The sequence below is a fragment of the Salvia splendens genome, chromosome 21, assembly GCF_004379255.2.
Source record: "Salvia splendens isolate huo1 chromosome 21, SspV2, whole genome shotgun sequence".
Taxonomy (NCBI): Eukaryota; Viridiplantae; Streptophyta; class Magnoliopsida; order Lamiales; family Lamiaceae; genus Salvia; species Salvia splendens.
In genome coordinates, this window is record NC_056052.1 from 3,965,053 (window position 1) to 4,095,374 (window position 130,322).

Genomic DNA, 130,322 nt, shown 5'->3' on the forward strand with positions numbered 1-130,322 from the left:
AGATGAGATGAATTGTTATTTGTTATAGGTCTTATCACTTAGCTAAAAGATGAAATAAAAAAATGGTTAAAAGTGGTGTGATAAAGGGAATAGTTAAGTGCTTGCTGAGAGCACTTTTGTGGATGATCTAAGAGCATTTTCAAGAGATGAGCTAAATAGAAAGGTAAAGATAAATAGATACAATATTTACCTTTTTTTAATTTACAAAAACTCCATCTCCAATAGGAAGGGTATTCGAGAATGTATTATACCTTCAATTTTAAAGAAGTATTTTTACATCTTTTTCACAGAAAAAATAAATGTGGTAGTTATTTTTGTATACCTTTTACAATTTATCTTCTTCCTCTGGAATGAAATAGTACTACTCCTTCCGTCCCAACTAAGATAAAGTGTTTTTTCGCACGTGTTTTGAGAAAATGATACTCCATTCGTCCGCCATTAGGAGTCTCAATTTATTATTTTAGTTCGTCCGCCATTAGGCACACCTCCTACTATAAATGGTAGGTACACCTCAGTTTTCACTAACTCATTACACTCACATTCTATTATAAAACTAATATATAGAAATAGGTTTCAATTTCCACTATCTTTTTTCATCAACTTTTCTTTATATTTCTTAAAATCCGTGCCGAACTCAAATGGAAATCCAATAAATACTAGTAAAAATTGAAAGAAAGTAAAGTAAGGGAGAGAATAATTTAGAAGAGAGTCTCTTCTAAATTATTCTCTCTCTTATTTTACTTTATCTCTCTTTTACATTATCTCTCTCTTACTTTACTTTCTCTCAACTTTTACTATTTGAGTATTATTTATCCAAAACACATGTGAAAAAGAAATGTGTCGACTTAGCTGGGACAAAGGGAAGTACTACTTTTCAAGAAGATACTCTCTCCGTCCACCAATAAGTGTCTCGTTTTGTCATTTCGTCCGTCCATCAATAAATGTCATATTTATTTTTTTATTATTTTTATAATGGACCTCACATTTAACTAAACTATATAAAATTATGACTCTCATTCTACTAATATATTTTTTTTTACTATATTTCTTAAAACTCATGTCCAATCAAAAGTAATCTTATATTAATAGCCGGAGGAAGTATATTAGTCCAAAATCACACACGTTAAAGATAACAAAAACAAACTAAAGTTTTTCCTCAATGATTGGCAATTGGGGTTGGGGGTAGAGAAGGATCGTGTGTCTTTTCCCTTAAAAATATGCAAAAACTTTTTGTTACTAATAAACACATCACTTAATATGTTTATGCTCATTCTGGACATGGTCAATGTTGTTACTCCGGCATGGAAGACTTTTCTAATTAATGAGCTTGGTCTCACAATCATATTCCTTTCTTCCGTAAAAAAAATAAATTAATTTTGTTATTTTGAAATATTCATCAAAATTAGACTAATTTTAAAAATAAAAAATTTTAAATTAATATATACATCATTCTAAATGAGGACCACAGATTGCACTAATACTACTTTTTACCGTTCTATCACATTTTCTCTTTCTATTAGTTTACCAATGGCGCATTAAAATCCGTACGTAGCAACGATCAAAAATAAAAAATCAAATGAAAAAGAATCTATATAAGGGTAGAATAATAGTAAATCCAAAATTGTGAGGGCCTAGTCAACTTCAAGTCAAGCTCTTAGACTTATCTTCATCCCTCCTTCAATAAAATAATTTGCTACTTCCATTCCATTACTCGTCTGCAATAATTGTGAGATCGTGCATGGAGTTCCTTCACTCCAACAACAACATACTCTCATTACTTTCCCTCACCTTCCTCCCCGCATCCACCTACACTCTCCCCGACTACACTTCATCAACTGCGGCTGCCATTCCACCCTCCTCACCTACAACCGCTACTTCACCGGCGACGACAACCCCTCCAACTTCTCACTTTCCTCGACGGGCACCTCCACCGCCTCAAATCAAACCCTCCCACTCTACCAAACCGCAAGAATCTTCACAAAACCATCCTCCTACGACCTCAATTTGTACCAAAACGGCACCTACGTCGTGCGCTTCCATTTCTTCCCCTTCCCCTCCCTCGGAAACCCCCTCTTCAATTTCGCCGCTCAGAGCAGCAGCTTCCCACTCGTCAACGATCCTTCGCTTTCGTCAACGTGATCGAAGTCTTCCTCGCACCCCCGGAGCTAATTCCTGATTATGCTACTCTTGATACTCCTCGCGTGACTAAGCGGGGAAGTGCCGGAAACTATACCGGCGTGTTGGATAATTTCAGGGTTGTTCATAGGATTAACGTCGGAGTGGGAGACGTTACGAGTGGGACGGATACGTTGATGAGGTATTGGGTTCCCGATAGGAGTGAAAGGCGAGAGAGAGAGATAGAGCACGAGAGGTACTCTTCTTTGAACAATATAATGTAAATGCAGTATTGAGAGGAATCAATCACTTGTATTGCTGGAATAATAATAGAGAACACTCCTCCGCAGAGGCCTACGACTAAGTCGTCCAATTACAAATGATCTATCCAAGATGAATTGAACTCCCTAGTTACATTTATTTATACTAAAACAAATAACTGAAATGCATAACTTTAGGATTTGTTCCTGCCTTCCCTGCCGCCAGCTTCCCCTATTTTCTTGCTTCCCCCACCTGCTTCCTCCAATCTCTCGCCGCTTCCAACTTCCTTCCCCTTTTTGCGGCGGGTGTACACCTTCCACCCTCTGTGGCTGTTGACCGTATCAATTGCCCCGCCCGTCGGAACAGCCTTGTCCGCAAGGCTGAAGAAAGGAAACTGTCCGCGTACGTCTGCCTAGTCCATCCAAGTTGCCTCGTCCGTCCCCAGGCCGTCCCAGCTAATGAGGACCTGGTCGACGCTTTCATCATCTCGACGCTCAATCCGGCGTGCCAGCAGTAGGGATAGAGGTTCAGCGTCGAGCGAGCCGTTGGGGAGCGTGGCATCCACCCGAGCGTCTCCCACGGCCTGTTTGAGGAGTGAGACGTCCAATTTTGTTGCGCCGGGGTGGCTAGGGGGTGGGCTAGCAGCTGGCGCAGACTCCTCTGATCTGTGTGCACGACGAACCGTCGTCCCAACACGTAGGGGCGCCAGTGATGGATCGCGAGGACGAGGGCCATGAGCTCCTTCTCGTATGCCGACTTGGCCAACCAACGAGAGGATAATGTCTTGCTGAAATATGCCACCGGCTGACGGTCCTGCATTAAGACAGCTCCGAGGCCCCGGCCCGAAGCGTCGCACTCTATCACGAACTCCTTTGTAAAATCCGGCAGTCTGAGTAATGGTGCTGTCGTTAGTGCCGATTTGAGGGAGTCGAACGCGGCGGCTGTCGTTGTTTCCTTCTCTAGGGCGCGAAGGACCCAGCAACAGTCCCCCTCCTCGAGACAGCGGAGATCGTTGGTGGAGCATGCCCGGCGCATGAGGGACGGGTCTCCCTTGAGTGAGACCGGCCGGCCGTTTGCTCTAAAATCCATGGAGGATTGTTGCCAATTGGCCATGACGTAGCCGAGGGATGCGAGCCATGCGACTCCCAGAATGACGTCGATGTTCCGGAGGGGAAAAACGTAGCACGACACCACGAACTCCTCGTCCTCCAACACTAGCGGCACGGTCCTGCACATCCCTGCCGCACGACGTGTGGAGCCGTCACCTAGCACCACCGAGTAAGGCGAGGTTGGGGTAATTGGTAGCTCTAGGCGCTGTGCACACTCCTCGGATATAAAACAGTAATTTGCCCCGCTATCGATCATCACCTTCACCGGATGGGAGAGGATTTCTCCAAAAAGTTTCATCGTGTTTGCCGTGTCAAGACCGTTCAGTGACAACGCCGACAGTTGTGGCTCTGCCCCGGTTTCCAACACCTCAGCTTCATCGGACTCGGAGTCAGCGGCCGAATCTTTATTCTCCTCGCAGATCATGACGTTGAGAGTCTTGGGTGGACATCGATGGGCTGGCCCAAACTTTAAGCCACACTTGACACAGGTACCTGCTGCAATGTGTCGCCGATATTCCTCCGGCGACACGTTTCGGAAACTTTTGGAAACTGGCTTCGACGAGGCTGCTGAGTACGAGGGGGTCGGGGAGTACCCCTTGGAGACTGACCGGTTCGAGTGCGCTGGGTAAGGGTACGTCTGGATAGTGGTTTGGGGAGGGGCCGACCGATGAGGCTGGGCAGATGCCATGATGCCAAGATCTAGGGCCATTTCGACCGCGTCTTCATAGGTCGTGATTTTGGCGGCCTTCATTTGTAGACGCACCTCCGGGCGGAGCGCAGCCATGAAAAAACCCAAGTACTGTTGACAAGAAATGTCCGGCACCTGCGCGAGACGCACCTCAAATGCCGCCACAAATTCTGCTAGAGATCCAGTGTGTGTGACTGCTGCGAAAGCTTCGTATTCGTTCAATGCCCCGGTGCCTCCGAAGCGTTTCATCAACTCTCTTGCGAACCGAGCCCATGTCAGATCCGGGACTCAATGTCGCAGCAACTGGTACCAAGGGAGGGTCGCGCCTGCCAGCGCCACCATCGCCAAGCCCACCCAATCCTCGGGAGCAGTCCCCGCGATCAAGAAGTATTGTTCAGCCCGCGCCAGCCAAGCGAGGGCCTCCGAGCCATCGAACGTGGGCATGGGCGACGCCGAAGTACCCCCGGCGGTCGTTGTTTTTGACCCGTGATTCGCTGAAGTGGATCCATCGTCGGGGTTGGACGTGTCTTTGAGTTTCAGTGATGCGAAGCTCGCGCGCATCTCCTGAAGCATGGCTGCTACCTGTTCCTTAGTGTGGCGGAACTGAGTATTTAGTTCCTTTACAGCCGCGTCCAACGAGAGGTTGCTCCGGTGCGAATCACCCGTCGCCTTCTCTAACTCATCCAGTCGCGTGTCCGCCCTAGAGTTCTCCACGTTCACCGCACCAATTGATAGGAGTGAAAGGCGAGAGGGAGGAGTTGAGCACGACTTATGCTCTTCACTTCGAAACAATCTGTTGTAAATGTAGTAATGAGAGGAACGATCACTTTGAATTGATGGAATAGTAAAAGAGTAACACTCCTCCGCAGAGGCCTACAACTAAGTCGTCCAATTACAAATGATTTATCCAAGATGAATTGAACTCCCTAGTTACATTTATTTATACTAAAACAAATAACTGAAATGCATAACTTTAGGATTTGTTCCTGCCTTCCCTGCCGCCAGCTTCCCCTATTTTCTTGCTTCCCCCACCTGCTTCCTCCAATCTCTCGCCGCTTCCAACTTCCTTCCCCTTTTTGCGGCGGGTGTACACCTTCCACCCTCTGTGGCTGTTGACCGTATCAGTTCCCGATGATCCGTATTTGCTCTCTGGAAACACTTCCAAGGCCCATACTTATACTGGTGAGATTAAGTATCAGGATGGTGGAGCTACGAAATTTATTGATGTTTACAACACTGCTGAAGGGATGAATACTAATGGTGGCTTCAATAATATCTCGTGGCGGTTTGAGGTTAAGAAGGAGTTAGCCATCTCTTGAGGTTGCATTTTTGTGACATTGTTAGTGATACCTCGAATGAGAACTTTAAATTCTATCTGTTTATCTATGGTAATTACCATTATAAAGTGTTTCACCGGGAGAGAATCCCTCAGGGGGCAGCTCCCTTTTATGTAGATCACGTGGTGGAATCGGATGATTCCGGTTTTATGAATGTAAGCGTTGGCCCCGACACAGAATCGGGTGTTCGAAATGCAATGTTGAACGGTGTGGAGATAATGGAGCTTCTTACAGACAAGGCCTCTTATTCTGAAGATGGTGCTTCATCTGGGAAACAATTGTTTGTCATTCTTGGTTCTTGTCTTGGTAGATTGGTGTTGGTTTTGATAGTATTTTTTGGTGTAATGTTTCTTCGATTGAGGAAGGGTAATTTGAATTGGCCGTTGGGGAGTTCTTATAGTAGGACTACTGCTCGGGCATCGGTATTTGCTGACTTAAACCTCGGGTTGAAGATCCCGCTGTCCGGGATCCTCTTCGCGACAAATCACTTCGACGAGAAGCTGATGATCGGAGAGGGGGGTTTTGGGAAAGTGTACAAGGGGACGCTGAGGAATGGAAACTGATGGGGTGCGTACTAAACAAGCCCAACAGCAATGACGGCCCATCAGCCCAAAGCCCAAGGAAGAGTATGAGTTCGGCATTACAAAAGAGTTCGGCCTCAGCCTACAGCTCGGTAAAAGCCAACCAATCAAGCTCTACTCTCAGATCGGCAACCAAAGCAGTTCGGTCTCAGTATTCGACCGAACAAAGAGTTCGGCCTCAGCCTACAGCTCGGTAAAAGCCAACCAATCAAGCTCTGCTCTCAGATCGGCAACCAAAGCAGTTCGGTCTCAGTATTCGACCGAACAAGGAGTTAGTGGACCCATACAGGATTTCCACAACTTCCAACACACCCACTACCACTCGGTGTCAACTCAGGCCACGATCGTAGGCCATGACCTACGCTACATCCACGATCTTAGGCCATGACCTACACGACATCCACGACTTAGGGTGGTGATGCAAGCCACGATCTTAGTTCAATATATAAATAGAACTTAGATCAGATAGAAAAGGGTTAAGCTCTCTAGAGATAAAATACCACATAGCAAGTCTGTGTTGTAAGCGGTAATCCCAGATCAAGCAATACAATCTTGCCCTCCCTTCTTCCCGTGGACGTAGATTTACTTCAGTAAATCGAACCACGTAAATTCTTTGTGTCGTAGTCTTTATTCTCTACCAGCATTTACTAACATCAGAAATTCGCGGATCCATCACTGGCGCCGTCTGTGGGAAACGAAGAACAAAATTTGTGATAAAGCGAATTTTTGATCCATTTTTTCCACCCAAAAAATGCATACCAGATCGCAGAGTACCCGTATTCCTGCCCGTGAGAACCAGGAGGAAGCCAATCCATCCCATAGGTCTGGAAAACAGCCTAGGGATAAATCCACCACCAGTTCTCATGGCGAAGGAACAAGCCGCTCCAAAAATCGTCCCACTGAGTCTTCCCAGCAGCCCGATTTGAATGAGGCTGTCAAGCAGTTTTTGGCTGAAAAGCAGGAGGAATTCTTAACCTTCCTGCAAAAAAGCCAAAAGCAGCCGGAGACGAAAACGGCGGATTCCCCCTCTCCCTCCATACGAGATAGTCACTACCGCAGTAGTGTCATGTCTTCCAGGAGAAAGAATCCTCGGTACCGGAATCACAGGAGAACTCCATCTCCTCCATACCGAAGAAATGTCGGGTTCGCCATGTACGGAGCATTGAGGACTCCGTTCTCGGACGATATTACCCGAACTCCCCTACCACAGAACTACCGAACTCCGTCGATAACCTATGACGGACTCGTGGATCCTCATGATTTCTTGGGACGCTATCAATATAACACGGCGAACCAGGGTCTCAACGAGGTCCACATGTGCAAGCTGTTTCCCGAGCTGCTCATCGGGAACGCGAGAAGGTGGTTCGATAGCCTCCCCCAAGGCAGCATTAGATCTTACCGAGATCTAATGGATGCTTTCCACAGGAGGTTCTTTCAGAAAGCGGAAGCCCGGATCACTTCGGCTCAGCTGCTTTCTATACGTCAAGGTCGCGACGAAAGGATCAGCGACTTCATGACGAGATTCCACAAGGAATGCCTACAAGTAGATGATCTCAACGATCTACTTGTCATTTCGGCATTCCAAAATGGAATCCTGCCCGGAGCTCTCTACAGAAAGCTCGTGGAATGCAGTCCGCAAACAGCTCAAGAGATGTGGGACATTGCGGACCAGTTCTCCCGTGCCGATGAGGCTGACCGTCGCAAACGGTCTTTAGACAGCTCATCCCGAGGAGACAGGAGGAAGCCCGATCATAGCGATCAGGGACATCCTCGCCGAACTCCTTTTGGCGATCAGGGACATCCTCGCCGAACTCCTTTTGAAAGGATTCAAAGGACTCCGGTGCAAGACAGATTGGGACCCCGTCTCAATCCCGAGAAGCCGCCCGCTCAGTTCGTACCGCTGAACAAGCCGAGAGCGGAAATTTTCGAACTGCACTCTGACCTGTTCGAAAAGCCAAAGCGGATGACGAAATCAGCCGCGCGCCGACCCCAGGATAACTACTGCTCCTACCATCAAGACCACGGTCACGATACCGAGGAGTGCAGAAACTTGGCTGCAGGTATCGATGTTCTTGTGAGGGCAGGGACATTGAAAAAATACCAAAGCAAGCAGTCAAAGAAGAATAAGAAGCAGAGAGGTGCGAACTGCGCTCCTCAGGATCCGAAAAAGCAGCCGGATCCCGAAGACGATGACGAGCCGCAATATGATGGAGTAATCCTGACTATTGACGCTCTCCCTGCCGGGAAGACCAAGTCGTCCCTGAAGTCAGAGCGCAGGGGCTCCAATCGAGAGGAGCCAACGCATAAAAGGCTGAAGCAGGACGAAGTGATTACGTTCTCGGATGCTGATCCCGTCCCGGCCATCTCTCCTCACCAAGACGCCATTGTCATCCAAGCCGGAGTGGCAAACAAACTGATCCACAGGGTGTTTGTGGATACAGGAGCGTCAGTCAGCATTCTTTTTAAAGAGTGCTTCGACAAACTAGAAGTGGACCCAGCTCGGCTCAGCCCGGCTCCGCTTCCCCTGAAGAGCTTCGCCCAGGAGGACACCCGCCCTGAAGGTATTATCAGCCTTCCGATCACGGTGGGGAAAGCGCCTACTAGCTCCAGTACGATGATTGAGTTTTTCGTGGTGAAAGCTCGGTCCCCGTACAACGTCATCCTGGGAAGAGACTGGCTCAACACAGTTCGGGCCATTTGCTCCACTTATCACCTCACCATCAAGATCCCTACTAAAGGAGGGATAGCGGTCATCCGAGGTGACCAAAAGAGAGCAAAGGAATGTCTGCAAATTGCGCTTAGAAGTGCCGAGCATTCAGATCGGCACCACCAAGCATAGCAATCACAGCAGCCGGAGTCAGAGGCAATGACCGAAGTCATACCGGAGCCGAATTCGATGACAGTTCAGCTGTACGAAGACGATCCATCCAGAACGGTTAAGATCGGCTTCGCGGGAACGCCTCTACTTCGGGAAAAAACCATCCAGCTCCTCAAGGAGTACAAAGACGTCTTTGCATGGTCTCCGTTGGACATGACCGGAGTGCCCCCCGAGGTAATCACTCATCGTTTAAATATTGATCCTTCGGTCCGGCCGATAAAACAGAAGCAAAGACTCTTTGCGGCAGAACGAAGTCAAGTCATCCATGACGAAGTCCGTCAATTATTGAAGGCGGATGTGTTATTCGAAGTGAAGTATCCTTCGTGGGTGGCCAATCCTGTCATGATCAAGAAAAAGGAAGGAGGATGGCGGATGTGCATAGATTTCACCGATCTAAATAAGCACTGTCCCAAAGATTGCTATCCCCTTCCGAACATAGATAAAAAAGTAGAAGCTTTGATAGGCTTTGAAATTTTTTGTTTTCTTGATCTATACAAAGGATACCATCAAGTTTTAATGGATGAGATTGACGCTTCAAAGACGGCCTTCATTACTGATTTCGGCATTTTCGCTTATAAAAAGATGCCATTCGGTTTAAAGAATGCCGGAGCCACTTATCAAAGGATGGTAGACAAGCTTTTTCGGCACCTGATTGGAAAGGAGGTCGAAGTGTATGTTGACGATATAGTCGTCAAAAGCAAAAGCACTTCGGAGTACGAGCACAACCTCAAGTCCACTCTCAACGTGCTCAAGAAAGCCAACCTCAAACTTAATCCCCAAAAGTGTACCTTTTTGGTAGATTCGGGAAAGTTTCTGGGTTGTTGGGTTTCAAAGGACGGACTCAAGGCAAACCCCTCAAAAGTTCAAGTCGTTCAGAACATGGCAATGCCGAAGTCCATACATGACGTGCAAAGGCTAACCGGATGTCTAGCCGCACTGAATCGATTCCTTTCCCAAGCAGCCGAAAAGCAACTGCCGTTCTTCAAGGTGTTGAAAAAGGCACCAAAGTTCGAGTGGGGAGCCGAGCAGAAAAAGGCCTTTGACGAGCTCAAAAGTTATCTAGCCGAGCTTCCTATTCTCTCTGCTCCAACCGAAGCCGAAGTAATATTCTTATACTTAGCGGCATCGGATCAAACCATCAGCGCGGTGCTTGTACGAGAAGAAGGCCTAAAGCAGCTTCCCATCTATTTTACAAGCCGAGCATTAAGAGGTCCAGAAACCAGGTATCAACCTCTGGAAAAGATTGCTCTAGCATTAGTAAATGCAGCAAGGAGACTGCGGCCATACTTCTATGCTCACAAGGTATGCGTCTTAACTGATCTGCCACTTCGGCAAGTGTTGACCAAACCAGAAGCATCAGGCAGAATCGCCAAGTGGGCTATAGAGTTGGGAGAGCACACAATTGAATATCTACCTCGGAAAGCCATCAAGGGACAAGCCTTGGCAGATTTTCTTGCAGAAGCAAAGTTCGATCAAGCAATTCCTGTTATTGCCGAACAGAAGAATTCCGCCAATGCCGAACTAGCACAGCCCTTGGAATCCGAAGTAGAGCCGCCGGACTGCTGGAGCGGATTCGTAGATGGAGCTTCAAACAAGATGGGAAGTGGAGCTGGTATTCTACTTGTCGCTCCCGACGGACACGAGGTAACCTACTCACTTCGGTTCCTATTCCCCACTACTAATAATGAAGCCGAGTACGAAGCCCTCCTGGCCGGACTCCAGTTAGCGCAAAGTCTGCTCGTCAAATCTCTCAAAGTCCATTGTGATTCACAAGTCATAGTAAATCACATGTTGGGTACAAGTGAAGCTCGTGACGAGAGAATGAAGAAGTATTTGGACAAAGCGCAAAGCATCAGCCGAAATTTCTCCTATTTTCGGATAATCCGCATTCCCAGAGCGGAAAATAGCCGAGCAGATACCTTAAGTAAGTTGGCCTCAGATCCGAGCTCAAAGGCGGAAGAATTAATGCATCGAAGCATTGATGAAGCCGAGGTACATTCAGTATCCAGCTCGCCGAACTGGATGACGCCGATCTTGCAGTATCTGGATCAAGGACAATTGCCCGAGGATAAGAGAGAAGCTCGGAAGATCACGTGCCGAGCACTTCGGTACGAACTTCATGAAGGAGTCCTCTTTAGAAAGTCTTACCTCCAGCCGTTATTGCGGTGCGTAGGACCAGAAGAGACGGACTACATCCTCAGAGAAGTTCATGAAGGATCGTGCGGTAGCCACATCGGAGCCAGAGCTTTAGCTAAAAAAGTTCTGAGATGGGGATATTATTGGCCAACCATGGTACAAGAGGCAGTGCAGCTCGTCAAGAAGTGTACGAAGTGCCAAATTCATGCAAATGTCCCAAGGATGCCGCAGACCGATCTATACACTATGCAAAGCCCTTGGCCTTTCATGCAATGGGGCATAGACATAGTGGGACCACTTCCTCAAGCTCCTCGGCAAATGAAATTCCTTATCGTTGCCGTGGACTACTTCACGAAGTGGGTGGAGGCTGAACCATTAGCTACGATAACGAGCTCAAAGGCATTGGACTTCGTCTGGAAGAACATAGTGTGCCGATTTGGCATACCCCACATCCTCATCTCGGATAATGGGACTCAGTTCACCGACAAGACGTTCAAGAATTGGTGCCAAGAGCTGAACATTCAACAGCGGTTCACTTCGGTCTCCCATCCCCAAGCAAACGGACAAACGGAAGTAACGAACCGGATTCTGGTGAAAGGGTTAAAAGCTCGGTTAGAACAAGCCAAAGGACAATGGGTAGAAAATCTCCCTCAAGTCCTATGGTCCTACCGAACTACACCCAAAACCTCCAACGGTGAAACTCCGTATAGTCTGGTGTACGGCACTGAAGCCGTAATTCCGGTGGAGATCGGCGTACCCAGTCCCCGAACTCTAAATTTCTCCTCAGAAATGAATGACGACGGACTGAGAGCAGAACTAGATCTCGCCGAAGAAAGAAGAGAATTGGCGTGCATAAAAGCAGCCAAGTATAAGGAGCAAATAGCCCGGTATTATAACCAAAGGGTGAAAAAGCTTCAATTTCAAGTGGGAGATCTCGTCTTGAGAAACAACGAAGTAAGCCGAGCAGAAAAGCTGGGCAAACTCGAACCCACATGGGAGGGTCCATATCGGGTGTCAGAAGTCCTCGGCAAAGGGTCTTATAAATTGACTCACATGTCAGGAGAACAAGTACCCCGAACATGGCACGTCTCCAACCTCAAGAAGTTCCACTTGTAAGAGACAAAAGTCCGGTCAGTCCGTCTCGTGTCTAGTTCGGTCATAGGGGTATGTGTTTTTATTTGTTTGTTTCTTACTTGTACCTTTTACTTGTCGTTTTTTAAAAAAATGTTTAAAGTTTTTTTCCTTCATCTTTTTCATTTTTTCTCTCTGTGTTTTGTCTCTATGTGCTTGTCGTCTCTTACAAATGGTACCAAGGTATATCGTTCTTTAAAGACTGATCCCCTTTTTAGATCGATTATTAAAGACTATTGTGAGTCCAAGCTTCTAAGGAGGATATAAGACCACAATTCAGCTTAACAAGCAGTCCGTCTGAAACGAACTGCAATAAGCCAACGATTGTGAGTCCAAGCTTCCAAGGAGGATACAAGACCGCAATTCAGCTTAATAAGCACTTCGTCTGAAACGAACTGCAATAAGGGAAAGTCCGATCCACGCGATAAACCTCGCCGAATTAGGACGACCAAGTTCGGTCAAAGAAGTTTACCTCATAAGACCGGGGACGACCATGTCTAGTCAAAGAGGTTTACTGCATGAGACCACTTCGGTTAACAGGGAAAGTCCGATCCACGCGATAAAACTCGCCGAATTAGGACAAGGGAAAGTCCGATCCCCAAATTAGGACAACGGAAAGTCCGATCCGAGCGATAAAACTCGCCAAATTAGGACACAAACCAAGTCCGGTCAAAGATGTTTATTTCATCAGACCAAAGACGAGTCCGGTCAAAGATGTTTATTTCATCAGACCAAAGACGAGTCCGGTCAAAGATGTTTATTTCATCAGACCAAAGACGAGTCCGGTCAAAGATGTTTATTTCATCAGACCAAAGACGAGTCCGGTCAAAGATGTTTATTTCATCAGACCAAAGACGAGTCCGGTCAAAGATGTTTATTTCATCAGACCAAGGACCAAGTCCGGTCAAAGAAGTTTACTTCATAAGACCAAGGACCAAGTCCGGTCAAAGAAGTTTACTTCATAAGACCGAGGACAAGTACGATGAAATTTTTTCGCTAAGCTGTAAATACAGTGTTAGAAGCGAAAACAAAATTTCATTTTTCAAATCTTGTTCGGCATACAACTCAGCTACCCTACTAAATGGCGTTACGCTATTACAAAGGACTATTCTACTGTCCAGGGTTGCTGAAGTTAAGCCACCTATCTGCAAAATCCTCTGGAAGCCGAGTTCGGTTGTTCCGAGCAGATGAAGAATAAGCAGGTCGACGAGACGCTATCCTCGACCCAACACCTCTTCCGCGAGCCCCAGAAGCTCTAACCCCTCGGCGATGAAGAGTCTCTGCAATAAGCATCTGCTGATCTTGCTCGCTCATAGTCACAACTCCTCGGCGAATTTCAGTCCGTCCCTGTCTTGACGATTCCGGTTGCTCCTGAGCCCGTTCTCGTCTTGACGTTTCCGGCTGTTCCGGAGTTCGTTGTTGACTTGGAGTAGGATTTTGAACAAGGGAACCAGAGGCTTGATCTGGAGTGCGAGCATCTGTTGGCGGGAAATGCCTAAGGAATCTCTCGATTGCGGGACGCCGGGAAAGAATGATGTCGTACCGAGAAGCCCAGCGCCGTAATGATGTCACGACTTGTTGGCAAGCCAAGCTCTCCAGCGCATTGTTCCTCCGGAGTACATGATTTTCCTCCCACAGTTCGTCAACTCGACTCTGAACATCTGATATGGTCACTCCCCCGCGCACACGGATGTAATCCTCGTACGCAGTCCTCTCAGCAATGGTCGTATTCAGCTCGGCCTCCAGATCCTTCTTATCGGACTCTAAGTCCTTATTATCGGCCTCCAGCTTCACTAAACGAGCCAGAAGCTCGTCATTCTTCGTCTGATCGGCTATAGCTCTTTTCTCAGCTTCGTCTAAAGCCGAAGAGTACAGCCGTTTCCAGTGAAGTATCTCCATCTCCTTGAGTACAAAGCAGCTATATTAGTTCGGCAGCTGTACCGAGCAGATAGTAAAATACAACAGGAATAAAGGCGAGTACGAAAAGCTATACGAAGACAAGTGTAGAGAATTTTTCATTCACAAGGAAAATTTTTTACACTAGGAGGGCTTCAAGGCCATTTTACAAGGAAGAAACTAGACTAAGAGAAGGGAGACGAAATCATACTCCGCCAGCTTCGTCTCCGGATCCTCGGTCTGGTTCAGCTTCTTTCTCCTGAGCTACCTCAGCCTCGGCCTCGCATCCTGCCGGCCTCGCCTCCGCCTCCTGATCGGCTTCCTTCTCCGGATGCCCGGCCCGCTCGACTTCGGCCTCCAGCTCCAGCGGCTCGGCCTCACCCTCTCCGTTGTAAGTCGAAGCGGGTGAAACGGGTCCCACGGAGGCAAAGATAGCCTCCAGGTTCTCGTCCCGATCAGCTCGACAACTCCGGACTCGGTCTGCAGAAAGCAGGACCGAGGATGAAGCGAGCTCCTCAAGGAGCGGCAGATTCTGAAGCCGAGCTGCTATCTCTCGGCTGTACAGAGGCAACACGACGTCGGCCCCCTGCTCGCCCTTATCGGTAATTAGCCTTACCAGACTACCGACAAAGGCCGAGAACTGGCTGCTCAAAAAGAGTCTCTCCGTGTAAACACGGAGAGCCTCCCCCTGGGCAGCCACGGCGGCAGCCTCCTTCTGAGCCTCCCGGTGCTTCGTCTGCTCTTGCAGGATGATGAGCTGGTTTTTGGCTGACCGGGCTTCATCCTGAGCCGAGATCCTAGCAGCTCGGGCCCTCTCAAATTTGGCCTCAGCCTGTTCGGCCAGACTACGAGCAAGATGCAACTTCTTCTGCATCTCCTCGTAGTCGTGGGATGCTTTGGAGAGCTCCACGGAGACGAGCTTGGCTCTCTGAAGATGAACAAGGAAAAAACTCAACAGAATGGCCATCAAAAAATGTGGAAAAGAAGCCAAGTCAGAAAGCTTACCTCCACAAAATTCGTCGGCCATTGAAAAGGCTCAGGGACGTGTTCCGGGATGTCTGCAACCACCTCGGAGATGACCAGGTCTTTCCCCGGCACTCTTGGGGACTCATGAAATTTCCCCTTCCCTTTAGCCGAACACGACTCCGGCTCTTTCGGATCCGAAGAAGAGGTTTTTTGCCTCTTCGGATCCTTCTCGGCTTCAGACGCCGAGCGAGGGGCTCTCTGCCTCTCCGGCTCCACAAGCTCGGAGGACTTTCGGATAGCCTTATTCAGCATGTACACTGCCAAAAAGCAAGAAAACAAGGTTAGTTTTCTTCGTTAAAGCAGCAGAGCATAAAGATAAAGAGAAATCCTCACCCTCGGCCTCTTCGTCCGAAGACGAGATGTCGAACACGACGTCGCCCTTGACGAGCTCAGACTCCGTGTATTGTTTCCTAACTATGGGAATCTTGTTGAGCTCGCCATCGAGCTCGTCCAACGGTTCAGGCCGAGGATGACGGATAACGGACTTCGGCCCTCTCCAGGGAAAACTAGGAGCCGCGGTCCTATCATAGTAGAAGAAGCGGTTTTGCCACTTCGGCCACTTCGTTTTACAAAAGGCCCTAAAGGGCTGTACAGGGATCAAGTAAAACCAAGACCCCTTCCTCTTAAATTGAAAGAATTTAAGGATCGCCTTCAAAGACAAATCCCTTCCTAAATTACGGAGTTCGGCAGCGAAGGCCGACAAGTGCCTCCAAGAGTTCGGAGTCACCTGGCCTGAAGGAAGCTGAAAAAAATCTAGTAAATCTATAAAAGCAGAAGGGAGGGGGAAACGAAGCCCGCATTCTAAGCAGGCCTCGTACACGGTGGCGTAACCCTCCGGCGGGGAGTCAGCCCTATGATCACCGTCAGGTACCACCACCTTCCCCCCAGGAAAAAAGTATTTTTCGGGTAGGGATATCACAGTATCCTTACTCAAAATACTATGGAAATACTCTACGGTCTTCTCCCCGGACTCTTTCCGGCCAGAAGACCCCTTACCGCCTCTCCTACCGATACCCGACTCCGAAGAAGAAGAAGAAGACATTTTTCTTACTTTTTGAAGGTGAAGAAAGTCTGATGAAATTCTTGAAAGCGGAGAGAGAATTTTCGCAAAAAAGAGAGAGTGCAGAAGAAGCAGTCGCAAAAGTGCTTCAATGATGAAGAAAGGAGGTATTTATCAGATTCGGCGAAGATTTCAAAATCGTCGCACCGTTTCAAATCCCACCTTTTCAGGATTCAACGGCCGGATTTTACTGTCGCATTTAATGCAAGGCACGTCCCCTGACATCAGCCTCCCCCTTGCCTTTATCCAGAATGCCGAAGTGACTCACTTCGCCGAAGTGATTCACTTCGCCCTTCGGGGGGGGTAGTGATGGGGTGCGTACTAAACAAGCCCAACAGCAATGACGGCCCATCAGCCCAAAGCCCAAGGAAGAGTATGAGTTCGGCATTACCAAAGAGTTCGGCCTCAGCCTACAGCTCGGTAAAAGCCAACCAATCAAGCTCTACTCTCAGATCGGCAACCAAAGCAGTTCGGTCTCAGTATTCGACCGAACAAAGAGTTCGGCCTCAGCCTACAGCTCGGTAAAAGCCAACCAATCAAGCTCTACTCTCAGATCGGCAACCAAAGCAGTTCGGTCTCAGTATTCGACCGAACAAGGAGTTAGTGGACCCATACAGGATTTCCACAACTTCCAACACACCCACTACCACTCGGTGTCAACTCAGGCCACGATCGTAGGCCATGACCTACGCTACATCCACGATCTTAGGCCATGACCTACACGACATCCACGACTTAGGGTGGTGATGCAAGCCACGATCTTAGTTCAATATATAAATAGAACTTAGATCAGATAGAAAAAGGTTAAGCTCTCTAGAGATAAAATACCATATAGCAAGCCTGTGTTGTAAGCTGTAATCCCAGATCAAGCAATACAATCTTGCCCTCCCTTCTTCCCGTGGACGTAGATTTACTTCAGTAAATCGAACCACGTAAATTCTTTGTGTCGTAGTCTTTATTCTCTACCAGCATTTACTAACATCAAAAATTCGCGGATCCATCAGAAACAGAGTGGCTATAAAGAGGAGTGAGGCAGGGCACGGGCAGGGGCTCGAGGAGTTTCACACGGAGATAAGAGTGTGGTCTAAGATCCGACACCAGCATCTCGTCTCGCTCATTGGCTACTGCGACGAGAAGGGCGAGATGATACTTGTGTATGAGTTCATGGAGAATGGGACTTTGAGGGAGCATTTGTATGGGGATGTGATCCGCAGCCTCTCGGATATGCTGCGAGGCTGCGAAGGGTATTCATTATTTGCATACTGGCTCGACCGGGACGATCATTCATAGAGACATCAAGTCGACGAACATCTTGTTAGACGAGAGCTACATGGCGAAGGTGGCTGATTTTGGGCTGTCTCATTCGGGGCCGCTTGATCAGACTCATGTGAGTACGGAGGTGAAGGGCAGCTTCGGGTACTTGGATCCGGAGTACTTTAGGTGCCTTCAGCTGATGCAGAAATCGGATGTGTACTCGTTCGGGGTGGTGCTGCTGGAGGTGCTATGCGCGAGGCCAGCAGTGGATCAGGAGCTGCCGAGGGAGGAGGTGAGGAAGGGGGAGTTGGAGAAGGTTGTGGATCCTTGTCTTGAGGGGAGGATTAATCCGAATTCATTGAGGAAGTTTGGGGAAACTGTGGTAAAGTGTTTGCAGGATAATTGGGGGGATAGGCCTAATATGGTGGATGTGTTGTGGGATTTGGAGTACTGCCGCCAGCTTCAGCACTCGGCTGTCCCGAGGCAGCCGTATGAGGTCACCACGACCGAGGTGTCGTGGGGCGTGGCCATGCCGGTCCTTCAGCGGCTGCCAATGGACAGCTTCACGGTTGAGGGGGACGACTCGGTTAGTGGATCGTTCAGCGGTGTGGCTTCGAGCCAGCCTAATGGGAGTGAGGTGTTTTCGCTGCTGGATATGGATGGAGGGAGGTGAGACTAAGTTCCTCATGGTGTGTTGTTGTTTTTTGTTAAATTTGTCTAGTGTTTGTGGCCTCATGGTATTGTATGTTTGCTATATTTGAATTGGGATAAAATACTTGTATTTTTTGTGTAGTCTCATGAATTGTAGCAATTTGGAAGTTCCAACCATTCCTACTAAGAACGAATTGAGTATTTGTTTACAGAACTATTATCCCTGTGAGGCTGATGAATTTAAGAGAAATTCCATAATTCCTTAAAGTGGTCAGGGGTAATTTAACTCTAGATACTACTACCAACTTTGAAAAATGAAGTTGGAACAACAACATACGTTGTATTGTTGATGCACCATTTTCAACTTTATACTGGTGATCCAAAATCTATAGAATCAAATTTGGATTATTGGCAACCAAACTCAACAGATCGAACACATTATCATAATCAACTAAAGAGGTCGAACGCAAATCTTAACATCAATTGAACATAATCACAGCCAAGCTCAAACAAATCGAACCAATCGATGAAACTAAGTTGGTTCAATTTTCAATCGATGAGAGAAGAAATGTCTGATTGGTTTGTTTTTTTTAAGAGTATCAATAGCGGTTCTCCGTTTACTTATGTGATGACTCAACTTTCGACCTATTGATCGAAGGAGATACGTTTTATCAATTAAGTTGTGCTTTGTCGCCAATGCAATTAGTTTGTGGATATTTGGTTTGGGTTTAAGTGGGCTGGATTTAATTGGGTTTGGATTAATTAAATATATGTTTAATTAGGATGTTAGTTAGTTGGAAAACACGATTAAATTGGGCTCAAGTAAAACTAGAGTGATGGACCCTTATTGGAATATATGCATCCACATCGGCGAGCAGGGACGCGTCCGCCCGTCTGTGCCAGCGGTACGGAGACGCTATCTGCCGCTGCGCTCGTGTCGCTGGCACGGCGCTGCTCGATGCATCGAGCACGTCCGTGCCAGCGAGCAGGCGACGTGGCGCGTTCTGATTGGCCAACGGCATATCCGTTGGAAAATCATTTTTTAATTATTTTTTAAATTTTTTTAAAAAATCGAAAATAATACGAAAAAAATAAATATTTTCACAATCCCAAAAAATGGCCCTTTTTTTGCCCATTTTTTTGTATTTTTTTGATATTTTTTTATTTTTTTCCCTCAAAATCATCTATAAATACATACATTCATCATCCATTTTTCACATTAAATCATCTCTCATTCATCTCTCATTCATATTTTTCATACAACTTATCTACACATTCATCTCTCATTCAAAACCTCAAATGGATTTCACCTATCTCATTGCGGAAGCGGAGCGCGAAGAACAAGAATACTACGAACAACATCGTGCCGCTTATGAAACATATGTCGTAGCGAATACCCCCGCCCCTCCTCCTCCACCAACTAGATCAACTCGCCGCTACATTCATCGTGACCGGGAGGGAGCAACGAAAGGCTCGTTGCCGACTATTTTTCCGACCAGCCGCGGTTTCCGGAAGATTACTTTAGGCGCCGTTTTCGCATGTCAAAGCTCTTGTTTATGCGTATTGTCAACACATTATCCGCCCGTGTTGAATACTTCCAAACAGGTCCAGATGCTGCCGTTCGGCAAAGTCTCTCGGCGTTGCAGAAGTGTACGTGTGCCATCCGACAACTCGCTACTGGGCAAACGGCCGACCTCTTCGACGAGTATTTGCATCTCGGTGAGTCCACTGGAATCCTTTGTCTTAAAAATTTTTGCGAGGGCGTTCGTTCAGCTTTCGGTGATGAATTCCTTGGGGCACCCACCACCGATGATTGCCAACGTTACTTCGTCTTCACGAAACAGTCCATGACTTTCCCGATATGCTTGGCAGCATTGACTGCATGCATTAGAGGTGGAGAGAATTGTCCGACTGCTTGGAGGGGGCAACACTTAAGCGGCCACAAAGGCGGCGGCCCAACACTTATCCTTGAAGCGGTCGCCGACTACCGCCTATGGATTTGGCATGCATATTTCGGTGTTGCCGAATCCAACAACGACTTGAACGTGCTCTATTCTTCACCCCTCTTCAATGATGTGTTGAATGGTGTAGCACCGGCGATCGACTTCACCGTCAACGGAAATGTATGCCACATGGGTTACTGTCTCGCCGATGGTATCTACCCAAGGTGGTCGACTTTCGTGAAGACGCTCAGCAACCCGCAAGACCCGAGACGGGTTCTTTTTGCGCAGCGTCAAGAGTCCGCGCGGAAAGACTTCAAAAGAGCCTTTGGGGTCCTTCAAGCCCGATTCAACATTGTGAAGGCCCCGTCTCGGCTGTGGTACTTGAAAAATATCGCCGACATCATGTACACGTGTATTATCTTACACAACATGATTATAGCTGACGAAGGACCGAGGGCGGCTAGCTTTTACGACGATGATGATGCCAGAAGCTCAACCGCGAGGTCTCCCCCACGCCGAGGTGTGCATACGACGGTGGGTGAGAGGATTGAAACAAGGCACACAATGCGCGATACCCGAACCCACGTTGAGCTACAAGAAGACCTAATCAAACACATTTGGGCGAAATTCGGCCACGAGTAGTGGTTTTTTTTTTTTAGGAGTTGAATTATGTATTTTTAATTGATTAGGAGTTTAATTATGTAATTTTTATTTTTTATGATTTTAATTATAAAATTTTTATTTTTTAGGATTTTAATTATGTAATTTTTAATTTTTAATATATTTTGTAATATTATTCAGGGTATTTTTAATGTATTTTAATTTTGTGGAAATGTTTTTGTTTAAATTGAATAATGGAATGGTGGGACCCTTGTGCTCGTCCTTGCGGAAGAGGACGGATGTGGGTGTTGTGCTCTTGCCTAAGAGCAGACAGAAAAAGTGGGTCCAGGTCCACATCCGTGCTCGTTGGCAAGAGCACGGATGTGGATAATTGGTACACACTAATAAGTCTGTTCAACTAAATCAATTCAACAGCCACCACTTGGGTTGGTGAATCTTGCTATAATAAAAGTTGGAAATTTGACATTAATATGCAATTGGTTACTGTTTACGATTGACTTCTAGATAAAGTATTGAGAATGTGTGGTGCGGCCATATGTGGCCAATTGCTGGGTGTAGATTAGTCGGCTTGAAAATCCACTCGCACATGTCATATTTAGTTCTCTCTTTTCTTCAGCTTTGACCTGTTTGTTATGAAAATCAAATTTAGACCAAATCTCAATAAGTTGTCGCACCATTTAGTACAACACAGATTATTTGATTTTTCATCCTACGCAACGAGGTACTTAAAGAAAAACCTACACACAATACTATAATCTTTGTATAAATGACGTAAGAAAACCATCTAAAGGAAAAACACCTATTAATGAGAGTAAACATTCGCTAATATTTTAGCATACGAAACGTATGGTATGATCTGCATAAATAGTGGAAATGATTTTGATTACATAACTAAACATGCTACCGAAAATAGATCATACTCCTTCAATGCGCAGTTAAACGTCATATTTTGATGTTAAAATGAATTGAAAAAGTTGGAATATGAGTAGTATTTTAATATATTAATTTTATAATGAAATATAAGAGAGAATAATTTAGTAAAATATGAGGTCTACTGCAAATATTTCATTTGTCCTTTGAATTTTGTCATATTTTGTCGAACACGAGTTTTAAGAAATGTAATTAGAAGTTGGCTGAAAAAGTTACTGAAATGTGAGTCATACTTTTAAATACTCCCTCCGTCAGTCATTAAATGTCTCATTTTTCCTTTTTCGTTCATCGGCCATTAAATGTCTCGTTTCACTTTTATTCTATTTGGTAAGTGGACCCTACATTCCACTCACATTTTATTATAAAACTAATAAAAGTAGGATCCACATTCCACTAACTTTTCTACCCACTTTCCTACATAAAGTCAAACAATTTCTTAAAACTCATGCCGGTCAAATATGAGACATTTAATCACGGACGGGGGGAGTATTAGTTTTATAATAAAATGTGAGTGAGAATGAGTTAGTGGAATGTAGGGTTCACTGCAAAAAATGCTAAAAAGTAAAATGTGACAAATTTTGTGGGACGATCAAAAATAGAAAAATGTGACAAATTTTAAAGGTTGGAGGGAGTCGTAAAAAGTAAGTGTGGCAAGTATTGACAGACGGAACAGAAAAAACCTAGTTTCGAATAACAGCGAACGGAAGGAGTAATATATATTGGATGATAAATTTGAAAGTGAAACTACGACAAATTTATGGAATGGAATAGAAACTAGAATGTATATAGTTCACTCTTACAGTAATTTATGGCGATATATATTTTTTTTGTCAGAGGTTTATGGTGTTACAACTTTAAAAGTCAGAGACTAAATGTGTATGTTCACTTTTAAAGTAATTGTGAGTAGAATGAGTTAGAGCATCCATAACGATGTGGGCCGGACTGCACTTGGGTCTCGGCCCGCAGCCAATCGCGTTGGAGGGAGCAAAGTTGGGGCTAGGGCCGCGCCCAAGTGCGGTCCGGCTCAGCGTTGGAGCCTCCTGGGCCGTGCCCCGACGCGTCCCGGCCCGACGTTGGAGGGCCTTCGGGCTGGACCCGAACCCCATTCCTTTTTGTTTTTTTTCTGATTTTTTTTTCATTTGGAATTTAATCCTTGAAGAGGAGGAAGAGGGAGAGGGAGAGGGAGAGGGAGAGGGAAAGTGAAAGAGGCATGCATAGATGTTGGGAAGTGGAGACTATTTTGATTTTCTCATTTTTATTAGGAAGTGGAGACTATTTTGATTCTCTCATTTTCATTTTTTTTAGTTTATATAATTTATAATTATATGTTGGAAATTTGGAAGTGGAGCTCTCATTTTTGATTTTCTTATTTTGTTCAATTTTTTTAATTTTTAGTTTATAATTTATTATTTTTGAATTAAAAGTGAATTTCTCGTGTTATAATTGTTCAACGTTTTCAATTTTTACAAGTAAAATAGGTTGAAGTTGTGAATAGTGCAATATAATAGTTGTGGTCTGGATGGGGTCTGCAGGGTTAGAGTAGCTATGGTCTGGGACTGAAATTTAGGGGAATGATGACGTGGAGGAGACTTAGTACTTAAATTCGGGACGGGGTTGTGGTTGCTCTTAGTGAAATATGTAGTTCACTTGATTGAATGAGACATTTATTGACAACTGTCAAAATAATGAAAGTATAAGATATTTAATGGGGGAGTAACAATTGGGTTTGGATCCCCTGCTGTGCAATCCACCACAGCAGGGGATGCTGTTACTCACACTACATAAATTTATATAAAAGATATTAATATTTTAATGTTATAATTTATAAGTATAATATTGATGTGTTTATAACAGCATCCCCTGCTGTGGTGGATTGCACAGCAGGGGATCCAAACCCATAACAATTAAGATTACACTTTAGATGTTCACGACCACGTAAATGATTGAGGTGTAATTTTAGCTGCCGTGCCAATATAGTTATTCTTAAAAAAATTTGTGGAAATAATAATTCCCTCTGTCCCTGAAAGCTTATCCCATTTTTCTGTTTTAATCCGTCTCACAAAATTTGTCCTATTTCACTTTTTACCACTTTTGGTAGTTGACTTCATATTCCACTAACTCATTCCTACTCACATTTTATTATAAAACTAATATATAAAATTAGGACACACATTCCACTAACTTTTTCAACTCACTTTTCATTACATTTCGTAAAACATGTGTCGGGTCAAAGCGGGACAATATTTGGGGGACGGATGGAGTATATTGGATACCTAATGAGAGTTATCTTAACATTATACCCATGTGTCCCAATCTAGGTCGATCATTTCTTATTCGTCATGTAATTTTATATAGTGTTGTTTTATGAAGTAGTGGGGAAAAAAGGAGTGTGACATTTCTATTTTGATAAATGTGCCATTTAAAATAAGACATCCCAAAAATAAAAATATGTCACTTAATAGAACTGAGTAATATTTTTGACTAAATATTTTAAACAAAGACAAAATCGATCATTTTCCCTATTATTAACCAGTGTACAATCAAATAATTTTTTTTCTTGAGGCGACCAAACTAAGTACGCTATGATACCGTCTAATGCATAGCAGCCAGAAATCTCAATTGCACACGTGGAGAATTAGTTTGAACGACAACCTATAACTATTCAACAAAACTATTGCATAAACAAGCATGCAATACTTTCTATTCCACCTTAAAAATTAAATTCCAAAAAATTGAATTCAAACATGTTGGTCGTGGTCCCTAAAATAGAAACCAAAATAATCCATATAGCATGAATAGAGAACATGCACCCTCAATAAGCAAATAAAACTCATCTCTTCCAATGACAAATCCTATGTACTCAACTTAGACTCTTTATTTTAATTGTTCAATTTTCAAAACTCATGAAACCCCCATGCAACTTCCCAAAATTATTTCACGTCGCTCCTAGTCAATAATTGGTTAGTATAAATACTTGCAACCACGATCAATTTTACCATATCGATCATCACCACAACAAATTAAAATCACTAGTAATCTAATTGATTTTCCTGCATTCAGTATTTCTCAAATGGCAATCAAAACGATCAACATATTGTTCCTCTTCCTTTTGGCTAGCTCGATCGTGTTGGTGAGCGATGCGCGTCGTCTGAGTGCGGTGCCTTCGCCTGACGTAGCAAAGGATGGGCCGAGTCCGGGGGTAGGGCACACGGTTGTGGATGGGTATACACTCGGAGGAGTTAAGGATTCGGGTCCAAGCCCTGGGGCAGGACACAAGTATACGGATGCTAAACCGCTCGGAGGAATTAAGGATTCGGGTCCTAGCCCTGGGGAAGGAAACAAGTATACGGATGCTAAACCGCTCGGAGGAGTTAAGGATTCGGGTCCGAGCCCTGGGGCTGGACATTAAATTAAGATTTATGCATATGAAGGCTCATTTATTATTATTATTATTATTTATTTTTTATTTTTAACCACATATTCAATTCGATCATTTTTTACCTTTGATTTATTATTTTTCTCTAGTTTCTTATATAGCGAAGAATTCTTTGTTTTATTGTCCTTTATTCAATAATTGTATGCTCTCACATTCTAAAGAATGTGAAAGTTATTACCGAAATTAATGAAATGTTATAGTACCAAATTATAATTCATATGGTCTTTGATCACGTTCATAATATGTAAACACAAAAGAGCACAATACGTCGATTTGAGCTTTATTTTTAATTTTCTTTTTTTGCTAATAAAAGCATGCTAGTTCCAAGCTAAAATCAAACAAACGACAATAAGAAATAATCTTGCAGTAAACACATCGCATTGCACATAATGCACCACTGCCTAATCAAACTATAAGATTATTTGATAAATCGATTCAAATTATGAGATTAATTTACAAATCCTTCACACTACACCCTTGCAACTAATAGACAAATCGAATTTCCCAAGATCACAACAACCGCTGCATAGTTATTGTTCTCCACCTTCGACACTCTTTATTTTAATTAATGACATTATTTTTCATTTTTTATTTTCTGTTAGCTGTTATTATTTAGGAGTCCTGTTTTTTCATTTTAGTTTATCCGCGAATAGGAGTCCTGACACACTTTTACCATAAATGGTAATAGAGTCTCACCTTCCACTAACTCATTCCACTCACATTTCATTTAAAGCTAATATATATACAAGTAGACCCCTATTCCACTAACTTTTTTCCACCCACTTTTCCTAATATTTATTAAAACCCGTGCCTCCAAGAAATGAGACTCCTAATGGCGGACGGAGGGAGTATATAGTAGTATAGTTTTTTACTAATTAATAAAATAATCTTGCAGTAAACACAGAATAGTAGTAATAGCATTCAGTAATCGTGTAGGACCAAACGTCGTCCATAACCATAAATATACCGGAACTGAGAATTCGTCATCAAATGCAAAATTCAACCTCAAATATTGACCAACTAATTTGACTTTTTTTCTGTATTTCTTTTGCAATAAATGTATAACAACGATAATAATAATAATAATAATAATAATAATAATAATAATAATAATAATAATAATAATAATAATAATAATAATAATATAATAATAAATAATAACCCATCGGCGTGCGAGTAGTTAAATTGTTTCTATCAAACGGGCAGCTAGCCCAAACTTGACCCAGCTGAATTTTCCAAAAACTTTATTATTAGTATATAAATCTCACGAACCACTCCTCCTATTATCAATTGATTTTAAGATAAAATACATCATTACTATCAATATATTATTGAATGATACTCATGCACCTCACGGAAACTCATGGACCTCACGTCGGCTACCACTTCGCCATCAATTTTACTTAGAATTTATATGATGGGAAACTATGGAAACTAAAAAAAATTGTGTTTACTAGTTCGATGTCAAAATTTTATAAGACTAACCAAATTTTGAAAAAGTCATTATTTAAATTCCTACCATTGTTTTAAAGATGAGATTATACTCTCTTTATTTGATAATAGAAGAAATCTCATTATACTTTGAGTAGTAAATGAGTTCACACTTCACATTACTTTAATTGATTTAATTCACATTTTTATTATACTTCCTCAGTAAAAAAAAATAATTCTACTTTTCTATTTCATTTCGTCCATCAAAATTGATACTCCCCCCGTCCGCCATTAGAAGTCCTATTTATGGGGCACAAGTTTTAAGAAATATTAAGAAAAATGTAGATGGAAAAAAGTTAGTGGAATAGAGGTCCCACTTGTATATATTAGTTTTAAATGAAATGTGAGTGAAATGAATTAGTGGAATGTGGGACCCTATTACCATTTATGGTAAAAGTGAACCGGGACTCCTATTCGTGAACAGACTAAAATGAAAAAACGAGGCTCCTATTTGCGGACAGAAAATATTTTCTATCCATGAAACTTTCTTATCGCCTTTTCTCTTTCATGCATACTTACTTATTTTTTAAACCTTTTTCATAATTTTATTAGTTATATAATATTAAAAACTCTTGTAGTTCAAAAATGAAACTTTTTTTCAAGAGTGAACTACAAAAATGATCCCTGGACTATGGGTTTATCTCGCCTATAGTCCCTGGACTTTAAGAATATTGCCAGATATCCCTGGACTAAGGGTTTATTTCGAAATTGGTCATTTTGGCTATTTTTATTCGAAAAATGCCCTTTTGAGCATTGAGCAATTTCGTCTTTTCACATTTAATTATTTCAATATGATATTATTTTAAGAGGTACTAAATCTGATCTTATTTCAAAATTCTCTTCTTCATCCCTTTGTCATCCTTCACTTTTTTTTTTATTTCAATATTAGATTTAATTTTATAAAACTAAATTTAAAATTTGGATTTTTAAATATCAATGAATTATTTTTAATTAAAATTACTAATTTATGTATTTATTATAAAAGAGTTTTGTGTGGGTTGGCTGCATAGTTTTATTTATATATATATAGTTATAAGACGAGAAAGAATACAAAAATTAATAATTTTAATTAAAATAATTTATTGATATTTAAAATTCTAAATTTTAAATTTAATTTTATAAAATTAAATCTGATATTAAAATAAAAAAACAAAGTGAATGATGACAAAAGGAAGAAGAAGATAATTTTGAAATAATATCACATTGAAACGGTTAAAATGTGAAAAGACAAAATTGCACAAAAACTCAAAAGGGCATTTTCGGAACAAAGATAGCCAAAAGGACTAATTTCGAAATAAACCCTTAGTCTAGTGATGTCTGGCGATATTTTTAAAGTCATGGACTATGGACGAGATAAACCCATAGTCCAAGGACCAATTTTGTAGTTCACTCTTTTTTCAATAGAGTAAAAGAGAGTATCTAAATTGAAGTTTACAATAGATGTATGTTTGGTAGGGTTGATAGTTCATCCAGAGATGAAATTCTATGAAAAAATGATATTTTTTTTCATAGAATTCCATTCGTAGATGAGTTATCAGAGTGTCCACTATAGGGGCGGCGCCTTGCTATAGAGGCAAGGACGTCCGCCCCGAGGCGGACGGCATTTCTGGGGCGGAAGGCCCTCCGGCGAGTTTTGTGCGAGGACGCGCCGGTGCCCTTTCGCCGTGCCTATAGGCGCGCCGGCCTATAGTGCGCCGGCGGTCGGCGCGCCGGCCGCCCCGGTCAATTTTTTTTTTAATTTTCGACATTTTTAAAGGGAGAGGGTGATTGGAGAAGGAAGAAGGAAGAAGGAGAGAAAGAAGTAGCAGGTACAAAATTTTCGATTTTTTTAAAAATTAAATGAAAAGTTGATACAAAATTTTGGGGTTATTGGAAGTGTCCACCTATAATGGCGAAAACCTTTTTTTTAGGCGTGGACAAAAAAACTGAGGCTGTGGACAAAAAAGGGGCGGGTCTATTGGAGTTGTCAGCCTTACAGTGGACACTCTCAACCCTACCAAAACTTTCTAAATTAAACTAAACTTTCTAAACGAAAATTCTATAGTTAGCATATGGGCTTCAAATCAAAATTCTGACTTATCGAACGGCCCAGCCCAGCCCAGCCCATATCTCACTCTAGCTCTCGTCACTGCGACCTTCTCACTACTCTCTCTCTCTCTCTATCGCTCACTGGGGCTCAGGCTAGGGATTGGTTTCTCCGGAGCTTCCAACCTGAATCACATAGCTATATGGTATCTCTTCCTTTGTAGTTTTCCACAATTTAATCATTCTAATATTTCCTCTGCATTCACCAGCTACTTTACACTGATTTCTACTGCGTTTTGGTTGATGCACGCCGTGAATTTTCATTTCAGCAACTCTTTTAGCGGTTGATAAATGTCAATGATTGAGGATAGTATCCAGAAATCCACAATCCTCAACTATTGGATTGAATTATAAGTTCTCAGTCTAAAGTTGAATTGAACATGGAAACGAATTCCTTGCTTCTGAGATCTTTTTCTGTGAAACCTAATTCAGAGTATGTTGCATTGAGCTCCTTGCCCTGTCTGATTACTCCTCTTAGAAATAGGAATAGGAAAGCTCTTACTATCAGAGCCAATTCATCATCTGCTGATGCGGATCATAACCTTCAGAGTGAATCGAGGAGCCTCCTCTCGCTGGCTCTGGATGTTCCAAGGGCAATTTGGAAGCAAACTCTGAGGCCTTTGAGTGATTTCGGTTTTGGGGGGAAAAGCGTGTGGGAGGGTGGAGTTGGTTTGTTCCTCATTTCTGGGGCTTTTTTGTTGGCATTTAGCTTGGCTTGGTTGAGGGGGTTTCAGTTGAGATCAAAGTTTAACAAGTACTTGGCTGTTTTCGAGTTCGATCAGGCTTCTGGCATTTGCACCGGAACGCCTGTCAGGATTAGAGGGGTTAATGTTGGCAATGTGATTCGGGTGAACCCCTCGTTGAGGAATATCGAGGCTATAGTTGAGGTGAGACTTGTTTTCCACTTGTGGCTTCAATGTGTGTGCTGAAAATCACTGAGTTTTTATTGATGTTGATACTTACAGATTGAAGATGATAAAGTTATAATACCAAGGAACTCGGTGGTTGAAGTCAATCAATCCGGCCTTCTTATGGAAACACTCATTGATATCACACCAAAAGACCCCATTCCGGTGCCATCGGTTGGGCCTCTTCATGCTGGTTGTGTTAAAGAGGGTCTTATTGTGTGTGACAGGCAAAAGTTGAAGGGGCGCCAGGGGGTGAGCTTGGATGCATTGGTTGGAATATTTACTCGCATTGGGCGTGAAGTTGAAGGAATAGGTGTGGCGAATACCTATTCCTTGGCTGAGCAGATTGCTGCTGTTGTTGAAGAGGCGAGGCCTTTGCTTACAAAGGTACAGTCCACGTGCTTTTTGTTACCTTATTGTTGCTCTATTATCATAGTAACAGTCAGCTTCTTTTGGCTTGTTTGGTGACATTTTCACTATAAATAATTTACAGTGGGCCATCTCAGTTAGATACTACTAGCCAAGCTTTTCTCTTAGAATTGATAGACTAGTGATACTAAAATTTGTGACACTGCAAAAATAACAAATATCTTGCTCTGAATCTTAAATATTTTTTTCTATTCTATCTAAAGTACATGGAATGTATCTCATGCAAGATCCGGTCTCTGATGTAGTGATTTCTCAGATTCAAGCTCTAGCTGAAGATGTAGAACCATTACTGGCTGAAGTTCATGATAGTGGTTTGCTGAAAGAAGCCAAGAATTTAACCAAAAGCCTTACACGAGCTTCTGAGGATCTGAGGTAGATAAAGAAGTGTTATATGCATAAAATTACGCAATACTTTATACTAAACCATTGATAGTGCAATAGATGTTATTCTTTTTTTATAGACCTTGAAGCTGTGTCCAGCTTTTGTTTTAATGAATCGAATCAAAAAGAAAATGATTGCATGTTTCCCTGTGTCATTTACTTAACCTAGTCTACAAATCTTTTTGACTTAGGTATCCCATGACTTAAACTATAAGTTGCTTCAAAATTCATGAGATTCTTGCCAAATAATTTATCCTTATCAATGATGTTTATGGCATTGAGGTTTTTCATCATCTGTTCTTTGAAAATCAGCTGATGATGCATAATATGTGGATTATGCAGAAAGGTCCAATCATCAATATTAACTCCAGAGAACACAGAACTAATTCAGAAGTCTATCTACACTCTCATTTTCACACTGAAGAACATTGAGGTATGTTTACCTAGATTCTGTCATGGTCGCGAAGCTTTGAATGTATTATTATTATTATCATTATACTTGTTGCAAAATTATTGTTTTATTTACCAGCAACCATGTGTGCAGAACATAAGCTCCGATATATTGGGATTTACCGGGGATGAAGCCACAAGAAAGAACTTGAAACTGCTAATTAAGTCTCTCAGCCGGCTTCTATGAAGAATATGCAGCAATTTTCTATACATTGAAAGTAGGGGTGGACTTAATTTGGGCAAGATGTTTTCGGATCGAGTATGATGAAGCTACTCTGTTTCGGGCACTGGACGGTCTCGTTGAAATAGCTAAATTGGTGCATTCCTTACACTCTGTACTCATGATAGATGTTTCCATCTGTGTTCTTTCATGATTGATGTTTGCTCTTGGACGAGATTTACAGCATTCTCTCTCTTAGATTGGTGATCCAGCCATTGTTTTACACTTAGGTCAGATGTTTTGTTTCTAGATTACAAGAAATACAAATAATGGTTACAACTCGATTTCTGCATTGTTCATTTGTTCTAGCTCAGATCTAATGAATACATCATTTTGATATGCATGTTAGTTTTTTCTCTCTGTTTTAGGAATGGAAGTTTCATTCCTCCAATCATTGTTCACGTATTGCTGTGTGTTAATAGTACTCCAGTAAAATGAAAGCACGTTCATTTCGTCATAAAATGACTATTTTGATTATAACTTCCAATATTCAAGATTTTGGAGATATATATACCTATAGATCTAGCCAGGAATTAGTCACTTCAAATAACCTTCGATGGTTATATTGGTATCCAAAGTACGAATGAGACGGATGCTTATTGTCCCAACCATAGATTTTTACAGCAATAAATCTTTTTTATTTAATTCAATTATCTTAAATTAGTTAAACTAAACTTATAGGTTTATGGTCATTGGTTGATCTATGTGAATTTTATTATTTTTTGTAAATGCATCATTATGCGTTCGGTCTCAACCATCATCAAAGCGCATGGACCCAGCTTATTCCCTTTTTCTCTTGAAATAATGTTAAACATGACAAATGAAAAATGTTATACACTAATATGAGCTAAAATCATAAAACAAGGGCATCAGGATCAAGGGCATGTCTCAAATTTAGGTAAGTATATTACAGTTGAAATTGATGGTGTGGAGCTGTTTTACAAATAGAATGTGAAAAATGGAAACTATGCATCCCTCTTCTAAAATAAAGTACTATGTTGCTACAACAATATGTAAGAGCCTATAAACAACAACATGATTACCCATACATACCGATGCTTCTTTCCCGGTATATTAAAGCCAGCAACTACGACAAGAACACATTGATTATCAAGTCAGCTATCCTTCCCCTTGCTACCTCCTTCAGTAATTTTAGGACCATCATATGCGGAGAGGAAGAAAGTGCTCTCGTTATTTTGCAGAAACCTACATCAAACACCGCCATAGGTAGTAAGGTAAAGTATAGGAAAATCAAATATGGTTTACATCTGAAATATAAAAAGTCCCAACTTTGAATTCCAAGTGAATGTTTTACCATGTCTGCAGTACTCAAATAAAGTGACCAGAAGAATTGATGTAGAATATTATGAGGATAAGGAATTCTATAGGAATAGATATTGAAAGTGAAACACAAATATGTATGATACACGATACGACAATTTTCATTCTCAGAAAAAGAAGCAACATGCATAAACAGTGTGCATGTTGACACGCAAGTCAGTTGCTGCTTGCATTTGCCCATATCACAATAAGCAGGGGTTACAAGAAAACTCGCAAGACAGAGAGGAGAAACTATGGAATTTAGCTTTATTCATCGCACATTATGTTGACAACCTTATTGCAGATCATTGAATTGCAATATGGATCATAATTATTTTCTTGTCACCATATAAGCACATAAATAGAGCAGTAGAGAGATGTCATGAAGTTAAACAATAAGATTAACAGCATACTTGAGAAATTCGAGCAATCTCTGCTGCAACCGAATCAAAGTCTCCTCATCAATTTTCACATAAGCCAACAACTCTGGCAATTTCACTGCATATAATAGTACGCAAACATACAATCCAAATCAGATAAAAAAAGAACAGTAAAAAAATGTTGAAGTAAGGTGAACTCCAAGTCCAACAAGAACATTCAATAAGCATTCTATTAAGGCAAAACAAGAGTATTAAAATAATACTAAAATGAAATCATATTTGACAATGATTTGCTAAGTTCTTATTGACAATAAGCATACCAAATAGGCGCAACAAATGTTCAGCTCCATATATAGTTGATGGAGATGTATTATCTGAAACAGCCTCTCGGTACTGTGGGCGTTCCTTTTTGTACAAAAGAATAGTTGGCAATGCTTTGTCAAAATAACATCTTAACCCATTCAAAATTTCTCCAACCACATCAGTAATCCTGTACTCATGCAAACGAAAAGTATAATTAGCCATGTAAAATTGAACATTTCAGGAAACAATCTCTCTTTTACTTCCCCTGAGATCTAAACAATGTAACTCATAAAACATAAAACATGCAACTAAAGTTAACATATGAGTAGGTGTATTTCCCAACTATGCACATATCTATAGCTTTAGATTCTACCTAACAAACAAACTACTTGCAGCTCCAACCTTTTAAGGGTACGGTCAAGAACAGAAAATCAAACTACTGTGATATATGGGGGTAAACTAACCAAGAGGATAAAATAAATTCTCGGGAAATGATATTTAGATAATTACCACTCATTGTTGTAACAAATCAACCTGTTAACAAGCGGACTTTCAGAGTCTATTACTGAAAAGAAAGTAAAGTGAAATAAAAAACATGGAGCATGCTTTATATTAGGAGTATTATATATTAATGCATCTCCTCTGAAGGGAATGCATGCATTCTCTCCCATCACGACCGTGCAGTCTTTATAAGTATCCGTCCATCGAACAAAAATAAATGGTCTACAATTAACAAACAGAGTACCAAAGTTTTTTGTTGGGCCATTCATTCACAGAAACTGATGGTTTTTGTCAGCTAATTGAAACTGGATATCAGGAATAACTCATCCATATTTCAATCACAAAGTATAACATGGCAGATAGTTGTTTACACACATGGGCAAGTTTCAGATGAGAAAACAAACTCACATGCTATCTTTCTTGGACCTGTGTTCAAGATATTTTGTCAATATATCGTCAACATTTGGTGATCTGGGGAGCTTCACAAGCTAGAGCAAAGAAAACCTTTATATGTACGGTTTACTTACAGTGTGACGCATATAATACAAATCCAGGAAGCAGAAACAAAATGGGCAGCAATATCCATCAGAATCAAGGACTACACCTTAAACATGAATGATTGACGGACATTTGGTGACAGAGGTCTAGAAGAAAAAATTATCAGCATTAGGTAAAAAGCTCATGATTCTTGAGAACATTCTTATCTGAATTTGACGTAAGTAAAAAGAGGTTCAATGCTGTAAAATTGATAAAGAAAAAGGGCAGAATAATTCCGTTTGACAGCACAAACTGAATATGGTATGAATCGCCTGATGAGTAAAAGCCAGTCTACATAATATTAGGTTTTCATTGCTTTTTAACTGTCCTGGAAAAATAACTGGATATCCTAATTAGTCCACACTTCAGCAATGCTTCCATTGATTGTGTTAGAACATTATTCAAAATTGCTATGAAAATATAGTACTGGATATCCCAATTTTTCCCTATAATCACACTCACATGTGATACTTCAACTATATATGCAAGGATTAGAATGAACAGCAACCCTGGAGTCAGTACTTGCCAATTCATTAGCTGAAGAGAAAAAGAGAAAAAGTATGCATGAACCTTTATGAGTTACTTTTTTTGCTCTCATTAGCATCTGTGCAGTCAGTACCAACTCATTAGCACTTTGTCGTTAGAAATGAGTTAGTTTTGCTCTCATTCTGAAATTTTTACTTGAATTACATAATGTATCCTCGAGCAACAAAGCACAATTACCTTGTTCTGCTGAGTAATAAACTCCCAATCTTCAACTAATCGCTTCTTGAAACTGGGAGGGATTTGAATTTTGATGAGTTTTTCTGTTGCAGGGTTGTCCTAAATGAGAAGACCAAAAATTTGGGAGATCAATAATTAAGGGTAAATGCCGCAAATAACACAACATTTAGCATAATCTGCAATTATAACAGCGCTTTTGAATTGTTGCAATTACAACATTTTATTTATTTTGCTATTATAAAATCCGCAATTTGTTTTGGTGAAATTTGCAAGCTATCAACCAAAGGAGAGTGTGGAACAAACCTCAATCCCTGAATCAGCCTTTCGCTTTTTCCCCTTTGTAGCTGCAAATTCGTGACATGGAATAGGTAAATATGTCCAGAATACATTATTATTGCTATGTGGCTAAATCCCATATTTTTCTTCCTTTAGTTCATTTCATCAAGAGGTTAACTACATCAAATATTGACATAGATAATACAGTTTTCAACCTAGTTTAGCCTCCACTTGCTTACTCAACTACCGCCCAGGATGAAGTCTCATTTTTTGAAGAGTACATGATGGGGGCAAGTGGGAAATTACACACAATGTAGAAATCTGGAAACAGTTACCTGTGGTTTTCGCCTCCTCTTTATCCATTTTAGCATCTACAAAATCCATGAGGAATAGAACTTAATTCAATACCATATAAAAAAACTGCTCACCAAACATAAAATGTTATCTGATGAAGAAATACAGAGTCAAGAAGAGTCCCTAAGAAATTAGTTGATCAAAGACAGAGCCATACCAGCTGAACTTTTTGGTTTTGCTTGAGCCGAACGTCCTGATTTAGAATTCTTGTCCACTCCAGCTTTCTTATCAAGCGCCTGTTGCTTCATGATATTCTCTTCGGTGTATTTCATCAGCCGATCCATGCCCACCCATTCATCCCAACTAATTGGCAACATATTGAGCATTTAGTTAGTGATGCCAAAGAACTTTACCAGTATCGGCAATGTGAAAAAGTTGCAGCTATTAACATACCAATCACAGGGGCCAAAACAAATAAGTATATGTTTAGCCAAAGAAGATATTTAACTTGTTTCCAAAATTCTGAACCACAAGGGAAGAACGGTTTATTTATATACTAAGTAAAACAATGATATTCAATAGCCATGTATATTACATTTACAGAAAACACCCAAACAATTAAATGTGATCAAGAATTGAACAATTGATATCTATTTGGGTATTTTCTCACTGCATTATAACAAATTGGTAAATCTATTACACACATATAAAGTTTTCTACAAAGCATACTGAAAGAGAGACTGAGATAGGACCTTCAAGTCTGATAAATAAAGAAGGAAGTGAAGGGATGGGAGCGTGCTCACTTTTTATTCCAACCCTGCAAAAGATAATATACCAATTAGAGTATTAGAGTATATATAGAGTAGTATACCATTTGACAAATAAGACCAGGCAAATATGTTATTGATAGGCTACACAATTAATAGAAAGAGCTTTGTTAAGAAAGTCACAAACACATCGGGAAATGGTCAATCAAAATCAACTAGGAGCAAATAGAGAAAATAGGAAATTAAACTTACAAGGTAATGGAGAAAATATCTCCACTCATTCTTCCGGAACTCTGTTTTTTGAACCTTACACGCACAAAAGAGAAACTAATGAAAAATACTGATACGACTAAAGAAAACTAGAAAATTGCAAAAGATTAAATAATATGTAGCAAAAACCTAGTTGTAGGAAAAAAACAAAAAAAGAAAGAAATAAACTGATCCTGAGTAATGTACCATTAGCACATGATCATTAATCAGAGAAGGAACAAAATATACTAAATTAAACTGCCAATTCTAATATGAGAGGAGGCACAAATTATCTTGTCATTAAATTTGTGACTTCAGGTGGCAAGATTGTGGTTCCTAGATTTTTTTCCTCATGGAAGTATTAGGAGCAGAAGAAAGTAAATTATGAATATTGCAAAGAAGCACAGTTTCTCGTTCTAACTTTCGTGCTTGGATGATTTTTCTTGTCCCAGTTCTCTGGCTTTAACAGTGGTTATTAAACTTATCAAGCCCCATTAGTACGAGCAGACTTGATTCGAAAAGAAGAACACAACCAAAGGGGCAATATATTCGAAAAATCAATTTGAATCTTGAAAGGGTGACAACTGAAGGGTAATTATTCAAAATCATTCCCCTTGAAAGTGAGTTAGGGATGCAATTGGGAAAGCAAACAACATAATGGCATTACACAAACAGAATCTCGGATGCAATTATCCTCATTTATTCTTCCGATCAAGAATTCTGTGTATTTAAATATGCATCTAAGTCCGCCTTATTCACTTATATCACAACAAGTAGGGGGAAAACACATCTAACCCAACTCAGAAACAAGCTCGATATAAAATGAAAACTGCTCGATGCTAAGAGAATTAATAAACACAAATTCACATTTGAAATTATATTCAAGTACCAATTAAAAGAGCTAAATTAATGAGCTCCAATTACAGAAACTAAGAAAACAAATGGTGGAATCAGTAAAAACGAAAACCCTAAGAAATCGATTTAGGGAGTACTTTGGCTTCGTAGATGCGGGGGCCGTGGTAGGCGAGAACCTTCTCGCCCTCGGAGAATAGGCTGTTGGACTGAGATTCGGGCACGTCGCCAGAAGAATTATCCGCGTCGCTGGCCGATCCTCCCTTGGAACTGCTCACCATTTTTGGTAGAGAAACGAAGATGAAAGCAGAGAATGAAGGAAGAGCGTTGGGAATTTCCCACTTCTTTGCCGGTTTCAAATCTGAAAACGGGTGGATACCATTTTTATATAGCGCTTGTTTCTGCCCAAACCCGTTCGACCAAATGTCGACTGTGGTGCGCTCCAATATGCTTTAAATTTTATACAAACCGTCCTTCATTTTTAGATGCCATTAACTTTTTTACTTACATTACATTACCTATATACTCTCTCGTCATATTTAGTTATGGCGTGAATTTTAAGAAATATAAAAAAAAAGTGAGTTGAATAAGTGAAATAAGGGTCCCACTAGTTTTATACTAACAAAATGTGGATGGAATAAGTTGGTGGAATGCAAACTATTTACTATTTATGATAAAAGAGAAATATGACTCTTATTGTTGGACGGAAAAAAATGGCAAAACAAGACTCTTATTGTGGGACGAAGGGAGTAAAACTTAGAGCCAAAAAGCAAATGAGCTTATTTATTTTGAAATGATATCAGGTGCGAGTTTTTTTCGTGTAATAATAAAACTGCCTATCAAAAAATTAATCTCAGCTCGATCTAATTGATCGAGAAGAATAAGAACGCAAGCTATAATCAATCACACACACTCATGCAAACGTGTAAATTGAGACAATGGTTCACGTGGATCAGCACAAACCTACATCTACGGAAATGGTAACTCAAATCTCCACTATGAACCGTATTATATAGTCACATCATTAGGGTAGTGATAAAATGCAAACTCATATATTGTATAAACTCCAGACTTTTCAATACAACGTCAACACAATGTCAACACATTGTAAAATTTCAAGATTTTGATGTCAACACAATGTCAATACAATATCAACACAATTTCAACATAGCATCAACCGTTGACATTGTGTTGACATTTTGTATTGCTATTATTTTATCATATGTTGATATTTTTTAACGATTCAGATTATAGTTTGGAGTTTGTACAATATTTAGAGTTTACATTTGATCAGATTCCCACATCATTATTATTTATTTTCATAAATTATAAAGTTTTGATTTGTTTAGTACTATTATTTTAAATAATTTTTTTCATATAGTATTTGATTTGAGAGGGATATTCATTTGTATCTATACATACTCCCTCTGACCCCAAAGAATATACACTTTGAATTTAACATAGGTTTTAATGCAAAATTAGTAAAGTAAGAGAGGGGCAGAGAGAAAAATTAATTAAAGTATTGTTAATGGGAAATAGGTCTCACCTCATTAGAGAGAAAAGAGTTTGCAAAATTGGAAAGTGCATATTATTGTGAGACGAACTAAAAAGGAAAGAGTGCATATTTTTGTGGGACTGAGGGAGTTTTATAAAGGGTAAATTGCCCTTAAAGTCATGAACTTTCGGAAAAGTTTGGTTTTTCTCATCAACTTTAAAAGTTGCATTAAAAGTCATGAACTTTACCTCCGAGTGCCGATTTCTTGAGTCGGGTATTCCGGCCATCCCTGTGTTGACGTGTAAATTTTTTGTTGACGTGGCGGATGATTAGGATGTTGACTGTGTATTAAATGGCTTTATTTTTTTTAGTTTTCCTTTCCCTTCCCCTAATTAACTAAAGGATTTTAACACCTATCGAAAAAATTTCAACGCTCACGTCCAATTTGCTAGGGCAAACTTACTGCTCAAAAAACTCAAATTCACTTCTTCTCAAAAACATCCGGCTAGCGCATCCGCCAAGCTTGAACTGCGGCTAGCGTGACGGCGTGGTGACGACGACCTCTGCATCCGATGGCGCAGCTGACAGCGTGGCGACGGTGCGACGACGACGCGGTGGTGTGCTGCTGCTGCGGCGGCGCAGTGACGACGCAAAAATCGGAAGGAGGGAAAACAGGACGGGGGAGACGGCGAGAGAGTGCGCGGCGGTGTGCTGCTGCTGCCCCTGCGCAATGGTGCACCTCCTGATCCTTGCCGTGTTCTGCCTCCCGAGGGAGCTGTGGCGGAAGAAGAAGCGGCGGAATTCGCCGGAGGAGGCGGCGGAGATCGGATTTCCTCGGCAGCGACAAGGCCAAGGAATGGGAGGAGAATGAGGGGGTGAAAATGACGTCGTTGATCGGGTGGCATGATATGGCTCATTTCATGCATGGTTTAATGGTGGTTATTACACTAATCGGGGTACTAAGTTCGGGGAAAAGTAGTCGTTTGAGTGTGTAGGAACTGAAAAGCGTTGGAGCGGCTGAGTATAGAAGCAACTTGATCAATTCAGAAAAGAAATGGAAAAACTGGCCAGAACTGAAGGCAAACTGATCAGTTGGAGACAAGCGGAGCAACGGAGTCTGACTAGCTAAGCGAGTTGATCAAGAGGATCTCACCACATGAAGACATGAGATGCTGAGTCAGATGAGAGAGAAAGAAGAGATGCCTTTTTTGGCTAGGGGCATTAACGCCAAATCAGGAGGACTTTGCCCTAGGGATTGGTGCCCAAGCCGTCCTATAAATAGGGGAGGAAATGAAGCAAAATGGGGACCACTCAACACTCTACATTCTCTTATACACTTAGTTCGTAGATAGTATGGAGCAAGGAAGTTAGCAGCCACTGGAGTTGACGTTCTACCACCACATCCCTCTCTTCTTCCTCATCTAGGAAGGAGGGAGTTGAATCTTCAAAGAATCCTTCATCGTTTGTGTTTTTCTTAAACCTCGAGGGGCCGAAACTTTGTTACTCTGTTTTTAGTTTCTATTTTCTGGATAATTTCTGAATCTTAGTTGTTTTGATGTTTTTCTCTTAGTTAACTCTTGTTGCATTCTGTTTGTCGCTCGATCTTTGAATCTGAGTTTGGAATTCTGGGTTTAAGTTGAGATTGTTGAAGATCGTTTATGAAATAGAGTTTTTAATGCACGATGGTTTGGATATGACGTTTTCTGATTTTTAGTTTCCCTGCTTAGATTTAGTTATTTTTCGCCAATCAATAGTGTTATGTTCTGTGTTAGATGTTAGATCTGCATGATTTAGTTGGTTTATGTTTAGATCTGAGTCTGGAATGGAGTTTGCGATGCATGTTGGTTTGGAGTTGGTGTTCTCTTAGTTAGATTATGCTTTGATAATTGTTTGTTTTTCCGTTTTAGGTTTCTCGTAGTTAGATGTACGTAAATCTGAGTTTTAGTTCATCAACTTGCATGAAATTAGGATAGATGCTATAGATCTACTTTCTTTCCGTTCGATCTGCATGGATTTGCGTTTGATTTGTTTGTTTCCTATTTTATGTTAGGTGCTCTGCTTAGATCTGCTGTAGTTGTTTTCAATTAAGTTGCTTAGCGAAGAAGAATGTCGTAGTTCGTCAGAGTAGCAGTCATTGTCACCTTTATATTGTTTTCAGCTTTATAGTAGTGCGTTCGGTTGTGTCAGTGGTCCCAAGTTACCTTTTGCAGAAGTACCTTTGCATCCATAGTCCAGTTGATCAGTTTAACATGTTTTCGCTTTGTCTTAGTTAGTTTAGTTGATCCTTTAGTTTTAGTGACTTGATCAGTTCAGTTTCTTAGTTTTAAACTTAACCCACTGTGAAGCATGGCAACATACAAACCTTCCCAATGTCCCAAACACAACTCGACACGTCTCTGTCCCTGTGGGATTCGACTCTTACTTCCCTTTACTAATCTATAGTATTGTAGGTTAAGGTCTTGAAAGCTCTAAGTCTCTCAGTTTGCACACCCACCGACAAGTTAGTAGCCTACTAGATCCGTTGTCGGTTTTGTCTTGATCAAGTGCGTGAACCCTATCTGTTTTAATCTGCATATGAGCTAGAAATACACACTTAGAGTCATAACTTAAGAGCTTTCAGGGCAAAACGATGTCGTTTTATGTAGCGCTGGAAAATATGCCATGTCACGCCTCCAGCAAGCCACGTAGGATTAGTCTGTACCTGAAATTTACCGGGCCGGGTCGCATGGGAAATTTGCAACACCCGGTAAAGATCATGACTTTCCATGCAACTTTTAAAGTTGATAGAAAAAATTAAACTTTTCCGAAAGTTCATGACTTTTGAGGCAATTTACCTTATTATAAATATGTATGGAGTATTTGAGAAGAAGCAAGAATGATGAAATAAAATACTCTCTCTGTCCCAGAGAAATAGGCCATTTGGGGTTGGTATGAGTTTTAATGTATAATTGGTAAAGTAAGAGAGAATGAGAAAAAATAGTTGAAATTGTGTAGTAGACATAGTGGGGCCCAAATGATAAAGTAAAAGAATAAAAGAAAAAGGCTGTCATAAATGGATAAGGACTATTTCAATGGGACGGACTAAAAAAGAAATATGACCTATTTAATGGGACGAAGGGAGTATGTTTTTCAACTCTCATTAAACTCAAAGTTTCTCTCTTACTCCAAAATATTGTCGCTCATCGTCCTTCTTGGAAAATGAATAAACACCCTTCGTCAACCATTAGGAGTCCGGGTCCCAATGACTCTCTCTCAATATTATTTTCTCTCTTATTTTATCATTTCTCCACTTTAACTATTTATTACTATCACTTTTATAAAATGAGTGCAGAAAAGTCAACAGAACTCCTAATGGCAGACGGAGGGAGTACGTAACAATTGATGCTTTCAACTGTTTTCCACCCCCCTACTATTTATTTAAGCCAACAAAGATTCTACTATGCACAAAATATTTATGCCAACAAAGATTTTTCACTCTGTTCAATACGTTAATCGCAACCAAAATTGATCAATAAGTCATGGGACGCGGACAAGAGCCCATGTGGACTCATACTTCCTCTGTCCGCCATTAGGAGTCTTATTTCTTGGCTTCACGATGTCTTAAGAAATGTTAAGAAAAGTGGGTGGAAAAATATTAGTGGAATATGAGTCCCACTTATATAGTAAGTAGTATTAGTTTTAGATGAAATGTCAGTGGAACGAGTTAGTGGAATGTGAGACCCTATTACCGTTTATGGTAAAAGTGAACCGGGACTCCTATTGAAGGAGATGGAAGGAAGTTTCATCATTATATATTAGATTAATCATATGTTAATTTTATTGGTAGCAACCCGATTAGTCCTTTGGGTTATCTCGAAGCCCGAATCTTTAGGGTTAGGATTGAATATACATAACTCGATAAAATCACAACTTATTTAGTCCAAACCCAATTAACCAGCAACCTTGAGTAGGGTTGGCCCTAATGACATCCATATGTACAACCCGATGGCCTGGCGACCCGCAATCTTACTTGGGCAGCCCGACTAACCCGATAGCCTTAATCGACTGGCCCGAATAGCCCGATTTTGTATTCAAGTTATTATTTTGCAGCCTCAATCCTATAATTTTATCGGGTTATTTGGATTGACATCCCCTACTTAGTAAGATAAAATACTCTGCTTTTATATATTTATCGAGATATCGAGATTGCACTCAGTTCACAATTTATATGTGATGTTGATAAGGCTCGTTTCATGCATCTATTTTTGGGTGAAATTCTGTAATTTTTAGGAACTAACTTGTGATTTTGAGCCAGGTGTGTAGAAAATCCGTTGTGATCGAAGGTTGTGTGGAGAAACCAGACGGACAACGGATCAAGAAGAAAATAGAGCAATTTTATAACGCGCTGCGAGTTGATCAAGCAAACCAAGCGGAAGCAGCGAGAGTGCCCAAAAGGAGATAGAGCATATTCTAGGGATCCTAATGCTAAGGGTACAACCGACCTTTTGGAAGGAAGATTGTCCTAGGGATCAGAGTCTCAAGCCTCCCTATAAATAGGGAAGGGAAGGAAGAATGAGGCAGCTCTTACTATCAGCTCTCTTCTAGGCCGAGTCTCGGAAGCTCACATGTTCTCCATCACTCTAGATTCCGTTCTACACAATTAGATGGGGGTTTTATTCTCTAGCTGTGGTGGTGTTTTTAAGTTCATCGTGTATGTGCCCCACCGTCCTATAAGGGCGAAGAAACAAATCATTTTAATTTATGTCAGCTACAATTTCATTTAAAGCATTTTCTAGTTTTTAGAACTTCGTGTTGGTGAAGCTTATTCTGAATCGTTTAACTCGTACCTGATGTTATGAAGTATTTTACTGTTCGGTTTCATTCTGTGTGTGCTATTGTTGTTTTGAGCTAAATTTGTTGGAAGTTGTTGAAGTTCGAGCTATGAATGTTTTGCTGTGTTGATTGGATTTTGTTTTCGAAGAGTTTGTTGGAGTCTGATTGGATGCTTTTCACAATTGGTAGTGTAGGAGGATGAAATCTGGGTTGTTGCTTTCCATTCCACAGATCTGTATTTGGTTGTGTTTGAATTTTATGGAACAATATTAGATCACGTAAATCTGAAGTCCTCTGTTTAAGTTTGCAAGATTATGGTTTACTGCTGTTTTTTTTTGTTTTAAGTTGATCAAGTAGGTTAGATCTGATAGCTATGGTTGAGTTTACTTTTTAAATCAAAAGTCCGGTTTGTTTTCTTTTTCAAGATGTTTGAGTTTCAGTTTATGTTCTATTGTTATCAATCCAGATGAAGAAGATGAAGAAGTTAGTTGTTCAGATCTAGAATTATAGCTTTATGTCAATGTTTATTTTCCGACAGTTTTTTCTGATGTTTGTTAGTTAAGGGATTGGTCCCTACCTTGCTTTTACCTTTTGTTTGGTTATTTCGGGAAAGTTTTAGTTTGAATCTATCAGTTTAATCAAGTTGATATCTAGGTTGATCAGTTAGGAGTTAGTATAGATAGTCCAGTCCTTAACATAGTATAGGTGAGTTGATCAGTTTGTTTAGTTCTTGTCAGTTCAGTAGGATAAAACTTAACCCACTTGTAAAGCGTGGCAGCAGCCATTTCCCCAAATGTCAACAACAAATGTTAAACACATCATCTCTGTATGATTCGACCCTTACTTTTCTTTACTAGTAAATAGTATTGTGGGTTAAGGTCTTGAAAGCGGTTCTCGTTCTTGTTAGCGCACCCGGCGACGAGTAGATTTCCTGGGAGTTGTCTTGATCAGTTGGTCAGCGTCTTCTTGATCAATCTATGTTTAATTACTATCTCATATTGCGTGAAAAGTTACAGAATACAGAAAAGTATTTCAAATGGCGCCGTTGCCGGGGATGATAGCGTTTTATTTTTTTTTACATACATTTGTTGCCTGATATTTTGGTGTATATATTGTTGATAGTTTTCCTTTTCTTCTGTTTATTGCAGTTACGAGAAAACTTTCCACGATGAGCTATGCTAAATTCACCAAGGAGGGAGGTGACCGAACTCGCCACCACTCATTCCGAATTGTTAATTTGCCTGCCTGTTGGTCTAGGGCCGAACATCGGCGAGGATAAAAATGCAGCAAGTATGGATGGTGGGTCTCATATTATTGTTAAGAATTTTAGTGTAAATATTGTAGCTAAACTTTTCTTTATTTTCTGTGTTCCACAATTTAAGGATGTCGAATCCGACTGGCCAATGAAAAGAAGGGTAAACGCAGTCACCATTCATACAAAAGCAAGCCCTACCTTGCCTAATGGGTTAGAGGCAAGCAATGAGAAGGTTTTGGGAACAACCATCGAGGATCAGTCGGGATCCAAATGCTCAATTGAAGGAGAGAAAGCCAACAAGGTTGATGATCAAGAAGATGATCTTGAGTTGTGCTCCATGTATACTCATCTGGAGAGCGACCCACCGCAAGCCATAATTGCAATCACAGGACACGAAGTTGTTTACTTAAAGCCCCACCTGTTAGCCGTTTTGCCCGAGTTTTGGGGAAGAAGTTGCGACAACCCATACAACTTCTTACACGAATTTTACAAACTCTATAAGAGTCAGAAAAGGCCTGTTGGATCAAGTGAGGATGACTATAGGCTTAGGGCCATCCCTTTCTCTCTTAAAGGGGAGGCAAACACTTGGTTCATGAGACTATCGTTGAATTCTATCAAACTATGGTCCGATTTCAAGAATGTATTTTTGGAAAATTTCTTCCCAGTAGCGAAGACAAGAACACTCAGGAGGGAAATCCAAGAAGTTGCACAAGGGTATGATGAGACCCTGATTCAGTACTAGTTCAGATATAGGGATTTGTTGGATTCATGCCCACACCATCTTATGTTGGAAGCAGAAATTTACTCAACTTTCTATGAGGGGATGACTGCCGAAAGCAAGGACTTGGTGAACTCATCAAGTGGAGGAAGTTTTTTTAAACTGCGAGTTAGTGAAGCCAAGAGATTGATGGAAAGACTTCTCCATGCGAAGAGGGAATATGACGATCCACAAACTCTCCCACCGAGAAAAGCATAGAGGAATCTTCACAATTGAGAAATGATGATCGATGGGAGAGTCGGCTTGACAAGCTCGAGAAGGCAATTCTGACGGCTATTTAAAAAGTAAACTGCAAGCTTCCCCAATCAAGGCCAGTACAACAACTAATCAAGTAGATCGTCATCCTAATACAACTGGGCTATGGAATTCAAACAGGATCTGGAATCCCAGAAATTATGGGCTTGCGCATTGGGAAGAACACCTAGAGTGTCAGTATGCACTGGAGACGCATGCCATTTGGCCAACTAAGAATCTGAACGGTTGGAATAACTGGAGCAATGGGAGTCAATGGAATCAGCCCAGTTGGTCAGGCAGCTTGCCGCAATGGAGCTTGGAAAAAATGAACCAACATAATCCATAATTTGCGAGCCCCTACTCAAATACCAACCACGTACCACAAATTTCAAGGGACCACCAAGACTACTTGTACCATTTACCCAAGCATTATCAAACTTACCCAGACCCCGATCATGGCCATCACTGCCGTCCCAATCAGCTCAAGGATCACTGTCACCCATATCGAATTCAGCCCAACTACACCTACCACCCTTATCCTAACACTCAGTACGACCCTCACTATACGAAAAATCCAGACCAGATACAGAGTCCCAACAAGCATGGACGATCTATGGATGAAAGGATTGGAGAATTGCTTGCTTCACAGCAGAGAATGAGGAGTTGTCTCCAGTCGAACAACGAAGTGACACGGGTTGTGCAGGATACCCATAAGAAACATAAGGCAAACATAGAGGAAAACATCAAGCAGGTATCCTAGCTATCTGACGTCATAAATGAGATGAAAAGGAATTCGGGAAAACACCAGCTGGCGGAGCATGTGCCTGACAAGGTGGGTGTGAGTGACATTACCTGGGGGGCAGGAGCCTCATATAAAGAACCTATGTTTGAAGCAGTACTAGGAAGGCCCAGTGAGGTAACGGAAATAAAGGATGGACCGGTTAAGGGAGGTTATTCTGATGAGATCGAACTGGTTACAAACCTTCAATATTACAGAACCCGAAGGGAGAATTTTAGGGAGGAAACTGGAAGTTTTGGTGATGAACTAAAGAGAGAGGAGCAGTCCCATCACCATTCTGCAAAGAAAAGAAAGAAGGAGGAATCCGTGGCCTGTATCTCTCTTCTCTTAGGAAAATAAGGGTGAATTTGCCTCATCTCCCGACTGCAACAAGACTCCCAATCAAGAGAGATATACAAGAGTACCCAACTGTAGGGGCAGAAGAGGAAGGAAAGACCGAAGTTCAGGAAGGGCTACCATACAAGGGAAGAACACCAGGATGGTGTGGTCTGATGATTAGCGGGACACGTTCTAGCCATGAGGTCAAAGAGGCTATTGAGGAGCCCCTGCTCGCTGCTGCCATCAAGAAACTGAACCAATGTCCAGAATTGATCAAAAACAAGGACTCTCGTTTGACGCACGTTTAGTGTTGTTCGTTTCGATTTATATACTCTCCCCGTCCTCTAAAAATAGAAATTCTTCCCTTTTTAGTTCGTCCCTAAAAGTAGAAACTTTCCTTTTTAGGATGTTTCTTTGTCTCTAATGAGGTGAGACCTATTTTCCACTAACACACTTTCTATCTATCTCTCTTCCTTTACCTATTTTGCATTAAAACCCGTGTCATTTCAAAAGTTCCTATTTTTAGGAGACGGAGGAAGTATTTAGTTTGATTCTAATACATTAAAAATGTTATTAAAAATTTTAATTTCACAAAATTCATAAAAATCAAAACTCGATTTGCTCCCTTTTCTCTATGATTTCAAATAAATTAATAAAATAAAAAATCAAGCTTTAACTTTTATGAATTTTGTGAAATTAAAATTTATTAACATTTTTATTTTATTGGAATCGAACTAAATATATAGTAATTTAAAACTGATATGTTTTGTGCTGATAAATTTTTAAGTTTTCATTTTTATTAAGATAGTTCTTAATTGAATTACTCTCGGACGAGTAATGGTGTAAATAATTGCTATATTATGATATGGCTTAAATTTAGATTTTTTTAACATAGGCTTTTCACGCATTTATTGAATTTGAAGGTAAACGATAATGTTGTAAGGGCATCCACAACCTCGGCTCGGATTCAGGCCCCAAGTCCCTTCCACCTCATTATTTCCCTAAATTTCAGTCCTAGGCCACAATTCCTCTAATCCTGCAGACCATATCCAGGCCTCATCCTGACCATAACTATTAAATTGCATTATTTACAACTCCAACTTATTTTACTCGTAAAATAGAATACATTGAACAATTAAAGCACAAAAAATTCATTGTTCAGTCGAAAAAAATTTACAAGCCCTAGAAAATGAAAATTACAAATCCTAGAAAAAAAATAACTAAGTCCTAGAAATAAAAAATGGAGAAATGGAGATGTAAATATTGAAATAATTTAGAGGATAGAAATGGAGAAATTGGTGGAAGAATCTTGAAAAAATGAGATATAAATAGCAAAAATTTTGAAAAAAAAGTTGGGGCTTGCAGTCTGGCCCGAAGGCCTTCCAACGCCAGGCCGGGACTCGTTGGGTCACAGCCCATGCTCCTCCAACGCTACGCCGGGCTGGACCTGGGCGCGGCCCCGGGACACCCAGGCCGTGATTTTGCTCCCTCCAACGCGACGGGCTGCGGGCCGTGACCCAGGTGCGGTCCGGCCCGCAGCGTTAGGCATGCTCTAAATACGATCAAAACTATGCATTTATATATTTATATAGACTGTATTCAGTTTCGTATATGCAATAGTAATGAATTTAAGTTTTACATTTATTTAGTTGACAATTTCCTAGCTATCCCGAAATTCACATTAAATTGTAGTAATAATTAAATATCTACCTATATGCCAAACTTTTTGTTAGTATACTTTCAGTACAGTACTACTTATACCATGAACCATGTTAATCTTAAAGAGCACATACAATAATAGATGATCTAGGTCGAAAAACTGGAACTGATTCATGTATTCGACATATGAATACGACATTTTGGTTTCTTTTAATTACTATATATAAAGTACTTTCTATAAAATAAAAAATCAGAACTAATATATTTATTTTAAATTTTTGAGTAACTGTAAACAAATGTATTAGAAATGGGCCACTCACCCCTTAAAAGGCCTCATAAGGGGGAGGGTTATCCACACTTATATAGATTAGATGGGAACTTCACCAAGTCGATGTGGGACAGAATTTAGAGAATTTAACACGCCCCCTCACGTGTGGGCCGGAAAGGACATCGGTCTTCCATCACGTGTAGGCATGCACAATCCGGCCCGGCCCGCCGGTTAACCGCCGGTTCGGGCCCGCCGGTTCATGAACCGGAACCGGGCCCGGAACCGGCGGGTTGAACCGGCTGAAGGGTCGGAGGGTCATAAGGGCCGGTTCAGCTTCGGGCATAACTTGAACCGTGAACCGGCGGTTCGGCGGTTCGAACCGCCGGTTCAAAGGGTCGAACGGCTAGGGTTCGTAGGGGTTCGTAGGGGTTCAAAGTAGGGATAGGTATGAACCGGCGGTTCACCGGTTTTGGAGGAAAACCGCCGGTTTGAACCGGCGGTTTCCGACCGGTTTCCGCCGGTTCCGGAAGCTTTTCAGGCGTAGGGGGCTAGGTGAGGTCAGAAACCGGCGGTTTGTGTCAGAAAACCGTGGACCAACCCGCCGGTTTCGTGGAAAAACCGCCGGTTTTGAGGTTGAACCGCCGGTTCAGGCGGTAAACCGGCGGTTCGGCCGAAAATTTGAAAGTTTGAAATTTGATTTTTTTTTTTATTTATTCCAATTTTACTCCTATAAATACCTCACTTCTCCTTCATATTTCCTTACCCCATTCTTGTGTTAATAAGGATTTCATTCTCAATCTTCATTTCTCTATTCTCTCATCATTCTCTCTAATTGCGCAAGTTTAATTATACACTTTCTACTCACTACTATATTTGTTGTGCTCATAATTTACCACTTCTTTTATACTTCATACATATTTTATTCCAAGTCCATATTACTTTTCATTTATCAATATATTCAATATGTCTTCTTCTCGTGGTGGATCGGGACGTGGTGATCGGGGCATGGGAATAGCCCAAGATCAAAGCACTACGCGTCCCTCAAAATCTCGACGACCTAGTCGTCGAGATGTTATGGACGAGGTTTCCCGATTGGCAGCCGAACGCATGCAAGTAAGTAATAAAAATTTGTTTTCCAATTCACATGCACAAAATTTCATTAATTTTTTTTTGCGTTCATACTTTTAACTTCTACGTACATAATATTTGTAGATGGAAGAAGATCATAGGACCGCCATGCTACTTGCTGAAATGCAACAAGGCGGGGGTAGGGGAGATGAGGAGTTCGACGTTACTATATCGTCGGACTCGGACAACAACGAGGATAGATCGCATTCTCGTATTCCTTCTAGCACCGGCGGAAATGAGGAGATGCCTCCCCCTGCACCCACTAACACGGCAAAACCTTTGAAATCGGACATTTTTATCAAACACTACAAGAAGGTGGCGGTGGTGATTCCAAGTCCTCACGATCCGAACTCTCAAGAAGAGACTTCGGACTTTCATGTTTATTGCAACTATTGCGATAAAGTGTACAAATGGTCCGCCGGTGGTGGATATGGCACCCTCCGTCGCCATTTAGTGGCAAAGCATCCGGTAGAATGCGGCACTGCCTCTACCCAAAGCCAACTAAACTTCCAACCCGCCGGCGCCGGCTCGGGTTCGTCAGGTGCGCCTCTATTTAAATATGATAAAAAGAATTTTGATGATACAATGACTAGATGGGCGGCTATGAAGCATATGCCCTTTAATGTTTTTGATGACAAAAGTTTTGAGGTTACTATGCAAAGTGGGTTGAATGTAGCAATCAAAAGAATAGGTCGAATGACCGTGCAACGATCTACCGTTCGGCAGTGCTTGGAGAAAAAGGTAGAATTATCACGTTATTTAGTTAACATGGGCACAGGGTGAACATTTGCTCAGATGTTTGGACGGATTGTTTTAACCGTCATTCATACATGGGTATTACGGTTCACTTTGTGGACAACAGTTGGACTTTGAACAAGCGTTTAATTGGTTTTAGAGAATTTGAAAGTCCACACACTGCACCAGAAATTGCTTCTTTGATTATACAAGTGTTGAATGAGTTTCAGCTATGCAACAAGATATTTTCTATTGGTTTTGATAATGCAACTGCCAACACCGCAAGTATTGCCGATTTGATTGCGGCTTGTACACCGGTAATTGGAGGTAAGTATTTTCATCAAAGATGCATTTGCCATATTTTAAATTTATGTGTACAGGATGCGCTTGAATTATGGCAAAAGCATGTCTCTCCTATTAGAAATGCAGTTAGATTAATCCATCAAAAGCCAGCTATTGGCAAAGCATGGAAGAAATATTGCCATCAAAAGAATGTCAGGTACACGAATTTTACTATGGATGTGTCTCATAGATGGAATTCGACATATGATTGTCTGAATTCTACCTTGACACATAAAGATGCTTTATGTGATTTTTATAGAACTAACCCCTACCGTGATTTATATCTTTCGCATAGTTGTTGGGATAACAGTTTGGCTTTATTTAAATTGTTCAAATATTTCAAAAATGCTACTGTTGAATTGTCGGGTGTTTATTATTGCACTGCTGTTCGTGTTTTGGAGCATTGCATGTACATATCCCTTGGTTTTAAAACTTCAATGAAAAATGCTTCCTCTTCTCCCGAGTTAATGTGCGTTTTGTATTATATGATTGAAAAATGGCTCAAGTATTTCAGTGAGATTCCTAACGTGTTTTTGATTGCAAAGGTATTGGATCCAAAATGGAAATTAGCAGGTACCTCTAGAATTTTAGATTTTTATTATAACAATTTGAGTTCAATTGATCTTGGTCCCCTTCAAGCAATCCAATCCGATACCAGTGACGAATTTGGAGTCGACCTCTCAGAAACCTTTCAAATAAACCTCCCGGACCGGTCAGTTGTGCAACAAAACCTCGAGTATAACTTGCGCTCTCTCTACACCGAATATGAAACCAAGTATAACACCACTCACCAAGTCAGAAGACCCCCTCCTCCACAACATAACTATGGCTTTGCATTTCAAGCCGATTATGATGACCCCGACGCGCAATCCCAACTAGCCGACCTATACAACTACAGCACCGGCGGAAGGTCCTCAGGTATGGTCAGTGAATTAGATTTATATTTTGAATCACTCTTTTCCTTTGGTGATGAAGGTCCTACTCCTCCCGCCCAAATCGACGTCCTCGATTGGTGGGGAACCCACGAGAAAGATTTTCCCATCCTTGCTTCAATGGCCAAGGAGATTTTTTCTGTTCCGGCTTCCACCGTCGCCGTCGAGTCCGCTTTTAGTGTTGGCTCGCGCGTTTTGGATGAATCAAGAAGTAAGCTCTCGGCGAAAAATATGGAAGCCGTGATGTTACTTGATGATTGGGCCAAAGCTGACGTCCGAGAACAAGAAAATGATTGGAATGATCGTCAAGAGGGATCACAAGATGAATTCACCGGGGATGAAGATTAGGCCAACCGTCAACCGCCGCCGGCCAAGCCAAATAGGTATGTAAGGTAAGAGAACTACGTGGACTTTGATTCCCTAATGCAAATGAGCAATTGGGATACGTAGGCACCTCAACTTAAATTTTTAATTTAAGTTGAGCTCAAGTCCTTTTTCTTTTATTTCTTTTTTTTTCCCATTAATTCCTACTTTAAAAATATGCAAATACAATTGCATAATTGTATTTGTATATACTCTAGTCGATGAAGTATATTTCTCTATACGGCTTAATGAGGGAAACTTTTGACAATTCTACTATAATTGTTGATTGTTAGACGAAACTCAACATTTAAAGTTGAATTGCTAAAGGTGTCCTTAATTTAGTTATGTAGAAAGATCTTCTTCGCCGGTTAAGAGTATATATATAATACACTTATACGTTTAAGAACTTCAACGTCGTTTCTTGTCATTTGTAATTAGTTCTTCACTAGTAGTCTCATTTGTATTTAAATTTTGTTTAAGACTTCAAGACCGCCATATGTTTTCAATTTGTAATTGTTGTAACTTGTAACGTGTAATTTGTAAATATGCAATTTCAATAAAATTGCAACTTTAGCCGTATTTTTTTCAATTTTATTTACTCACATTGCATACAAAAGCAAACTTGAAAAGTGTAATGTAATTTGATTAAAATTGAAAAGTTGAAAAATGCAAAAAAATAAAAATAAAAAAATCGTCAACCCGCCGGTTCGGGCCCGGAACCGGCGGTTCGAGCCGAAAACCGCCGGTTTTGAACCAGCGCGTAACCCGCCGGTTTTTTGAACCTGAACCGGAACCGCCGGGAGCTAGGCGGGCCGGTTCAGGTTCGCGAATTTTCCGACCCTTGACCCGCCGGTTCGGGCCCGGAACCGGCGGGTTCCGACCCTTGTGCAAGCCTAATCACGTGGGTAGGCAATGCAAGAGAAACCATCATCGATGTGGGCCGGAAAGGACATCGGTCTTCCACTCGTGAGGTAGATAAGAGATAAAGAGAAAACCATCATCGACTTGGGCCCGCTCTGATAACATATTAGAAATGGGCCACTCACCCCTTAAAAGGCCTCATAAGGGGGATGGTTATCCACACTTATATAGATTAGATGGAAACTTCACCAAGTCGATGTGGGACAGAATTTAGATAAGGGGGAGGGTTATCCACACTTATATAGATTAGATGGGAACTTCACCAAGTCGATGTGGGACAGAATTTAGAGAATTTAACAAAATGTTTGTAAAGAATGGTATTTGCATTTTTTTCAGCACCTCATAAAAAGATTTCTGGATAAAGACTAAATTTTATTTGAGGTGCTTAATTTTACACTATTTTTAGACTTTTATTTTTTACATTTTTATTTATTTATTTCCTTAGAAGGCTGTGTTAGTAATTTTTGCCTTCATTTTAAAAATTATAAGTACTCCCTCTATTTCTTAAAATAGAAACTCTTTCCTTTTTGGTATGCTTTTTAAAATTAGAAAATTTTCAATTACGAAATGGACCATACAATCCACTAACACTAATTTCACATACTTTTTCTCTTCTTTTCTCTTATTTAATCCATTTTTTCTCATTCATTTTCTTATTTTACGAATTTTACATTGAAATCCATGTCGTTTAAAAAGTTTCTATTTTTAAGAAACGAATGAAGTAATCTATATCACATAATTTGTTAATTTGGTTGATTAACTAAAAAAGTTAGGCTAAATGAAGTTGAATTACACTAAGTTTTAAACTCAATTCACTTAATAAAAGTGACTAGTCTTAATTATTAATCTGATCGAACTTTAATTTAGATAAAAGTAGTTAACTTTAATAAGGAAATAGTGTATCATTTTTAAAAGGTTAGGGATATCGTAGTTATAAATTTTTGTAAATGATGACTCCATAAATGTTTCCCGACTCTGGGTTCTGAAACATTGATTAGAAGATTGTTAATCTTTCAATCTATGAAAAATAATTTTATTTTACTATTTTGTGTCTCCATAAAAATTATCTCATTTCAAAGATAAATTTATTTTTTCTGGTACTTCATCTCTCCTTTCTCCTTTTCTATTACTTTTTCTCATTCTATTTGATATTTTATCAACATTTTTCTCTAGAGAATCTTACTTTAACTAATTTCCCATTAAAACTCATGTCCCCTCCCAACATTTTTCTTCTTCTTGTTTTCTGTTGCTAATTATTTGAAAATTTCAAAAAAAAAAAAAATCTTTAGCTTTTACCAAACTAATGCTAGAATATGAGTGTAAGAGAGCATCCACATCCGTGCTCTTGCCAACGAGCACGAATGTGGGCCCGGACCCACTTTTACTCCCTGCTCTTAGGCAAAAGCACAACACCCACATCCGTCCTCTTCCTCAAGGACAAGCTCAAGGGTCCCACCATTCTATTATTCAATTTAAATAAAAAATTTCCACAATATTAAAATTCATTAAAAATAACCGAAATAATATTACAAATTACAAAAAAAATTAAAAATTACATAATTAAAATCCTAAAAATTAAAAATTACATAATTAAAATCCTAAAATTTAAAAAGTGCATAATTAAAATCCTAAAAATTAAAAATTACATAATTAAATTCATAAAATTTAAAAAACCCACTACTCGTTGCCGAATTTTGCCCACATGTGTTTGATTAGGTCTTCTTGTAGCTCAACGTGGGTTCGGGTATCGCGCACTGTGTGCCTTGTTTCGATCCTCTCACCCACCGTCGTATGCACACCTCGGCATGGGAGAGACCTCGCGGTTGAGTTTTCGGCTTCATCCTCGTCGTAAAAGCTAGCCGCCCTTGGTCCTTCGTCGGCTATAATCATGTTGTGCAAGATAATACACGTGTACATGATGTCGGCGATATTTTTCACGTACCACAGCCGCGACGGGGCCTTCACAATATTGAATCGGGCTTGAAGGACCCCAAAAGCTCTTTCGATGTCTTTCCGAGCAGACTCTTGACGCTGTGCAAAAAGAACCCGTCTCGGGTCTTGCGGGTTGCTGAGCGTCTTCGCGAAAGTCGACCACCTTGGGTAGATACCATCGGCGAGATAGTAACCCATGTGGTATGCATTTCCGTTGACGGTGAAGTCGATCGCCGGTGCTACACCATTCAACACATCATTGAAGAGTGGTGAAGAATAGAGCACGTTCAAGTCGTTGTTGGATCCGACAACACCGAAATATGCATGCCAAATCCATAGGCGGTAGTCGGCGACTGCTTCAAGGATAAGTGTTGGGCAGCCGCCTTTGTGGCCGCTTAAGTGTTGCCCCCTCCAAGCAGTCGGGCAATTCTTCCACCTCCAATGCATGCAGTCAATGCTGCCAAGCATACCGGGAAAACCATGGAATGTTTCGTGAAGACGAAGCAACCGTTGGCAATCATCGGTGGTGGGTGCCTTAAGGAATTCATCACCGAAAGCTGAACGAACGCCCTCGTAAAAATTTTGAAGGCAAAGGATTCCAGTGGACTCACCGACATGCAAATACTCGTCGAATAGGTCAGCCGTTTGCCCAGTAGCAAGTTGTCGGATGGCACACATACACTTCTGCAACGCTGAGAGACTTTGCCGACCGGTTGCGTCTGTACTTATTTGAAAGTATTCAACACGGGCGAACAATGTGTTGACTATACGCATAAACAAGCATTTTGACATGCGAAAACTGCGCCGAAAGTAATCTTCCGGAAACCGCGGCTGGTCGAAAAAATAGTCGGCAACGAGCCTTTCGTTGGCTTCCTCCCGGTCACGATGGATATAGCGGCGAGTTGATCTAGTTGGTCAGGGAGGAGGGGCGGGGATATTCGCTGCGACATAGGCTTCATAGGCGGCACAATATTGTTCATAGTATTCTTGTTCTTCGCGCTCCGCTTTCGCAATGAGATGAGTGAAATCCATTTGAGGGTTTGAGTGAGAGATGAAGATGTAGATAAGTTGTATGAAAAAATATGAATGAGAGATGAATGAGAGATAATTTGATGTGAAAAATGGACGATGAATGTGTGTATTTATAGATGATTTTGGGGATAAAAAAATAAAAAAATAAAAAAATCCAGAAAACGGTAAAAAAATGGCCATATTTTTGGGATTCTGAAAATATATATATTTTTAATTTTTGGTATTATTTTCGATTTTTTTAAAAAAATTGAATTTCCAACGGAAATGTCTTTGGCCAATCAAAACGCGCCACGTCAGCTGGTCGTTGGCATGGACGTGCTCGATGCATCGAGTAGCGCCACACCAGCGGCAAGAGCGCAGCGGCGGACAGCAGTACCGTGCCACTGGCACGGACGGACGGACAGCGTGCTGCTCACCGCTGCAGATGCTCTAAAGAGTTAATGAAAAGCGGGGTCCATTTACAAAAAATAGTAAAAAAACAAAGTGGACAACTTTTTTATGGACGGACTAAAATGACAAAACTGAACAACATTTTACGGATGGAGGGAGTAGTAAGTATTACTAGTATAATGGATTAAGTTACTGTATATATAAATAGTGTTGTTTTAGTTTTTGAAAGTAGTGCCATGTAGGTGCCCAAGATTTACTGTTCTGACGACGGTTAACCACGAAATCATAACCGGTGGTTATGGTTCTAAACCCAAAACCGTGAGAATTTACTCGAATCGAAATCGTCAATTTAAGAATCATGGTTCGGTTCAGATTCAAAAAATTTCGAACCGAAACCGTGCCAGAACCATAAAAACGGTTGAAAAACCGTGAAACCGAGCCAGAACCGCTGAAAACCGGCGGTTCGAAACCGTAAAAAACTGTCGAAAAGCCGCCGATTCAGAACCGAAACCGGCGGTTTTGGAACCGGAACTGTAACCGCGAAACACTCTATTTTTTCATTCACTCTAGTTTTTTTCATTAAATCTCTTAAAAATCAATGCTCAGTCAAAAACATGAATTACATAGAGTTAATAGATTGTGTGGTTCATTACCAAAATAGTAAAAATATCAAATGAGACATTTATTGGTGGATGAACGAAAATAGTAAAATGGGACGATTATTAGTGAATGAAGAGAGTAATAAAATTTGAATGATGGAAGTTAATAAAATATGGAGTCTAATTACCAAAAGTATAATGGATAAATAAAATAATTATCCTTGGAAAAATTTTAAAAAAAAAGAGAGTATGAGACAATTACTCAAAGACATAAAAGTATATACAATGCAGCCTTTACTAAAATTATTTTATGCGTCTGCTACTACCCGTGTCATCCACAAATGAGACTATTTTTTATGTACGGAGTTGTAAGTAATTAATATATTCTACACCAATATTCCAAGTAAAAGCCATTCAATTAATGGCAAAACAAACCCACATAAATTCTACCCCTTGACCTCTTCTATATCTATTCTTATCTTTTGGCAAACTTAGTCTATAAATAGGAGCAATTAGCAGTTACATGTATCACACACAAAAGAAAACAGTCTTACATCTTTTCAAGCACTCCTTCATGGCCTCTAAGATCTTTCATCCCATCTCCCTCATCTTCCTCATTTTCATACTACTTGCTCCAATTGGCCATGCCAAGAGGAGCATCCCAAGTGACAAAAACTCATCACCTTTTGATTTCATCAAGTCATTAAAAGGTTGTCACAAGGGAAACAACACAAATGAAATCCACGAGCTCAAAGCCTACCTCGAGAAATTCGGTTATCTCACTATTCAAACAAAACCCATGCCACTGATGATGATTTCGATGATACCCTGGAATCAGCTATCAAAACCTACCAGAAAAACTTCCACATCAAACCCTCAGGTATCATAGATGATGAAACGATATCGAAAATGACAGCCCCACGATGCGGGGTGCCCGATATTGTTGACGGAACCAACTACATGCAACCCCGTGACAATAAACACGAGTCGAGCTCGAGCAACATCCACATAGTATCTCACTACAGTTTCTTTCCTAGATGGCCATCTTCTAAAACCCATCTCACTTATAGATTTGTGTCCAACTATCCCACAAATGCAATTCCCCCTGTGGTAAGTGCCTTCAAAAGTGGGATGCTGCAACCCACTTTTCCTTTTCACAAGTCCAAACCAATCAATTCTCTGATTTGGTTATAGGGTTCTTTAGAGGTGATCACCAAGATCAATACCCTTTTGATGGCCGTGGCGGAACTCTAGCTCATGCATTTGCACCAACAGATGGAAGGTTCCATTATGACGCGGACGAGTAGTGGTCCGTTGGGCCAGCTCCGGGCTATTTTGACCTTGAAACCGTTGCAATTCATGAAATCGGACACCTTTTAGGGCTTGGGCACAGTGCAGTTAATGGAGCAATCATGATTCCGTCGATCGGAGCTGGACAGACTAAGAACTTGCATCCAGATGATATTGAAGGAATAAGAGTTCTGTACAATAAATAAATGTTATGTTTAATCCGTCATAGTAAGTATTAATGTTGTGTGTGAAAATAATTTCCCTATGTTGGAATTTGTAATAGTGTCTAAGGTTACTCGTGCGCTGATACAGACTTGGCCTTCTCCAAGCCCGTAGAGGCCGAGCAGCCCATGTGTACGTCCTAATAGAGTCGAGCATGATATAAGCTCCTTTCCGGGTTTTCTTTGTCGGTTCTTTCCCGGATCGCAAATAAGTCAGAACCGCATAGGGTTGCTAGAAGAGTCTATATATACTGCCGCTTGTATTATTTTCATAATCAAGCATTAATGAAATTTAATTCGAGTTCCATGGCTCGTATTGTGCAGATAATCATGTGATAACTGTTCATGGCTAACCCCTCCAACTAAAATAAGCTTATAACTTAGTTCTGCTTTATATCTTGATATTATTTTATCTAACAAACTGAACACCAATACACCACCTATGTGTTTGGTCATGTCAGTTGCTTTAATTTGTGAAAGAACCTAATCATATGTTAACAATGTACCAAATTGTGACGGTTCATTTTGGGAACCATACCATTGAATATGCGAAAGGGTGGTTTATGTGATCTTGTTGATCTCAGGTATGCAAGTAGGAGTGAGGACCATCGTTTTCGTTTGATTATAATTTTCGTGGTCAGACTTGGATTTTGATAATAAAATTATATTCTCAAAAACTAGGGTTTAAGAAAATGAATGGTGGAAAATTGGTGATTAGTATTCTAGATTATATAGGCAAATAATTTTTACAGATAAGAGAGGTTGACGTTGTTCCAAATTGTAATAAATACTATTTGATAATAATTCATCAATTTTCTTTTCTTCATCTCCATTTTGTCCTTGAGACTTTTGAAATATGATACACTGAATCATATGTATTTGACACGTCATTTTTAGTAACAAAAATTTTTCTAATCGTGATGATATATTGCCCTTATTGGAGAAGCCCATATCTGCCAAACTTGTAACCGGGCCCAATATCCAGTGGCCTGTTGTATTTGTGTGTTAGGCCCAAGTGTTGAGTCCAGTGCACTACAAAAAAAGCGCTAGATAGTGACGGAAATTAGTGATGGCGGCTGCTAGCTCAACAACTAGTGACAGAAAAATGACTTAAAAAAGCTAGTCACTAAATAATGACATAATATTCCGTCACTAAAGCGAAGTAGTCGCCTATATTTTCCGTCATTGGGTAGATTAATAGCTGTGGTGACGGAAAAATCCGTCAGTAATATTTTTTATTGACAAGTGAAGAAATTTCACTGATTACTGACGGATAATTCCGTCACTAAAGAGCGAGTTTTTTTTGCAGTGGTGAAGAAACTATAGATGCAATCACCTTTAAACGTGATTGCATCTATAGTTTCGGGATATTGTAAACCCCACGTTCTATAATTATATGTTTTTTTTAAAAAAAATTAGTATGATATGAACGTGTCAGCCCATAATATGGCGGAAGTAGTATATGTTACACCAGGGACGGAACCAGAAGTTCGAAGAAGCCGGTGCTGAATTAAAGTAAAACATTTTGTATTTAATTTTACATATAAATTTTTTGTAAATTTTGTGAGACACCAGATGATAATTGTAATTAAAAAAATTCAATAAATCTCCATTATTATGTACTATATATTACTAAAACTCCTAATCTAATCTAAATTCATAGCTATCTAATTCCAAATTAACAAACCAAAGTATAGAGTAATTCACAAATCACTATCATAATTTCTTAAAATGCAATTCTAAATCGAATGTATAAAGCAAAGTATCAAGCCTTGATACACTATCCCTAAATAATTGGTCATCTAATAATTGAAAAATAAACACATATAAATCTCAAAATTTTAATTATATTTAAAATAAATTTGGATGATAAATAAAAGCAATTTTGACAAATGCATTTTTTTTTTCATTTGCTTCGTTACTTTTATTTAAATACTAAAAATATTATAAAGTCACCAATCAAATGTATATAATCGATTAATTGTAAATTGTAATCATAATATAAAAAATATTTGAAGTAGTTTTGTAAAAACCGGCTATGGGCCGACAAAAACTTGATAACATAGTAATTGGATTTTTAAAATAGATAAAAATACAAGGTGTGGAATGGAGTAGTCTGTACTGTAGATACTAGGTACCTCTCCTAGACTAGCTAAACTTTTTGTAAATTCAACACGTTTCCATTCTCCTTTTTTCTTTTCTTTCTCTTCTTCCTCGCCATTACGCATAGTGACACAGACTTACATGATTTCTCACATTTGGGGTCGGTCATGAGGGTACTGGTCCGGCGCTGGCAGCGGTGGCTTGGCCTGCGCTAGGTCCGTCCCTGTGTTACACATATCAACTTCGTACTCTTAATTTATGTTTAATTTAGACGTACTTATTATATATATTTCGATTATGTATACCATAACTTTAAGTAAATAAATCTTAATTAAAATTTAAATCGACTAATAAGCATTATTTATATTTAAAAACTTTGATATGCATAACACAAAACTCAAAAGTTACAAACCACAAAGGTCAAGTTTTATTAGTATAATCCTTAAGGTGACTATAGAAAAAGCTAAAAGATGTATGGTGAGTTGCTCAATAAATAATGAACGCACTGCAGCCAAAAATTGGTATGGACATTTTTTTAATGCAATTAAAAATATTAATTTATGTTTTTAAATATGCCACTAACACTTTAAAAAGCGTCCTTATTGTTGGCGTCCCAACTAAAAGTAGATGACGCAAATAAAAGCATCCTAAAAAAATAAAAGATTAAGTTAATTTGTCTTTAATTTCGGAACCTTTTCTTTTGCGTACTAAATTATTGTTATTTTTAAAAATTTTCTATCGCAGGTAATTGCGTCTCGATTTTTGCGCTCTTAAAAGATAAGATTTTTATAATAACGTTGCTATATTATGATATGGCATACATTTAGATTTTTTAACATAGGCATTTCATGCATTCATTAAGTTTGGCTGTAACGGATAATGTTGTAAATAAGATCTATACTATGCACTTATACATTTATATAGACTGTACTCAGTTTCGTATATTAAATTGAAGTAATAATTAAATTTTTACCTAAATGTCAAACTTTTTATTACTATCTTTTACTATTTGTACGATGAACAATGTTATTCTTGGTGAGAACATGCATTATAAGATGATCTAGCCATCTAGGTCGAAAAACTGGAACTGATTCATGTATTTGACTTATGAATACGACATTTTTGGTTTCTTTAATTATATGGAGTACTTTTTATTAAAAAAAATCAGAACTAATATATTTATTTAAATTATTAAGCAAACTATACATTTTTCTTTCTAAAGAATGGTGTTTGCATTTTTTGGTCCCATAAAAATAAATATCATCAAAATTTCTGGACAAAGACTTAATTTTATTCGAGGTATTATTTAGGACTTTTTTTTACCCTTTTCTTCATTTTTCTTTAAAGGCTATTTTAATCAATTTTTTCCTTCATTTTTTATACGTACTTAATAATTTCAAATGACTCTCCCTCCTCTTTCTCTAATTATTTAAAATAAAATTATATTCTGTATTAATTTGTTGAATTGGTTGATAAATTAAAAAAAGTTAGGCTAAATCAATTAGGAGTTGAGTTACAGCAAGTTTAAAAACCTCAATTCACTCAATAAAAGTGAGTAGTCTTAATTATTTATCTAATCGAACTCTAATTAGATGAAATTATTTTATTTTAATAAATTATAATAAGCTTAGTATTTGTCACGACCGCATTTTCTAAGGATAGAAAACACGGTGAATCGCGACCAGGGGAGGGTTAAAGAAGCGGGAAAGAAAGTGGAAAACAACAAAACCCGACCATAGTTCGAAATAAATGAGAATAGATCAAATTAAATCAAAGTACCATTTCGACAATCAACAACTCGAAACGAATATTATCCCAACAATACTTGAAATCAAAAGATACAACATTCAACGATATCAGAAGATAAATGAAACAACGTTCAGAGGAAGCATTCGAGAGTGGAATAATGCTATGTATGAAGACACAACATATTCTGAACATTTGATAGACATTCATTCATTTTTATGCTCAACACCCACCACGCTCGTCACCGCTCAACCTGCACAACGTCTATTTTGGGTAGACCAATGAAGAAATGAAAAGAAGAAAAGTCACTACTCAACGTCTCAACATACAGAGAAGTAAGAAATAAAAATAGTTAAGGAAGAAATGGAAATACTACTCCATAAAATAAAAGTCCAATATTATAAACTACAAATTAAAAGTAATCTTTTTGGCTTATTTTATAAAATTGGTGCAGCCTGGATATAATAATAATCTAAAATAGCCTTCCAAGCTTTGGAGGATTTTTGAAGGTAAATTGTTTTTAAAGAAAAAGTAAAAAAGAACTTTAAAGGTGATTGCATCTATAGTTTCGGGATATTGTAAACCCCATGTTCTATAATTATATATTTTTAAAAAAAAATTAGTATGATATGAACGTGTCAGCCCTTAATATGGCGGAAGTAGTATATGCTACACATATCAACTTCGTACTATTAATTTATGTTTAATTGAGACGTACTTATTATATATATTTCGATTATGTATACCGTAACTTTAAGTAAATAAATCTTAATTAAAATTTAAATCGACTAATAAGCATTATTTATATTTAAAAACTTTGATATGCATAACACAAAACTCAAAAGTTACAAACCACAAAGGTTAAGTTTTATTAGTATAATCCTTAAGGTGACTATAGAAAAAGCTAAAAGATGTATGGTGAGTTGCTCAATAAATAATGAACGCACTGCAGCCAAAAATTGGTAAGGACATTTTTTAATGCAATTAAAAATATTAATTTATGTTTTTAAATATGCCACTAACACTTTAAAAAGCGTCCTTATTGTTGGCGTCCCAACTAAAAGTAGATGACGCAAATAGAAGCGTCCTAAAAAAAGATTAAGTTAATTTGTCTTTAATTTCAGAACGTTTTCTTTTGCGTTCTAAATTATTGTTATTTTTTAAAATTTTCTATCGCAAGTAATTGCGTCTCGATTTTTGCGTTCTTAAATATAAGTTTTTTATAATAACGTTGCTATATTATGATATGGCATACATTTAGATTTTTTAACATAGGTATTTCATGCATTCATTAAGTTTGGCGGTGCGTATATACAATAATAATGAATTTATATTGTACATTTAATTAGTTGACAATTTCCTATCCAGAAATTCACATTAAATTGAAGTAATAATTAAATTTCTACCTAAATGTCAAACTTTTTATTACTATCTTTTATTATTTGTACGATGAACAATGTTATTCTTGGTGAGAACATGCATTGTAAGATGATCTAGCCATCTAGGTCGAAAAACTGGAACTGATTCATGTATTTGACTTATGAATACGACATTTTTTGTTTCTTTAATTATATGGAGTACTTTTTATTAAAAAAAATCAGAACTAATATATTTATTTAAATTATTAAGCAAACTATACATTTTTCTTTCTAAAGAATGGTGTTTGCATTATTTGGTCCCATAAAAATAAATATCATCAAAATTTCTGGACAAAGACTTAATTTTATTTGAGGTATTATTTTGGACTTTTTTTTACCCTTGTCTTCATTTTTTTTCTTTAAAGGCTATTTTAATCAATTTTTTCCTTCATTTTTTATACGTACTTAATAATTTCAAATGACTCTCTTTCCTCTTTCTCTAATTATTTAAAATAAAATTATATTCTGTATTAATTTGTTGAATTGGTTGATAAATTAAAAAAAGTTAGGCTAAATCAATTAGGAGTTGAGTTACAGCAAGTTTAAAAACCTCAATTCACTCAATAAAAGTGAGTAGTCTTAATTATTTATCTAATCGAACTCTAATTAGATGAAATTATTTTATTTTAATAAATTATAATAAGCTTAGTATTTGTCACGACCGCATTTTCTAAGGATAGAAAACACGGTGAATCGCGACCAGGTGAGGGTTAAAGAAGCGGGAAAGAAAGTGGAAAACAACAAAACCCGACCATAGTTCGAAATAAATGGGAATAGATCAAATTAAATCAAAGTACCATTTCGACAATCAACAACTCGAAACGAATATTATCCCAACAATACTTGAAATCAAAAGATACAACATTCAATGATATCAGAAGATAAATGAAACAACGTTCAACAGAAGCATTCGAGAGTGGAATAATGCTATGTATGAAGATACAACATATTCTGAACATTTGATAGACATTCATTCATTTTTATGCTCAACACCCACCGCGCTCGTCACCGCTCAACCTGCACATGTTTAAAACATATGCAGGGCTGAGTACTTGATGCACTCAGTGGACTTATGCCGAAAACATTTTATGAAAAGTATTTATCATGCCACCATTGAGTGATCTCGGGGTTTTAACTTTAGAAATTCCCGAGACACTAAAATCATTTCCATCGTAAAACTCGACTGCGGTCATTTTCTCATAGATGTCTACCATATATGTACCGTTGATGACAAGGAATGTGGCCACATTCCAAGTCACTAGACCGGCCAACTCGAAAGAGATAGCGCATGATCTCCCATAGGTGTACACTAGCCTGAGTAGGGACTCACTTCCTAGTCAGAGCCGAATTCGATTTTCTATAGATGACAAAAGCCACATCAGATAGGTTCCATAGAATAAAACAAAATACGACATAACAGATATTCATATCATTTTCACATAAAATATACTTAGGGCATTGCCCTTATTTAAAAAGAAAGCTCACCTCAAACGCTTATTTCCTCGAACCACTTTCTTTATTCATTTTCTATGTTTTTTTGCTTTTTATTTATATTATTTTACTATTTTATTTTTTTTTGATATAACACACACAAATAAATGTTTTGTCCAGTGTAGTTTGAATATATAAATCGTTAAACTATTGGACTGTTGTGAATCGGATAAATTGACCGGTGTCAAATGTGAATCGGCCAGCGATTGAAGCGATTTCTTATTCTTTCGATATTTTAATTTCTTTAAAATTAATTATAAATATTGATTTTTACAATGACCCATAATGAAGCTGGGTCCATTGCTAAAAGCTATACCTAAAAAGTCACTCAAGAGACATTCTATAATTTTTTGTCTTATTTTTCAATATGGATGCATGTCTTTATTTTATTGCCATATTCTATATTCTTTTTTTAATGTGGGATACAATTATTTTTATTAATATATATGTAATATGTTACATTAACTTTGTATTCATTTATGTACAATAGATATATACTTATATAGTAGTACATTTTTAATTAATTTGATCGTGGCCAAAAGTTAATAAATTTTAATTAAATTTTAAATAAAGTTTTAACTAACTACGCAATATTTGGATTTATCGTCTTAAAGAGTAAACTAAATTATCATTGCTGGAGCTAGTTGATTACACATGTATATACATGTTTTTTTCTCCCATTACATATATTTAATTTGAATACGCATCTATATAAGTAAATAGGGTCCTATGAAAATAGGGTATTTGTATTATTGTATAAACAAATATCTACTTGGATAAGAATTCACCTATGCATTAAGGTTTAGTTATTCTATGACCCAATACATATAATACATAGAGTCAACTACATAAACCATCCCTGACGTTTTCATTTGTTTCACTCCAGACCCCTGACAAAAAATAATATTGACATACGTCTCTGGCGTTTAACATAATCACATATCGTATATTTGTAGCCATTTTTCGGACTAAAATACCCTTATGCCTTGCAGGGCATTTCAGTCATTTTTACTCTGCACATGGCTTCATATTTGCAGACATTAGCTCTGCACATGGCTGCATTTTTATCAAATCATAGTATAATTGTTTGAGTTGATTTATTTGTTTTCACAGATACCATAAAAAATACCATAAAAAATTTGTTAAGACTTTGAATTTGATACACAATTAATCAATAGATATTATAAATAAATATAATAAACCAGCACAAAAAAATGTATTATACTCCTAACAGTTAATCCATTAGATTCACTACTAAGTATTTAATTCCCCACCCCCGACGCAAATTTATTCTTTAATTCATAGATATACATTTTGATTTTACATGCATAAAGATAAAGATGCGTACTGTATAATTCATAGGATTTCCTTTGTTATATTTTCCTCCGTATATTAAAATGTTTTTGCTAATCCTTTTAGTTAGTTATTTTATTAATTAAATTTATAGATTTTATTATTAAAAATATAAAAGTTGTTCCATGAAAAATATTACTACTACTACAAGAAAAAAAAGTGTGTTTCGTTAATATTTTTATTCTTTTTTATGGAATATTTTATTTTATTTAGTAAAAACACCTTAAATTCGGTGGTTTGGCTAGTCATTTCAATTATAACTCATTTTTTATAGTTGAATATAAAGTGTTTTTACTACATAAAAAATAATAATAAAAGAAGTAATTTTTTATTAAACAACGCACACATTTTTTCTTTTATTATTTTCTATAGAATATATGTTATATTTTTAATAATAAAATTCATAAATTTATATTGTTAAAGTAATTAACTCATTACTAAAAGGACTGGCAAAGAAACAATTAGAAATCCTAATAAAGAATAAAAGGATTTAAAGCATCTTTAAAGTATACTATATAAATAACATGTAAATGGATTAATGAATAAAGCTGTGTGGACAGTGGGGTTAAATGAACAGTATATCACATGTTTCTGCGTTTAATGAACAAAACTCTGCAGTGAACAGTAAATAGCAGGTACATGCAGTGCAGCAGCCTACCACAGCAAATTTCCATTGGATATGACCATAATGCCCTTTTTAGGGCTGAAGGGTCTTTTAGTCCGAAAAAACCTGATATGTAATTATGTTAAACGCCAGAGACGTGTGGCGATATTATTTTTTGTCAGGGGTCTGGAGTAAAACAAATGGAAACGTCAGGGATGGTTTATGTAGTTCACTCTAATACATATTTATGCATGTATTTAGATTTCTTCTGTATTTTTATTATTGTACTATATGCACTTGATAAGAATTGACCTATTACATTAGGATTTAGTTATTCAGATTATGAACCATGTACATGTTTACTCATATATCTATATTTCTTCTATATATATTAATTACAGTGATTATATTTATGTAAACACAATTCTTGTTTGGGGCATATTTAACATTGTTTATGTTGTTTTCTATAATTTGATTTGAATACATTAAAAAAATATTATTCACATTTTAATTTTACAAAATTCATAAAAATCAAAACTCATATAAAGTGCTCAGTTTTCTATTATATAATCATAAATGATTAATTAGGAATAAGTTGTTACATATCTCACAATTCTTGTCAGTTTGTTCTTATATTTTACTCCCTCCGTCCCTGAAAGTTTGTCCCATTTTTCTATTTTCGTCCATCTCACAAAATTTGTCTTATTTCACTTTTTACCATATTTGGTAATGGACTTTATATTCCACTAACTCAATAATACTAACATTTTATTATGAAACTAATTTATGAAAGTATGACCAACATTCCAGTAACCTTTTCAACTCACTTTTCATTACATTTCTTAAAACTCGTGCATGATCAGACGGCGGGAGTATTATTATCACTCTCATATACTATCCCTAATATTCCAAGTTAAAATCATTCAATTAATGAAACCCACAAATAAATTTTACTCCTCGACTTCTTTTCTATCTATGCTTATCTTCTGCCAAACTCAGTCTATAAATAGGAGCAATTAGCAGTTACATTTATCACACAAAAGAAAATAGTCTTACGAACATATCTTTTCAAGCACTCGTTCATGGCTTCTAAGATCTTTCATCCCATCTCCTTCATCATCCTCATTTTCATACTACTTGCTCCAATTTGCCATGCCAATCGGAGCATCCCAAGTGCCAAAAACTCATCACCTTTTGATTTCATCAAGTCATTAAAAGATTGTCACAAGGGAAACAACACAAAGGAAATCCACGAGCTCAAATCCTACCTCGAGAAATTCGGTTACCTCAACTATTCAAACAAAACCCATGCCACTGATGATGATTTCGATGATACCATGGAATCAGCTATCAAAACCTACCAGAAAAACTTCCACATCAAACCCTCAGGTATCATAGATGATGAAACGATATCGAAAATGACAGCCCCACGATGCGGGGTGCCTGATATTGTTGACGGCACCAACTACATGCAACCCCGTGACAATAGACACGAGTCGAGCTCGAGCAACATCCACATAGTATCTCACTACAGTTTCTTTCAAGGAAACCCTAAATGGACTAAAACCCATCTCACTTATAGATTTGTGCCCAACTATCCCACAAATGCAATTCCCCCTGTGGTAAGTGCCTTCCAAAAGTGGGATGCTGCAACCCACTTTTCCTTTTCACAAGTCCCAACCAATCAATTCTCTGATTTGGTTATAGGGTTCTTTAGAGGTAATCACCAAGATGGAGCCCCTTTTGATGGCCGTGGCGGAACTCTAGCTCATGCATTTGCACCAACAGATGGAAGGTTCCATTATGACGCGGACGAGTTGTGGTCCGTTGGGCCAGCTCCGGGCTATTTTGACCTTGAAACCGTTGCAATTCATGAAATCGGACACCTTTTAGGGCTTGGGCACAGTTCAGTTAATGGAGCAATCATGTTTCCGTCGATCGGAGCCGGACAGACTAAGAACTTGCATCCAGATGATATTGAAGGAATAAGAGTTCTGTACAATAAATAAAATGTTATGTTTAATCCGTCATAGTAAGTATTAATGTTGTGTGTGAAAATAATTTCCCTATGTTGGAATTTGTAATAGTGTCTAAGGTTACTCGTGCGCTGACACAGACTTGGCCTTCTCCAAGCCCGTAGAGGCCGAGCAGCCCATGTGTACGTCCTAATAGAGTCGAGCAAGATATAAGCTCCTTTTCGGGTTTTCTTTGTCGGTTCTTTCCCGGATCGCAAATAAGTAAGAACCGCATAGGGTTGCTAGAAGAGTCTATATATACTACCGCTTGTATTATTTTCATAATCAAGCATTAATGAAATTTAGTGGAGTATCTTTTAATTCGAGTTCCATGGCTTGTATTGTGCAGATAATCTTGTGATAATTATTCATGGCTAACCCCTTCAACTAAAATAATCTTATAACTTAGTTCTGGATTATATCTTGATATTATTTTATATAACAAACTGAACACCATCTATGTGTTGGATCATGTCAGTTGCTTTAATTTGTGAAAGAACTTAATCATATGTTAACAATTTACCAAATTGTGACGGTTCATTTTGGGAACCAGAATATGCGAAAGGGTGGTTTATGTGATCTTGTTGATCTCAGGTATGCAAGTAGGAGTGAGGACCATCGTTTTCGTTTGATTATAATTTTCGTGGTCAGACTTTGATTTTGATAATAAAATTATATTCTCAAAAACTAGGTTTTAAGAAAATGAATGGTGGAAAATTGGTGATTAGTATTCTAGATTATATAGGCAATTAATTTTTACACATAAGAGAGGTTGACGTTGTTCCAAATTGTAATAAATACTATTTGATAATAATTCATCAATTTTCTTTTCTTCATCTCCATTTTGTCCTCGAGACTTTTGAAAAATGATACACTGAATGAAAAGTGCTAGTCACTAAATAATGACATAATATTTCGTCACTAAAGCGAAGCAGTCGCCTATATTTTCCGTCATTGGGTGGATTAATAGCTGTAGTGACGGACAAATCCGTCAGTAATATTTTTTATTGACAAGTTTTTTAATGACGGATCTGCCGAAACTTACTATGTCACTAACCTGTTAAGTGACGGATAATTCCGTCATTAAAGAGCGAGTTTTTTTTGTAGTGGTGCCACGTGTTGGCTGATGAGTGGAGGAGTTGGGTTAGTCATTTATATACCCCAACCCTAATCCCTCTTCCTCACTTTACTTCGATTCTCCTCTGCAGCTTCTCTCTGCAATCTAGGGTTTTCTCCTTAGCAATTCTCTGTGCTTGTGCTTGAGATTTTCCTCCTCCTTCTTCTTATGTGTGTAAACACTGGTGTGTGAGAGTGAGGTGTGGTGTAGGAACCTTTGGTTTTTGGTCTGTGCTTCTTGACTGTGTGCGAGGTTTCTACTGATGGTGAGAAAACTAGTGAGGAGAGATGTGATGTTTGTGATGTGTGTTCCTGAGGTGGTTCTTCCGCAAGGTCACTGGATCTAGGTTTCTCCGAGATACAGTACTTGGCAGATTGCGCTCTGCTTGTCACGTCTTCATCCTTGTGGTAGATCGAACTATGAATTGGGATATTGTGGGCTCGATATTAAAAGGACCTGTGCAGTTGTATCGAGTGCAACTTGAGCCTATTGATTTCTAATCCTTTTCATTGTAATTTCAGATCTACATTTGGAGTTTAATGTTTCCTTGAAGTTACTAACGGTATATTGGTTTTTCTGGAAGATCTGATCAATTAGTTGTTTAGATCTGTGTAGTGAGGGTTGATCTCCTCAAATCTCTGAGTGTACTTAGGTCATTCAACCTTAGCTTTTGGTTGGACCTAAGCTTTTGGTTGGTCGATCCCTAACACTAATCACGAGTTCAAATGTTTGGATCATTGTTCTAAGAACCAGATCAATGAGTGTATTGGCAAGACTATCGTTTCACAATTGTAACTGTTCGGACCGGTTTAGACTTGTTAAATTTAGTTTCTATTACATAATGGTAAATAAATCTTTCGTGTTTGTTAAGTAACATTAGCCTTAATTTGGAGCCTAGCAAAATACATATAATTTTTATAAAATATATTACTCCCCCGTCTCACAACAATAGTCATATTTCATTTTTATCATAAATGATAAGTAAACCCCTTATTCCACTCATATTTATTATAAAACTAATATATATAAATAGAACTCACATTCTACTAACTTATTCAACTCACTTTTCTTTATATTTTTAAAACTCATGCCCAAATCAAATAGATCTCTTATTGTAGGAGAGAGTAAAACTAATAGACATAGTTGTCCTAAATCGATAATATGACTTAGTTTTTCCATGGGATCAACTCGAAACGTTATAATTGCCACTTGGCATTTTTTTAAGAATACGTCGAACGACATCATTTTGAAATTTTTCCATAAAAAAGTTTTTGTGAAATTACAAATTATCATTAAAGTAAAACAATGCTCCCGTCTCCCTTTGTTTATCTTAGATCTGTCACAGACGATATGCCCTACCAAGCATGTTTCATAGAATTTGTCATTTTGTTACATATTTCCTCCATCTCATAAAAATATATACACTTTTCATTTTCGCCTGTCTCACAAAAATATATGCATTTTATTTTTAGAAAATTATCTCAATTTATTACTCATATACATAACTTATTTACAACTTATACCACCATTAAACACTAATAATAATGTGGATCTCATTATCCACTAACACTACTTTAACTACTACCATTCTCATGCTCTCTCTTTCTTTACCAATTTTGTGTTAATTCATGTGCCATATCAATTGCTCATATTTTTTTGGTATGGAGGGAGTATTTCTTTTTTGCATGAACAATTACAGAAAGCTCTCTATAAAGATTAACCAAGAACAACGGAGAAGAAACATAAACCATAAAGCGGAAGCATACCTCCATCCATATGGAATTGAAAGGCAGAATTGTTTTACGATTATAGATCTTCTAGATGATTAGAGATGTTCTTCACAATAGCCTATAGAAAGAACATGGAGATATCAAATTCATTTTAACTCAAATTTTTTAATAGACCACTTTAATTAAATAGTGAAAAGATAATTATACATATTAAATTGGTTAAGCCGAAAATTCCAACAATACACAGTCCAACTACTTGTATATTTTTGCAGTGTCGTCAATCTTCTCTCGGTCAATTCCGCTAAAGGGAAAAAGACAATAATAACACGTTTTTGATCCATTTTCCAGGATGAATAAAATTAACTTACTTGGAATTAGGATTATTTGAGATCGTTTTCAATTTGGCTGTTGAATTAAGTAGAATACAATGTGACATAGCTTTAGATTTCGAGGGACATGCAATTAATTTCCAAAATAAAGACTTCATCAAATGGTAATTACTTAAATTCTTCTTCGAAATTCGTATTTCTTATTGCACAATAGATGATGTGAATAGGAGCCGAAAAAGAAAAAAAATTTCTCGATTGGGATTTTGTGGCTTTCCACAAATTTAAATTTTCTACAATATTTAATTAGTTTCACGGTGGAGAAGAAGACTTTACATAACAAAGAGAAATTTTGATATGATCGAATAGAACGATAGAACAAAATGTGATTTTGATTTGAATTATTTATTTGTTTAAAATGATAGTAAGGTGGAAATGAAATGACAATATAAAAAAAATTACAAAAAAATGTTATTTTAATTTTATTTTTATCCAATTCTAACTTATTTCACTCCATCATATTAACAAGCTAGTCCCCTATTTTTAAATAAATAAGAATAATGTGACATGGTCTTTGTTTACCAATTAATTTTTTCTACATCCAATATTCCAAGTCAAAGTCACTCAAATAAAGACAAAACAAATTATATACTCTTTACTTTCTTTCCATTGCTCATTCATGGCTTCCAAGATTTTTCAGCCCATCTCCTTCATTTTCCTCATTTTCATACTCCTTGCTCCAATTGGCCATGCCAAGAGGAGCACCCCAAGTGACAAAAAATCATCCCCTTTAGATTTCTTCAAGAAATTAAAAGGTTGTCGCAAGGGAAAAAACACAAAAGAGATCCACAAGCTCAAAGCCTATCTCGAGCAATTTGGCTATCTCAATTATCCAAACAAAACCCATGCCACTGATGATAATTTCGATGATATTCTTGAATCAGCCCTCATAACTTACCAAAAAAAAGTACCACATCAAACCCTCGGGTATAGTAGACGAAACAACGATATCAAAACTGATAACCCCACGATGTGCGCTACCTGATATCGTTAACGGCACTAACTACATGCAACCTCGTGGCAAGAAACACAGGTCGAGGTCGAGCAACATCCACACAGTATCCCACTATAGCTTCTTTAAAGGAAACCCTAAATGGCCATCTATCAAAACACATCTCACTTATAGATTCTTGTCCAACGTTCCCTCATATGCTATAAACCCTGTGGCAAGTGCCTTCCAAAAGTGGGAGTCTTCCACTGATACGATTATCATTATTATTATTATTATTTAGTTAGTTAATTATGGATTTGCATATCTTTTTCATATCTTTTATCTTGTTCATTAAGTTAGTATCCATTATTATAAATAGTGGACATTTTTAGTCATTTTGATCATTCAAGAAATATCAATTATCCTTCTATTTTATTTTCTCTTACTCTCTTTCCTTTTAAACGTGCAAAACGCACAAAACCCTAATTTTGACGCCGGATTGATCGACGGGCAAAAGCTCCCGCGATGTTCGACGCAAAATCTACGAGTTAAGGAACTTCATCCTTAACAATTGGTGCTTTCATTGAGAGCTCTTCCTCCGAATCGCTGTCTACATGTCGTACGGCTACACCGGATATCAACTCCGGGAGGCGGATTACCACCCATGGCAGCTCGTACCTCAACCCCCGTTCCATCCGATCAGAGTGTTAGATCAACAACCATCATATCCATATCCACAGGATGGGAGACTCCACCCACAACACAATCCCTACCAAGCCCGTCAACCCACTTCCTGGGACCCGTGTCACGACCGCACTTCCTAAGGATAGGAAGCACAGTGGATCGCGACTAGTGGGGGAAATAAGAAGCGGGGAAGAAGGGGAAACAATCAAAAGGAGTACGGCATATCGATCAAAATACAAAATTTCATTTATCAACAAGGTTTCAAATCCCGAAGGTACATAGCGTGAATGACATCGTTTGACAATTCAAAGGAAATCAAAGAAATTCTTAAAACTTGGCATAGCGGAAGCATTTGAGAGTTGGCTACTACTATGTATGAAGACACAATAGCAACCGGAACATTTATTGAAAACAATCTTTGTCCAAATGCTCAACATCCTCCGTCCTCGTCAACGCTCAACTTGCACATAGGGAAAACATATGCAGGGCTGAGTACTTGATGCACTCAGTGAACTCATGCCCGAAATACATTTATCGTTTAAGTTATGTCAAGCCATCATTGAGTGAAACTCGAGTTTTACTTTAAAAGGCCGAGAAACACTAAATCATTCCTTAAAAGGTGTCTGCAGACACATATCATTATCATCCTCCATCATATACCATATCTGAACCATCATGTGAAACGAGAATGTGGCCACAAACTCGATCACTGGACCGGCCGACCTAGAAGACGGCTCACGATCCCCATCAGTGCACTAGTCCGAGTAGGGACTCACTCCCTAGCCAGACCCGAATTCGTTAACTATCAAAGTCTAGTAGGACATTATCATAGTAGACAATCAGATAGGCAATTCAAAACATAAAATACGGCATGACATAACATTCAAACCACCCTTATCTCACCATATACATATAATTGCAAATAAAAGAGTTTAAGTAATAGAGCCCACCTCAAAAGCTTAATCCGAAAACACTTTCTTTCCCTTGCGATCACGATTCACTTGCGATGTTTCACCTTTAAAAATTTACATAGCACATATATCAACATATTTTCCAATCACATAAATCACATCATAACATACATCTTTGCATATCCTATCACTTCATCACATATATAATTTCATTTGAAAACTGGCAGCACTGCGCAACGATTTTATAAAAATCATTTAAAAATCATCCGACTTCCGTTGGGGCTAAAACTTTACCACAATACAGAAGACTCATCAAAGGACTTCCAGTTAAAATTTCATGTCCAAATACCCCTTTTAGGTCAGTCAAAACAACCACGTAACCTACTGGTCGAGAAAACATTTTCGGCAGAGTTGCGCAGTTAACTTCAAAAATTCACCAAAAATTCATCTTTAATCCAAAAGGGTTGAAATTTACACACAACGTAGAAGACAACATGAAGTTTACTCAGGAAAAAGAATTGGTCAAATCGGAGTTCATTTGGTCGGTCAAAAACGTGTCGGAACTTACTGTTCGGAATTAGTCGAGCAGACGAGCGGTGCCATCGCTGTTCGGCCCGTTGCTGCACGTTGTTGCTGTTGTTGGCTGCTGCACAGAGCCGGGAGACGCTGCTGTACGAACGTTGCTGCTCCGCCGTCGCTCCCTTTCCTCTTTCGACCACCATCACTCATCTCTCTATCAATTCGTTTTGTTCCATCACTGTAAACTCTGCAACTCACGGTCCAGATCGGTCGTCGTCGGCTACTGCCCGTTGGTCAGCCTGTTCGCCGCCGACGTCGCCGCTGCTGACTCCGATTCGTCACCCGTGTCCACCACAGACGCTCGGCGCTGCTGCGTCGTCGCTGCTGTGCAGTCGAAGGTCTCGCAGCGTCGCCGTCATTCGCAATTAGCCACTGCATTGTCTGTTTGCTGTTCGGACAGCCATCGTTCCTCACCGATTCAACCTCGAAACGACACGGCAGCCCCTGAAACATCTCCGAACAGCCCCGAACCAACTCCGAACCGCCCCGAAAGATAAGTTCTCCTTCAAAAATATGTTCTTTCGTTTCAGTTTTCAAAACGCAGCAAGGGGGCCACTGTTCGTCGCCACTGCTGGATCGTTGCCGCTGAACTGACGTTGCTGCGTTCGATTGAACCGGAGCCCTCACGCTTCTAACGTCGCCATTTCTCTTCCTCATCGCCGCTGCCTCACTCTTCTTCTCCCCTCATCTCTCGGTTTCTTCTCCTCTCTCTCTTTGTTCTTGTTGTAAAGTATAAAGTGAGAAGAGAAGTGAAAGGGTGGATGTTTAAATGGGGTGTCTTTTGGTTGTAGGATTAATTGAGGGAGTTGGAAGGTGGAAGATGAAGGGTGGAAGGTGTCGTGGGGTTGAGGAAAGGATGCATGTATAGAAATCATTAATCTCTAATTGGGCTTCAAAGTGTGGTTTCCAAATAAAATGAATTGGGCTTGGAAACTTAAAGTTCTTTGATGAAATTGGGCCCAACATGTAAATTGTAGAGTTTGGCTAAGTTGGTTAAAGAATAAGAAAATTTGGATGACCCAACACTCTTAAAATTAATAGCCCAAAGCCAAATTGTAAAAAATTATTCTCTCGACAAAAGAAACAAGGTCGAAAAAATTTTCAAGTGTACAAACGACGGTCCTTTCAAGAACACAATAAAAAGAGTAGAAAAAGTCGGGGTGTTACAATCTACCCACCTTAACAAAAATTTCGTCCCGAAATTTACTTACGTCCTTCGAGTATAGAATTTACTTACGTACTTACAAGCCCTAGAAAATGAAAATTACAAATCCTAGAAAAAAAATAACTAAGTCCTAGAAATAAAAAATGGAGAAATGGAGATGTAAATATTGAAATAATTTAGAGGATAGAAATGGAGAAATTGGTGGAAGAATCTTGAAAAAATGAGATATAAATAGCAAAAAATTTGAAAAAAAAGTTGGGGCTTGCAGTCTGGCCTGAAGGCCTTCCAACGCCAGGCCGGGACTCGTTGGGTCACAGCCCATGCTCCTCCAACGCTACGCCGGGCTGGACCTGGGCGCGGCCCCGGGACACCCAGGCCGTGATTTTGCTCCCTCCAACGCGACGGGCTGCGGGCCGTGACCCAGGTGCGGTCCGGCCCGCAGCGTTAGGCATGCTCTAAATACGATCAAAACTATGCATTTATATATTTATATAGACTGTATTCAGTTTCGTATATGCAATAGTAATGAATTTAAGTTTTACATTTATTTAGTTGACAATTTCCTAGCTATCCCGAAATTCACATTAAATTGTAGTAATAATTAAATATCTACCTATATGCCAAACTTTTTGTTAGTATACTTTCAGTACAGTACTACTTATACCATGAACCATGTTAATCTTAAAGAGCACATACAATAATAGATGATCTAGGTCGAAAAACTGGAACTGATTCATGTATTCGACATATGAATACGACATTTTGGTTTCTTTTAATTACTATATATAAAGTACTTTCTATAAAATAAAAAATCAGAACTAATATATTTATTTTAAATTTTTGAGTAACTGTAAACAAATGTATTAGAAATGGGCCACTCACCCCTTAAAAGGCCTCATAAGGGGGAGGGTTATCCACACTTATATAGATTAGATGGGAACTTCACCAAGTCGATGTGGGACAGAATTTAGAGAATTTAACACGCCCCCTCACGTGTGGGCCGGAAAGGACATCGGTCTTCCATCACGTGTAGGCATGCACAATCCGGCCCGGCCCGCCGGTTAACCGCCGGTTCGGGCCCGCCGGTTCATGAACCGGAACCGGGCCCGGAACCGGCGGGTTGAACCGGCTGAAGGGTCGGAGGGTCATAAGGGCCGGTTCAGGTTCGGGCATAACTTGAACCGTGAACCGGCGGTTCGAACCGCCGGTTCAAAGGGTCGAACGGCTAGGGTTCGTAGGGGTTCGTAGGGGTTCAAAGTAGGGATAGGTATGAACCGGCGGTTCACCGGTTTTGGAGGAAAACCGCCGGTTTGAACCGGCGGTTCCGACCGGTTTCCGCCGGTTCCGGAAGCTTTTCAGGCGTAGGGGGCTAGGTGAGGTCAGAAACCGGCGGTTTGTGTCAGAAAACCGTGGACCAACCCGCCGGTTTCGTGGAAAAACCGCCGGTTTTGAGGTTGAACCGCCGGTTCAGGCGGTAAACCGGCGGTTCGGCCGAAAATTTGAAAGTTTGAAATTTGATTTTTTTTTTTTATTTCTTCCAATTTTACTCCTATAAATACCTCACTTCTCCTTCATATTTCCTTACCCCATTCTTGTGTTAACAAGGATTTCATTCTCAATCTCCATTTCTCTATTCTCTCATCATTCTCTCTAATTGCGCAAGTTTAATTATACACTTTCTACTCACTACTATATTTGTTGTGCTCATAATTTACCACTTCTTTTATACTTCATACATATTTTATTCCAAGTCCATATTACTTTTCATTTATCAATATATTCAATATGTCTTCTTCTCGTGGTGGATCGGGACGTGGTGATCGGGGCAAGGGAATAGCCCAAGATCAAAGCACTACGCGTCCTTCAAAATCTCGACGACCTAGTCGTCGAGATGTTATGGACGAGGTTTCCCGATTGGCAGCCGAACGCATGCAAGTAAGTAATGAAAAATTTGTTTTCCAATTCACATGCACAAAATTTCATTAATTTTTTTTTGCGTTCATACTTTTAACTTCTACGTACATAATATTTGTAGATGGAAGAAGATCATAGGACCGCCATGCTACTTGCTGAAATGCAACAAGGCGGGGGTAGGGGAGATGAGGAGTTCGACGTTACTATATCGTCGGACTCGGACAACAACGAGGATAGATCGCATTCTCGTATTCCTTCTAGCACCGGCGGAAATGAGGAGATGCCTCCCCCTGCACCCACTAACACGGCAAAACCTTTGAAATCGGACATTTTTATCAAACACTACAAGAAGGTGGCGGTGGTGATTCCAAGTCCTCACGATCCGAACTCTCAAGAAGAGACTTCGGACTTTCATGTTTATTGCAACTATTGCGATAAAGTGTACAAATGGTCCGCCGGTGGTGGATATGGCACCCTCCGTCGCCATTTAGTGGCAAAGCATCCGGTAGAATGCGGCACTGCCTCTACCCAAAGCCAACTAAACTTCCAACCCGCCGGCGCCGGCTCGGGTTCGTCAGGTGCGCCTCTATTTAAATATGATAAAAAGAATTTTGATGATACAATGACTAGATGGGCGGCTATGAAGCATATGCCCTTTAATGTTTTTGATGACAAAAGTTTTGAGGTTACTATGCAAAGTGGGTTGAATGTAGCAATCAAAAGAATAGGTCGAATGACCGTGCAACGATCTACCGTTCGGCAGTGCTTGGAGAAAAAAGGTAGAATTATCACGTTATTTAGTTAACATGGGCACAGGGTGAACATTTGCTCAGATGTTTGGACGGATTGTTTTAACCGTCATTCATACATGGGTATTACAGTTCACTTTGTGGACAACAGTTGGACTTTGAACAAGCGTTTAATTGGTTTTAGAGAATTTGAAAGTCCACACACTGCACCAGAAATTGCTTCTTTGATTATACAAGTGTTGAATGAGTTTCAGCTATGCAACAAGATATTTTCTATTGGTTTTGATAATGCAACTGCCAACACCGCAAGTATTGCCGATTTGATTGCGGCTTGTACACCGGTAATTGGAGGTAAGTATTTTCATCAAAGATGCATTTGCCATATTTTAAATTTATGTGTACAGGATGCGCTTGAATTATGGCAAAAGCATGTCTCTCCTATTAGAAATGCAGTTAGATTAATCCATCAAAAGCCAGCTATTGGCAAAGCATGGAAGAAATATTGCCATCAAAAGAATGTCAGGTACACGAATTTTACTATGGATGTGTCTCATAGATGGAATTCGACATATGATTGTCTGAATTCTACCTTGACACATAAAGATGCTTTATGTGATTTTTATAGAACTAACCCCTACCGTGATTTATATCTTTCGCATAGTTGTTGGGATAACAGTTTGTCTTTATTTAAATTGTTCAAATATTTCAAAAATGCTACTGTTGAATTGTCGGGTGTTTATTATTGCATTGCTGTTCGTGTTTTGGAGCATTGCATGTACATATCCCTTGGTTTTAAAACTTCAATGAAAAATGCTTCCTCTTCTCCCGAGTTAATGTGCGTTTTGTATTATATGATTGAAAAATGGCTCAAGTATTTCAGTGAGATTCCTAACGTGTTTTTGATTGCAAAGGTATTGGATCCAAAATGGAAATTAGCAGGTACCTCTAGAATTTTAGATTTTTATTATAACAATTTGAGTTCAATTGATCTTGGTCCCCTTCAAGCAATCCAATCCGATACCAGTGACGAATTTGGAGTCGACCTCTCAGAAACCTTTCAAATAAACCTCCCGGACCGGTCAGTTGTGCAACAAAACCTCGAGTATAACTTGCGCTCTCTCTACACCGAATATGAAACCAAGTATAACACCACTCACCAAGTCAGAAGACCCCCTCCTCCACAACATAACTATGGCTTTGCATTTCAAGCCGATTATGATGACCCCGACGCGCAATCCCAACTAGCCGACCTATACAACTACAGCACCGACGGAAGGTCCTCAGGTATGGTCAGTGAATTAGATTTATATTTTGAATCACTCTTTTCCTTTGGTGATGAAGGTCCTACTCCTCCCGCCCAAATCGACGTCCTCGATTGGTGGGGAACCCACGAGAAAGATTTTCCCATCCTTGCTTCAATGGCCAAGGAGATTTTTTCTGTTCCGGCTTCCACCGTCGCCGTCGAGTCCGCTTTTAGTGTTGGCTCGCGCGTTTTGGATGAATCAAGAAGTAAGCTCTCGGCGAAAAATATGGAAGCCGTGATGTTACTTGATGATTGGGCCAAAGCTGACGTCCGAGAACAAGAAAATGATTGGAATGATCGTCAAGAGGGATCACAAGATGAATTCACCGGGGATGAAGATTAGGCCAACCGTCAACCGCCGCCGGCCAAGCCAAATAGGTATGTAAGGTAAGAGAACTACGTGGACTTTGATTCCCTAATGCAAATGAGCAATTGGGATACGTAGGCACCTCAACTTAAATTTTTAATTTAAGTTGAGCTCAAGTCCTTTTTCTTTTATTTCTTTTTTTTTCCCATTAATTCCTACTTTAAAAATATGCAAATACAATTGCATAATTGTATTTATATATACTCTAGTCGATGAAGTATATTTCTCTATACGGCTAAATGAGGGAAACTTTTGACAATTCTACTATAATTGTTGATTGTTAGACGAAACTCAACATTTAAAGTTGAATTGCTAAAGGTGTCCTTAATTTAGTTACGTAGAAAGATCTTCTTCGCCGGTTAAGAGTATATATATAATACACTTATACGTTTAAGAACTTCAACGTCGTTTCTTGTCATTTGTAATTAGTTCTTCACTAGTAGTCTCATTTGTATTTAAATTTTGTTTAAGACTTCAAGACCGCCATATGTTTTCAATTTGTAATTGTTGTAACTTGTAACGTGTAATTTGTAAATATGCAATTTCAATAAAATTGCAACTTTAGCCGTATTTTTTTCAATTTTATTTACTCACATTGCATACAAAAGCAAACTTGAAAAGTGTAATGTAATTTGATTAAAATTGAAAAGTTGAAAAATGCAAAAAAATAAAAATAAAAAAAATCGTCAACCCGCCGGTTCGGGCCCGGAACCGGCGGTTCGAGCCGAAAACCGCCGGTTTTGAACCAGCGCGTAACCCGCCGGTTTTTTGAACCTGAACCGGAACCGCCGGGAGCTAGGCGGGCCGGTTCAGGTTCGCGAATTTTCCGACCCTTGACCCGCCGGTTCGGGCCCGGAACCGTCGGGTTCCGACCCTTGTGCAAGCCTAATCACGTGGGTAGGCAATGCAAGAGAAACCATCATCGATGTGGGCCGGAAAGGACATCGGTCTTCCACTCGTGAGGTAGATAAGAGATAAAGAGAAAACCATCATCGACTTGGGCCCGCTCTGATACCATATTAGAAATGGGCCACTCACCCCTTAAAAGGCCTCATAAGGGGGAGGGTTATCCACACTTATATAGATTAGATGGGAACTTCACCAAGTCGATGTGGGACAAAATTTAGATAAGGGGGAGGGTTATCCACACTTATATAGATTAGATGGGAACTTCACCAAGTCGATGTGGGACAGAATTTAGAGAATTTAACAAAATGTTTGTAAAGAATGGTATTTGCATTTTTTTCAGCACCTCATAAAAAGATTTCTGGATAAAGACTAAATTTTATTTGAGGTGCTTAATTTTACACTATTTTTAGACTTTTATTTTTTACATTTTTATTTATTTATTTCCTTAGAAGGCTGTGTTAGTAATTTTTGCCTTCATTTTAAAAATTATAAGTACTCCCTCTATTTCTTAAAATAGAAACTCTTTCCTTTTTGGTATGCTTTTTAAAATTAGAAAATTTTCAATTACGAAATGGACCATATAATCCACTAACACTAATTTCACATACTTTTTCTCTTCTTTTCTCTTATTTAATCCATTTTTTCTCATTCATTTTCTTATTTTACGAATTTTACATTGAAATCCATGTCGTTTAAAAAGTTTCTATTTTTAAGAAACGAATGAAGTAATCTATATCACATAATTTGTTAATTTGGTTGATTAACTAAAAAAGTTAGGCTAAATGAAGTTGAATTACACTAAGTTTTAAACTCAATTCACTTAATAAAAGTGACTAGTCTTAATTATTAATCTAATCGAACTTTAATTTAGATAAAAGTAGTTAACTTTAATAAGGAAATAGTGTATCATTTTTAAAAGGTTAGGGATATCGTAGTTATAAATTTTTGTAAATGATGACTCCATAAATGTTTCCCGACTCTGGGTTCTGAAACATTGATTAGAAGATTGTTAATCTTTCAATCTATGAAAAATAATTTTATTTTACTATTTTGTGTCTCCATAAAAATTATCTCATTTCAAAGATAAATTTATTTTTTCTGGTACTTCATCTCTCCTTTCTCCTTTTCTATTACTTTTTCTCATTCTATTTGATATTTTATCAACATTTTTCTCTAGAGAATCTTACTTTAACTAATTTCCCATTAAAACTCATGTCCCCTCCCAACATTTTTCTTCTTCTTGTTTTCTGTTGCTAATTATTTGAAAATTTCAAAAAAAAAAAAATCTTTAGCTCTTACCAAACTAATGCTAGAATATGAGTATAAGAGCATCCACATCCGTGCTCTTGCCAACGAGCACGGATGTGCGCCCGGACCCACTTTTACTCCCTGCTCTTTGGCAAGAGCACAACACCCACATCCGTCCTCTTCCGCAAGGACAAGCTCAAGGGTCCCACCATTCTATTATTCAATTTAAATAAAAAATTTCCACAATATTAAAATTCATTAAAAATAACCGAAATAATATTACAAATTACAAAAAAAATTAAAAATTACATAATTAAAATCCTAAAAATTAAAAATTACATAATTAAAATCCTAAAATTTAAAAAGTGCATAATTAAAATCCTAAAAATTAAAAATTACATAATTAAATTCATAAAATTTAAAAAACCCACTACTCGTTGCCGAATTTTGCCCACATGTGTTTGATTAGGTCTTCTTGTAGCTCAACGTGGGTTCGGGTATCGCGCATTGTGTGCCTTGTTTCGATCCTCTCACCCACCGTCGTATGCACACCTCGGCATGGGAGAGACCTCGCGGTTGAGTTTTCGGCTTCATCCTCGTCGTAAAAGCTAGCCGCCCTTGGTCCTTCGTCGGCTATAATCATGTTGTGCAAGATAATACACATGTACATGATGTCGGCGATATTTTTCACGTACCACAGCCGAGACGGGGCCTTCACAATATTGAATCGGGCTTGAAGGACCCCAAAAGCTCTTTCGATGTCTTTCCGAGCGGACTCTTGACGCTGTGCAAAAAGAACCCGTCTCGGGTCTTGCGGGTTGCTGAGCGTCTTCGTGAAAGTCGACCACCTTGGGTAGATACCATCGGCGAGATAGTAACCCATGTGGTATGCATTTCCGTTGACGGTGAAGTCGATCGCCGGTGCTACTCCATTCAACACATCATTGAAGAGTGGTGAAGAATAGAGCACGTTCAAGTCGTTGTTGGATCCGGCAACACCGAGATATGCATGCCAAATCCATAGGCGGTAGTCGGCGACTGCTTCAAGGATAAGTGTTGGGCAGCCGCCTTTGTGGCCGCTTAAGTGTTGCCCCCTCCAAGCAGTCGGGCAATTCTTCCACCTCCAATGCATGCAGTCAATGCTGCCAAGCATACCGGGAAAACCATGGAATGTTTCGTGAAGACGAAGCAACCGTTGGCAATCATCGGTGGTGGGTGCCTTAAGGAATTCATCACCGAAAGCTGAACGAACGCCCTCGTAAAAATTTTGAAGGCAAAGGATTCCAGTGGACTCACCGACATGCAAATACTCGTCGAATAGGTCAGCCGTTTGCCCAGTAGCAAGTTGTCGGATGGCACACATACACTTCTGCAACGCCGAGAGACTTTGCCGACCGGTTGCGTCTGTACTTGTTTGAAAGTATTCAACACGGGCGAACAATGTGTTGACTATATGCATAAACAAGCATTTTGACATGCGAAAACTGCGCCGAAAGTAATCTTCCGGAAACCGCGGCTGGTCGAAAAAATAGTCGGCAACGAGCCTTTCGTTGGCTTCCTCCCGGTCACGATGGATATAGCGGCGAGTTGATCTAGTTGGTCAAGGAGGAGGGGCGGGGGTATTCGCTGCGACATAGGCTTCATAGGCGGCACAATATTGTTCATAGTATTCTTGTTCTTCGCGCTCCGCTTTCGCAATGAGATGGATGAAATCCATTTGAGGGTTTAATTGAGAGAGGAAGATGTAGATAAGTTGTATGAAAAAATATAAATGAGAGATGAATGAGAGATAATTTGATGTGAAAAATGGATGATGAATGTGTGTATTTATAGATGATTTTGGGGATAAAAAAATAAAATAAAAAAAAATCCAGAAAACGGTAAAAAAATGGCCATATTTTTGGGATTCTGAAAATATATATTTTTAATTTTTGGTATTATTTTCGATTTTTTTTAAAAAAATTGAATTTCCAACGGAAATGCCTTTGGCCAATCAGAACGCGCCACGTCAGCTGGTCGCTGGCATGGACGTGCTCGATGCATCGAGTAGCGCCGCACCAGCGGCAAGAGCGCAGCGGCGGACAGCGGTACCGTTCCACTGGCACGGACGGACGGACAGCGTGCTGCTCACCGCTGCAGATGCTCTAAAGAGTTAATGAAAAGCGGGGTCCATTTACAAAAAATAGTAAAAAAACAAAGTGGACAACTTTTTTATGGACGGACTAAAATGACAAAACTGAACAACATTTTACGGATGGAGGGAGTAGTAAGTATTACTAGTATAATGGATTAAGTTACTGTATATATAAATAGTGTTGTTTTAGTTTTTGAAAGTAGTGCCATGTAGGTGCCCAAGATTTACTGTTCTGACGACGGTTAACCACGAAATCATAACCGGTGGTTATGGTTCTAAACCCAAAACCGTGAGAATTTACTCGAATCGAAATCGTCAATTTAAGAATCATGGTTCGGTTCAGATTCAAAAAATTTCGAACCGAAACCGTGCCAGAACCATAAAAACGGTTGAAAAACCGTGAAACCGAGCCAGAACCGCTGAAAACCGGCGGTTCGAAACCGTAAAAAACTGTCGAAAAGCCGCCGATTCAGAACCGAAACCGGCGGTTTTGGAACCGGAACTGTAACCGCGAAACACTCTATTTTTTCATTCACTCTAGTTTTTTTCATTAAATCTCTTAAAAATCAATGCTCAGTCAAAAACATGAATTACATAGAGTTAATAGATTGTGTGGTTCATTACCAAAATAGTAAAATATCAAATGAGATATTTATTGGTGGATGAACGAAAATAGTAAAATGGGACGATTATTAGTGAATGAAGAGAGTAATAAAATTTGAATGATGGAAGTTAATAAAATATGGAGTCTAATTACCAAAAGTATAATGGATAAATAAAATAATTATCCTTGGAAAAATTAAAAAAAAAGAGAGTATGAGACAATTACTCAAAGACATAAAAGTATATACAATGCAGCCTTTACTAAAATTATTTTATGCGTCTGCTACTACCCGTGTCATCCACAAATGAGACTATTTTTTATGTACGGAGTTGTAAGTAATTAATATATTCTACACCAATATTCCAAGTAAAAGCCATTCAATTAATGGCAAAACAAACCCACATAAATTCTACCCCTTGACCTCTTCTATATCTATTCTTATCTTTTGGCAAACTTAGTCTATAAATAGGAGCAATTAGCAGTTACATGTATCACACACAAAAGAAAACAGTCTTACATCTTTTCAAGCACTCCTTCATGGCCTCTAAGATCTTTCATCCCATCTCCCTCATCTTCCTCATTTTCATACTACTTGCTCCAATTGGCCATGCCAAGAGGAGCATCCCAAGTGACAAAAACTCATCACCTTTTGATTTCATCAAGTCATTAAAAGGTTGTCACAAGGGAAACTGTCACGCCCGCATTTCCTAAGGATAGGAAGTACGGTGGACCGCGACTAGGGGAGGAATAAAGAAGCGGGGAAGAAAGGGGAGAACAGGAATATTTGACCCAAAAGCATTTATTAAAAAGAAGTTCACTTCAAACATTGTACTAAGAAGACATTTCTAAAGTTAATGTAAACAGAGTTAAATAAAAACAATGTATCGGATTACAAAGCAGCGGAAAAGACCAAAAGACAGATGATGCCGGGTATGACGACACGACACCATCCAAAGACCAAGTAAAACACTCATTTGGCTTTCACTGCTCAACATCCGTCATCCCCATCGCCGCTCAACCTGCACATTAAGAAAACAACATGCAGGGCTGAGTACTTATTGCACTCAGTGGACACACGCCAAAATCATAGTTTGTCATGCCACATCAGTGTAACCTTGGGGTTTTAAGTGTAAGAAAGTAACCCAAGTACACAAAATATATTTCATAAATTCGACTGCGCAGTCATTTTCAGATATTGCCACCCTTATTCCCACTATCATACACTATCTGATCCAACCATGACAAGGGGCGTGGCCACACCCCAGGTCAACTAGACCGGCCAACTTGCTCTCAGATGGCTCCCGGTCTCGTGTACACTAGCCTGAGGGTTCGCAGCCCAACAGACCCGAATTCGATTAAACATATGTGGTAAACCACTTCAGATAGGTTTCAAAACAAAACAATTGGCAAGACAAACAGTTCACCTCCATAAACATTTCCGGAACAAAGTCCGTATTTAAAGATAACCCACATAAAAGTAGGGTAGAAAAGCCCACCTCGATTGCTTAGCTTTTAAAACAGTTCCCTTCAACCACACTTTCCTCGTAAAAGATCACCCTTTTTGAAAGATAAATAAATCATGATTAGAGTCAGGGTAGACGATGTTTAAACGACAATGCATGATTCCTACGTGGACGACTTCAACATCTAGCACGTTACACGAACACACACTTAACAACATCTCATAAGCCAAACACACAAAGACACGCCCGAAAACACACCCCGCACGCACCCGACACGCATACGACGTACTCAAAATGCGCACACGACACACACACAACACTCAAACTCCTGGCATACCCTTACTGTGCAACGGCTCACTTGGCTCGGAAAAAGGTTCGGAAAAAGCTCGGAAAAAGGATCGGCGTCTCGGCCTGGCTCGGTGTCTCGGCCGCCTGGCTCGGCACCTCGGCCGACCGTCTCGGCCGCCTGGCTCGGCACCTCGGCCGACCATCTCGGCCGCCTGGCTCGGCACCTCGGCCGCCTGGCTCGGCACCTCGGCCGACCGTCTCGGCCGCCTGGCTCGGCACCTCGGCCGCCTGTCTCGGCACAGCTCGGCACCTGACTCGGCACAGCTCGGCACCTGTCTCGGCACAGCTCGGCACTTGTCTCGGCACAGCTCGGCACCTGTCTCGGCACAGCTCGGCACCTGTCTCGGCACAGCTCGGCACTTGTCTCGGCACAGCTCGGCACCTGTCTCGGCACAGCTGCTCGGCACCTCGGCCGACCATCTCGGCCGTCCGGCTCGGCACCTCGACCGACCGTCTCGGCCGTCTGCTCGGCACCTCGGCCGACCATCTCGGCCGCATGCTCGGCACCTAGTTTACACCCCTTTTCCTCTGACCCCCGATTCTCAAACCCTATACGACAAACACACCACGCATTCTACATCCCAAAACACACCCAAACACCTGGGATCATCCCTTCCAGACTCTCCACAAAACTGCCCTAGGCTGAACCCAACACTCTCGGCCAACACACACGAAAACTCTCGAACCAAACACTGATTCCTCCGAGCCATCTCTTGGCCAAACACACCCACATACATCACAAAAGCACAACACACAGAAACACACCCAAAGCACACACAAACAACACCCAGAACACACCACACGCAGAACTGCGCAGTTAACTTGCAAAAATCATAGTAAAATCATACGACATCCACTGAAGCTGAAATTTACACACCACACCGAAGACACATCCAAGTTTATACGGTTAAAATTTCGTACCAAAAGGAGATCGTTTGCTCAGTCAAAACGGGGTCGGAACCCACTGTCAGTTACCAACAAAATATGCTCGACAACAACACATAATCACAAAACCTATTCAGCATCTAAACCTTCCCAAAACGTCCTACATGCATGTTTTTTCGAATTAAACGAGAGTTGAGGCCTTGTATTACCTTTCCCGGATAGTTCAACGTGGTGAAAAAGCTTTACTTCCTCTTACGACTCCGATTCACGACGAAGGGGGTATCACCTTGAGGAATCCAAGAAGATGATGAGAGGGAGTGAATGGAAGAAGGTAAAAACCGAGAGGGAGAAGGAGAGAGGGAGCTTACCGGTGTTGAGAGCAATTGCAAGAGAGAAAAGAGAAAAACCGATGTGGGGAGAGATTGGGAAGGGGATGATGTATCGGTTAAGAGGGAGTGGGGAGGTTGAGAAAGTAGTGGGGAGGGGGAGAGAAACCGAGAGAGAGAGAGAGAGAGAGAGATATTTAATTTATTAATTAGGATATTAATTTGCTTTTCAAAAACCATAATTAAAGTAAAACAAATAAAACATACCACACCATATCTTAAACAAGATATTCACAAAAAGCAAACACCCTTTAATTAAAAAAAAACGGACATTACATTCCTCCCACCTTAAAAAAAATTTCGTCCCGAAATTTCGTCCAAGATCATTCAAACAGCTCCGGAAACTTCTCTCTCATCTTATCTTCTAATTCCCATGTTGCTTCTTCGACTCCATGATTCCTCCACCGTACTTTCACCGAAGCAATTGACTTATTCCTCAATTCTTGCACTCTTCGGTCCAAAATGGCCTCGGGCTTCTCCTCATAGCTTAGATCGGGATTTAGGACCATCATCTCTTCTTGGTGAACGATGTGTGTGGGGTCAAACACGTACTTCCTCAATTGTGACACATGGAAGACGTTGTGCACATTTCCAAAGCTTGGTGGTAGAGCCAACCTGTATGCTACCACGCCGACTCTATCCAAAATCTCGTATGGACCAATAAATCGGGGTCTCAGCTTTCCCTTCACTCCAAAACGAGTTATTCCCTTAGAAGGGGAAACTTTCAGAAAGACCTTTTCTCCGACCTCGAATTGTAAATCGGTCCTTCGAACATCCGCATAAGATTTCTGTCGATCCTGTGCCTCCTTGATCCTCCCACGGATTTGTCGGACAATCTCTATCATCTCTTCTACAGAGTCTGGTCCGAGAATTCTTCTCTCACCCACTTCATCCCAATAAAGTGGCGATCTACACTTCTTTCCATACAAGGCCTCATATGGGGCCATCTTGATAGTCGCCTGGTAACTATTATTGTAAGCGAACTCTACCAAGGGCAACACTTCTTCCCAACCTACGCCTCGATCTAGCACCACGGCTCGTAGCATGTCCTCCAATGCTTGTATCGTTCTCTCCGACTGCCCGTCGGTTTGCGGGTGGAACGCTGTACTGAAATTCAACTTAGTCCCCAACTCGCGTTGCAGGCTTGTCCAAAATCTAGAAGTGAATTTAGCATCACGATCAGATGTGATTGTCGCTGGAACTCCATGCAAGCGTATAATTTCCCGTACATATACCTTAGCCAACTGATCGGATCCATAAGTGGCACGAACCGGCACAAAATGGGCAGATTTGGTGAGGCGATCTATAATCACCCAAATCACCGTGTTCCCTCGCTGGGATTTTGGTAGTCCTACCACAAAGTCCATTGCAATATGTTCCCACTTCCATTCCGGAATCTCGAGGGGTTGCAATTTCCCATAGGGCCGTTGGTGTAGCGCCTTTACTTGTTGACATGCCAGGCATCTCTCCACAAATGCCGCAACATGCTTTTTCATACCGTTCCACCAAAACTGTCTTTTCAAGTCTTGATACATTTTGGTGCTCCCTGGATGAGCAGCGTATGGGGTTTCATGTGCTTCTCTCATGATTTCCATCCTCAGGCCTTCATCCTTAGGCACACACAACCTTCCCTTGTATGTGAGACCATTATCCGCTGCCTCACGAAAATTTCCGAGTTCACCCGTCCTCACTTCTGAGCGAATCTTTTCTAGTAACGTATCTCGCCGTTGAGCTTCTACAATTCTGGCTCTTAAGTCGGGTTCCATCACCAACGTGGCTACTATTCCTTCCACAGTCTCGGGCATTCTCACTACTTCCAACCGCATCTTACTGAACTCTTGGATTATACTCTCCTCGACAGTAAGAAAGGTGGCCAGCTGAGATTGAGACTTCCTACTAAGAGCATCGGCCACTACGTTTGCTTTTCCCGGATGGTAATTTATACCACAATCGTAGTCCTTCACCAACTCGAGCCACCTACGTTGGCGCATATTCAGCTCCTTTTGCTCAAAGAAGTACTTTAGACTCTTATGGTCCGTGTATATCTCACAACGGACTCCATAGAGATGGTGTCTCCAGATTTTCAAAGCATGCACCACAGCTGCCAGTTCCAAGTCATGCGTCGGATAATTCAGTTCATGGGGCTTCAATTGTCTCGATGCATATGCAATCACTTTCCCCTTCTGCATAAGCACACATCCTAGTCCCACCTTCGACGCATCCGTATATACCGCATAGTCAGTCTCTGGCTCCGGCACAGCTAGGATTGGTGCGGTGGTCAATTTCTCCTTCAACAACTGAAAGCTCGCCTCACATTCTGGCGTCCAAATCATCTTGACTCCCTTTTTCAGTTGTTGCGTCATTGGCCTTGCTATCTTCGAGAATCCCTCGATGAATCTTCGATAATAGCCCGCCAGTCCTAAAAAGCTTCGGATTTCGTTTTGTGTAGAAGGTGACTTCCACTCCTGCACCGCTTCTACCTTGGCCGGATCTACACGAATTCCATCTGAAGTTACTACATGTCCAAGAAAATTTACTTCCTTGAGCCAAAACTCGCATTTACTGAACTTGGCATATAGTTTCTCGTCCCTTAGAGTTGCTAGGACGGTTCTCAAGTGCTCTTTGTGCTCCTCCTCGTTCTTTGAGTAAACAAGCACGTCATCGATGAAAACCAGGACAAACCGATCCAGAAATGGATGGAACACGCGGTTCATAAGGTCCATGAACACTGCCGGGGCGTTCGTCAGTCCAAAAGGCATTACAACGAACTCATAATGACCATATCTTGTTCGGAACGCCGTCTTGGGTACATCTTCTCGCCGAACCCTCAACTGATGGTACCCAGACCTCAAATCCATCTTAGAGAAGACTCCTGCCCCTCGAAGTTGGTCAAACAAGTCGTCTATCCTTGGTAGTGGATACTTGTTCTTCAGCGTTAGTTTGTTTAGCTCCCGATAGTCGATGCACATCCTCATCGTTCCATCCTTCTTCTTTACAAACAACACTGGTGCTCCCCATGGTGACACGCTAGGTCTAATGAATCCCAATTCCAGTAGCTCTTGCAGTTGCACCTTAAGCTCCTCCAACTCTTTTGGCGCCATTCTATAAGGTGCTTTGGATATTGGTGCCGATCCGGGCTCCAGATCGATCGTGAATTCTACTTGCCTGTCGGGTGGGGGTCCCGGCAATGCATCGGGGAAGACATCGGGATATTCACTCACTATCGCCACATCTTCTATCTTCCTGTCTTTCTTCTCCTCCCCATTCAAATAAACAAGGTACGCTGGACATCCCTTCCTCATCATTGTAGTGGCTTGCAGCGCAGAGATAATGGACTTGCGTCGGCTCATTGGGACTCCGTGAAACTTCATCGGCTCTTTTCCGGGGGTTTCAAACGAAATTTCCCTTTCTCTACAATGAAGGGTAACGTGGTTCTCCGCTAACCAATCCATACCCAAGATTATGTCTACGCTACCCATCGTCATTACTTGCAAATTATAAGCCACTAAACTGAGTTCACCTATTCCAAAGTTCACACATGCACAAGATCGGGATATATCTATAGCCCCGCCTACCGGTGAGGTCACACTCATAGTGGGTTCGGTCTTAACAGTAGGTAATTCCAAAGTATCCACACAAGACGTTGATATAAAGGAATGCGACGCACCCGTATCAAACAAGACAACTATAGGCATATTGAGAAGTGTGCCCATACCTGCCAAGTTTCCTTGCCCAAAGGTTTCTTTCCCGTTTGCCGGCTGCTTCTCCCTCAAGGCGTAGGCCCTTGCTTGCGATGGTAATCCTTGGCGGCGTTGTTGCGGTGGAGGTGCAGGTAGTGCCTGGGATTGTGGACGGAAACCTAGCTGGTTCTGTCTCGTTCCCGTTCCCATGTGCTTGTTTGGGCAATTTCGGATGTAGTGGCCACTCCCACCACAGTTGAAGCACCTAGGGTCTCGACACTCCCCGGTGTGATACTTGAAGCACCTTCCACATTGAGGGTTCCTCGGCGGAAAGTTTGCCCTCGGTTGGAAAGTATTCTGTCTCCCGCCATTGTAGGGTGCGTTCCTCATGTGTTGTGGCCTCTTACCACCATACTGAGCCTGGTCACCATCCCACCTCCTCTTCTCTTGGTGGCCCGGCTGAGCTTGTAGAGGTGTCGCGTTTGCTGTTGCCACAACTCTTGGCTTAGGGAGTGCATCTTCCACGTCCAGTGCACAAGTCAAGATCTCCGAGTAGGAGAGTTCTCCTCGACAGGCCAATGCGGCCTTTATCTCATCTCTGAGCCCGGCCCGGAACTTCACCGCCCATTTCTCATCGGTGTCCATCAACTCGGGCGCATATCGTGCCATCTGCGCGAGGGCTCGGTCATACTCGGTTACAGTCATTCGGCCTTGGCTTAGTGTGTGGAACTCTACCACCTTGGCCCGTCTGTACGTCTTTGGAACATACTTGTTATCGATCTCCACTTTAAACTCCTCCCATGTTAGCGCCTCCAGGCGGGCAGGATTCATAGTTCTTTGCCGAGTCTCCCACCAGTAATCGGCAGCACCTGACAGTTGAAAGGTAGCGCCAGCAATGCGCTCCCTATCTGTGCACTCCATGACCCTGAAGATACGCTCGAGGCCGCGTATCCACTCTTCCGCTTTGGATGGGTCTCCTTGTCCGTCAAATTTTGGGGGATTCTGCCTTGAGAACGTAACTATGAATCTTTCTTGTTGAGGCGGGGGTGGAGGTGGTGGTGGCGGTGGTGGTGGAGGTGGTGCCTCCACGTTGGGTCCTTGTCGTGGTTGGCGTGCACGTCTTGGCGGCATTCTGATTCAATATCCAAAAAGTGTTACTACAATTCTCATCCAAAATTACCACTTTCTCAAAATTTTCTTATAAAATCTTCATGTAGTATAAGATGCAACACATAGGATATAAATCAAAATCAAATTCTCATTAAAAGAAAGAAGGCCAACATTGTTCCCAAGAGTAGATCGTACTGAAAGCAAAAACTGAAAAGACAACGAACTATTCTAATTCTAGACTACGACTCTATCATCCTCATCCATAGGCCCTTCCTCCGGGTCTTCGTCGTCGTCCTCCTCGGAGTTCCCTGGCAGAGCCTCCTCATAACCAGCTTCATACCCTTGTTCACCCTCGTACATGCTCACATACTTGTCCTGATACACGACCCTCTCTTCCACCTCCTGTGGGGGCTGTTCCTCTCGAGAGTCCACCAGTGCACAATACACGGCTTTCCGAAAGCCAGCCATGTCACCCACCATGTCGTCGGTAGCGGGCTCATGCCACGTGTACCTCCTCGCCGTTCTTTCGGCCCACTCCTTCCAGCTATCGGGAAGCAAATCTATTAGCTTCTCAATGCCGTCATGCTCTGTCACTCCGAACTCCTGAGCTGCCCTCCAGAGGGTGTCGAAGTGTGCCACGAACTCGATCAACGGTACGTGATCCTTCTTCCGGTACACTCTATAATCCCTGAGCACCCTCTGTGCCCTAAGTCTATCGCGATCACTCCGTCGCGGGGTTCGGAACATACGCGCCATCTATAGAAAAACAGAAACAACCGCCTCGCGTATAAAAACAGAGTGCATAACCGAAGAAGAGAGAGAGAGAGTGTGTATGCACGTATCGCTGTTCTAACCCAAACCCGCTGGTGTTCAAAGGCCAAAAGCTCTTATCTATCATAGGTCCAAGAAGCACTAGTGAAATTCTATCACGTCTAAGTTCAAACATTCAAAAGGCCAACACATACTCACATAAAAGCTCACATCAACATTCACGTCATCATATCATCACACATCAGCCACATGCTTTCATATAAGTTCATCATACATCAACAGTTCATAATACCATAACAGTTCATAACTCAAATAATTTTCAACTTTTCCACATCACGTTGTACCCTTCCACATGTCTCAACATTTACTTAAACTTTACATAAAAATCATTTTCAACACCAAAATCACAATTTCCTCCACTTCCATATACTTTCCAAAATTTCGAAATTTTCATTACCTCATTTCAGGTTGAGTGCGATGAGTCGGATGTTGAGCCAATGACACTTTTGAAAACTTACTCCAGTCAGAAAAAGAATTTTTTTGGGTCCAGAGCAGAAAGAGAAAACCTAGGCTCTGATACCACTCTGTCACGCCCGCATTTCCTAAGGATAGGAAGTACGGTGGACCGCGACTAGGGGAGGAATAAAGAAGCGGGGAAGAAAGGGGAGAACAGGAATATTTGACCCAAAAGCATTTATTAAAAAGAAGTTCACTTCAAACATTGTACTAAGAAGACATTTCTAAAGTTAATGTAAACAGAGTTAAATAAAAACAATGTATCGGATTACAAAGCAGCGGAAAAGACCAAAAGACAGATGATGCCGGGTATGACGACACGACACCATCCAAAGACCAAGTAAAACACTCATTTGGCTTTCACTGCTCAACATCCGTCATCCCCATCGCCGCTCAACCTGCACATTAAGAAAACAACATGCAGGGCTGAGTACTTATTGCACTCAGTGGACACACGCCAAAATCATAGTTTGTCATGCCACATCAGTGTAACCTTGGGGTTTTAAGTGTAAGAAAGTAACCCAAGTACACAAAATATATTTCATAAATTCGACTGCGCAGTCATTTTCAGATATTGCCACCCTTATTCCCACTATCATACACTATCTGATCCAACCATGACAAGGGGCGTGGCCACACCCCAGGTCAACTAGACCGGCCAACTTGCTCTCAGATGGCTCCCGGTCTCGTGTACACTAGCCTGAGGGTTCGCAGCCCAACAGACCCGAATTCGATTAAACATATGTGGTAAACCACTTCAGATAGGTTTCAAAACAAAACAATTGGCAAGACAAACAGTTCACCTCCATAAACATTTCCGGAACAAAGTCCGTATTTAAAGATAACCCACATAAAAGTAGGGTAGAAAAGCCCACCTCGATTGCTTAGCTTTTAAAACAGTTCCCTTCAACCACACTTTCCTCGTAAAAGATCACCCTTTTTGAAAGATAAATAAATCATGATTAGAGTCAGGGTAGACGATGTTTAAACGACAATGCATGATTCCTACGTGGACGACTTCAACATCTAGCACGTTACACGAACACACACTTAACAACATCTCATAAGCCAAACACACAAAGACACGCCCGAAAACACACCCCGCACGCACCCGACACGCATACGACGTACTCAAAACGCGCACACGACACACACACAACACTCAAACTCCTGGCATACCCTTACTGTGCAACGGCTCACTTGGCTCGGAAAAAGGTTCAGAAAAAGCTCGGAAAAAGGATCGGCGTCTCGGCCTGGCTCGGTGTCTCGGCCGCCTGGCTCGGCACCTCGGCCGACCGTCTCGGCCGCCTGGCTCGGCACCTCGGCCGACCATCTCGGCCGCCTGGCTCGGCACCTCGGCCGCCTGGCTCGGCACCTCGGCCGACCGTCTCGGCCGCCTGGCTCGGCACCTCGGCCGCCTGTCTCGGCACAGCTCGGCACCTGACTCGGCACAGCTCGGCACCTGTCTCGGCACAGCTCGGCACTTGTCTCGGCACAGCTCGGCACCTGTCTCGGCACAGCTCGGCACCTGTCTCGGCACAGCTCGGCACTTGTCTCGGCACAGCTCGGCACCTGTCTCGGCACAGCTGCTCGGCACCTCGGCCGACCATCTCGGCCGTCCGGCTCGGCACCTCGACCGACCGTCTCGGCCGTCTGCTCGGCACCTCGGCCGACCATCTCGGCCGCATGCTCGGCACCTAGTTTACACCCCTTTTCCTCTGACCCCCGATTCTCAAACCCTATACGACAAACACACCACGCATTCTACATCCCAAAACACACCCAAACACCTGGGATCATCCCTTCCAGACTCTCCACAAAACTGCCCTAGGCTGAACCCAACAACTCTCGGCCAACACACACGAAAACTCTCGAACCAAACACTGATTCCTCCGAGCCATCTCTTGGCCAAACACACCCACATACATCACAAAAGCACAACACACAGAAACACACCCAAAGCACACACAAACAACACCCAGAACACACCACACGCAGAACTGCGCAGTTAACTTGCAAAAATCATAGTAAAATCATACGACATCCAATGAAGCTGAAATTTACACACCACACCGAAGACACATCCAAGTTTAAACGGTTAAAATTTCGTACCAAAAGGAGATCGTTTGCTCAGTCAAAACGGGGTCGGAACCCACTGTCAGTTACCAACAAAACATGCTCGACAACAACACATAATCACAAAACCTATTCAGCATCTAAACCTTCCCAAAAACGTCCTACATGCATGTTTTTTCGAATTAAACGAGAGTTGAGGCCTTGTATTACCTTTCCCGGATAGTTCAACGTGGTGAAAAAGCTTTACTTCCTCTTACGACTCCGATTCACGACGAAGGGGGTATCACCTTGAGGAATCCAAGAAGATGATGAGAGGGAGTGAATGGAAGAAGGTAAAAACCGAGAGGGAGAAGGAGAGAGGAAGCTTACCGGTGTTGAGAGCAATTGCAAGAGAGAAAAGAGAAAAACCGATGTGGGGAGAGATTGGAAAGGGGATGATGTATCGGTTAAGAGGGAGTGGGGAGGTTGAGAAAGTAGTGGGGAGGGGGAGAGAAACCGAGAGAGAGAGAGAGAGAGAGATATATTTAATTTATTAATTAGGATATTAATTTGCTTTTCAAAAACCATAATTAAAGTAAAACAAATAAAACATACCACACCATATCTTAAACAAGATATTCACAAAAAGCAAACACCCTTTAATTAAAAAAAAACGGACATTACAGAAACAACACAAATGAAATCCACGAGCTCAAAGCCTACCTCGAGAAATTCGGTTATCTCACTATTCAAACAAAACCCATGCCACTGATGATGATTTCGATGATACCCTGGAATCAGCTATCAAAACCTACCAGAAAAACTTCCACATCAAACCCTCAGGTATCATAGATGATGAAACGATATCGAAAATGACAGCCCCACGATGCGGGGTGCCCGATATTGTTGACGGCACCAACTACATGCAACCCTGTGACAATAAACACGAGTCGAGCTCGAGCAACATCCACATAGTATCTCACTACAGTTTCTTTCCTAGATGGCCATCTTCTAAAACCCATCTCACTTATAGATTTGTGTCCAACTATCCCACAAATGCAATTCCCCCTGTGGTAAGTGCCTTCAAAAGTGGGATGCTGCAACCCACTTTTCCTTTTCACAAGTCCAAACCAATCAATTCTCTGATTTGGTTATAGGGTTCTTTAGAGGTGATCACCAAGATCAATACCCTTTTGATGGCCGTGGCGGAACTCTAGCTCATGCATTTGCACCAACAGATGGAAGGTTCCATTATGACGCGGACGAGTTGTGGTCCGTTGGGCCAGCTCCGGGCTATTTTGACCTTGAAACCGTTGCAATTCATGAAATCGGACACCTTTTAGGGCTTGGGCACAGTGCAGTTAATGGAGCAATCATGTTTCCGTCGATCGGAGCTGGACAGACTAAGAACTTGCATCCAGATGATATTGAAGGAATAAGAGTTCTGTACAATAAATAAATGTTATGTTTAATCCGTCATAGTAAGTATTAATGTTGTGTGTGAAAATAATTTTCCTATGTTGGAATTTGTAATAGTGTCTAAGGTTACTCGTGCGCTGATACAGACTTGGCCTTCTCCAAGCCCGTAGAGGCCGAGCAGCCCATGTGTACGTCCTAATAGAGTCGAGCATGATATAAGCTCCTTTCCGGGTTTTCTTTGTCGGTTCTTTCCCGGATCGCAAATAAGTCAGAACCGCATAGGGTTGCTAGAAGAGTCTATATATACTGCCGCTTGTATTATTTTCATAATCAAGCATTAATGAAATTTAATTCGAGTTCCATGGCTCGTATTGTGCAGATAATCATGTGATAACTGTTCATGGCTAACCCCTCCAACTAAAATAAGCTTATAACTTAGTTCTGGATTATATCTTGATATTATTTTATCTAACAAACTGAACACCAATACACCACCTATGTGTTTGGTCATGTCAGTTGCTTTAATTTGTGAAAGAACCTAATCATATGTTAACAATGTACCAAATTGTGACGGTTCATTTTGGGAACCATACCATTGAATATGCGAAAGGGTGGTTTATGTGATCTTGTTGATCTCAGGTATGCAAGTAGGAGTGAGGACCATCGTTTTCGTTTGATTATAATTTTCGTGGTCAGACTTGGATTTTGATAATAAAATTATATTCTCAAAAACTAGGGTTTAAGAAAATGAATGGTGGAAAATTGGTGATTAGTATTCTAGATTATATAGGCAAATAATTTTTTACAGATAAGAGAGGTTGACGTTGTTCCAAATTGTAATAAATACTATTTGATAATAATTCATCAATTTTCTTTTCTTCATCTCCATTTTGTCCTTGAGACTTTTGAAATATGATACACTGAATCATATGTATTTGACACGTCATTTTTAGTAACAAAAATTTTTCTAATCGTGATGATATATTGCCCTTATTGGAGAAGCCCATATCTGCCAAACTTGTAACCGGGCCCAATATCCAGTGGCCTGTTGTATTTGTGTGTTAGGCCCAAGTGTTGAGTCCAGTGCACTACGAAAAAAGCGCTAGATAGTGACGGAAATTAGTGATGGCGGCTGCTAGCTCAACAACTAGTGACATAAAAATGACTTAAAAACGCTAGTCACTAAATAATGACATAATATTCCGTCACTAAAGCGAAACAGTCACCTATATTTTCCGTCATTGGGTAGATTAATAGCTGTAGTAACGGACAAATCCGTCAGTAATATTTTTTATTGACAAGTGAAGAAATTTCACTGATTAGTGACGGATAATTCCGTCACTAAAGAGCGAGTTTTTTTTTGTAGTGGTGAAGAAACTATAGATGCAATCACCTTTAAAGGTGATTGCATCTATAGTTTCGGGATATTGTAAACCCCACGTTCTATAATTATATGTTTTTTTTTAAAAAAATTAGTATGATATGAACGTGTCAGCCCATAATATGGCGGAAGTAGTATATGTTACACCAGGGACGGAACCAGAAGTTCGAAGAAGCCGGTGTTGAATTAAAGTAAAACATTTTGTATTTAATTTTACATATAAATTTTTTGTAAATTTTGTGAGACACCAGATGATAATTGTAATTAAAAAAATTCAATAAATCTCCATTATTATGTACTATATATATTTCTAAAACTCCTAATCCAATCTAAATTCATAGCTATCTAATTCCAAATTAACAAACCAAAGTATAGAGTAATTCACAAATCACTATCATAATTTCTTAAAATGCAATTCTAAATCGAATGTATAAAGCAAAGTTCAAGCCTTGATACACTATCCCTAAATAATTGGTCATCTAATAATTGAAAAATAAACACATATAAATCTCAAAATTTTAATTATATTTAAAATAAATTTGGATGATAAATAAAAGCAATTTTGACAAATGCATTTTTTTTTTCATTTGCTTCGTTACTTTTATTTAAATACTAAAAATATTATAAAGTCACCAATCAAATGTATATAATCGATTAATTGTAAATTGTAATCATAATATAAAAAATATTTGAAGTAGTTTTGTAAAAACCGGCTATGGGCCGACAAAAACTTGATAACATAGTAATTGGATTTTTAAAATAGATAAAAATACAAGGTGTGGAATGGAGTAGTCTGTACTGTAGATACTAGGTACCTCTCCTAGACTAGCTAAACTTTTTGTAAATTCAACACGTTTCCATTCTCCTTTTTTCTTTTCTTTCTCTTCTTCCTCGCCATTACGCATAGTGACACAGACTTACATGATTTCTCACATTTGGGGTCGGTCATGAGGGTACTGGTCCGGCGCTGGCAGCGGTGGCTTGGCCTGCGCTAGGTCCGTCCCTGTGTTACACATATCAACTTCGTACTATTAATTTATGTTTAATTTAGACGTACTTATTATATATATTTCGATTATGTATACCATAACTTTAAGTAAATAAATCTTAATTAAAATTTAAATCGACTAATAAGCATTATTTATATTTAAAAACTTTGATATGCATAACACAAAACTCAAAAGTTACAAACCACAAAGGTCAAGTTTTATTAGTATAATCCTTAAGGTGACTATAGAAAAAGCTAAAAGATGTATGGTGAGTTGCTCAATAAATAATGAACGCACTGCAGCCAAAAATTGGTATGGACATTTTTTTAATGCAATTAAAAATATTAATTTATGTTTTTAAATATGCCACTAACACTTTAAAAAGCGTCCTTATTGTTGGCGTCCCAACTAAAAGTAGATGACGCAAATAAAAGCATCCTAAAAAAATAAAAGATTAAGTTAATTTGTCTTTAATTTCGGAACCTTTTCTTTTGCGTACTAAATTATTGTTATTTTTAAAAATTTTCTATCGCAGGTAATTGCGTCTCGATTTTTGCGCTCTTAAAAGATAAGATTTTTATAATAACGTTGCTATATTATGATATGGCATACATTTAGATTTTTTAACATAGGCATTTCATGCATTCATTAAGTTTGGCTGTAACGGATAATGTTGTAAATAAGATCTATACTATGCACTTATACATTTATATAGACTGTACTCAGTTTCGTATATTAAATTGAAGTAATAATTAAATTTTTACCTAAATGTCAAACTTTTTATTACTATCTTTTACTATTTGTACGATGAACAATGTTATTCTTGGTGAGAACATGCATTATAAGATGATCTAGCCATCTAGGTCGAAAAACTGGAACTGATTCATGTATTTGACTTATGAATACGACATTTTTGGTTTCTTTAATTATATGGAGTACTTTTTATTAAAAAAAATCAGAACTAATATATTTATTTAAATTATTAAGCAAACTATACATTTTTCTTTCTAAAGAATGGTGTTTGCATTTTTTGGTCCCATAAAAATAAATATCATCAAAATTTCTGGACAAAGACTTAATTTTATTCGAGGTATTATTTAGGACTTTTTTTTACCCTTTTCTTCATTTTTCTTTAAAGGCTATTTTAATCAATTTTTTCCTTCATTTTTTATACGTACTTAATAATTTCAAATGACTCTCCCTCCTCTTTCTCTAATTATTTAAAATAAAATTATATTCTGTATTAATTTGTTGAATTGGTTGATAAATTAAAAAAAGTTAGGCTAAATCAATTAGGAGTTGAGTTACAGCAAGTTTAAAAACCTCAATTCACTCAATAAAAGTGAGTAGTCTTAATTATTTATCTAATCGAACTCTAATTAGATGAAATTATTTTATTTTAATAAATTATAATAAGCTTAGTATTTGTCACGACCGCATTTTCTAAGGATAGAAAACACGGTGAATCGCGACCAGGGGAGGGTTAAAGAAGCGGGAAAGAAAGTGGAAAACAACAAAACCCGACCATAGTTCGAAATAAATGAGAATAGATCAAATTAAATCAAAGTACCATTTCGACAATTAACAACTCGAAACGAATATTATCCCAACAATACTTGAAATCAAAAGATACAACATTCAACGATATCAGAAGATAAATGAAACAACGTTCAGCAGAAGCATTCGAGAGTGGAATAATGCTATGTATGAAGATACACCATATTCTGAACATTTGATAGACATTCATTCATTTTTATGCTCAACACCCACCGCGCTCGTCACCGCTCCACCTGCACATGTTTAAAACATATGCAGGGCTGAGTACTTGATGCACTCAGTGGACTTATTCCGAAAACATTTTATGAAAAGTATTTATCATGCCACCATTGAGTGATCTCGGGGTTTTAACTTTAGAAATTCCCGAGACACTAAAATCATTTCCATCGTAAAACTCGACTGCGGTCATTTTCTCATAGATGTCTACCATATATGTACCATTGATGACAAGGAATGTGGCCACATTCCAAGTCACTAGACCGGCCAACTCGAAAGAGATAGCGCATGATCTCCCATATGTGTACACTAGCCTGAGTAGGGACTCACTTCCTAGTCAGAGCCGAATTCGATTTTCTATAGATGACAAAAGCCACATCAGATAGGTTCCATAGAATAAAACAAAATACGACATGACAAATATTCATATCATTTTCACATAAAATATACTTAGGGCATTGCCCTTATTTAAAAAGAAAGCTCACCTCAAACGCTTATTTCCTCGAACCACTTTCTTTATTCATTTTCTATGTTTTTTTGCTTTTTATTTATATTATTTTACTATTTTATTTTTTTTTGATATAACACACACAAATAAATGTTTTGTCCAGTGTAGTTTGAATATATAAATCGTTAAACTATTGGACTGTTGTGAATCGGATAAATTGACCGGTGTCAAATGTGAATCGGCCAGCGATTGAAGCGATTTCTTATTCTTTCGATATTTTAATTTCTTTAAAATTAATTATAAATATTGATTTTTACAATGACCCATATTGAAGCTGGGTCCATTGCTAAAAGCTATACCTAAAAAGTCACTCAAGAGACATTCTATAATTTTTTGTCTTATTTTTCAATATGGATGCATGTCTTTATTTTATAACCATATTCTATACTCTTTTTTTTTAACGTGGGATACAATTATTTTTATTAATATATATGTAATATGTTACATTAACTTTGTATTCATTTATGTACAATAGATATATACTTATATAGTAGTACTTTTTTAATTAATTTGATCGTGGCCAAAAGTTAATAAATTTTAATTAAATTTTAAATAAAGTTTTAACTAACTACGCAATATTTGGATTTATCGTCTTAAAGAGTAAACTAAATTATCATTGCTGGAGCTAGTTGATTACACATGTATATACATGTTTTTTTCTCCCATTACATATATTTAATTTGAATACGCATCTATATAAGTAAATAGGGTCCTATGAAAATAGGGTATTTGTATTATTGTATAAACAAATATCTACTTGGATAAGAATTCACCCTATGCATTAAGGTTTAGTTATTCTATGACCCAATACATATAATACATAGAGTGAACTACATAAACCATCCCTGACGTTTTCATTTGTTTCACTCCAGACCCCTGACAAAAAATAATATCGACATACGTCTCTGGCGTTTAACATAATCACATATCGTATATTTGTAGCCAATTTTCGGACTAAAATACCCTTATGCCTTACAGGGCATTTCAGTCATTTTTACTCTGCACATGGCTTCATATTTGCAGACATTAGCTCTGCACATGGCTGCGTTTTTATCAAATCATAGTATAATTGTTTGAGTTGATTTATTTGTTTTCACAGATACCATAAAAAATACCATAAAAAATTTGTTAAGACTTTGAATTTGATACACAATTAATTAATAGATATTATAATTAAATATAATAAACCAGCACAAAAAAATGTATTATACTCCTAACAGTTAATCCAGTAGATTCACTACTAAGTATTTAATTCCCCACCCCCCGACGCAAATTTATTCTTTAATTCATAGATATACATTTTGATTTTACATGCATAAAGATAAAGATGCGTACTGTATAATTCATAGGATGTCATTTGTTATATTTTCCTCCGTATATTAAAATGTTTTTGCTAATCCTTTTAGTTAGTTATTTTATTAATTAAATTTATAGATTTTATTATTAAAAATATAAAAGTTGTTCCATGAAAAATATTACTACTACTACAAGAAAAAAAGTGTGTTTCGTTAATATTTTTATTCTTTTTTATGGAATATTTTATTTTATTTAGTAAAAACACCTTAAATTCGGTGGTTTGGCTAGTCATTTCAATTATAACTCATTTTTTATAGTTGAATATAAAGTTTTTTTACTACATAAAAAATAATAATATTAAATAAAAGAAGTAAATTTTTATTAAACAACGCACACTTTTTTCTTTTAATATTTTCTATAGAATATATGTTATATTTTTAATAATAAAATTCATAAATTTATATTGTTAAAGTAATTAACTCATTACTAAAAGGACTGGAAAAGAAACAATTAGAAATCCTAATAAAGAATAAAGGGATTTAAAGCATCTTTAAAGTATACTATATAAATAACATGTAAATGGATTAATGAATAAAGCTGTGTGGACGGTGGGGTTAAATGAACAGTATATCACATGTTTCTGCGTTTAATGAACAAAACTCTGCAGTGAACAGTAAGTAGCAGGTACATGCAGTGCAGCAGCCTACCACAGCAGATTTCCATTGGATATGACCATAATGCCCTTTTTAGGGCTGAAGGGTCTTTTAGTCCGAAAAAACCTGATATATAATTATGTTAAACGCCAGAGACGTGTGGCGATATTATTTTTTGTCAGGGGTCTGGAGTGAAACAAATGGAAACGTCAGGGATGATTTATGTAGTTCACTCTAATACATATTTATGCATGTATTTAGATTTCTTCTGTATTTTTATTATTGTACTATATGCACTTGATAAGAATTGACCTATTACATTAGGATTTAGTTATTCAGATTATGAACCATGTACATGTTTACTCATATATCTATATTTCTTCTATATATATTAATTACAGTGATTATATTTATGTAAACACAATTCTTGTTTGGGGCATATTTAACATTGTTTATGTTGTTTTCTATAATTTGATTTGAATACATTAAAAAATATTATTCACATTTTAATTTTACAAAATTCATAAAAATCAAAACTCATATAAAGTGCTCAGTTTTCTATTATATAATCATAAATGATTAATAATGAATAAGTTGTTACATATCTCACAATTCTTGTCAGTTTGTTCTTATATTTTACTCCCTCCGTCCCTGAAAGTTTGTCCCATTTTTCTATTTTCGTCCATCTCACAAAATTTGTCTTATTTCACTTTTTACCATATTTGGTAATGGACCTTATATTCCACTAACTCAATAATACTAACATTTTATTATGAAACTAATTTATGAAAGTATGACCAACATTCCACTAACCTTTTCAACTCACTTTTCATTACATTTCTTAAAACTCGTGCACGATCAGACGGCGGGAGTATTATTATCACTCTCATATACTATCCCTAATATTCCAAGTTAAAGTCATTCAATTAATGAAACCCACAAATAAATTTTACTCCTCGACTTCTTTTCTATCTATGCTTATCTTCTGCCAAACTCAGTCTATAAATAGGAGCAATTAGCAGTTACATTTATCACACAAAAGAAAATAGTCTTACGAACATATCTTTTCAAGCACTCGTTCATGGCTTCAAAGATCTTTCATCCCATCTCCTTCATCATCCTTGATGAATCCGCGAATTTCTGATGTTAGTAAATGCTGGTAGAGAATAAAGACTACGACACAAAGAATTTACGTGGTTCGATTTACTGAAGTAAATCTACGTCCACGGGAAGAAGGGAGGGCAAGATTGTATTGCTTGATCTGGGATTACAGCTTACAACACAGACTTGCTATATGATGTTTTATCTCTAGAGAGCTTAACCTTTTTCTATCTGATCTAAGTTCTATTTATACATTGAACTAAGATCGTGGCTTGCATCACCACTAATGATGGTTGTGGATGTCGTGGAGGTCATGGAGGTCCTGCATGTAGCGTAGGTCATGGCCTACGATCGTGGCCTGAGCTGACACCACGTGGTAGTGGGTGTGTTGGAAGTTGTGGAAATCCTGTATGGGTCCACTAACTCCTTGTTCGGTCGAATACTGAGACCGAACTGCTTTGGTTGCCGATCTGAGAGTAGAGCTTGATGCCGACCTGAGAGCAGAGCTTGATGTTCGGTCGAATACTGAGACCGAACTGCTTTGGTTGCCGATCTGAGAGTAGAGCTTGATGCCGACCTGAGAGCAGAGCTTGATGTTCGGTCGAATACTGAGACCGAACTGCTTTGGTTGCCGATCTGAGAGTAGAGCTTGATGCCGACCTGAGAGCAGAGCTTGATGTTCGGTCGAATACTGAGACCGAACTGCTTTGGTTGCCGATCTGAGAGTAGAGCTTGATGCCGACCTGAGAGCAGAGCTTGATGTTCGGTCGAATACTGAGACCGAACTGCTTTGGTTGCCGGTCTGAGAGTAGAGCTTGATTGGTTGGCTTTTACCGAGCTGTAGGCTGAGGCCGAACTCTTTGGTAATGCCGAACTCATACTCTTCCTTGGGCTTTGGGCTGATGGGCCGTCATTGCTGTTGGGCTTGTTTAGTACGCACCCCATCACTACCCCCCCGAAGGGCGAAGTGAATCACTTCGGCGAAGTGAGTCACTTCGGCATTCTGGATAAAGGCAAGGGGGGGCTGATGTCAGGGGACGTGCCTTGCACGTGACTGCATTAAATGCGACAGTAAAATCCGGCCGTTGAATCCTGAAAAGGTGGGATTCGAAACGGTGCGACGATTTTGAAATCTTCGCTGAATCTGATAAATACCTCCTTTCTTCATCATTGAAGCATTTTTGCGACTGCTTCTTCTGCACTCTCTCTTTTTTGCGAAAATTCTCTCTCCGCTTTCAAGAATTTCTTCAGAATTTCTTCAGATTTTGCAAAGAGTAAGAACCATGTCTTCTTCTTCTTCTTCTGAGTTAGGTAGCGGTAGGAAAGGCGGTAAGGGGTCTTCTGGCCGGAAAGAGTCCGGGGAGAAGACCGTAGAGTATTTCCATAGTATTTTGAGTAAGGATACTGTGATATCCCTACCCGAAAAATACTTTTTTCCTGGGGGGAAGGCGGTGGTACCTGACGGTGATCATAGGGCTGACTCCCCGCCGGAGGGTTATGCCACCGTGTACGAGGCCTGCTTAGAATGCGGGCTTCGTTTCCCCCTCCCTTCTGCCTTTATAGATTTACTAGATTTTTTTCACCTTCCTTTAGGCCAGGTGACTCCGAACTCTTGGAGGCACTTGTCGGCCTTCGCTGCCGAACTCCGTAAGTTAGGAAGGGATTTGTCTTTGAAGGCGATCCTTAAATTCTTTCAATTTAAGAGGAAGGGGTCTTGGTTTTACTTGATCCCTGTACAGCCCTTTAGGGCCTTTTGTAAAACGAAGTGGCCGAAGTGGCAAAACCGCTTCTTCTACTATGATAGGACCGCGGCTCCTAGTTTTCCCTGGAGAGGGCCGAAGTCCGTTATCCGTCATCCTCGGCCTGAACCGTTGGACGAGCTCGATGGCGAGCTCAACAAGATTCCCATAGTTAGGAAACAATACACGGAGTCTGAGCTCGTCAAGGGCGACGTCGTGTTCGACATCTCGTCTTCGGACGAAGAGGCCGAGGGTGAGGATTTCTCTTTATCTTTATGCTCTACTGCTTTAACGAAGAAAATCTGACTTTGCTTTCTTGCTTTTTGGCAGTGTACATGCTGAATAAGGCTATCCGAAAGTCCTCCGAGCTTGTGGAGCCGGAGAGGCAGAGAGCCCCTCGCTCGGCGTCTGAAGCCGAGAAGAATCCGAAGAGGCAAAAAACCTCTTCTTCGGATCCGAAAGAGCCGGAGCCGTGTTCGGCTAAAGGGAAGGGGAAATTTCATGAGTCCCCAAGAGTGCCGGGGAAAGACCTGGTCATCTCCGAGGTGGTTGCAGACATCCCGGAACACGTCCCTGAGCCTTTTCAATGGCCGACGAATTTTGTGGAGGTAAGCTTTCTGACTTGGCTTCTTTTCCACATTTTTTGATGGCCATTCTGTTGAGTTTTTTCCTTGTTCATCTTCAGAGAGCCAAGCTCGTCTCCGTGGAGCTCTCCAAAGCATCCCACGACTACGAGGAGATGCAGAAGAAGTTGCATCTGGCTCGTAGTCTGGCCGAACAGGCTGAGGCCAAATTTGAGAGGGCCCGAGCTGCTAGGATCTCGGCTCAGGATGAAGCCCGGTCAGCCAAAAACCAGCTCATCATCCTGCAAGAGCAGACGAAGCACCGGGAGGCTCAGAAGGAGGCTGCCGCCGTGGCTGCCCAGGGGGAGGCTCTCCGTGTTTACACGGAGAAACTCTTTTTGAGCGGCCAGTTCTCGGCCTTTGTCGGTAGTCTGGTAAGGCTAATTACCGATAAGGGCGAGCAGGGGGCCGACGTCGTGCTGCCTCTGTACAGCCGAGAGATAGCAGCTCGGCTTCAGAATTTGCCGCTCCTTGAGGAGCTCGCTTCATCCTCGGTCCTGCTTTCTGCAGACCGAGTCCGGAGTTGTCGAGCTGATCGGGACGAGAACCTGGAGGCTGTCTTTGCCTCCGTGGGACCCGTTTCACCCGCTTCGACTTACAACGGAGAGGGTGAGGCCGAGCCGCTGGAGCAGGATGCCGAAGTCGAGCGGGCCGGGCATCCGGAGAAGGAAGCCGATCAGGAGGCGGAGGCGAGGCCGGCAGGATGCGAGGCCGAGGCTGAGGTAGTTCAGGAGAAAGAAGCTGAACCAGGCCGAGGAGCCGGAGACGAAGCTGGCGGAGTATGATTTCGTCTCCCTTCTCTTAGTCTAGTTTCTTCCTTGTAAAATGGCGTTGAAGCCCTCCTAGTGTAAAAAATTTTCCTTGTGAATGAAAAATTCTCTACACTTGTCTTCGTATAGCTTTTCGTACTCGCCTTTATTCCTGTTGTATTTTACTATCTGCTCGGTACAGTTGCCGAACTAATATAGCTGCTTTGTACTCAAGGAGATGGAGATACTTCACTGGAAACGGCTGTACTCTTCGGCTTTAGACGAAACTGAGAAAAGAGCTATAGCCGATCAGACGAAGAATGACGAGCTTTTGGCTCGTTTAGTGAAGCTGGAGGCCGATAATAAGGACTTAGAGTCCGATAAGAAGGATCTGGAGGCCGAGCTGAATACGACCATTGCTGAGAGGACTGCGTACGAGGATTACATCCGTGTGCGCGGGGGAGTGACCATATCAGATGTTCAGAGTCGAGTTGACGAACTGTGGGAGGAATATCATGTACTCCGGAGGAACAATGCGCTGGAGAGCTCGGCTTGCCAACAAGTTGTGAAATCATTACGGCGCTGGGCTTCTCGGTACGACATCATTCTTTCCCGGCGTCCCTCAATCGAGAGATTCCTTAGGCATTTCCCGCCAACAGATGCTCGCACTCCAGATCAAGCCTCTGGTTCCCTTGTTCAAAATCCTACTCCAAGTCAACAACGAACTCCGGAACAGCCGGAAACGTCAAGACGAGAACGGGCTCAGGAGCAACCGGAATCGTCAAGACAGGGACGGACTGAAATTCGCCGAGGAGTTGTGACTATGAGCGAGCAAGATCAGCAGATGCTTATTGCAGAGACTCTTCATCGCCGAGGGGTTAGAGCTTCTGGGGCTCGCGGAAGAGGTGTTGGGTCGAGGATAGCATCTCGTCGACCTGCTTATTCTTCATCTGCTCGGAACAACCGAACTCGGCTTCCAGAGGATTTTGCAGATAGGTGGCTCAACTTTAGCAACCCCGGACAGTAGAATAGTCCTTTGTAATAGCGTAACGCCATTTTGTAGGGTAGCGGAGTTGTATGCCGAACAAGATTTGAAAAATGAAATTTTGTTTTCGCTTCTAACACTGTATTTACAGCTTAGCGAAAAAATTTCATCGTACTTGTCCTCGGTCTTATGAAGTAAACTTCTTTGACCGGACTCGTCTTTGGTCTGATGAAATAAACATCTTTGACCGGACTCGTCTTTGGTCTGATGAGATAAACATCTTTGACCGGACTCGTCTTTGGTCTGATGAGATAAACATCTTTGACCGGACTCGTCTTTGGTCTGATGAAATAAACATCTTTGACCGGACTCGTCTTTGGTCTGATGAAATAAACATCTTTGACCGGACTTGTCTTTGGTCTGATGAAATAAACATCTTTGACCGGACTCGTCTTTGGTCTGATGAAATAAACATCTTTGACCGGACTCGTCTTTGGTCTGATGAAATAAACATCTTTGACCGGACTCGTCTTTGGTCTGATGAAATAAACATCTTTGACCGGACTTGTCTTTGGTCTGATGAAATAAACATCTTTGACCGGACTCGTCTTTGGTCTGATGAAATAAACATCTTTGACCGGACTCGTCTTTGGTCTGATGAGATAAACATCTTTGACCGGACTCGTCTTTGGTCTGATGAAATAAACATCTTTGACCGGACTCGTCTTTGGTTTGTGTTCTAATTTGGCGATTTTTGTTGCCGGGATCGAACTTTCCCTTGTCCTAATTCGGCGAGTTTTATCGCGTGGATCGGACTTTCCCAGTTAACCGAAGTGGTCTTATGCAGTAAACCTCTTTGACTAGACATGGTCGTCCTCGGTCTTATGAGGTAAACTTCTTTGACCGAACTTGGTCGTCCTAATTCGGCGAGGTTTATCGCGTGGATTGGACTTTCCCTTATTGCAGTTCGTTTCAGACGAAGTGCTTATTTCTTAAGCCGAATTGTGGTCTTGTATCTTCCTGAGAAGCTTGGACTCACAATCGTTGGCTTATTGCAGTTCGTTTCAGACGAAGTGCTTGTTAAGCTGAATTGTGGTCTTGTATCCTCCTTGGAAGCTTGGACTCACAATCGTTAGCTTATACATGTTCTAAAAAGGGGATCAGCCTTCGAAGAACAAGATACCTCAGTAACATTTGTAAGAGACGACACGCACATAGACAGACAAAACGCATATAGACAAACAAAAACGCAAGTAAAAAACAAAGCACATACCCCTAGGACCGAACTAGACACAAGACTGACCGGACTGTCTCTTACAAATGGAACTTTTTGAGGTTTGAAACGTACCATGTTCGGGGTGCTTGTTCTCCTGACATGTGAGTCAATTTGTAAGACCCTTTGCCGAGGACTTCTGACACCCGATATGGACCTTCCCATGTGGGTTCGAGTTTGCCCAGCTTTTCTGCTCGGCTTACTTCGTTGTTTCTCAAGACGAGATCTCCCACTTGAACTTGCAGCTTTTTCACCCTTTGGTTATAATACCGGGCTACTTGCTCCTTGTACTTGGCTGCTTTTATGCAGGCCAATTCTCTTCTTTCTTCGGCCAGATCTACTTCGGCTCTCAGTCCGTCCTCATTCAGTTCTGTTGAGAAATTAAGAGTTCGGGGACTGGGTATGCCGATCTCAACTGTAATCACGGCTTCAGTGCCGTACACAATCGAGTTCGGCTCCGGTGTGACTTCGGTCATTTCGCCTGCCTCTGACTCCGGCTGCTGTGATTGCTATGCTTGATGATGCCGAACTGATTGCTCGGCACTTTTAAGCGCAATCTGCGAACACACTTGCTCTTTTTCGATCACCTCGGATGACCGCTATCCCTCCTTTGGTGGGGAAGGTGTTCGGCGAGGAAGCCTCTGATCGCTATGATCGGGCTTCTTTTTGTCTTCTCTAGATGAGCTGTCTAAAGACCGTTTTCGACGGTCTGCCTCATCGGCACGAGAAAACTTGTCCGCAATGTCCCACATCTCTTGAGCTGTTTGCGGACTGCATTCCACGAGCTTTCTGTAGAGAGCTCCGGGCAGGATTCCATTTTGGAATGCCGAAATGACAAGTAGATCATTGAGATCATCTACTTGTAGGCATTCCTTGTGGAATCTCGTCATAAAGTCGCTGATCTTTTCGTCACGACCTTGACGTATAGAAAGCAGCTGAGCCGAAGTGCTTCGGGCTTCCGCTTTCTGAAAGAACCTCCTGTGGAAAGCATCCATTAGATCTCGGTAAGATCTAATGCTGCCTTGGGGGAGGCTATTGAACCACCTTCTCGCGTTCCCGATAAGCAGCTCGGGGAACAGCTTGCACATATGGACCTCATTGAGACCTTGGTTCGCCATATTATACTGATAGCGTCCCAGGAAGTCATGAGGATCCACCAACCCGTCATAAGTCATCGACGGAGTTCGGTAGTTCTGTGGAAGGGGAGTTCGGGGTGATATCGTCCGTGAACGGAGTCTTCAATGCTCCGTACATGGCGAACCCGACATCTCTTCGGTACGGAGGAGATGGAGTTCTCCTGTGGTTCCGGTACCGAGGAGGAACAGGAACATGTCGGGGTTGAGGATTCTTTCTCCTGGAAGACACGTCACTACTGCGGTAGTGACTTTCATGTCTGGATGAGGAGGGAGAATCCGCCGTTGTCTTCTCCGGCTGTTGGCTCTTCTGCAGGAAGGTTAAGAACTCCTCCTGCTTCTCGGCCAAGAACAGCTTGACAGCTTCATTTAAATCGGGCTGCTGGGAAGACTCGGTGCGATCTCTCCTGGAGTGGCTTGTTCCTTCTTCGTGAGAACTGGAGACAGATTTCTCACGAGGCTGCTTTCCAGGCCTATGGGCTGCTGGATTAGCTTCCTCATGGTTATCACGGACGGAGGCACGGGTGTTATGTGATCTGGTATGCATTTTTTTTTTTTTTTTTTAGTGGTGGAAAAAGGATCAAAAATTCGCTTTATCACAGATTTGGTTCTCTGGTTTCCCACGGACGGCGCCAGTGATGAATCCGCGAATTTCTGATGTTAGTAAATGCTGGTAGAGAATAAAGACTACGACACAAAGAATTTACGTGGTTCGATTTACTGAAGTAAATCTACGTCCACGGGAAGAAGGGAGGGCAAGATTGTATTGCTTGATCTGGGATTACAGCTTACAACACAGACTTGCTATATGATGTTTTATCTCTAGAGAGCTTAACCTTTTTCTATCTGATCTAAGTTCTATTTATACATTGAACTAAGATCGTGGCTTGCATCACCACTAATGATGGTTGTGGATGTCGTGGAGGTCATGGAGGTCCTGCATGTAGCGTAGGTCATGGCCTACGATCGTGGCCTGAGCTGACACCACGTGGTAGTGGGTGTGTTGGAAGTTGTGGAAATCCTGTATGGGTCCACTAACTCCTTGTTCGGTCGAATACTGAGACCGAACTGCTTTGGTTGCCGATCTGAGAGTAGAGCTTGATGCCGACCTGAGAGCAGAGCTTGATGTTCGGTCGAATACTGAGACCGAACTGCTTTGGTTGCCGATCTGAGAGTAGAGCTTGATGCCGACCTGAGAGCAGAGCTTGATGTTCGGTCGAATACTGAGACCGAACTGCTTTGGTTGCCGATCTGAGAGTAGAGCTTGATGCCGACCTGAGAGCAGAGCTTGATGTTCGGTCGAATACTGAGACCGAACTGCTTTGGTTGCCGATCTGAGAGTAGAGCTTGATGCCGACCTGAGAGCAGAGCTTGATGTTCGGTCGAATACTGAGACCGAACTGCTTTGGTTGCCGGTCTGAGAGTAGAGCTTGATTGGTTGGCTTTTACCGAGCTGTAGGCTGAGGCCGAACTCTTTGGTAATGCCGAACTCATACTCTTCCTTGGGCTTTGGGCTGATGGGCCGTCATTGCTGTTGGGCTTGTTTAGTACGCACCCCATCAATCCTCATTTTCATACTACTTGCTCCAATTTGCCATGCCAATCGGAGCATCCCAAGTGCCAAAAACTCATCACCTTTTGATTTCATCAAGTCATTAAAAGGTTGTCACAAGGGAAACAACACAAAGGAAATCCACGAGCTCAAATCCTACCTCGAGAAATTCGGTTATCTCAACTATTCAAACAAAACCCATGCCACTGATGATGATTTCGATGATACCATGGAATCAGCTATCAAAACCTACCAGAAAAACTTCCACATCAAACCCTCAGGTATCATAGATGATGAAACGATATCGAAAATGACAGCCCCACGATGCGGGGTGCCTGATATTGTTGACGGCACCAACTACATGCAACCCCGTGACAATAGACACGAGTCGAGCTCGAGCAACATCCACATAGTATCTCACTACAGTTTCTTTCAAGGAAACCCTAAATGGACTAAAACCCATCTCACTTATAGATTTGTGCCCAACTATCCCACAAATGCAATTCCCCCTGTGGTAAGTGCCTTCCAAAAGTGGGATGCTGCAACCCACTTTTCCTTTTCACAAGTCCCAACCAATCAATTCTCTGATTTGGTTATAGGGTTCTTTAGAGGTAATCACCAAGATGGAGCCCCTTTTGATGGCCGTGGCGGAACTCTAGCTCATGCATTTGCACCAACAGATGGAAGGTTCCATTATGACGCGGACGAGTTGTGGTCCGTTGGGCCAGCTCCGGGCTATTTTCACCTTGAAACCGTTGCAGTTCATGAAATCGGACACCTTTTAGGGCTTGGGCACAGTTCAGTTAATGGAGCAATCATGTTTCCGTCGATCGAAGCCGGACAGACTAAGAACTTGCATCCAGATGATATTGAAGGAATAAGAGTTCTGTACAATAAATAAAATGTTATGTTTAATCCGTCATAGTAAGTATTAATGTTGTGTGTGAAAATAATTTCCCTATGTTGGAATTTGTAATAGTGTCTAAGGTTACTCGTGCGCTGACACAGACTTGGCCTTCTCCAAGCCCGTAGAGGCCGAGCAGCCCATGTGTACGTCCTAATAGAGTCGAGCAAGATATAAGCTCCTTTTCGGGTTTTCTTTGTCGGTTCTTTCCCGGATCGCAAATAAGTAAGAACCGCATAGGGTTGCTAGAAGAGTCTATATATACTACCGCTTGTATTATTTTCATAATCAAGCATTAATGAAATTTAGTGGAGTATCTTTTAATTCGAGTTCCATGGCTTGTATTGTGCAGATAATCTTGTGATAATTATTCATGGCTAACCCCTTCAACTAAAATAATCTTATAACTTAGTTCTGGATTATATCTTGATATTATTTTATATAACAAACTGAACACCATCTATGTGTTGGATCATGTCAGTTGCTTTAATTTGTGAAAGAACTTAATCATATGTTAACAATTTACCAAATTGTGACGGTTCATTTTGGGAACCAGAATATGCGAAAGGGTGGTTTATGTGATCTTGTTGATCTCAGGTATGCAAGTAGGAGTGAGGACCATCGTTTTCGTTTGATTATAATTTTCGTGGTCAGACTTTGATTTTGATAATAAAATTATATTCTCAAAAACTAGGTTTTAAGAAAATGAATGGTGGAAAATTGGTGATTAGTATTCTAGATTATATAGGCAATTAATTTTTACATATAAGAGAGGTTGACGTTGTTCCAAATTGTAATAAATACTATTTGATAATAATTCATCAATTTTCTTTTCTTCATCTCCATTTTGTCCTCGAGACTTTTGAAAAATGATACACTGAATGAAAAGTTCTTAGTCACTAAATAATGACATAATATTCCGTCACTAAAGCGAAACAGTCGCCTATATTTTCCGTCATTGGGTAGATTAATAGCTGTAGTAACGGACAAATCCGTCAGTAATATTTTTTATTGACAAGTTTTTTAATGACGGATCTGTCGAAACTTAGTATGTCACTAACCTGTTAAGTGAAGAAATTTCACTGATTAGTGACGGATAATTCCGTCACTAAAGAGCGAGTTTTTTTTTGTAGTGGTGCCACGTGTTGGCTGATGAGTGGAGGAGTTGGATTAGTCATTTATATACCCCAACCTTAATCCCTCTTCCTCACTTTACTTCGATTCTCCTCTGCAGCTTCTCTCTGCAATCTAGGGTTTTCTCCTTAGCAATTCTCTGTGCTTGTGCTTGAGATTTTCCTCCTTCTTCTTCTTATGTGTGTAAACACTGGTGTGTGAGAGTGAGGTGTGGTGTAGGAACCTTTGGTTTTTGGTCTGTGCTTCTTGACTGTGTGCGAGGTTTCTACTGATGGTGAGAAAACTAGTGAGGAGAGATGTGATGTTTGTGATGTGTGTTCCTGAGGTGGTTCTTCCGCAAGGTCACTGGATCTAGGTTTCTCCGAGATACAGTACTTGGCAGATTGCGCTCTGCTTGTCACGTCTTCATCCTTGTGGTAGATCGAACTATGAATTGGGATATTGTGGGCTCGATATTAAAAGGACCTGTGCAGTTGTATCGAGTGCAACTTGAGCCTATTGATTTCTAATCCTTTTCATTGTAATTTCAGATCTACATTTGGAGTTTAATGTTTCCTTGAAGTTACTAACGGTATATTGATTTTTCTGGAAGATCTGATCAATTAGTTGTTTAGATCTGTGTAGTGAGGGTTGATCTCCTCAAATCTTTGAGTGTACTTAGGTCATTCAACCTTAGCTTTTGGTTGGACCTAAGCTTTTGGTTGGTCGATCCCTAACACTAATCACGAGTTCAAATGTTTGGATCATTGTTCTAAGAACCAGATCAATGAGTGTATTGGCAAGACTATCGTTTCACAATTGTAACTGTTCGGACTGGTTTAGACTTGTTAAATTTAGTTTCTATTACATAATGGTAAATAAATCTTTCGTGTTTGTTAAGTAACATTAGCCTTAATTTGGAGCCTAGCAAAATACATATAATTTTTATAAAATATATTACTCACCCGTCTCACAACAAGAGTCATATTTCATTTTTACCATAAATGTTAAGTAAACCCCTTATTCCACTCATATTTATTATAAAATTAATATATATAAATAGAACTCACATTCCACTAACTTATTTAACTCACTTTTCTTTATATTTTTTAAAATCATGCCCAAATCAAATAGATCTTTTATGGTAGGAGAGAGTAAAACTAATAGACATAGTTGTCCTAAATCGATAATATGACTTAGTTTTTCCATGGGATCAACTCGAAACGTTATAATTGCCACTTGGCATTTTTTTAAGAATACGTCGAACGGCATCATTTTGAGATTTTTCCATAAAAAAGTTTTTGTGAAATTACAAATCTATCAATATCTAAAGTGAGAGTTTTTTTATCTGCCACCTGGCAGCATTTTGGCAGGAAAATGAGGTTTCTTCTTCGTTTTTTTTTTTGCCTTTGTTTATGAATATTGTTTCTGTCATTCATGGTTCCAATGTTGCTTTGCTGTTTTTATTATTCGATTTTTGGTAGCTTTTGTTTGATTGTTTTGTGCAGTTCACTATTTTTTGAACTATTAAACTTCAATTCTATACACAAATACAACACAGTTTTCATATGTAATTGAGATACATATATTCTGCAAATTCAGTGCTTCAATTACCTGAACAAATATGAAAGATATATTAGTACCAAATATAGAGTACAAAATCTAATACATATAGTACCTGTGTTTGGTTGTTCATGAACTATTCCATTGAGATTAATATTCAGATATCCTGCAAATGTAGCATTTGTACATTATTATCTTAATCTGCAAATAATATAGTTCTAAAGTGCAAATAATATAGTTCTCAAAGCAGATGTTGATTATTGTGGTAGTCTATATAATATACTTTTTAAAGATCTTCAAACTAAATGTCTTACCAAATAATTGGAAATTCTTCTTCATCTTCTTCTCTCTTCCACAAAAGGTAGGTGTGTTATTTGGATATATTCTGTAAACAAAGTAAAGTATAAATTAAAATATTAAACCGACAATTATATATTTGTTCAAGCTAATAAATGGCAGTAGATACCTATTTTGTGTTCTTCCTTCTTCCTTTTCTCTCTCCTTCATCTACACCAAGACACATATGTGCAGATATGCAGAGGCTTATAGGCGTGCAACCTGTATTTGTAGTTTACTATTTTATTGGTTGCAGCATTCTTTCTCTCTCTTCCCCTTGAAAATTTGAGGAAGACTTCTGTCATTAGGTTTTCTTAGTTTGTTTTGGTATTCCTGCAAAATATGGTTAATATTATTAGGGCAACAACAACTAATTGTCATAAATGCGGCTGACGTGTGACCCAATTAATGTGGCCTATAATTAATAGAGCATGCACAAAAATCTATTCTGAGTGTGTATATATTAAGTTGTTCTATTAACTAACTTATTTTAGTACTGACTTTCCTAGGATATGCATATATTCTATGGAATTATTTCTGGTGCCAAATATGGTGATTAATACATGTATCTCAGTGCTAATTTAAGAATGTCAAGCATCATAATCAAAATATATTATTTAATGTTTTGTGTAATAGATCTGCAGGTGGATATAATTATATGAATTCCTTTACCTAGACCTTGAATTCATATTCTTTGAGATACCTGTTTTGATAATTCCAAGTTTGCAAATCTATTAAATAAGAATAATGCATGTTTTTGGTTGTTCATTTTTTTCCATTAAGAGAAAGATGCAAATATCATGCAAATGTAATCATTTGTACCTTAGTATCTTAATCTGAAAATAATATAGGTCTTAAAGGTCTATATAATATACTTCTTAAAGTCTTTAAATTAAAGGTCTTACCAAATAATTGGAAATTCTTCTTCATCTTCTTCTCTCTTCCACAAAAGGTAGGTGTGTTATTTGGTTAAGGTTTACTGTAATCAAAATAATGTTTTAAATGTACATGTTAAACTGGCAATAATTTTTGTATTCAATCTAATAAATGGAAGTAAATACCTATTTTGTGTTCTTTCTTCTTCCTCAGCTCTTTTCCATATTGTAGAGTGTAGAATATAAACGGATCAAGCATGCATCTTCTCTCTTTCTTCTTTGTGTAATGATTGCCTCTATTACTCTCTCTCCTTCACCTACACAAAGAGGCATTTCTGCAGATATGCCCTTGCTTATAGGCGTGCATCCTTTATCTGTAGTTACATCTTTTATTGGTTGCAGCATTCTTTCTCTCTCTTCCTTCTTGAAAATTAGAGGCGGCTCTTTTGTCATTAGGTTTTATTTGTTTGTTTTGGTATTCCTGCAAAATAGGGTTAATATTAATAGGGCAACAAGAACTAATGTATCATTAATGCGGCTGACATGTGACCCAATTAATGGGCCTATAATTAATAGAGCATGCACAAGAATCTATAATCAGTGTGTATATATATTAAATTGTTCTATTAACTAGGGTTAGACTAGGGTTTCTGCATCTATTTTTTATTCGAAGTTAATACTAAATACCTGGTTTCCCTTTATTTTAATTTATTTGTGTTATTTGAAAGGTCTCATCTATGATTATGTATGTTTTCTAATGTTTATTTTATTTTTATTCGGCTGTGTTTGCATATATACATCACCAAACATCTATAAATACTCAAGTGTGCTTCTCTTTTACTCACCCTGCAACATCTTCCTCACCAACTTAGAATTCCATTCTTTTCTTGGTATATGATACTTCCATTGTCTATTTCTCATACTCATCAACTGTTTTGCCTAATCATATATGCAGTGTCTTTAGTTATTTATTTGTTCTTATATTGCAGCTCTACTTTCCTCTACTTTACCACTTCAAATTTCATATACCATAATGATGTTTCAGTAGTTTAGTTTAGTATATCTGACCTTTGATGATATGCCAGCTTCTGTTCTTTTCATTATTTGTTGGTCTCTCTGCCTTTGATCTTTTTCTGTATGACGTAGTTTCTTTTTTACTTGGTCATCAACTTTTTCCCTTGCATTGAATCATCTTTGCCATGTGTCACCAATTGCCCTGTTTTCCATTTGTCATCTTTGTCATACTGTGCATATGTGGAGTTTATAGTGAGAAAGTTGTTGTTTTAAGTGCAGTACACTAAGTGTTTTTAATCGAAGTGTTATGGCTACTGTAATATACATTCTTACCATTTTGGTTTAAGATATTCTTGGTCTCCCTTTTGTGCCACTGATATCTCCCATTTTGTTGCATTATATCTGCACATATGTGGAATTTGTAGTTATGGGCTGATGTAATATACATTCTTCACAAAAGAACTTCATCATCTGTTGCAATGGAATAGAGGGTTTACAATGAATAGAGGGTTTACAATGAATAGAGGGTTTCATAACCTTTGTGTGGCATGAAATATTACTAATTGATTTACAATGAATAGAGGGTTTCATAACCTTTCTTTGTATCTTTCATTTGGGGACTTCACTCCTGCACTATTGATAGTTCAAATAGATACTTGCAGATCAGTAAGTTAAAGAGTTAAATAATATTTGTATGTGAGTTGCTTATATCATTACATATTTATAGAATTGAACCAAATTATTAGTTTTTTACAGAAGTAATTCTGAAATAATGGTTTCATTCATTACCTGTGTGAACAATCTCAGCAAGACAATTACAAACTCCACAATCAAAGTGAGGTGTGTTCGGGCTTTTCAAGGTTTACCTGAAGATAAGAATGATAAAAGCTTAGAATGTGTGTTTGATGACTCCAAGGTAGATAATCTTTGGAGAATATGCAAGATAGCACAATCTATGTTCTGAACTATAGTTAAGAACAAATGTTATTCTTTCTAACATATAGTTTGGTATTGATTTTCAGGGTACCAGAATTCAAGCTACATTTCCCAACAGTTTAGTCCAGAATTTTGGAAATATAATCAGGGAATGAGAGATATTTTGTATTAAAAATTTCTTTGTCAGACCTAATACTCTCATAAACAAAGCAGCAAACCACCAGTTTAGATTGCTAATGAATGTCAAGACGGAGATGGTTGAGGTTAATGATCTTAGGTTTTTGAGAGAAATGTTTGACTTCAAGCCCTTTGCTGAAATATCACAATATGAAAATGTTGATGATTCATCTTTCTTTGGTATGATTTTTTTGTTATTGTCATTTACTTTAGTGTGCTTATTCAGTCTACCACCTATTGTACTGTATGTATTGAAGCTATTTTTTGTTAATCTTACTGATTTACTTTTAGATGTCATTGGTGTGATAACCTGACCTGGTAGAGTTATCTCTCAATCTAAGCATAGATTGATTGAGATTGAAATATCTGATGAAAAGTAAGTTTATTTGTGTTTGGGCAGTCACATTTTATTATCTTCTTTTCTTAAACTAATTGTATTTCTTTATAACAGCCATAACAAACTATTTTGTACCATATGAGAATCAAACGTTGACTTATACCTGGATCAACTGAAAAAGAGTGAAGGAACAATTCCAATTGTGATTATTCAGTTTTGCAAGCACAATCTATTTAGAGGTGGTTTATATTTGATGTTTTGTTGTTGTTTTAATTATTTTTTAGTCATTATATGTGTTAAACTGGCAAGTGTTTATTGTAGGTGAAATTCGCATTTCTACACATTTTCAAGCTTCTAAGGTTGTGATCAATGCTGATGTTAAAGAAGTTAAAGATTTTAGGATGAGATACTTATTTTTATTTATTGGATTTTGAAGTCAACTGTTAGTTTTAACATTTACCTCTGCATGGGTGTTACCTATTACTCAGTTCTATTTATTTGTTCCTCAGTTTATCAAATTTTTCATTCTGTGTTATGTAGAATAAGAGATTATAGCAATTTTGTGCAACAAGTTTTTGTCATTCAAGGAGGGCAAAGGCTTGGTGGTGAATTTGATGATCTACAAGTGAAGTCCCTTGAGGATTTGTCTTACCTAGAGGTATTGAATAAGTATTAATCTGGTGGTGAATATGATGACCTACAAGTGAAGTACTTTGTGTAATATTTCAATAGTTTATTTCGTTTTGTGATTCACAGGAAGGTTCATGTTGAGTATTCGGTAAAATCGAGTCAGTTGAGTGTCATTATGGTGAATGGTATTTTTTGGCGAGTAAGACATGTGTTAAGAAGGTCAGAGAAGTGGATAATAAGTTTAACCGTTCTGGATGTACAAAAACTCATTCTTATGCAGTTAAAAGGTTTGATACTAGGTTTCTGAATCTCAGTTTATTCTTTTTAATATATAAATTCAACTCATATATAGTTAATGATACTCAGGTTCAAGTTTGTGGTGAATGTTGTTGATCATACCAGCAATGCATCTTTATTATTGTGGGATAGGGAAGGCATCCAATTGTTAGGGAGAAATGTGACTGATTTTTTAGGAAATGGTGGTCAGGTGTGTATATTTAAACACTGAAACTTAGTCTTTGTCCTCTATCATTGGTGAGTTTTAATTTCATTTCTATAACAGCAGGATGCTCATAAGAATTCCATTCCTGCACTTATTGAAGAGATTCTTGTGGGTCAGAATGTACTTTTTAAACTTCAGTTGAAAAATCATATTGAGTATTAAAGAAGTTACCCTTTTACTGTCAACAAAGTTTGTAATCTCCCTGAAATTGTTGACAAGTATACATCTAAAGACCTGGGTGAACAGATCTTTAAATTTGATACGAGGTTATCTGATCTACTTTTTGGAGTTGATTTGCTGAGGTATTTATATTATCTTATTATTCAGTAGCTATATTTTTTTGTTTTCAGAAAGTTCATATTGTTTTTTAGCTGATTCTTTTAACTTATAGGTTTCTCGGAAGTCCTATGTTACAACTGATCTGTCCACTCTTGCTAATGAGAATATCAGTGAATTGTTTGTTGAAGGAGCTGAATTTAATTCTGGAGTTGATGCTGCTGAGGTATTTCTGTTTATATTTTAGCTCATTTGATTATTTAGTAATTATTTTCCTGTTTTATAATTAACTGTCATCATTATTATAGGGTTCTCAGAAAGTGTTTGTTACACCTGATTTGTCCTTGGTTTCTAATGAGAAAACTCATGGATGGGGTGTTGAAGGCTCTGTAAAGCGATGTTTGGATTTAGAATTTGATGGATGTGATCATGTTGTTGAACTTCAGATGAAGAAGAAAGAGAAAATTGGTGGTGAATATTAGAGGGGCAAACAAAGTTGGTGTTTACTATTTGCAGTGTTTTGTTTTATTTACATCTTAAAAGAATTCTCATCCTTGGTATTTTTGTGTTGGTTTTATATTTTGTCACTGAACTTGACAATTTATTGATGCTGTTCTGGCATGTGAATGTTTTCCATGTGTCAAGTTAGTAAGATGAGATCTTCATCAAGAATTTTTGAGGCTGAGCTGTCCCTTCATTTTGTAATGAAGTTTTTGAGTTATTGTTCATTTTTCCCCTTATTATGTATTTTAATATTTGACAATGTTTAAGTTTGAAATATATGATGAAGGTCAGTAGAGGAATATTAATATATTAATAAAAATAAAGGCAATTATAGAACTGGTGGAGTCAAAGAATCAAATATCCCCAATCAGACCCAATGAGTTATGAGGTCAAATCAGATTTGAAGTATAAATTAATATTCAACCTGATGAATTCATATTGAAGTATTTTAATGAATTAATATTTAAATTTGAAGTATTCTAATGAGTTAATATTTAAATTTGTAATTAATATTTAAATTTTAAGTATTTTAATGAGTTAATATTCAACATGATGGAGTCAAAGAATCAAATATCCCAAATCTTACCCAATGAGTTATCAGGTCAAATCAGATTCTCAAATCCTGTATAAATTAAAAAGAAATATATAACTCAACTATAATCTATCCTGGTGTAGTCAAATAATCAAATAGTATCAAGAATCATAATCAAATAATCAAATAGATTATTCTTTACATAAGTCTTATAGATCATTTGACTCCATCAGAATGGAGTTAGTGGGATAGGTTTATAACTTGTTTAATAGGTTTAATACATGTATAATTTTTTTCGGTCAGTGGGATATCCTAAACCCTAATTTCTTGGAAATAGTATTAATACCTGTTTATATGAAGATAATCTTGCCTTTGCATCTTGCCAGTAATCAAGGACTACTCCAATGGTCTCATTGAGCCTACCAATTATCTTCATCAAATGCTGTGATTAATTATAGGAGCTGAGTTTGAATCTGCAAAAAGCTTTCACTATCAGATTTCTGTAAAAAGAACATGACCTTTTAACTTGAATTTTTTGTGAGATAATCATACCCAATGAAAATCCTATATAATCCCTACAATGCATGGATTTTAGCTAATTGCAGACATTACAGTGGGCAGTATGGTTGTAGAACTTATAGATTATTCTGAGGACTGTAGAATCAGAGTGTTAATTAAGAGGAAATCAGAGCATTTGTCATTAAAAGTTGTCTAATAAAGTGTTAGTTATGACCTAAGCTTCTTCTACATCTTTTTTCTTAAAGTCCTAATATGTGGCATGTTCAGTAAATTAACAAGAATTTTTTTGCCATTATGCTAAGTTCGATATTAAGCTTAATCTGAGAATCATGTTAATTAAAAATCTTTTGGGTTTCAGCCTTTTATTTTCTGAAATTACAATTTAAATTAGAGTATGTTTTGTGGGATAATCTGAAAGGTCTTCTTGGTATTTGTGAAGTTTTAAAGCTTTAAATATGCAATTCTGCAGAGATTAACATGTCCTCACTGTGCTCAGAAGTTTTTTTCTTATTAAGACACAGATAGGTTGTTATTATCTTCTTAATCAATGAAGAAGCTAAAAAGATCTGCTATACTTAAGAGTTCTGCTCATGAACAGTTAACATCTACAACATCAGGTAACTTATGTAACTTTTATTGTTTTTAAATCTTCACTGAAGCTCTATGATGTTTTTCTTAAAGATGGATGCCTGTTAAATAGAATACATATAAATAGAATACATATACATTATGATCTGCAAATCATAATCTGATAGATTAGCTAAGAAGTCAATATATTATGATTCATTATGCATCCAGATTATCTGATTTGCAAGGAAGTCAATATATATTTGTCAATAGTCACAAAAATGTAGATCTGTTTGAATAGGTTTACCAACAAGGAAGTCAATATATTATGATTCATTATGAATCCTGATTATCCTGATTAGCAAGGAAGTTAATATACAGATGTCTATAGTCACAAAAATGTAGATCTGCTTGAATAGATCTACCAACAACATTTATCACAATTGTAATTGAGAAATATATTCCATAAATGAACATTGTGTGAGAAAACTTATCTCATCCGGTAGCTTAGAATGGGATTTTGCCTAATAATGGAAATATTTTTTCGCCGATTTTCGATGTATCCACTGGTTGAATTCACTCCTTCTCCTATTCTGAAAAAAAAGACTGAAAAAAGTCAGAATACACCTAATCTCGGACCTCACATAGTATTTGTCTAAATTTTGTTCGAAAATACCTATTTTCGAAACCAAACTTGATCTGATTTAGTAGCATATCAATGGCCTTTTGCTTGGGTTTTTCGATTTTACGCCACTCTCCGTCGTCTAGGATGAACCTCCGACGGAGTCTTCGGTAAGCTGTCGACGAAGAAAAAGAATTCGGGGGTTTTGCACGCAGATAAGTCTAGGTTTTGAGTCTATTTTTGTAGGATTGTAGTTGCAAATCTGGAGAGGAATCGTAGTTCTTGGTTGTAGAGGTGTGATGTTGTCCTCCGCACCGGCGATTGAAGACGGATCGCCAGAATTTTGGTGGAGGAGATGAGTCGGTATTTAGGGTTTGGTTGTCGGCGCCGACAACAATGAGGAGAGAAATTTTTATGTGTTGTATAAATTATGGTTTTGTTTCTTAAGTGAGTTAATTAAAATAAACTATAGGCTAATTAAATCAAATAATTCCCCACTTTTTTTGGTAAGTTTGGACTTATGTTTTGGGCCTGCATTATTTAGATGTATGGACCAATGTAATAAATCAGATTGGGCTTATATATTCTATTTTGTGGGTATGTGTTGGGACATTTAATTGTGTATTAGTATTTATAATTATTATCCATGAATTATATTTAATAATTATGTATGAACGAATATTATTTAAATAATTTGGTATATTTTCTTTTTATTTAATAGTTTCTATATTAATTATAAAGTTTGTTGTATTTATTTTCATCCATAACATCATATAATTCGGAGTATTAATTTTGTTTTAATGTGTTGTGCCATTTAATTGTGTATAAGTCATATCTAATAAGTATGAATTTTTTTTAATGTGTTGGGCCATTATATATCTAATAAGTATGAATTTTGTTTATATATTTTTTGTTTTATTTATTTAGTCAATAGTTTATGTATTTAAAAAGACTTTTTATTTGAAAAAGTTGATGTATTCAAAAAAGACATAGGGCATGATGCCAATTTTAGCAATTGTAATATATTTTACAAAATATAATTTATAATAATTTTGTTTGTTTGGAATCACATGATTATATTTGAAATTTGAAATTCATTCTTACAGTTTTACTGGCCATTCATGATGCCAAACTTTTTGTTAGTATACTCAGTACAGTACTACTTATACCATGAACCATGTTAATCTTAAAGAGCACATACAATAATAGATGATCTAGGTCGAAAAACTGGAACTGATTCATGTATTCGACATATGAATACGACATTTTGGTTTCTTTTAATTACTATATATAAAGTACTTTCTATAAAATAAAAATCAGAACTAATATATTTATTTTAAATTTTTGAGTAACTGTAAAAAAATGTTTGTAAAGAATGGTGTTTGCATTTTTTTCAGCACCTCATAAAAAGATTTCTGGATAAAGACTAAATTTTATTTGAGGTGCTTAATTTTACACTATTTTTAGACTTTTATTTTTTACATTTTTATTTATTTATTTCCTTAAAAGGCTGTGTTAGTAATTTTTGCCTTCATTTTAAAAATTATAAGTACTCCCTCTATTTCTTAAAATAGAAACTCTTTCCTTTTTGGTATGCTTTTTAAAATTAGAAAATTTTCAATTACAAAATGGACCATACAATCCACTAACACTAATTTCACATACTTTTTCTCTTCTTTTCTCTTATTTTATCCATTTTTTCTCATTCATTTTCTTATTTTACGAATTTTACATTGAAATCCATGTCGTTTAAAAAGTTTCTATTTTTAAGAAACGGATGAAGTATTCTATATCACATAATTTGTTAATTTGGTTGATTAACTAAAAAAGTTAGGCTAAATGAAGTTGAATTACACTAAGTTTTAAACTCAATTCACTTAATAAAAGTGACTAGTCTTAATTATTAATCTGATCGAACTTTAATTTAGATAAAAGTAGTTAACTTTAATAAGGAAATAGTGTATCATTTTTAAAAGGTTAGGGATATCGTAGTTATAAATTTTTGTAAATGATGACTCCAATTAACTTTTCATTATTTCTTACAAATTTATTTGTAAACTCATATAACTTTGACATTTGATGTAATTTAGAATCAACAGTTGTATTATACAAAGTGTTTGATCATACAATAAAGTTTAATGTTTTATATACGACTTGTACACACGTGTAATATATGGCACTCATTCCGTCCCATAAAAATAGGAACACTTTCCTTTTCCGGCCATCTTATAAAAATAACGTATTTTCATTTATAGAAAGTTTACATTAATTTATTTACAACTTATACAACTATGATCCATCATTAAACACTCCAATAATGTGGGTCTCACTATCCACTAGTACTATTTTAAGATACTACTCTTCTTCTCTCCTAATTTACTAATTACGTATTAATTTTTGTGTTATCCCAAATGTTTCTATTTTTATGCGACAGAGGGAATATATAGTACTCCCCGCCTCAACTTGTGGACGACTTAGTCTGATGAGTTAGAAGTGAACTATTAATCTCTAGCTTTCTATATTTGTTTCCCGACTCTGGGTTCTGAAACATTGATTAGAAGATTGTTAATCTTTCAATCTATGAAAAATAATTTCATTTTACTATTTTGTGTCTCCATAAAAATTATCTCATTTCAAAGATAAATTTTTTTTTTCTGGTACTTTATCCCTCCTTTCTCCTTTTCTATTACTTTTTTTCATTCTATTTGATATTTTATCAACATTTTTCTCTAGAGAATCTTACTTAACTAATTTCCCATTAAAACCCATGTCCCCTCCCAACATTTTTCTTCTTCTTGTTTTCTGTTGCTAATTATTTGAAAATTTCAAAAAAAAAAAATTCTTTAGCTCTTACCAAACTAATGCTAGAATATGAGTGTAAGAGCATCCACATCCGTGCTCTTGCCAACGAGCACGGATGTGGGCCCGGACCCACTTTTACTCCCTGCTCTTAGGCATGAGCACAACACCCACATCCGTGCTCTTCCGCAAAGACAAGCTCAAGGGTCTCACCATTCTATTATTCAATTTAAATAAAAAAATTTCCACAATATTAAAATTCATTAAAAATAACCGAAATAATATTACAAATTACATAATTAAAATCCTAAAAATTAAAAATTACATAATTAAAATCCTAAAATTTAAAAAGTGCATAATTAAAATCCTAAAAATTAAAAATTATATAATTAAATTCATAAAATTAAAAAAACCCACTACTCGTGACCGAATTTCGCCGAAATGTGTTTGATTAGGACTTCTTGTAGCTTAACGTGGGTTCGGGTATCGCGCATTGTGTGCCCTGTTTCGATCCTCTCACCCACCGTCGTATGCACACCTCGGCATGGGGAGACCTTGCGGTTGAGTTTTCGGCTTCATCCTCGTCGTAAAAGCTAGCCGCCCTTGGTCCTTCGTCGGCTATAATCATGTTGTGCAAGATAATACACGTGTACATGATGTCGGCGATATTTTTCACGTACCACAGCCGAGACGGGGCCTTCACAATATTGAATCGGGCTTGAAGGACCCCAAAAGCTCTTTCGATGTCTTTCCGAGCGGACTCTTGACGTTGCGCAAAAAGAACCCATCTCGGGTCTTGCGGGTTGCTGAATGTCTTTGCGAAAGTCGACCACCTTGGGTTGATACCATCGGCGAGATAGTAACACATGTGGTATGCATTTCCGTTGACGGTGAAGTCGATCGCCGGTGCTACACCATTCAACACACCATTGAAGAGTGGTGAAGAATAGAGCACGTTCAAGTCGTTGTTGGATCCGGCAACACCGAGATATGCATGCCAAATCCATAGGCGGTAGTCGGCGACCGCTTCAAGGATAAGTGTTGGGTCGCCGCCTTTGTGGCACTTAAGTGTTGCCCCCTCCAAGCAGTCGGGCAATTCTTCCACCTCCAATGCATGCAGTCAATGCTGCCAAGCATACCGGGAAGACCATGGACTATTTCGTGAAGACGAAGCAACCGTTGGCAATCATCGGTGGTGGGTGCCCGAAGGAATTCATCACCGAAAGCTGTACGAACGCCCTCGCAAAAATTTTGAAGGCAAAGGATTCCAGTGGACTCACCGACATGTAAATACTCGTCGAATAGGTCAGCCGTTTGCCCAGTAGCAAGTTGTCGGATGGCACACATACACTTCTGCAATGCCGAGAGACTTTGCCGACCGGTTGCGTCTGTACTTGTTTGAAAGTATTCAACACGGGCGAACAATGTGTTGACAATACGCATAAACAAGCATTTTGACATACGAAAACGGCGCCGAAAGTAATCTTCCGGAAACCGCGGCTGGTCGGAAAAATAGTCGGCAACGAGCCTTTCGTTGGCTTCCTC

General features: G+C 39.3%; 5 protein-coding genes and 3 pseudogenes across 5 annotated transcripts; 7 read left to right on the top strand and 1 right to left on the bottom strand.

The window, feature by feature from the left end:
• Positions 1-5,306: 5,306 nt before the first annotated feature.
• On the top strand, positions 5,307-18,308 carry LOC121784580 (annotated as a pseudogene).
• Positions 18,309-28,664: 10,356 nt separating this feature from the next.
• Positions 28,665-31,360, top strand: LOC121785192 (protein TRIGALACTOSYLDIACYLGLYCEROL 2, chloroplastic-like). Its single transcript, XM_042183571.1, has 6 exons — positions 28,665-28,775; positions 28,899-29,516; positions 29,595-29,924; positions 30,223-30,338; positions 30,690-30,780; positions 30,892-31,360. The coding sequence occupies exons 2-6, from the start codon at positions 29,010-29,012 to the stop codon at positions 30,982-30,984; spliced, it is 1,137 nt and encodes a 378-aa protein (XP_042039505.1). The 5' UTR covers positions 28,665-28,775; positions 28,899-29,009; the 3' UTR covers positions 30,985-31,360.
• A 541-nt stretch (positions 31,361-31,901) lies between these two features.
• LOC121783665 (protein MRG1-like) lies at positions 31,902-37,646 on the bottom strand. Its single transcript, XM_042181809.1, has 11 exons — positions 37,360-37,646; positions 36,371-36,424; positions 36,155-36,168; positions 35,569-35,714; positions 35,393-35,428; positions 35,085-35,125; positions 34,782-34,880; positions 33,930-34,009; positions 33,038-33,207; positions 32,751-32,835; positions 31,902-32,223 (listed from the first exon to the last, which is right to left on the bottom strand). The coding sequence occupies exons 1-11, from the start codon at positions 37,498-37,500 to the stop codon at positions 32,133-32,135; spliced, it is 957 nt and encodes a 318-aa protein (XP_042037743.1). The 5' UTR covers positions 37,501-37,646; the 3' UTR covers positions 31,902-32,132.
• Positions 37,647-44,734: 7,088 nt separating this feature from the next.
• Positions 44,735-45,523, top strand: LOC121784068. The gene is made up of 2 exons (XM_042182251.1): positions 44,735-44,825; positions 44,909-45,523. The coding sequence occupies exons 1-2, from the start codon at positions 44,808-44,810 to the stop codon at positions 45,521-45,523; spliced, it is 633 nt and encodes a 210-aa protein (XP_042038185.1). The 5' UTR covers positions 44,735-44,807.
• A 12,233-nt stretch (positions 45,524-57,756) lies between these two features.
• On the top strand, positions 57,757-59,013 carry LOC121783909 (annotated as a pseudogene).
• Positions 59,014-68,462: 9,449 nt separating this feature from the next.
• LOC121785577 (metalloendoproteinase 3-MMP-like) lies at positions 68,463-69,773 on the top strand. Its single transcript, XM_042184040.1, has one exon. The coding sequence runs from the start codon at positions 68,520-68,522 to the stop codon at positions 69,444-69,446; it is 927 nt and encodes a 308-aa protein (XP_042039974.1). The 5' UTR covers positions 68,463-68,519; the 3' UTR covers positions 69,447-69,773.
• A 235-nt stretch (positions 69,774-70,008) lies between these two features.
• Positions 70,009-99,162, top strand: LOC121784069 (annotated as a pseudogene).
• A 7,293-nt stretch (positions 99,163-106,455) lies between these two features.
• Positions 106,456-115,799, top strand: LOC121783196 (metalloendoproteinase 3-MMP-like). The gene is made up of 2 exons (XM_042181189.1): positions 106,456-106,536; positions 114,585-115,799. The coding sequence occupies exons 1-2, from the start codon at positions 106,498-106,500 to the stop codon at positions 115,470-115,472; spliced, it is 927 nt and encodes a 308-aa protein (XP_042037123.1). The 5' UTR covers positions 106,456-106,497; the 3' UTR covers positions 115,473-115,799.
• Positions 115,800-130,322: the final 14,523 nt, after the last annotated feature.

Bases quoted from the DNA above. Each gene is read 5' to 3' on its own strand.
- LOC121785192 (XM_042183571.1), top strand. From the start codon at position 29,010: ATGGAAACGAATTCCTTGCTTCTGAGATCTTTTTCTGTGAAACCTAAT. The intron at 29,517-29,594 runs GTGAGACTTGTT...TGATACTTACAG, and splicing joins ATATCGAGGCTATAGTTGAG to ATTGAAGATGATAAAGTTAT. The intron at 30,339-30,689 runs GTAGATAAAGAA...TGGATTATGCAG, and splicing joins CGAGCTTCTGAGGATCTGAG to AAAGGTCCAATCATCAATAT.
- LOC121783665 (XM_042181809.1), bottom strand. From the start codon at position 37,500: ATGGTGAGCAGTTCCAAGGGAGGATCGGCCAGCGACGCGGATAATTCT. The intron at 35,429-35,568 runs GTATGGCTCTGT...TGGATTTTGTAG, and splicing joins AAAACCAAAAAGTTCAGCTG to ATGCTAAAATGGATAAAGAG. The intron at 33,208-33,929 runs GTGAGTTTGTTT...GCATGAGTACAG, and splicing joins AGGTCCAAGAAAGATAGCAT to GATTACTGATGTGGTTGGAG.
- LOC121785577 (XM_042184040.1), top strand. From the start codon at position 68,520: ATGGCTTCTAAGATCTTTCATCCCATCTCCTTCATCATCCTCATTTTC.
- LOC121783196 (XM_042181189.1), top strand. From the start codon at position 106,498: ATGGCTTCAAAGATCTTTCATCCCATCTCCTTCATCATC. The intron at 106,537-114,584 runs CTTGATGAATCC...ACCCCATCAATC, and splicing joins ATCCCATCTCCTTCATCATC to CTCATTTTCATACTACTTGC.